A 104,338-nucleotide genomic window follows, 5' to 3' on the forward strand; every position below is an offset into this window, starting at 1 on the left:
CAGCTGGGCGCGCTCCGGGACTGGCATGGATGGAAGTGGCTTGGAGCACAAGTCTCCTCTCTGGGCTGGTCCCTCCGGGCCATGTGAGCCAGACAAGGCAGGTCAACAGCCCTGGGACTCACCGGCTAACCACCTCCCTTCACTGGCTGGGACGGCCGCAAACAAACCCTCCTCTTCCCCGGGCAGCTGAGCAGGGCAGCCCGTGGCCCAGCAAGGCCAAGCACCCTGGCCCGCTGGCGACAGCGGCAAGCTTGGAATTTCACTCCCCGGGGAGCCGGGCAGGGAGCCCCTGTTAGGTTTCTCACGCTGGGAGTCACTTGCCTGCACAAGCCGCTCTTGCTCCCTGATCACAGGGCCCTGCTCGGCTCCTTGCCAAATGCTCCAGACCCAGCAGGGCCCCCCCCTTCTCTGGGCAGGGCTCACCTTTCAAAGTGGAGTCAGGCAAGTTTGTACAAGATCAGAGGGATTGTCACCCACAGGCTGGCCCCATTAGCCCAGCCCCAGTGCTGGGTCCCAGCCTCCCCGACTCACCTCCTTGCCTGGGCACCCCAGAAACCTTCCGTTGTCACTCTTCTGCACGCCCCAGCCACCCGCCATGCTGTGTAGTTAGCAAACTTCAATGAGCTGCAGCAAGCCCACCATCAGCCCCCCTCACGGGACCCCCCGACCGTCAGACACCTTCCCCCCCCATACACCATCCTGCCCCTGAACCTCACCTCTTCTCACAGGACCCCCTGACAGTCAGACACCTTCCCCCCATACACTGTTTTACCCCCTCCCCCTGCAGCTCACCTCTTCTCACAGGACCCCCCCGACAGTCAGACACCTTCCCCTCCCCATACACCATTCTTACCCCCTCTCCCTGCACCTCACCTCTTCTCATGGGACCCCCCCCAACTCAGGTTCCTGCTGTCTCCAATGCTGCCCCATAGACCTGGGACCTCCCCCAGACCCTGCTGGCCAAGTGTCTTTCCCTCTCTCTTTCCAAACTCTTCTAGGAACTAGAGCTGGGAGTGAGCTCCGTTGTGGCTCCACCCCTGGGTGGTCCGTAGCTTGAAGCTTCATTGCTGATTTCAGAGGTATTGCCATAGCACTCAAATTCCCCAGGTCCCTCCCAGCATGCACTGCGCTCAGCATAAACTGGGACAGATCCTGACACTGAGCTGCTCTCTTCGTTGGTTGTTTCAGAATCCTGCTTAGAGGAGAAGGGCCCAAGTCACTGCTGGCCTCCACTCAGTCCTGGCTTCTGATCACATGTCCACTTGGAGCCTGGATCCAAACATCCCAGCTCACCCTCTCTGTGTAGCAGACTGATCACAAACTCCATCTCCACCTCCTTTGCCCTGGACATCAAACTGGGCTTCCGATGTCAAAGTTTGACCCCTTCTCCACTGGAAACCATGTTGTAAGGGACATAGAGCTGGACTGGCCTCTGCCTGGCTCCCTGCACCAACTGAGCTCACACCCACTTTGCACAGCCCTGGGTGCACATGGTGCAGGGTACACAATCAGCAGGTAGGGTGATTAACAGAAATGAAACCACCCCATCTGTGCATGGGCGACAAAGACCCCACTCCTCCAACTATGGCCATGCTGTGCTCAGTGGCCGCTGCAGGGAGCTGACTACATCTTGCTGATTCCTGACCGCTTGGCTCCAGCGCCGGAAGGTACTTGGCTCCCTGCTGCTCCAACTCCTGCTGCTGGTGACAGCTGTGTAACTTGGGGGAGCTCTGCTCCCACACACCTGCTCCTGCCCTCAACACCCCCCCCCCATTCAGATCTTGGGAGGTGGGTAGCTATGCTGTGCACTGCCCAGATTCCTCCTACACCCAGGCGAATTTCCAGCCAGTTTTAGCACAAAGTGAAGCTGGCAGACTGGAGAATCCAGCCCAAATTCCTCAAGGATATTCCATGGGATTTCCTAGCCACCTGGAAACATTGTGTGTGAACCAAGTCCCTCTAGTGGGAACAACAGCGCCCCCACCCCCACCCCATGTGCTTCTGTGCTGCCATTCAGGGCATCTACAGAAAAATCAAAACATACCACGTGCTTGTGGAATCACAGGAAGTTCCCGCAGCAGCCCAATGGATCCAGCTCATTTGCCCCCATTAAAGGTGCATTTCAGAGTCTGGATCTGAAGCCCAGCTCCCCCAGGGTTCAGACTTGGGGTTCTGGTTTGGGCTTTGCCCAACTCTGATTTGGAAGCAGGTACAAACGAGCAGTGGGCCCAGCTCCCTGCCTCTCTGGGGGGCACAGGGAAATCCAAGAGAGGAGCACCTTGCAGGGGGGGTTAAGCGGCAAGAGGCGCAGTGCAGTCACTGGTGACAGGTGCCTTTCCAGATTGGGTTTTATTCTGCAAGTCTAGGTGGGTTGTCACCGCGGTCATACAGAGACAACAGAAAAACCTCAATCTTAAAAACACTGTACAAAAGAGAGATGTGGTACAAAAGCCCCGCCCGCCATGCCCGTTCCCCACCAAACCTGCCGTCCGGCACTAAGGAACTCTACCCTGCACCGTCCCCACCCCCAGGCCAGGAGACAGGCAGGGTCTGGCCTCCCCACACTCCTATCCAAGGAAGATGCTTCTCATTTGCCCTCTTCTCCCCTGCCCGTGCTGATGTTAATATGCCCAGAGGTGGCAGCGAAATGCTGCCAGCCCCCACCCCGACATACCATTGCACCCCAGTTCAGAGCCTTCCTGTCTCAGGGATTTCTAGAGTGCCTGTCCGCACGGTATCACGGGCCAGCTATGCTCCTGGCTCCCAGCAGCCTTCAGAGGCAGCTTCCAACCTTGGTGATGGCTTCGTAGACTCCTGTAGAGCCTGTGGCCTTACTGCCCCTGCCGCATGAGCCAAGTGTCCTGCTCAAACCCATCCCTGGCATTGGCAAAGTCAGACTTGCATTACCCTTAGGCACCTGGGAACCCCCCACCTTCTCTCCCAGAGTCCCCATCCCTCCCTCTGGGGCAGCTTCCTTCCCCTCTCCCTTCCTGGGCAAACACTAGAACATTTCCTGGTGCCTGCTGGCACCCTGGAGACCTGCCCTAGCTTCTCCCTGCCCACCTCCTCTTGCAGGGCTCCAGGCAAGTGGCAGGGCTGGCAGGAGGCACTATCAGGGAGCAGGACATTCAGTCCATGCAAGGAGTCCTTCCCCATGGGTGTTCTCTGGTTGCTGGTGTCACCTTGGTTCTGAGGCTCTGGTTAGGAAGTCGGCTCCGTCTCCTGGGTTATTGCTCCAGATGAGTCTTGTCTCTCCCCTGAAAGGTCCTGTCCACACGCCACGAACAGAGAAGAAAGTTTACAAACCCCTATGTACATGGCAGAAAGCCTCTTGGGAGGTACAAGAGGCCACATCCCTTTATGCATGAGAAGGAAACGTCCTGTTTTGTGACAGGTCTCAGAGCACGGACAGGTCATGGCAAGACTTGGAGCGAACTTTCAGAGCCACCTTCTTGTTGTTCCTGGCGACCAGTCTGTCCAGGAAGCGCCGGGCCTTCTTGGTGAGGCTCTCCTTGCGCTTGTAGATGGACATGCGCCTCTCGTTGGCCTCCTTGCTGTCCCGGCGCAGGCGGATCTGGCGCACCACCCCCTCAAAGAGCTCCGTCACGTTGTGCTGGAGGGTGGCAGACGTCTCGATGAACTTGCAATCGAAGACCACGGCGCAGGCCCGGCCCTCTGGAAAGAGAATGGGTTCCAGCCCCACCTGAGTCGGCCGCCAGGACAAAGAGCGCTCTCCAGTCAGAGCCAGGTGGCACTTTCCGCACACAGGGCACGGGACGGGGGAAGTGGCGAAGAGTGGGTCACACCAGGGGAGACGGATGCTCAGGGCAGGAGCTAGTGGCTGCAGGGAGAGATGCCTTGAAAAGGCCGGATTGATGGCAGAGTACAGGGGAGGGCAGAGAAGGAGGTGACAGGATGGCCTGCTAAAAGAAAGCAGGACGGGCGGTTTAATGGCTGGACAGATGGCTGGTGGAGGACTAGACAGATGGACAGAGAGTGGCACTCCTGGATGGACGCTCAGCAGCTGAGCGGGTACCATAGCAATCTCTCGCTGGCCATCTCAGCTAGGTCTGAGGAGCAGCAGCAGGAGAAGCCAGGCAAGAAGCCTCCCCCCGCAGTTCCCAGCCCCCGAACAACTGGCTGGGAACTGTCTCCCACAGGGTGGGGACGATAGGCCCTGCTCACTCACCTTCCACCGAGACCTCCCGGCACCGCACCAGGTCCGTCTTGTTCCCCACCAGGATGATGGGGATGTTCTCTGCTTGCCGGGTCCGGCGTAGCTGGATTCTCAGCTCAGAGGCGCTCTCGAAACTCACCCTGTCGGTGATGGAGTAGACAATGACATAGGCATTCCCCACCTGCAGGCAGTAATTGCGGAACCAGTTCTCCTCATCCTGGGGCTGCACAGGGAAAGACGGCGTTACTGAGGTGTTGAAGCACACAGCCACTGTCCACACACTCTCCGACGGTGGGCCAGATGCAGCAGTGCTGCGGCCAGCAGGCTAAGTCACGCTCCCCATGCTCAGACCCCCCCGTGCTTCCCAGCGCTGGGGTAACCTACGCGCAGAGGAGCTGGGAGGAGCGTCAGGTGAAGTCGAGGATTGGGCTACTTTAACTTGCACCTTCCGCCTGGCTGGCGGCCTCCCTTACTAAACTCTGCTCTTCCGGCCCTGGGCTGGGAATTCTGCAGGTCGATGTCTGGGATCGCAGCCCGAGTGGTCAGACCTGTGCCAGCATTGCGGGAAAGAGCCGTGTAGGCAAGTGGCACAGGCTTCAGCGTGGGCCGTACGTGCACACCGGGGAGCCAAGCTACGGCCGCTCAAGGTCCCTTCCAGTCCTCCCCTTCTAGGAGCGCGAGTCTGCATTTACACCTGGGCTGCTATTTTTAACCGCACTCGCACACGTGATGCTAATTCACGCACATCCGGCTGAGCTGCTCTCGCTCTACGGACTGCAGCGTGGACACCCCCCTAGATTCAGAGGCAGTAAGTCCGGGGTGGTTGTGAGGGCGGCAAGCCCACGTGCCCGACGGAGCCCAAGCTGGCGGGGCCTGCGACGGGGCAGAAGGGGTGGTATGTCCCACAAGCTTCGACTCAGCTCTTGGCCCAGGGCGTGGGGCATGAGAGCGCGGCTCCCTGTGCCCTTCCTGCACTCAGCAATACGGGGGCTGTATATTGGTCCTGGCATGCCGGTTCCTGCATTCATGGCAGGTATTGGAGGATCAGGATCAGTTCATTCCTGGTGAACTGAAACTGTAAAGAAACCCGGGAACTGAGCACCTGGCCTCCCAGCCACGGGCTCTTCCAGACACCCGGCGTGGCAGAGGCTCTGAGAGCGATTCTACGCAAACTCCTGAGACCGAGGCTTCCCTGCCTGGCGCAGCGTGTAGGCGTCTCCTCCGGTGCCTGGGAAACGCTGCCACTCACCTTTGCTAGCATCTTACGCAGGTGTAGTGACTGGACACGGGGCCGGCCCGTGAGAATCAGGCCCTAGGGGCCTGCACCCACAGAGCAATGCCGGAGGCCCCACCTTCCCTTGCCCACAGTGCACTGCTGCCAGACATTTACTCTGCTGCTCCAGGCCGTTTTACCAGCTGCTCCCTTCCTGACTGGACTTGGAATCGCTTCGCTCGTGTTCAGACGCGACTGGGACGGCCAAGACAACACTCCTTGCTTGTGTCTCTCCAGGCCTGTGTGTCAGCCCCGGCTGGATCCTGTGGGACCATTCCCTTCCCCCCAGGGCTCTTGAAGATTTTGGTTTGGTTTCCTCAAACCACAGCCCCTTGGCTCTAGAGACCCACCTGTCCACAGGCCGCTGGGAGCAAGCTGCCAGCCCGTTGCCTCATGCATCTGCCTCTGGCAGGATGGCGTCCGGGCTGGTTTTTCATTCACGCCCTCACGCCCCTGGCACGGGAGACCAGCAAGGCTCTCCCGCCATTCCCACAAGCCTGACATGGCACCCTTCATTCTCTTGTTCGCCTTGGTAAGCCCTCCACACCTGTGCTTGGGCAGCATGCCTCCTGCTTCGCGGCCACTGCATCTTATCCCACTGAGCCCCGCGCTCCCCTCCCGCTCAGGACCGATGAGCTGTAAATCTATAACCTGCCCTGACATTCAGGGGTTTTCTCAGCCTGTGAAAACCTTCCCATCTTCACTGATCTGGGCACATATAGACAGACATCCTGGGACCTCAGGGGCATTGGGGTGATTTACACGAGCTGAGGATCTGGCCCTAGAAAAACATGTTCCCCCATGTGCCCCAGGGGGATAGTTACAGGGATTTGATCATTACCCGTTTCTGCAGGTGTCTGACATTCAGGAGGAGGCCAAGGCTGGTGCCAACTCCTAGGATTCCTTTACAAGCGTTAATTCAGGTGGTGAGAGTAAGTTAGTACCAGCCAGCACCGCTGGACCCCAGCCGTCCCTCCCGCCTCAACCCGACGTCTGACCAACGAGAGATTAGCCGGCGACAAGATTCTGGCCTTCCCCGCGCCGGGCTTGCTGCTCATCGCTCGCCATTGGGCAAATCTCGCTGGCGGGACCCTGCTTTCTGCAATGGCTCCTGAGCTTTGCTGAGCTCCGCCCTCTCCCCCGGCCTGCACTGGACCCACACCAGGGCATTTCCCCATCCATCCCCCAGGCTTTCAAATAGCCACGGCCAGCTAGCGGTTAGGGGCTCCTGGCAAAGATCTGAGGAGGGGGACTCTATGGAGTCAGTGGGCTAGTGGCTTGGCAGGGGCAGAACTGGGAACGCCCCACTCCTCTGTATCCTTGCCCCTGTTGGCAGCTCTGGGTGCAAATAAGCATTTCCATCTTGCCCGTCATGGGAAAGGGGGTGGGAACGTGTATAATAAGCATCCTCCCCAGCGTCCAGGTGGTCTTGATGTCTACCAAGGATGCCAGCCACCGGGGTCGTTGGGTACAAGACAAGGCACCCCAGTGTCTGCACTATAAGGGCGCGTTCTCAGCAGCAGTGCTGTCTGCCGTACAAAGCAGTACGAGTCTTTGCTGCTCCCTGCAGGGGTGGGGCTGAGCCAGCCGCCCGACGTACCCACTAGTCCGTGGGCTGGGGCCAAGAGTGGGCAAGAGGAGACAAACCAGCAGGCAGGGTAACGGCTCAGCTGAACAGCCCCATCAATCAGTGGGGAACGGGTGGCGCGCTCAAGGTTTACTTAAGGATGAGGCCTGTCCCCAGGCTGCTCCCTGCCAGCCAGGGCTAGTCTGAGTGCTTGGAAGGAATGGGCCCCCAGAGCGGGTGCAAATCTCCGGGCTGTGGACAGGGCAGGGAGGGGGAAGGGGAAGCCATTCAGCATCCCAGCCCCAGTGCAGGTGGGGCCATCAGCCTATCCCCATCAGACAGCAGCCCAGGCTCCCGCAGCTGCTGGCCACCCAGCAGACATGTGGCTCAGTCAATAACGCACAGATTAAAAGATTCTGGCTTTGGGGGGGGTGTTTGACACAGTCTCCTCCTCAATCTGTGTCAGCTGCAAATTACAGCCCCAGGGCTCCGCTCCCAAACACGCAGGCTGCCCAGCCATGCATCTGTGGCAGCCCAGTGCCTTGTAACACCAACAGGGCTCTTGGGGCCCAGAGGGACCCGCCCTCCCATGCTGGGGAAGGAAGAGGCCTTTAAAGGGTTCACAACAAAACCACTGGCTGCAGCACCCTCTGGGGAACACACCCAGCCAGAGACACCCTTGTAAACCACCCCACGGCCAATAATTCATCAGCAGGGTATTTAGACAACCCCAAGCCCCGGCCACAGTGCTCAGGAGTCTGGGCCTCAGGCTGAATATGATCCTCTTTCCAATTACAAACAGCCAGCAAGAGCAGGGGAGCCCATTTACAAGGGAATGGGGGCCTGGAAGGGAAGGGACTGAAGGATGGTCCAATGGTTAGGCCTGGCTTCAATTCCTTGCTGTGCCACAGACTTCCTGTGTGACCATGGGCAAGTCACTTACCACCTCTGCATCCCATCTGTCCACTGGGGTTAAGAGCACCTCGCCGGGGGGTTGTGAGGATAAATACATTAACAACTGTGATGTGGTTTGAGATCTACTGATGAAAAATGCCACCTAAGAGTTAGATAATCTTAACATTAGGCCAGGGCCCCTGGGAGAAAACACAAGCTTCTAATGCGGGTTTTTTAAATGGGAAGGACGAGGTGGGGGGAGATTTCAGGGGCATTGGGTTCCAGGCCTTAGGCGGCCACAAAGTTGATGTTCACTATGTCCCTAAACAAATTAGCTTGACAATCGGTATCTTCTCACAAGGGGAAACAGCACTTGGTAGAAAAATGCAATTCAGGGAGAGTGGAAATAAATTAAAGTCTTTAAAACTTTAGGACCAGATTTTCAGACTGTTTAGATGCACAGCTGCTTGTGCAAAAGGTGCATCTAATTTGCACGCACAGTGACCACTGCTGGATGCACAGACTGGGCATGCTACTCCACACACATTCTGCATGCAGTTGTATTCCTAAATTCTATGACGAACCAGCCTGCTATTTCTAGTGCTGGGAACAGAAGCCGGCTTCACACACGAGGGAGCAAACCTCAACCTGAAGAGACACTGGTCAGCAAATGTCACCAGGACCAACAGGCTTAGGGCCCTGAGAACCAGTAATGCCACTTTACAGTCAATCTGCTGCTTCAGAGGCAGGGCAGAAGATGCAGGTGTTTCTGACAGGGCACTACACTCTTCCAGTGAGCGGTCATGCCATTGCTTATGGACAAGCTGCACATGCTAGACCCCTGCCAAGAGAGACCCCCCCCCCAAACTGGGCAACTCTTCTCAGGTTTGCTTCTCAGATTCTCCCGGGGTGGAGCAAACAAGAGACCCCAGCCAAAGCAAGGCAGATGTAGGGCTTGGGTGGGAGCCCTGGAAAGCTTTGGCAAGATTGGACCCCGAGACTTAGCACCCTGGGGAGAGTTTGCCTTTGAGTTTAGGAAGCTTCATTCAGCAGGAGGCCAAGCCCGTGTGAACCAGAAGCAAAAAGGGCTGGCCCAACCCCCGCGTGACCCACCACCCAGGCCTGGGTGCGGAGAGAGCTAACGCATGGCCTAGCACTGCAAGAGGCAGCTGGCCAGAGGTGCAAAGCGGGGTTCACAGGAATGACATGGAATTAACCCTTTGTTTGTCCACTAAAACCAAAGTGATAAAGAATTGCATTTCTCATCGTATCCCGAGTAAAACACTGACCCACTACGGAAAGCCTGGCCATAGTCACTGCAGGTAGGCCCAACTGGGCCAGGCTAGTGGGGGGTCTCACCAGAATCCCTGCCCCTTCCCCTCTCTCACCTCACACATCCTTGTCTGGGTCAGGCTCTCATTCTCCCTCTCCCTTAGTCTCCACTCCCTGCAGCTCATTCAGGGCTCGGTGGGTCCCACTGATGCACACTCCATGCCAATGCTCTCGTCCCCACTAAGTTAGGTGCTGTGTTTCTCCTAGCAGCCATTCCCTGAGCCCCCTCTGTTCCTCTCAGCCCCCTCCAGGATTTTAAGGGCAGGACGCTAAGGGGTATCCGTGCCCAGTGCTCTGGACAGAGCGGACAGTGGAAAAGAGGAGAGGGTGTTCCCTGCTCGTACCACGTCAGGTGGGGAGCGCGGCCACTAGCCCAGCGAGTCCATCCCTTCCCAGATACCATCGGCGTCCTTGGCCACAGGGAGCAGGGGCTGCATGAGATGCTGGGGGCCAGATGGCGCCCACGGATTTTCTTGAAGATGCAGCTGGTGAGGGGGGAGTGTGCAGGTGGGTCCCAGACCGGCAGGCGGAGAGGCCATTTCAGTGAAGCTCAGGACCCTCTTGCTGTTGGTGGCGAGCATCGCCCCCAGCTGTTCATTGAAAGCAAAGAGCAGGGTGGGGCTGGAAGAGGGGAATCTTGCTCCTGTCAGTCTCCAGTCACCCACAAGCAGGGGCGGAGGGGCAGAGATGCCACTGGGCACCACGACTGCTGCCTACTAATGCATTCCCCTTAAAGGCTGCATTTCCTAACCCGTTGTTCGCCCAGTCGGCTCCTGCACGTTTCCCAGCTCTTGCACGGCAAGGAGACAAACGAACCCCAGCACCACCAGCCCTAAGGATCTGGCACGTTTCCCTCCTTCTCTCCACCTTCCCCGGTGACATCTCGGGCCCACCTCGCGTCCGCTCTTACGCCAGCACAGCTGTTCTGACCTGGCAGCAGCCTGCACCCCCTTTGCAGGCGCATCAGCAGCTACGCCAGAGGGAAGGTGGGAGAATCAGCCCCCAAGTGCCCAGCTTGGAGCATCCACTCAGTGGGGAGCTGGGGGGACAGGGAGTTGTGTCTGGCCGGAATCACTCCAACAGAGTTTAAGTTGCCACATTTTGGAAAGAGAAGTGGACTCAAGCTCTTGCTTCCTCCCACAGCAGTTAACCCCCCAGCTGGGGGGAGGGGGAATCCCCTCCAGCTCCCGGGGGTGTTAAGATCCTCCCTTGGACACCTGATGAGCCAGTCAGCTGTTCACTGGGGAAGTCACCCTCACCCCCTTACTAGCTGCTGACCCTGACCGAGCTGCAGCCTCCCATCTCCAGCCACAGAGCGACGGGAGCAGCAAGCACAGTCTGCTGGGGATGTCACGCAATGGCAAGAGCAGCTCCCCAGAAAGTTAAAGAGGGGTCTGGTAGATGTAGGGTCCAGCAGGAGGGTATGTCCCTGCAGCTCTGTCTCATGAGCAGGTGGGCACGGAAACACAGCCAGCCATAGATAATAGGACAGAAAATATCATGTTGCCTCTATATAAATCCATGGTACGCCCACATCTTGAATACTGCGTGCAGATGTGGTCGCACCATCTCAAAAAAGACATATTGGAATTGGAAAAGGTTCAGAAAAAGGCAACAAAAAATTAGGGGTACGGAACAGCTTCTGTATGAGGAGAGATTAATAAGACTGGGACTTTTCAGCTTGGAAAAGAGATGGCTAAGGGGAGATATGATTGAGGTCTGTAAAATCATGCCTGGTGTGGAGAAAGTAAATAAGGAAGTGTTGTTTACTCCTTCTCATAACACAAGAACTAGGGGTCACCCAATGAAATTAATAGGCAGCAGGTTTAAAACAAATAAAAGGAAGTATTTCTTCATACAACGCACAGTCAGCCTGTGGAACTCCTTGCCAGAGGATGTTGTGAAGGCCAAGACTATAACAAGGTACAAAAAAGAACTAGATAAATTCATGGAGGATAGGCCCATCAATGGCTATTAGCCAGGATGGACAGAGATGGTGCCCTAGCCTCGGTTTGCCAGAAGCTGGGAATGAGCGACAGGGGATGGATCACTTGATGATTCCCTGTTCTGTTCATTCCCTCAGGGGCACCCGGCATTGGCCACTGTCGGAAGACAGGATACTGGGCTAGATGGACTTCTGGTCTGACCCAGTAGGGACATTCTTATGTTCATACAAGTTCATTGTGGTATTTACAACAGCAACAGACCCAATAATAAATAGCTCCAGTCTGGCAATAGAACCCACTTCATTGAAAAGGTGACCCCCACCGCCATGGCCAGCCCCTGTGATTGACACGCCCCATGCACGCTCCCTTACCCGCCTCTCTGTTTCCCAGGTGTCCATCACCAGCAGCGTCATCTCCTCCCCATCCACCGATAGGGTGCGTTCGTAGGTGTCCTCTGAAACAAGCCAGATGCATCCTGGTCAGCCGGACTCCGTGTGCCCAGCAAAGCCTCCTGCTGAGGCCCAGTGCTGCTGAGCTCCACAGAAGGAGTGTCTGCTGGCTGCCCAAGCTGGGAGGAGACAGCACCCCCGGGTGGTGGGGTTAAACGCAGGCCATGGAAAATGCAACTGATCCTCTCGGCAAGGAACTAAAGCTACAAACAGCCAGCACCATGGAAGGATGTGGGAAAGTGGTGAGGTCAGGGCGATGCCCTGGCAGAAGCCTGGCTACTCTCCTGCTTTAGTGCTTGGAAGGAGGGGGAAGGTGCTGGGGTATCTCATGGCTCTTCCCAGGTTCAGGACTCAGCCACCCCCCTTGCCAGGTTATTTTTTGGCTTGTCGGGAGGCTAAAAGGCACCGAGGCTCCAGCAGGCAGCTGGACAACTGGCATTAACTGTACCCAAGTGGCTGACCCTGATGCGTGTCAGTACAATGTCCCTCCGATGTTTCCATCTCAAACCCACTGAAATCCACAGCTAAGGCCCCCGCCCCAGTCTTCAAGGGGGCGCCCAGTGTTACTTACAGTAGGTACATCAGAACTGAGCCACCGGTGGCTCTCAGCTGGCTTTTGGGATCCCCTGTGCCCCGCTAACTTCCCCCTGCCCAGCCACAGAGATGGGTAACGGAACTGGAGGCAAGTCCCCACATTCGGCAGCGCGCTCCTCACTGCTAAGAAGGGGCTGTGCCCTGCCCCCAAGCAGTCAGTGCAGCGTCTCCACTGTGCCCCTTGGCCTGGGTTTACACAGGGCTTCTTCACGCTGTGACCCACTGCCCACTCCCAACCTGCACACCCCATGGCCCTCGAGAGCAGCTGGTTTGACAGCCCAGGGCAGGGACCCCTCCCTACCTCCCGGCTGTTCCGGCAGGTCCCGCTCTTGGATCCCAGCAAAGAGGTTCACCAAGCTGGTCTTGCCCACACCAGGGTCACCCAGCAGCATCACCCGATACAAGGATTCCCAGGAGCTGTCGGAGTCGGCCGAGTCCGATGACCAGCTGCTGTGTGGCACGGCTGGAGCTTTGTCTCCAGGCTCGAAGGAGGAGGAGCAGCCAAGCGGAGGGTGATGGGACTCAATGGGGTTAGGCCTCGGCCCACGCACCCCTGGCTGGGACTGGTGGGAGAGGGGGACCGGGGTGCTGGCCCGTCTGCGCACAGGGCCCTTGCCCCCTTGCTGCGTGTTCAGAGTCATCTTCTGCAAAACAGAAAAGGCCGAGCAACTGGCTTGTGGAAGGAAGTCTGGAGGCAAGTGCTGGGCTGGGGAGCTGGAAGCCCCTGTCTGCTTTTCCTCACCCTGCTCTGGCTAGGATTCTCCGGGACCCGCCCCACCCCGGGTGCCCTCTCAGTTCGATTACTTCACCTTAGTTACAGAGGGGATTTTTTTAAGTTCCACTTCAGTTGTCTCCCGGCTGGAAGCAGGCCCAGAAGAAACAATCATAAATCATCCCGGTCTCCTAATGCACTCCCCAGCCGCCCTGCAGTGTCTCAGCCAAACAACTTTTAAACTGGAAAAAAAAGTCTGGAGCCAAAGACTCTCCAAAGCCTGGTGGATCCTGGGTGTTAGCCCTTCTCTGCTTCAGCTCCAGAGCAAGAAGGGCAAAAGTGGGTGTGGGAGGGGGGTCTGATTGCTGCCCCCACCCAGTGCCCTTTCACCCAGCCCAGGACGGGTCCCGGCAGCCTGGGGACGGTTGTGTTTGGGCCAGAGCAAAGGAATAAAGGAGAGGCCGAAGGCCAAGGGGGCTGATCCACGTAGGAGAGGGAAGAGGGGCTGGACATGTTCCCCTCTCCGATCTCACCTGCTGTGAAGGGGCTGGGTTTAGGGTGGTACCCAGAGTTGCTAGCTTGGCGCTGGTCCATTTAAAGACCCTCGCCCCTCTGTGTCGGGTAAGGACATGTAGGAAGCGCTGTCCCATGCCCTCTCCCAGCCTGGTTTCCCCACCCTATGAATTTCAGTCTGGCACCAAAACCCCGAGAGTCCCGACGCCCTGGGGACAGCGGTGCCAACCTCCACAACATGCTTAAAAAATGCAGGGGGCCGCATTGCACCAGCCTGGGGCAGGGGCGGGCTGCAGAGGGGCAGGGAGGCGATCCCGACACACCCAGCGCCCTCCCACCGGGCCAGGGCGTAGCCGGGACCCCAGAGCCCGACCCTGCCGGGGAAAGGGCAGCGCGCCGGCGGGCGCTGGGGCAGGGCAGCCGGGGGAGCGGGGAACAGCGCGCCCGGGGCGGAGAGTCTCCGGCCGAGGCTGAATGCCGGGACCGGGCTCGGACAGCGGGCTCCCGGGGCTTCGTAGCCCCCCAGCCCGTGCGCCCCAGCTCTCGGCCCCCGCAGCGGAAAGTTTCTTCGCAGAACTCAGTCCGGCTCACCTCGGCGCCGGCCCCGTCCTGCTCCGCGCTCCCCGGCTCACCGGCGCCGCTGTCCGGGGCCCCCCGGCCGCCCGCAGCCCGCGGAACCCAACGCCCGGCCGCTGGCGCTCCCCTGCCACATCGCGTAGCGCCGCGGCCGCCGAGCGCAGGGCTTTAAACCCTGGGAGGTGGAGCCCCCTTCGGCCGGTCCCGGGACCCACCCCCTCGCGGGGACCCTCCCCAGCCCGTCCGGGGCCGCTCAGAGCGGGCGGAGTTGGTGCCCAACCCTCGGGAATCTACTCCCGCAGCCCGGGCCAGCACCGCGGGATCCACCCCTGCCCAAACCCAGGGCCCCCAGAGTCCGCCCCGAAATCCGCTCCGCGGAACGCCCAGGGAGTCACTGGCTCAGCCCAAGGCTATTGCCCGGCTGCCAGGGGTCTGAGCACTGTGCCCCACACCCCACAGCCAAAGGCCAACTCTGGGGGATCAACTTCTCCAGCACCTAAAGGCGCTGCCCCAGGCTTCAGAGCCGTGTTCATCTGTAGCCACAAAACCAAGCAGGAGGTCGGTGGCACCTTAAAGACGAACAGATTTATTTGGGCATAAGCTTTCCTGGGTAAAAAATCCACTTCCTCAGATGCACCTTGCGTCTTGCATCTGAAGAAGTGGGTTTTTTACCCGCAAAAGCTTATGCCCAAATAAATCTGTTCGTCTTTTAGGTGCCACTGGACTCTTCCTTGTTTCTGCCCCAGGGCTGAATCCAACACTCATTCCCTCCCCCAGCACCCGCTGGTATATGCCCCCCTCCCCCCCCCCAGCCTGAGCCCCCTGACCTCCAAGCCCCTGGCTGCAGCTGGATCTCGTCATCAGGGCATCCACCTCCACTCCAACGTCCACAGCCCCTGCCTCAGGGACCTTCCCCTTCATGCCTAACCCTCATTGTAAAATCACTTTGGTGCTGTCGCCAAGTGGATAATCTCAGGGCATCACTGTAGACACCCCACCCCATGACATGATCTAAGAGTCTACCTCCCGCACACACCATAGCCCTGGACGCTCCCTCCTCTAGAACCTGTTGCCCCAGGCAATTAATACCATCCGTAGGACTGGGGTAACTTCCACATCCCAGGAGGGGGCAAAGAGAGAGCTAGCTAATGAAGTGGCCAGAGAGGAGGAGGAGGATCCTTGGAAGGTTGCCTGAGCTGCTTCCCCAGCAAAGCGTGTGCCAGGCCCCTCCATGCTCCTTGCACTCTGATCCCCAGGGTTGGGTGGTCGTGTCCATGATACTGCTGTGTAACATGGGGCTATAGATTTGACAGAATACTGCACAAACAGCTGCTTTAACACATCAGAAGCGCTCCTGGCATCTTGGCTGCTACCACTCTAAGCATCTTCGTTCTTTCATTTCCAGTCATTAGTCAATTCACATTCTCACAGCACTGTCAACACACACTGTGAATGGATTCCTGTCTGGTCCCCTCGATGGTGGGGCCTAAGCCAAGGGCTCTCTCACTTCAGCAGAGCTGGATCAGGCCCCCAGGGACGAATCTGTGTGTAAAGGCCCCACTTGGGGTGCACTAGGGGCTGGTGTTGGGTAGCCAACTCCTCCTGTGTCTCTGGTTCAGGCTGCAGGGCTTTCAGATTCCTGACTGGGGAGCTTTCTCCAGGCAGGGGAAAAACTCAGCAGGATTCTTCTTTAGCCTAAGACATCCTTGGAGGAGATTCTCCTCCCCATCCCCTATCAAACTGCACTTCCCACCTTCCCTGGGTGAGACAGCCCAAGGGCCAGGAGACCTTGCTTCCCAGAGCAGGCCTGCTCTCCAGGGCTCCTCATTTTCTGTTAGTCGGCAGGGAAACCCCTTGCCCAGCACTTTGGCTGTGTGAGTTTTCCATTAATCACTTGACCACCCCTCCCCCAAAATCTTACAAGATATTAATCTTTGATTTATCTAGCTGGGGAGCTGGGGCCACGCTCCATCTAGTGGCAGACTGAATAACTACAGAAGCTACAGGCTATGTCACCAAGTAAGGAGTGGGACTCAGTGTAATAATACTTTGCACTTTTATAGCACTTTTCCTCCACCAATCACAGAGCACTGCAGAGGAACGGGTAAGTGTCACTGTCATAGCCTCACCCACACACCTACAGCAGTAAGCTTTTTAGAGGTGTGTGGGAAATATCATTATGGGAAGCGAGGCAGGCTCACCTCTACAGGGATAGGTTTCAGAGTAGCAGCCGTGTTAGTCTGTATCTGCAAAAAGAACAGGAGGACTTGTGGCACCTTAGAGCCTAACAATTTATTTGAGCATAAGCTTTTGTGGGCTACTGCGGATGTATAGTAAGAAGATATATATACATACAGAGAACATGAAAAGGCGGAAGTTGCCACACCAACTTTAAGAGGCTAATTAATTAAGATGAGCTATTATCAGCAGGAGAAAAAAAACTTTTGTAGTGATAATCAAGATTGCCCATTTCAGACAGTTGACAAGAAGGTGTGAGGATACTTAACATGGGGAAATAGATTAAATTTGTGTAATGACCCAGCCACTCCCAGTCTCTATTCAAGCCCAAGTTAATAGTATCTAGTTTGCAAATTAATTCCAGTTCAGCAATTTCTCATTGGAGTCTGTTTTTGAAGCTTTTCTGTTGCAAAATTGCCACCTTTAAGTCTGTTACTGAGTGACCATAGAGATTGAAGTGTTCTCTTACTGGTTTTTGAATGTTATGATTCCTGATGTCAGATTTGTGTCCATTTATTCTTTTGCGTAGAGACTGTCTGGTTTGGCAAATGTACATGGCAGAGGGGCATTGCTGGCACATGATGGCATATATCACATTGGTAGATGCGCAGGTGAACGAGCCCCTGATGGCGTGGCTGATGTGATTAGGTCCTACGATGGAGTCACTTGAATAGATATGTGGACAGAGTTGGCATCGGGCTTTGTTGCAAGGATAGGTTCCTGGGTTAGTGTTTTTGTTGTGTGGTTGCTGGTGAGTATTTGCTTCAGGTTGAGGGGCTGTCTGTAAGCAAGGACTGGTCTGTCTCCCAAGATCTGTGAGAGTGAGGATCATCTTTCAGGATAAGTTGTAGATCTTTGATGATGCGCTGGAGAGGTTTTAGTTGGGGCCTGATGGTGACGGCTAGTGGCATTCTGTTACTTTCTTTGTTGGGCCTGTCCTGTAGTGGGTGACTTCTGGGTACTCTTCTGGCTCTGTCAATCTGTTTCTTCACTTCAGCAGGTGGGTAGTGTAGTTTTAAGAATGCTTGATAGAAATCTTGTAGGTGTTTGTTTCTGTCTGAGGGATTGGAGCAAATGCGGTTGTATCTTAGAGCTTGGCTGTAGACAATGGATCATGTGGTGTGTCCTGGATGGAAGCTGGAGGCATGTAGGTAAGTATAGCGGTCAGTAGGTTTCTGGTATAGGGTGGTGTTTATGTGACCATCACTTATTAGCACAGTAGTGTCCAGGAAATGGACCGCTTGTGTGGATTGGTCCAGGCTGAGGTTGATGGTGGGATGGAAATTGTTGAAATCATGGTGGAATTCCTCAAGGGCTTCTTTTCCATGGGTCCAGGTGATGAAGATGTCAAGATGTCATGTAGCACAAGTAGAGTAGGGGCGTTAGAGCTAAGGAAGCGTTGTTCTAAGTCAGCCATAAAAACGTTGGCATACTGTGGGGCCATGTGGGTACCCATAGCAGTGCCACTGACTTGAAGGTATACATTGTCCCCAAATGTGAAATAGTTGTGGGTGAGAACAAAGTCAGAAAGTTCAGCCACCAGGTTTGCCGTAACATTATCGGGGATACTGTTCCTGACGGCTTGTAGTCCATCTTTGTGTGGAATGTTGGTGTAGAGGGCTTCTACATCCATAGTGGCCAGGATGGTGTTTTCTGGAAGATCACCGATGGATTGTAGTTTCCTCAGGAAGTCAGTGGTGTCTCGAAGATAGCTGGGAGTGCAGGTCCTGAGGAGAGAGTCCACATAGCCAGACAATCCTGCTGTTAGGGAGCCAAAGCCTGAGATGATGGGGCATCCAGGATTTCCAGGTTTATGGATCTTGGGTAGCAGATAGAATACCCCTGCTCGGGGTTCTAGGCATGTGTCTACACAGATCTGTTCCTGTGCTTTTTCAGGGAGTATCTTGAGCAGATGGTGTAGTTTCTTTTGGTAATCCTCAGTGGGATCAGAGGATAATGGCCTGTAGAATGTGGAGTTAGAGAGCTGCCTACCAGCCTCTTGTTCATATTCCAATTTAGTCATGATGACAACAGCACCTACTTTCAGAGTAACAGCCGTGTTAGTCTGTATTCGCAAAAAGAAAAGGAGTACTTGTGGCCCCTTAGAGACTAACCAATTTATTTGAGCATAAGCTTTCGTGAGCTGTAGCTCACGAAAGCTTATGCTCAAATAAATTGGTTAGTCTCTAAGGGGCCACAAGTCCTCCTTTTCTTTTAGCACCTACTTTGTCAGCCTTTTTGATTATGATGTCAGAGTTGTTTCTGAGGCTGTGGATGGCATTGTGTTCAGCATGGCTGAGGTTATGGGGCAAGTGATGCTGCTTTTCCACAATTTCAGCCCATGCACGTCAACGGAAGCAATCTATGTAGAAGTCGAGCCTGTTGTTTCGACCTTCAAGAAGAGTCCACACAGAATCCCTCTTTTTGTAGGATTCTATTTCCCCATGTTAATTGTCCTTCTTGTCAATTGTCTGAAATGGGCCATCTTGATTATCCCTACAAAAGTTTTTTTTCTCCTGCTGATAATAGCTCATCTTAATTAATTAGCCCCTTAGAGTTGGTGTGGCAACTTCCGCCTTTTCATGTTCTCTGTAAGTACATATATATTCTTACTATATGTTCCATTCCATGCATCTGATGAAGTGAGCTGTATCCCATGAAAGCTTATGCTCAAATAAATTTGTTAGTCTCTAAGGTGCCACAAGTCCTCCTGTCTATCTACAGGGATGGGGCTTGAGGAGCACCTAACCAGCTAGTTTGGCTCTGTGTCATCAAGGCTGTGAGGTTACTTTTACTAGTGGCTGTAAAGCACCTTGAGATCCCTGCTTGATACATACGACTGAAGTGAAAAGTGCTGTTATTTCTGACAAATAATAAAAGGTGTCTGGAGATTTATTCTGACAGGATGAAACTTCAGTTGCAAATTAAAGACCCACTTAATTTTTATTTCAAAATGTAGATTGAAAGCTGCAGGTTAAACATGCTACACGGTTAATCCATCAGCTGGTAGACTTCCCAGCCCGAACACTGTCAGAACCACTCACCCGTAAGCAAGACGCAGCTGGGATGGGATGGACTCCTGCCAGAGGGCAAGCGGCGCCCACTGCGAGGAACTGCAAGCATTGGTACAGAACACGGTAAGTGGAAGATCCTGATCCTGTATCATCATTCCGTCCCCCTGAACTGACATCTGCTATGGCTGATGGGGATGCAACTGTTCTGACAGGCAGCTGCTGGAGGGCACTTAGGGACCGCTCCTCATTGTTCCATTACTAAAGACCTTATCCTGGGTCTGGGCTTCAGCTCATCAGGAATCAAAATACTGATAAAAATCTCTTTTACAAAGTAGTGTCACTGGGAAGGATAAAAAGGCCAAACTCGTTTCGATAGAACTCCCCTGGGCTTCAGGAGAATTACACCAAGAAGTAATCGGACCAAGTGGAACTGTGTGATGTTTTACTGGTAGCTGGCTGACACCAATGACACGTGGTGGCGCTGTAAGAATGAGAGATTGGGGAAGGGCTGTTGACAGGAGTGACACCTCAGCAATGATCCACTGTCTTGGACCACATCTGGCTGCTTTAATAGAATTTTGCACCATATTCCTTCTAGCAAGATGGCAGTTTTCTGGCTTTTACCCAGAAAAACCCCAGTTTGGATCTGGCATGACGATGACACGATTCCTGCAGATTGTTCTGTGATGGATCTAGTTTGTCCTGACAAAACAGAAGCAGTGCAGAGCAGAACTTCCTGAGAGCGGGGAGGGTTTGGAGAACTTGTCCACGAAGAGGGGGCGATTTGTTGTACAGCTCCCCATCCTGTTCCTGGCCCAGCTGTGTTCTGTGATGACATAGCTCTGTGGGCAAGGCCTGGCCCATCCACCCACCTTTCCACTTCAGGTCCAAAGCTTCTGGGACTAAATGAAAAACTTCTCCTCTACGGGGATGTTGAGAACAATCTCTGTATCTGGCAGGCATCTGAGGAGAGAGCAATAAGGAGAAAGTCAACCCATAGCCAAGGAAACAAGAACTCTGCCTCAATTCAGATCAAGTGAGTCTGTGGGAGTGAGGTGGTGGGAAGAGAAATCCTGGTACAATCAAGGCCAGAAACACATGACACTTCTCAGACACACTGTACAGCCAAAACAGTAACTCAAGGGCCTGGACATCCTTTGCCCACCACTCATAAACCCTTCGCTATTAGAGGGAGGGAGGAGGGGTAGGACCAGAACCTCAGACTTGCTCAGAGAACAGCAGCCCTTTAAAGCCATATTGGGTTCTTGTGCCTGGCACAAGTTCAGCATGAGCCAGAGCCCAGACAGGCGACCCAGCCCACAGCAGCAGGGCCCAAGCAGTATTATACGTTAGCTCTGACTCACCCCGAAGAGCCCATTCTGGCATTAACCAGACTGGCCATCTCCTTTCTTCCTATGGGAAGATCACACATTGTAAATCAAAGCCTGAGCCCTGTTGTATGGCTGTTTCCTAGACAGCATTCACAGGATAACCGAGCCCTAATCAGATGTCGGCAGTGGGGTTATGAAAACAAAACAATGTATCTAGCTGCGACTCTCCTTCAACGCCAACAGACAAACGCAGAGGAAAAAAGCTTCACAGCAGCAGGGCCTTGTTAGTTATATCCACTCTCCAGCACACAGTAGACTTGTTCAGCTGTAATTCGGCAAAGCAGAGGCAGGGAACGGAATGGGAGGGGAAAGAAGTACCCTGGTTTTGCTGCTTTGGCCATGCAGCAATTAGAAACAAAAATGAGTATGGAAAGGGAGGGACCCCTCCAGCCTCCTGGCAGCCCAGATCTCGCTTTTGTGACACTATAGGCGGTGTTGGATTTTTAGTAACAGGCCTACGATCAGTTTCTGCTCTGCTGCTGTTAGTGGGGGGAGAGACTGAGTCTCTGCACTGCACGTTCCCCAACTCTCCCAGCTGTTTGTGGGCTGAACACAGCTTTGTTCCTCCAGTGTCTCAGGGAAACCAATGGGCTAATCTAAGAAAACAAGCACATTGTGAAGTCACGTGAAAAGCGTAAAGAAAGTCAGTGGGAAATGTCTGTGGAGGAAACCGTGGTGATGGCTCTGGCAAAGGGGCCCAGCCTGGCAGGGCTGTGTAATCACCAAATGCCTGACTTATGATGCTGCAGAAACTTTCCCACTTGGCCTTTCTTCTATTTTTAAACCTTTTCCCAGTCACACGCAGTCACCCCAGCTCTGCAATCTGTCAGGACTAATTAATGCTCCATTTTACCCTTCTTTTATCTGAAAAAATTAAGTTACACTAATATATCACAAGGCTGTTCAACTCTCCCCAATTTCCTGACATGTTGCAGGCTTTCCTTCCGCTTCCCGTCAGGCCTGCCGACTTCTGCAGGTAGACCAGGCCAAGGGACAGTCTTCTGGCTAAAACATAGGGCCAATTCCCTGACTCCAAGCCCCATCATTAGCTCTGTTACAGACTTATGGCCTGGATTTATGGAAATCATGGAGGACCTTGGTTTTCATACCATTCATCTGAATATTCTGCATATGCAACACGGGGGGAACCTGCAGGACTAATCTGCCTATAAAATTACTTTGTGTCCAAAACTGGGGAAGCTAGAGGTGAAAAATCAGTGTGATTCACAGTTTGTCCACACACTCACTTTGCACACACACTTGCAATAAATGCACAGGCAAACAGCAAACAATTTCACATGTATTTTGCACACACACCTACAAGTTTAGACTGGCTGACATTCAAGACCTTAACCTCTTTGGGCCAAATGTGGCCCAGGCTTACACCCTAACTGAAGTCAATAACTGATCAAGACCAATGTCCAGTTGTAACCTCACTTGGTACTTGTTAATCAAGTTTCTGTTTTAAACTGCATTAAGTTTCCTTTAGATACTGTGGATCTTTGTGTATTTGGTGTGCAGTCAATCACAATCTGAGGTGTTATCACAATTGCTCTTTGCATCAACTGCACCCCAGTAGGTATTTGTGGGAGTAGTTTCAGGGCGGGTTAGTGCATCTCTCTCAGTTTTATGTTTTGAGCCCACAATCTTAGCTGAACCTTTTCGATTGTCCCTGGAAGTTAGAAGCCAGGATTTCTGTGAATGAGCTGGCAGGGCATCCTGCACATTGATACACAGAAACTCAATGCTGAAAGCAATCAGCCACCAGTGAACTGGGGCTGGGGAGGGAGCAAAGAGGAGAAATGAGATTTGGTATTTTGCAGCTCTCATCTGCCTTTGAAACCTCTTTACCATAGTAGGAAAATGGCCGACTTATCTTTTTTCACCCAGTATTTTGGGGGGGAATTTACTGTGGCTGTTCGAAAAGTGACTTTAGATGACCAGTGCATGCTCTGACAAGGAGTCTTTTGGGACCAACATGGCTATGAATACACTACATACAATGAGTCTTTTTGGAAGGCCCGTTGGTCCCTCAGAGCCTTAGTTTTACCAACTGTAAAATGAGAACAGAATACTTCCTTATTGTGCATCACAGGAAGTGTGTAAAGCTTTATTAATCCTCACAACCCCCTAGTGGGGAAACTGAGGCACAGAAAAGGGAAGCAACTTACCCAAGGTTGACAATAAATCAGTATCAGTGCCAGGGCTAGCCCTTCCTACTTCCTACTCCTGTGCTCAGGCCATTAAGCCATGCACTTGCCTTCCCCAATTGGATCCAATATTACAATTAGGTTTACATTTTATGGTGAGGTGCATCATTACCTTTGATGACTGTGCAAACAGTTGGCTTGAGTTTCTTAATACAGGATGCAAAGGCATTCTGAGTGGAGGTTAACTCCCAGTGCACCAAGCAGAGGGTGACCTATGAATATTCACAGTGAAACTGGTGCCAGAAGGGCCTGTGGTGTGTTATTCAATAAACTCTACTGCTTAGGAGATAAACGCAGGGACCCACTTGGGCCTGCGCAGCAGGACGTCGGCGAAGATCACCTCTCGAGGATCTCTCACGCTCCTGCGAAGTGTCATAATGCTCTTTCGTAGCTCTGTGATTTCTTCCAATAGCTCGTGAATGATCTGAAAGAATTAAACCTGTGAGACTGCTCTTTAAAAACACCGAGACGAAGTGAGGCACAAAGGTACCAGAGAACTAGGAACAGCAGAGGAGCTAGAGAAGACTTGCCAGGGCATCTGGTCCATCCTCACAAAGCCAGGGCCGGAGCGTTCCCCACAATACACTCCGCAGTGTGCCAGGGGAATGAATCCCTGCTGTGCTCCTCAACATCCTAGGTGTGCCCTAACAGTCCACAAGTTCCACTGGAAACAGATGGGCACAGCCACTGTACTGGAGGACCAGCAACAAAGGGGTTAATACTCACTAGGCCAACACCCCTGCTGCTCCATGCTACTTCCTCCCAAACCTGCTCACCTTCTTTTGCATTTGGACTTCATTCCTGAGTATCCGATTGTTGACAGCCATCTGCTTCAGCCCCTCCTGATAGAGAAACCCCTTGTCCTGCACAGATAGAAAAAATAAACCAGCTGAAGTAAAAGACCAGACAGTAAATCCCAGTATGCATCTGGACCAGAAGAGAAGCAGAAAATAGCTGGGGAGAGCTGCAACAATCACAAACATGATTGCTGTCCACGGCTCTCTTTGCGCTAACAGGCTCAGAAGAACAGCTTCACAGCTTCAATGGGAGGAAAAAGGGATGCAGTCTCTCAGGGTTTTGGTTGTTCAAAAAACCGTACTTTAGACATGACCGGGTATAATTTATTTCTACAATGCAACCCACAATGACAGGTATGAAACCCTGCCACTTGCAGACCCTAGGGTATTTGCCTCCAGTAGTATTTGCCATGTCTAGAACAACAGGTGAACTCCTCCTTTAAGGAATGCATTCTGGGACAAATTCTGGGGGCCATCATCTCCTCAATATCCAGTGAGATCACATTGTGCTGAATATAGGACTAGAAGTCAGTAATATTGGTGTTCTAATTCCAGCTGCCAACAGACTAGCTATATGGCCTTGAGCACGTCACATCACCCTTGCTTACAGATTCATCTGGGAAATGGGAATACTGATATTTTTCCATCTCACCAGGCTGTGGGGAGGGTTCCTCAATGTTTGCACAGAAGTCTTAAGTATTACCACATAAAAAGCAATTATACAATAGAAGTTTCCTATATCTTCTGAAGGGACAATAAAGTCTCATATTTTCAGTATTGTGTGTATTTGTGTGCTTAATGTGCTCGTGCAGTTACTGCAAATGTGTGTGCAATCTCAGTAACTGCACATAAGTGACTAGTTAAACATCTATCTAAATATCAGTTCAATTTAATTCATTCCCTCTAACTGTGGGTGCAAATACCCATGCATGATTCTGAAAATACTGTAACATGCAAGGCTACAACTGTACCACCAATGCGAAATCCAGCTCTGTACCTACAGTTCCCTGCTATGAAGAAAAGCTCCAGGTATCAACTGAGCTGGAGACAGTAGTACACTGTTACACCCTTGCATGTCCTCTGTACTACAGTGTCACTGGTGGGCCAAATCTGGAAACCCCTAGCCCTATATGGCAGCTCCCAGTAGCAGTCTAGTTGGCAGGGTACTCCATTATCTTTCTCACTGACCTTCAAGCATGCAAAGACAGATGCAATCCACTAACCTTTGCAACAGCCTGTAATATCTGCTCCTTCTCATCTTGAACCTTCTTTTCCAGTTGCTGCATTACTGTTTTTGCCAGATCTTCTATATCTTCCATTTCGTCCTGAGAATTACAGAGAGGGGTTGCAGGGAAACAACAGGATTATTAAGCAAGTGAACATCTGATTGCTTTGGTCCCATCCCTTCTATTTACACACAGGGATAACATAGGTTAGGAGAGGTCTCTTTACTTGCTGTTCTTCCTTCAGGTTTCGGATGTTGCGAAGCATAAAGGCTATCTGGACGGCTTTCACCGGGTACTCCTTGTCCATGTATGTTCGTAAAACACTGAGTTCTTCCTGGAGCATTTGCACGTTGGTGTTCATGTGATCCACCTGATGTTTCAGTTCTGATTAAAAGGCCAAGATAGAAAGTTAAGCCACAGAGACCCCCAAACCCAAGTCTCCTGTTCAGTGGAGCCAAGGAAACTTTTGTTCTTCTGAAATAGAGCCTTCTCTTTACAATGGTTAAATATTATGTTAGTCTAGTGCCATGATTAGAAGCACAGGAACTGCCAGACTGAATCAGACCAGAGGCCCATCTAATCCACTATTCTGTCTCTGACAGTGGCCAGTACCAGATGTTTTCAAAGAAGGTGCAAAAATGTGGAATAACTTGCCCACAGGGGAAGTCTCTTTCTAACCCCCATCAGTTAGTGGTTAGTTCTGCTGCTGTAGGGTTTATATCCCTTCCAAACATTTTTACAGGAGTTGACTGAGAGGGAATGTCCCTGTGACAGATATTGCAACTGCAGGCAGTATCCCATGTTGTATTGAGTGTATGATTAGTTTGTGTATCACTGTGGGCCAGGAACTGGGTGTAACTCCAGTAGTAGGGAAAGATTACTTTTAGCTCCACCAGGAGCTAAGAATGGGGAAGGGAGGGGGGAGAATGATTAAGGTGAATCACTCAAGTTGTTAACACCTCCAGAGAGGTACCAACTGGGGAGGCTTATCCATACTTGGTCAAACTGGGTTTTCCAGAGACCAACAGACAAAGAAAGGGCTTTTGGCATGAAAAGACTGTTTAAACTGACTCAGGGAAAGACTTTGGCCTACAAGGGCACCTTAAGACTAATGGGTGACTCCTGGAATGTTTAAGGTGAGTTCAACTCTGTTGATTGTTTTAATGATGTTTACTCTATAAATGCTTTTACTTTAAGAATAAATGTGCTTGCTTATGAGGAGCTGTGTAGTAACTTGTAACTGCTGGCAATATACTGTTCATAGCCCACGGAGAGAAAGCAACACCCAGGTGCTGGCCATCAGGCAGACTAGCTTGCTGGGGATATCACCGAGTAAGGCAGGGAGCTGTGCAGCTTTAAAACCCCAGTTAGAAGGAAGTGGGACAAAGGTCCCTTCCCAGAGACAGGTAACAGCTGGAGTCCTGAGACTTGGCTGGGAACTCCTCAAGTGGACCACGGCAGGGGGATACAGATGCAGTTACCCTGAAACTGACAGTCCCCATATACCAAAACTAATTGATTATCTTTAGGAAACCTAATTATTTGACGTTCACAACAATAATCTAATGAAATGAGGAGTAGAGGACAATGGGGTTGCATGTACTATATTGCCTATTAACTTAATGTGAACTATCCATTCTTACTCTTCAGGTTCTTTTCTACCATTTTTTCTGTTTCTTGGAGTTCTGCTCTTGCTACACCAACTTGGTTCTGACTGGAGTCCTGAAGGGTCGCGATGACTGTCTACAAAGAGAGAAATCTAGTCACTGATTGCTGTACACTACTGACAGACTATGAAATGTCTAGCTGCAGGCTTCCTAATGCACCTCTCACCATGGTATTTATTGATCCCACTAATAGCATGATGAAGTGAACTGCATGGTGCCATGGCAGCACAGCTGCAAGCACAGAAGAGCTGCTCTTGGGAGTGACTTTGTGCTTCCCACTTCATGACCCAGTCGAGGTCATGCACTTCATGGAGGAGACATGTTCAAGCTACTAGGAGAGGGTGACAGTTGTCACTTGCTACACTCTTGCTTCCTCATCAGAAAATCTTGCAGCAGCATTGCCTTTGGGATTGGCAAGGTGGCTGCTTCACACGCTCCAGGGCTGTATCTGCACTAGAAGGGATGCTTAAGAAGAGGCAGTGTGATGCAGGTAGCTGGAGCATCTTTGGCTGCTGTGGGGCAGAGCCCAGTGGTATATAAACTGTGTAAAGCAGAATGCTGCAGTGGCGCTTCAGGGCACAAGACTGTTCCCCCTTACCACTAGTATAGGCTGTGTAATCACCACACAAGAGCTTGAATCTGCTCGGGTGGGATTAGAAGGAGCTGGGATTATGTTTGGGATTCTGCTCATCTGACTTCACTGGCCACACCTAAGCCTCACCCCAAACATCTCGTACTGCTGCAGCAGGTCTCTGGCATGCTTGGCAGTACTGGCATCCGTCTGCTGAATGTCCTGGGCCAGTCTCCTGTTGGTCTCTACCAGGGTGGCGCTGTGATGCTTCAGCTCATGTAGGGACTTTCTCTTCGACTTGGTCAGTTTCTGAAAGAATTTATGAATGAAAGATTTACAAATGTGTTCCACCTGCCATCCCAATGACATTCCTGTTCATTAATAAATAATGATATCGCCCTTGATTTACTTTGGCACCATAAACCCACCTAATCAATTCCATCTTTTTGCTAAATCACACCAATTTCCCCAACACATCCCTGCACCCACCTTCTTCATGGGCCAGCTGCTCTAGCACTACATTCTTGCTCTAGCTTCTCCCAGCACCTGGGGCCTGATTCTCCATTGCTCAGCACCTTGTGGAGTCATCTGCATGAGCACAACGGGAGTGTCACATTGGTGCATGCCTCCAAATCAGAATAGCAGCCTTTGACATCCACTTTGCATGAGTGTAAATGAGATAATCAGGCCACTAGTTTTCCTTCCTCTCTTGGGACAACCCTGAATAACCACATGGTCTGTGCCAGCCTCCCTATAAATAAATCACAGCACAGGACATTTGCTTCATGTACCTTAATAATTTTGATGTTCTCCAAGCTTTTAGTTAGATCAGTCTCTTTTGCTGAGGTTTTCTGCTGAGCAAATCTGGGATTCAGAGAGGGTGCAGTCTTCGAAGGCAAGGATGAACTGGGACTGAATAGAACTGGTAAAACAGAAAATGCTCTGCACTTATTATACTGTCCAGTTTTAACACATGACAGGAATTGAATACACTTGCCATGTGTAGCTGAGGGACATTTAGGAATGCCAGCTGTCACGGAGTCCCCAGGCGATGCTCTGGAACTGCTCCCTACGAAGCCAGGCAGGACTCTGGGGAAGTCTCCTTTCTGTGAGCAGCCTGTCTTCAGGACACACAACTCACACAACTTCCACCTTCCTGGGTCTGACCTCGGAGCATTCAGCATCCTCTGCCCCTCCGTGCGCTTCCCACAGCGAGTCTACGCAGGCGGGCTCCTGGGGAAGCCAGAGGGTCCTGCACCCCAACTCCGCAGTCAGATGTGACTCTCAACCAGCCAGTAAAATAGAGGTTTATCAGACGACAGGAACATGGTCTAAAACAGAGCTTGTAGGTGCAGAGAACAGGACCCCTCAGCGGGGTCCATTTTGGGGGGCAGTGAGCCAGACAACCACATCTGCACTTCACTCCATGTCCGCAGCCAGCCCCAAACTGAAACTCTCTCCCGCCCCTTCTCCTCTGGGCTTTGTCCCTTTCCCGGGCCAGGAAACCCGATTCCTGATTCCTTTGTTCTCCAACCCTTTAGCTCTCACCATGCAGGGGCGAAGGGCCAGGCCATCAGTTGCCAGGAAACAGGGTGTTGGCCATTCTCTGTGTCCAGACCCCTGCACACACCTGCCCTCTAGAGCTCTGCAACGATCATACACCCTTATCCCACCACCTAGATACTTAAGAACTGCATAGGGGAAACTGAGGCATCCCCACAATATTCAGAGAAAACATTAAGAACAGTCCCACTTCGTCACACCAGCCACAGGGAGTTTATAATTCCTGCAGACCCAGGGGAAGTAACCAAGAAACTGTATAGGAGCACTGAATGTAAGCAGCTCACAGGTCTCCAGTCCTGGCATTTTTATTCTCAGCCTTTCCCAGCAGGAGTCACTGCAGAAAATGGTGAAGCTGTACTGGCTTTGGGGAAATTCTCAGCTCCTCCGTGGCCAAGCCCTCCCAGCAGGAAGAACTGTTGGGACTTCAAGAGGGGGCACTGGTGGGGAGTGACATGCCATATGGTACAGAAACAGAATCTCTGCCAACCTGACTGCTTGTCTTTCTGGTAGCCAGCGGAGTGCCCTTCGCTTTTCTTGTCCTCACTCGGTGATGTGATAGCTGGCAAAGCTGGTTTGCGTGACACAGGTTTATTCTGTTTTGCTTCTACCCTCTGCCACTTGCTGTAATCCTAAACTCAGCAGAAGGCACAGACAAGACGTTACTGCTTAAGGTGTCATGGGAGATTTATGGGAGGTCTTCACTACAATTTGAACTTCCCCATCCTATTCCTCAAGGGAGTCTGGGAACCTCTCCACTGTGCCAAAGGGCTGACACATTTGGGCAACACTCCCTTCAGACCTTCTATCAGTAACAGTTTGCTAGCATATCTGATGGGGCCAGTCGAACATGTGCTTACATTCAAATGGCAGCCATCCACCTCCCATCCCTGCCTTCACCACAAGCAGCATGGGGAGAGGCACTGTATAGGGTCTATCTATGTACTTCGAAAGCCCCCGTCACCAGGGTGTTCTGGCTCCAGCCCCCAGCCCCTCAGAGGAATCCAGTTAAAGTGCCATTAGGGTAACTTACTGTTGCCCCGTATTTATTAGTTATGTTTTGGGCCAGGGTGTTCAGGACATTTGCAGCCATCTCTGGGGGCGGCTCTGGAAGAAAAGTGGGAGACACTAGCCATGTGGTGACTTTATAAGTACTGCAGACCCTGGGCAAGTAACTTCAAGAAACGGTATAGGAGCACTGAATGAAAGCAGCTCACGGGTCTCCAGCACCAGCATTTTTATTCTCAGCCTTTCCCAGCAGAAGTCACTGCAGAGAATGGCGAGGCTGTACTGGCTTTGGGGAAACTCTCAGCCCCTCTGGGCTCAAGCCCTCCCAGCAGGAAGCACTGTTGGGACTGCAAGAGGGGACACTGGTGGGTGGGCAGTGACATGTCATATGGCCATGCAGACAAGTGAGCTAGACACCATCCTGGGGTCCCCCCAGCACCCCCCCCGGGAGCCAGAGCCCATCTTGGGTACCATCCTGGGGTCCCCCCAAAGCACTCCCAGGGGGAGCCAGAGACCATCCTGGGGTCCCCCCAGAACCCCCCATGGGGGGAGACAGAGATCATCCTGGGGTCCCCCCAGAACCCCCCAGGGGGGGACAGAGACTATCCTGGGTCCCCCCTGCACCCCCCCGGGAGCCAGAGCCCATCTCGGGGACCATCCTGGGGTCCCCCCAGAGCCTCCCCGGGGAGCCAGAGACCACCCCGCGTCTCCCAGCCCCACCCCCTCCGTGCCTGTCCTCGCCCCGGGGCTTCTGCGCCTCGTCGCAGCCGGGGTGGCGCGGAGCGGCGCGTCTCCATGGGGACGGGACGCAGGCGGCGTACGGAAGCCGGCTGGGGGTGGGGCCTGGCTCTCTAGCCCCGCCGGCCTGGCCCGGCGCACGTGGGGCGGTGCCGGGAGGGCCACGGCTCTGCAGCGCCCCCTGGCGATCCCCAGCCGGCAGAGCCACCCCCGTCTCGCCCGCCCGCCCGGTCGCTGCTGCAGCGCGTGACCCGCGTGGGGCGGTTCGACTGAGCCCGCAGCAAGCCGTGCGGGGGGCTCTGTCCCGGGGCAGACCTGGCCCTGGCCCGGCGACAGGAACCTGGAGCTTGCAGAGTCAAGCGCCAGAGTCAGGCAAAGACCCAAAGCAGCAGCAGCAGCTGCAGGGAACCTTCTGCCCCAGCCCCCTGCGGCCCTGGGCAGGGTGCCGCATCTGCAGCGCCGAGGCCTCCTGCCCCCGGGGAGAAGGTTACATGGAAACGGGCTTTAGGCAACCGCAGGCCAGGGGTGCTGTGTGATTTGCGGGCGCTGGACACGGGACGTGTCCAACGCCCGCAAAGCCATAGACGGTGTGTCTGGGTTACCATATGTATTGGATCCTGTGAATAACTTTAGTTACAAAGCCATTTATTTCTATGCAGTTGGGTTCATGGGTAATTAAAAAAAAAAAATTAACGTTAGAGCATCGTTAGAATCCCAAACCTTTCCTGAGTGTCTGGTTTGTGTACGACTGGAGGATTCATAGATTTTGAAGGCCAGAAAGGATTATGATTATCTAGTCTGCCCTCTGACATAAGACAGGCCAGGGAACTTCGCCCAATACTTGGTTGACCTGGGAGCTTTCTACACACAAACTTGCACCAGTTTAGTTAAACCAGTACATATCCCGGTGTGGACACCTTTACATCAGATTAAAACAGGTTATAATGGATTATCTTGCCCTGTAAAGGCTTGTCTATGTGATAAATGGCACTGAAATACAAAATGGGTTGTAATTCACACCTGAGTTATTTCAGTGCAAATCTACCTTTTACTAATATTGAAATAGGACTGGTGCTCTTACTCTGAAATGAGCGTGTCCACACACAGCCTTCCACTGAAATTATTAACAGTGTGAATTGTAACCCATTTCCTAGCACTTCCTACAATTCTCAGGGTCTCAAGCAGCAAGGCTTGCCCCATGCGCCCCCTTCCCATGCAGGCATGGTACAGAGATTGGTGCAGAGTACAAAGTGCTGCACTCCAGGCAGATTTGCAAGTGAGCCTTTCTGCCCAGGGCAGGCTCTGCAAAGCCTTGTCCCCTCAGGCCAATGCTCAGAGCCCCCTGGGATACTGTTAGTACCTGTTTACAGCAGGGCGGGGATCTTCAGGTGACATGCACCTCACCCCCCCAGCTCAGGGCGGGGACAGGAGAGATCATTAACTCTCTCTTGGCCTTTGTCTAGCAGGTGGGAGGAGCTTTCACACTCTCAGGCCCAGATGCCCTGGGCCAAGCTGGTGATGAGCTGAGCTCCGGGTTCTGCTTTATCAAAGCAGGGCAGCTGGCCCCACCTCATCCCCCAGCAGCCCCAGATGCCCCTTAGCAAGAGTGTGTTTCTTCTCAGAAGTTGATTAATGACTTTTTGGGGCATGACATGGCCTGGGATCCGGGAAGCCTCTGAGTCTGAGACAGCCCTGGGTACTGCGGAGCGGGGGCGAGGGTCCTCCCCCATCCGTTCAGCGCTGCCTTTGTTCCTTGGTTTTTTTACACATAAAAAAAAATCCCTTGTAGGATGGGGTGGGGGAGGGGATTGCAGAGATGAACTGAATGGCTCCTTTGTTCCCTGGCCTGTCACTTACTGTCAGGTTAGTCCGGAAGAAGAGAGCGGACGAGCCCTTAAACCAGCTGTTTGGGTGTGCTGACATTTCCTTCTCCATGTTAACAGGGACTTTATTATCGTGTGGTGGGAGGGGGAGTGCCGGGGGCTGGGGCTGGGATTTTCACCCCACTCCTTTGCCTGCCAGGATTGGATTTGGTTCTTTTTTTCTCTCCTCTCATTTGCAATGTGCCTGCTGATTCTTTGGCCCTTTTGTGGTGAGTCTCTCTCTCCCGGGGCGGTAAATGGCAGATTGCTACAGTCTTCCTGTGCAGGTGTTTATGCCACACTCTGCAGGATGGTAACCAAGTCTGGCCCTTCCCCTGACTTCCAAGTGAAGATGATGATGATCAGGTGAAGGGGAAGAGGGGCACTCCCCCTTTCCTGAGTTCATCAGTGTGGGGCATCTGTTGCTGTAACAACCTGCAGATTGACACAAAGACACAAAGAGAGGACTGGATACAACCAGAATCCTTGCTAACAGTGACATGTTTCCAAGGTCAGACTCTGATTTAATGTAGCAATTACTAAAGCAGGCACCAATCCCCAACAAGCAGGGCTGCAACACACACAGGGATATGGAAAGGACACGAGGGTGGGCCGAGACCGCATGCTGTGATCAGTGAGACTGCAGGCCCGCAGACGTCCGCAAAGATCTCACCCTGCTATGGAGGAGGCTGTGACCCTGCAGCTCTGAACTGCGCTGCAGTGGGAGAAAGAACACGCCGTTACCTGGGCCTTCCTCACTCCCGGAGGTAGAATGAGCTGGATTCTGATCTCCTGGCATTGCAGAGACATTCCAGGTTAGTCAGTGTCACTCGGAGCAGAATCCAGCCCAAGGTTTTACATGTAATCAGATAAGAAAACAGAAAGGAGCAGCCCAAGTTCTCACTGTGGAGGAGAATGGGCCCAAGGAGTATCTGGGCATAAGAGCGCCCTGCTTTCAACACTTGAGCTACACAGGTTAGAAGAAAATGGTTTGAACCTGCCCTTGTTCACAATGATGCAGAGTGAATGGTGCAGTTCTGCCCTCGCTGACACCCAGGCAAAAAAGCCGCCCTGCTCCCTCTCCCTCCCTCCGTCCCTGCCTGTGATTTCTGTGTTGCATCTCATCAAAGCTCAGCATGAGATCTCACTCCTGGTGCTTTCAATCTCTCTTCACACAGGAGTCTTTCCATTCCTCTGCCCAGCTCTATTCCTGCTGCGTCCTCCTGGGGAGAGGGGGCCCAGAGCGGAACACATGGTTCCAGGGGAGGGCGTGCCCAGGAACAATCATTTCAGGGGACAGGAAACTGCTTCTTTCAACCATGTCCTGATGAGACAACATAGGTCCAATCTGGGTGGCCAGTCTTGGTCTCAGTGCTGTGGCAGAGATGTTCTTTGGGCTCCACCTTGTCCAGAGACTGCAGGTAAAATTTTCGGTGACCATCCTTGGTCCTAACGATGGCGGCATGCCCTCTGTGAGGATCCTCGCTTCTTGCACTGGATGTGTCGGACTCTCCTCGCAGTGCTAGCCAGAGCACGGAGTTACCTTTCGGGTCACTGCAGAGGGACATGCACTCCAAAGTCAAGTGGCAAACAATGCACCACTTTCACATATCGTCCACCCATCCAGCTCTGGTCAAATTTACCACCATCAGTTCCCTTCCTGCAGATGCCTGCAAAGGGCTGGCCTAGCCCTGACGGCTACATGAGTCGGAGTGGGAGAGCTTGGTCAGAAAAACCTTGAAAAGAAGGTTTGCGTTTTCCATGTTGCTTCAGCTCGTTCGGGGCTGCAGGTGGGGGATGTCAGTGTCCCTGACACAGTCCTGGGACCAGTTAATAAACCCCGCGAGCTAGGGACTGAAGAAGACTATCAAGGGGGCTGAATTCATTAGCAGAGAATCTGGGTCTCTCCCATCCTGAGATCTAGGTGTGTGTTCTCACTCGCTCTCCCTCCAGATTGGGAGAATTTCTCTGTCCCAAGAGTCCCTCTGTCTCTGGGGATCTTGAGACTTTCTCTCTCACACTCACACACACATTCTCTATATGAGGCCAGCTGTTCTGTTCTGAGATGATGTCTTCTACCTCCCACTGTATCACTTCTTGTCCTGTGTGCTATGGGGACTAAACTCAAAGGAGATCGTCTTTCCCTCAGGGCTCGCTGCTGGGCCCTTTGCAGACCTGAATGCGCTGGGGTAGTTTTTCATCATGGGTTTTCCTCTGAAAAGCAAATTAGGGGAAACCGCAAGGGAGCCTCACACCCAGGGTTGAATTTGGCTCAGGGCTCTTACGTCGCTTTCACAGCCCTCTCCGCTCATTGCTTGGTCCCCTCTTAGTGTGCTTTTTACCCAGACTTTGCGGCAGAGCGTGGACGGTCTGTGCCCCCAACGCAACTCACTGGCTGCGTCTGCACAAGTGTTGTCCGGGAGATCTGTCACTATCCTGCAGTGTGAGCACAGACAGGGTGCTGGCGCTCTCACCACCATCCTGCCTAACCCTGTTCAGAGCAGGGCAAGATGACACCCTGGGGAAAAGTGTGAAAGGGTCCAGAGGGGCGTCACAGGGTGTCTGCTACCCCTCCTCAATACAGCCTGTGATCATCAGCACCCCTGCAACTTCTGTTCAAAGCCTTTACAAGCTTCAGCAAATGAACCCTTGCCACCCCTGCACAGGTGGTACAGAGGGAAATGCCGCTGCCCCATTGTGCAGATGGCAGACAAAGGGTCAGACCTTCCAAAGTGGTCTCTACTACAGGCTGCTAAGGCCAGATTCTCCAGTCTGCAAAAGGACCTGCAAGCAACTGGAGACACTCCTTGTGCAGAGCGGCTCTCAGAAGCTGCACCAGCCATGCCCCCACCTCTGGGGTAAGGGGAGGGAGGGGTGTGCTGGAGGTGCTCTGAGGGGCAGAGCCTGGGCAAGATGGGAATGGAAGCGGGCATGGCAGAGAGCTTTGTTACCCCATATTCTCCACAGGCATAATGCACTGGGGAAGTTAGAGCCACAGAGGGTCAACAAGCTGCCCCTGGGTCCCTGCCGTGACACCTCGCCACTGCTGCGGCAGGGCTCAGCCAGGTGAAGAATCTGCACCCACCCATCTGTGTGGCCAATTGCTGAGCCCCCACAACGGTCAGTGTAGGAAAGAGGAGCAGCAGGAGCTCGGCCCCTCTGCAAAACAGCTCACGGGGGCTGCAGACGGGCCTCCAAAATCCAGGGCTGCCAGAACTGGGGGCCACTTTGGAAAAGGCAGCCCTAGGCACCTGGCCCCAGGCTAGCACCACAGCCCAGGGAAGAACGCAGGCGTCTGCGGTTTCTAGGCCTGTGACTGCTCACACTTCTCTCTGGGCCAACCCCCCCAAGTCCTTGCACCAGCCTCAGGCAGGGTAAAACTCCATGAGCTTGGAGTGAGGGTGGAGTGGGACGGCCGGGTCTGAGGCTGGGAGAATAGCACGGCTTCATCTCAGAGCCCCTGGCACAACCTTCAGGGCAGTGACCTCTCCGCAGCCCCCTCACTCCGCTCACAGCCCCGGCCTCCCCATTGGGACAGGACCGACGCCCCCTTTCTCTCGAGGTGTAAAACAAGGACAAGCCAGCAGAGGGCACCATGCAACCAGCTCGGCTCCTGGTGAAAGGTGTGAAATGGGAGCAAGTCAGCAGAGGGCTCCTGTTACCCATCTCTGGCCCTAGTAAGATGCATAAGGACAGCAAAGCCACTGTGTCAAGCCAGCCCCTCCTGACTCAATGTGTGCGCTGCCTTTCCTCATTCCCCTCGGCCCGGGGGAGCTCACACAGCGATGGGAGAGTGAGACCGGGGCTTCTCTATCCGGCTGTATTCCACTGACAGCGCACTTCTCTGCCGGCTCCCTCCTACTGCTGGATAGGGCTCACCCTGGAGATGGCACCAGCCAAGCCCCACAGCCCCCAAACACAGAGGAAGTTTGGACCCAGGGCTGAACCTGGCCACAGCCTCAAAGCCAACCCCCAGGTCCAGACAACTGGGAGTTCCTGGTTACATTCAGATCCGGCCCTGAGCTTTAAGGCTTGGCCCACATCTCCTGCTTGTGATGCTGCAATGGCAAGTGCGGCGAGGTCCCTACAGGAGGGATGAGGCTGGGCTGGGACGCAGAGCTGAGCTGAGTAACTCTCCCTTCCGCTGTCCGGATTCCCACCCACACTAGGAATGACGACGCATTAGATCCTTTGTGCTTACAGGGCGCTTCTCGGCTGAGGCTCTCCAAGCACTTTGCAAGGGATCACGGAAAGGTCCCAGCCAGCCCTAGCCGATGGGGCTCTACAGCTCTATTCGCTTTCCTCTTGTGACCCCACAGGACAGGGAGGAGATGACCCTGCTGCTGCTGCAGCACAGACACAGCCAGGAACAGCAGCTGGAACTAGGATCCTGGGACTGGGAAGAGACAGCCCTGGAGCAGCTGGGGCTGGGATCCCAGGAAGGAGTCCAGGAGCCAATGACCTGGAGATGGAATTCCCTTCCAGGAGAAGATTGTCCCTCCAGAGTGGGGATCTCAGGGTATGTGGGGGTGGACAGGAGAAACCTGTCCTGGAGAAGCCTCCAGGGAACTCCCAGCATGGCAGGGAATCTGCAGTTCCCCATGCGGCCTGCAAATGCCCCATGAAATGAAACACTATTCTCCCAGCACTGCTCTTCCCCACTGCCCCAGTCTGCCCTGCTTTCTCCCAACTCACTGCCCACTCCCTTGTCCCCAGCCCACCCCCTCTCACTCCAGTCACTCCCCTTCCCCAGCAGTGGTGGGAGCATGGAGCAGATTCAACCCCGGGGGAAGGCAGGAGAACCCAGCAGAAGTGGATGCAGGGGGCAGTGAAAGGGAGCTTGGGGTCAGGTCCCGGGGGTGGGGATAGCAGTTGGAGATGAGGGACTGAAGGATGGGGTGAGGGGGGCACAGCGGCTGGAAGAGCCTGTTTCCAGGGAGGAATGGGGGCGGGGGAGACACAGCTGGGATGCACAGAAAGGTCAGGACAGAGTGTCTCAATCAAGGGGAGCAAATGTGGGATGGGGGAGGCACAAACACACAAGAGCTGCCGAAGGACATGGTGTCCGGAGATGCTTGAGAGACCCAGGCCATGCCTCCCCTCCTTGGTGGAGCTGGAGGCATGCTGGGGAGCAGGGTAAGGCAGCCAGGATCCAAGGAGACTGCAGAATGACCCCTCCAGGGCTGGGAGGAGCTGGCACTCCCGGCTGAGCCATGCCAGCACTTCCCTGCCTCAGAATCAAGGCCCTGATGGTAGCAATGCAAATGCTGTGAGCAGGACCTGGGGTGGCGCTGCATGCCCAAGTCTACAGGCAGGTGGAAACACACGGCTGGACTTATGCTGGGGACAGGCTCAGACTGTTAGGGGCAGGAGAAGAGTGAGCCGCTCCCAGGACTTTAACTGGGATGCTTAACGATACCACTGGCTGTTTCCTTGCTGACCATATTAGCAGAAGGAGCCAGCTGGTTCCAGGGCTGTGGGTGACATTTCAGGAAGGCACCATGCACACGCACACACTGCTGCTGGCTGGGGACACAGCCAGGGACCTCAGGGGCGAGCCGAGAGCCCCTGCCAACTGATGGCCCTCGCCTGCCAGGGTGTGCGGGGCGGGGGGGGGGGAGGGAGGGCAGCGTTTGGATGCTCAGCACTGGTGTTTGGTCACCCCCTTTTCACTGGCATCGAACGAACCAGGGAGGAAACCCCACCGGTTCTTCCCTTGGTCCCCTGGCCAAGGGGCTTGTCTGCGGGTGGGGCTGGGGCCAGGACCCCGCTCTCTTTGGAAGGCCAGTCAATTCGTGGCAGTGGGCGCGTAAGGTGCAGTGACAGATTGAGGTGCTCGGCTGCTGCCTCGGAAAGTTTTGTCGCGGGGCCTTCGCAGCAAAACGCAAGGAATGAGCTTGCTGCTGCCAGGCTGCATTATGGCACGGCTGCTTGAGGTCCCCACGCCCGCAATGCAGGAGGGACCCCTGCCGCGCAGCCCGCCTGCAATTGGGGTCAGGCTGCTCCAATCTCCCGGCAGGGAGGGGCTTCCTGTTGTCAGCCTCCCAGCACAGCAAGATGGTTGCTGCCTAGCCCTCCTGAGGGGAGGCTGCAGCTGGCTGCTCATCAGCTTCCAATCATGTTTAACCCCTCGGTGGCCAGCCTGCAAGCTTCCCCTCTGCTGGGCCTTGGAAGATGGGTCTCTCTGTGCCCTTGGGGCCTCGTTTAGGGTCCTCCCGCTCTGCCCATACCAGTTTCTGCCTGGTAGCAACCCAGCTCTGCCCTGCCCCAGAGTGGCTCAAGAGCTCTTGGTTCTCAGGGAGGGTCAGGCCCTCTCCTGGCATTTGGGGCATAGCTCAGGAGGGCGCAGGGGGACAGAGGGAGGCCCCACAGGATACCCTGCAGCTTGGTGTGAGGAAGACATGGCTTGTGCTGGGCCCCTGGCCCCATGAGCTGAAAGGCTGATTGTGATCCTCCCGCTGGCCCTCGGTGGGAGAGATGCCTCGTGGTCTGAGCGCTGGGGTGGCTGGAGTCCCTGACCCTGCCACTGACCCACGGTGCAGATGCAGCTTCCCTGGAGCAGAGGTTTTCCGGAGCTGCATAGGGAGGTTGGATACTCCGTCCCCCCTCCTTCATGGGAACTGGGCACCTGAACCCCCGAGGTCACTGAAAATTGCAGTCTGTGCCTCCAGCTTCCCTTTCTGTACAATGCACACAACGCTCCCTCGGGGCTGCTGGGGGCGCGCTAATGGCACACCCCAAACCCCAGGAGACAGGCAGATCAAGGGAACACCAGATAGTGCCAAGGTTTAGAAAAACGGCTCTTCAGAGAGCCAGGTACCGCGCACCCCTGGCCTGGAGAGCTCTCCCCAGGCTGTCTGATGCTCCTACAGGATGGTTGTGCCAGACCCCCCGTTGCTAGTGACCTGTTGTCAGATGGGTGAAGAGTTTGCCCTGAAGAAGCTGGCCCCTGAAGCTCCTCAATAGTACCACGGGGTCTTTGTGGGTTGAAGGTGAGCAGCGCATCCCTCTCTCCCAGCCAGGGGAGGCTGTGGGTGCATGGCTGGGGCAGCTTCAGAGGCAGAGCAGGAGGGAATGGGCCCTGCCCTCCATGAATGAGGTGGCCAGCGTGGAAGGCAGAGGGCCAGGCAGGAGGTGGCGTTCCTCGGTTCAGAATGGAGAAACCCAGCACCTGTCCCCTCTACCTGCTCAGAACAAGCCAACAAGCAGGCAGGGGGCCTGGCCTGGGCACTGCCCTGTCCCTGAGCCGCAGCCTCTCCACACTCCTGCCAGCGTGGGCTCTGTGTTGATCCTGCATTCTGGCCTCTGGGATTGGTGCTGAGCGGAGACCTTGTCATGTCTATCCTCAGGTGTTTCTCCCACCTGCCCTTCCTCTCACAAAGATCAGGTGCCCTGCTGTGCCCGCCGCCCCGTGGCTTGCATAGTCCAGCTGCCCCAGTCTGGGCGCAGCCCTGCTTGCGTCTCCAGCCTGCCCACATGCGTGCGCGATCACAGGCGAGATCGGCAGACACAACTGGCTGGAACCGCAGCACCTTGTTCCTGTCGACTCTGTCATTTCACACTCAAGTGCCCACAGAACTCTTGCTGAAACGGGGTGGGGCAGGATTGCAGCCCCTGGCTGGGCTGACAGCAGCCCCTGCTTCAGAGCCGTGCTCTCCCCTCCTGGGGGTACCGTGGCACTCACTGGTTTGCGTGGGAGGGGAGAGGGGGAGGAGAAAAACTGGAATATGGAAGACGATGCTAATGTTATGGCAGAGTCCCCCAGCCAGGCAAGGCAGGAGATACAGCCCCTGGGGTGGCCCTGTGCTTAGCTCATCCTGCTGCTCAGAGGAGAGTGGGATTAAAGATAGAAAAGACCAGTCAGGTGCCATCCAGTCTCTCTCCCCAGGTTACAGGCCCATCACTATAGGGTTTCTGACTCCAGGGCAGAGCCTGCCATCTGGACCTGGCCCAAATGGAACCTGATCTCACCCCTCAGGAGCGGATCCAACCCAAACAGAACCTGAGTGGTTTCTTTGGGTCCAAGGCATGAGGACAGGTCATGTGAATGGGCCATGCAGGGCTCTATGGAACAAGGCTAATACTCAAGTGACTTTAAAAGGTGTGGGAAGCAGGACTCCTGGGTTCCATTCCCAGGTCTGCCCCACGTTCACCGCATGATCCTTGAAGAGAGTCGCTCTGTCTGTTGGTGTCTCCATCTTTAGCATGGACCCAGCTCCCAGAGGGTCAATTACTGGTTGTGAGATGCTGGGAGAGGAGGTTCTGCAGAGGCCCCGAGGATTACGGCGCTTTGTAAACAAGCCAGCGGGCTGCCGGAGGGTCACTCGCTAGCAGGGTGGCCCAGAGTAAGTTTAAAGCAAGATTTCCCCCAAAGCCAGCTCTCCACACTAGCACCACGGGTTCTTTGTACAGATGCACCAACCACTCCACTACAGGCCAGGAGAGCAGGTCTCAGCTGGTCATTTTCTTGATGAGGCAGGAGGTAGAACAGAACCCAGCCTGCTCCTTCCTGCCTGGATCAGCCCAGTGGTGACGCCAGGGGTTAAACGGTGGTTGTGCCAGTAGGTTAAGCCATCAGGACTCAGGGCAAAGGGAGGAAGCAGCGACCTGCGGGGTGGTCCGTTCTATTGGGCTTATTGACATAGTGCCCGGAATAAGAGGGGGCTGTTTTTACAGACATTTTTCTGAGTGTAACGGTCCCTTTAAGGTGCCTCCCTGAGGAGCGGGTTGCACAGCGTGGGTGGAAATGGCGTGGTGGAGGGGACGCGAGGGCAGGGCCTGGGTACCCACTGGCCGCTGGGTGACACCACCGACAGCCAATCAGAGCATTGTAATTGTGTCCTGGGTTCGAAAACCTGGTAAGCAGGTGTCTCACAGGTTTACCCCCCGCTGCACAGGCTTATCTTGGGACTGGCCACCACGCAGCATCCCATTACCAGACACCCAGCAGGGCTGCGTCACATCCAGTCCCCACCCAGCTATGCCAGCAGCAGCAGGATCTGGTGCATTCACACAGACATGGTGGCAGCTCCACTGGTCTGAATAAAGCCTGTGGGTTCTAGCCTCCTCGGCTGCAGGTCGCTCTTGAGCTCTCCAAGGAGCACTGTGACCTGTCTCCCCCTCCCAGGTGCCAGCCTCCTCCAGGGAAAACACTGCCCCCCTCTCCTGATGATGCCAATCCCCTCCCTCTCTCCTGGACTAGGGTTCTCACCCAATCCACTTCCCAGCTGCCAGAACCCTCCCCAGGAGCCAGGGGAATCCTTTCCATCTGGCTTCTAGAAACCCTTCCTCACACCCCAAGCAGGTGCAGCCTCCCACGTAACCCAACCAGCTCCCAGGGACGTGGCTGAGTGTTCAGCCCAACTAGGTGTGGTGTCTGCACCAGCTTCGCTTGGCATGACTGGCATCCATGCTTGACATGGGGGCTGAGCTCAGCATCAGAGAGAAGCTGGTTCAAGGTGCCCTCAGCCCAGCTGGTGGAAGGCAGATCATTTCAGAGCTGCCTGTGGGCATCTCGAAGCAGGCTCACGCCAGCCTGCTGCCACTTTATCTCTAGTTTAGAGGCTGCTCCCTTTCCCACCTCGGAGGGGATGCACCTTCTCGGAGAGCCTGCCTGCTTGCAGGGGCTGGCTCTGAACAGCAATGGTGCTAGTCCAGTGGCAGAGCAGCTCTCTGTGGGCTGGCTTTCTGGGGAGGTAAAAGGGGGTTGTAAATGAAGGGAAGGGCCCAGGGTCTGTTAATGAGTGATGGTATTTCATCACCAGGCCACCTGTTCTACTCCACTGTAGGTCAGGAGCAGCTGGCAGTTACCTGAAGGCTGTTTGAGTTGTAGGTCCCTGGTCTGGTTCTTAGCAGGCAGGCGTCTACACCACCAAATCACAGGACCGAGCCCCTTCAGCTTCACTGAAATGCTCCTGAACGCTGCAGGTTTGGAGAGCGAGAATCCCAGAGCATGACAGCATCGTCCCTTGCACGCAGCGCCGTGCACCTGAGCAAAAGATCCCCCTAAAGCTCTGGTCTAACAGCACCATCTCAATATTGCTCCTGCTACCCAAGGAACGAAGTTCATTTCCCTAGTGTGCGCCAGCATGCCGGCACCAGCTCCGGTTCCCCCCAGTCCAGCGAGCAGGACTCCCACACAACCCAGAACAATGGCTCCAGCTCTGCAGTCCCATGAGCAGGACTTGCCAGTTTGCTCTGGGTGACAGCTCCATCTCTGTAGCTCTCGTTGCCTGCAGTCTGCAGGAGGAACCAGGTAGCAGTGACCTGCTGCCACCTCCATCAGAAGCCCTCTTATTTTTAAAACTGGACGTTGTCCTGGTGGGCATCAAGCAGGTGCCAGGGGACAGCTTGTGTTTACACCGCTTACTCCAGAATGCCAGCTGGGGGCAGTCTGTGAGGCACCTGCTCGGAGCCATCACTCCATAAAACCCATCTGTAAATCTGGGGCACAGGGCTCCCTGGCGCTGTCCATGTGCTGGGTTATTTACTGTTACAAGGGATGACTTTGCACCCAGTCCTGTGTGCAAGGTTTAGAAAATGCTAATTAGCATGTTAATTAAAATAATGATGAATATATTTGCATATCAATTAGCCCTATCACATGGCCTTCGAGATGGCTGTGCTGGCAGGGTAGAGGTGGCTTGTGCTCTGGCCTGATCTGCCTGTGCAGGATGAGCTTTAGAGAGCTGGCACCAAGAACAGCAGCAGATACCCCAGATTTCCAGGACCCAGCCTGTGCCCCCCTCTGGCTCTGCTCCCTCCCCCACTTCCAGGCGGTGTCTCCCTCATACCGTGTGATGCCCCCCTCTCGCACCACCTGGCTTATCTAACCAACATCACCTGCACGTGGGTCTTTCTGCCTCTGAGTCTGGGGGACAAATCCACACCACATGCTGCTTGGGAGCCCATGGCACCAGCCACTCTGGGCTGCTGTACGCTCCACGCCCTGCGAGAGCAGGTGTCTGGGACTCCCCAGCCCCGAGTGGGGCAAGGCCACCAAGAACTCGCAGCCCACCCCACCCCCCCGATCTCCCAGCATTCCCATGGGCTAAGGGCACAGCATCACGCAGCTTTGTCTCATCCCCTCCATAGATGGAGACAATGGGGTGGCCTGGCCTAACCTGACTGGTGCTGCGATCCTGTGCACCATGCCATCCAGTTTGGGGGCCCTCTCAAATGGGGTGACTGGGGCAAACTGCTCCCCACCCCCACCCCCAGTCAGCCCTGCATGGGGGAAATGGTCACTTCAACCAGGACAGGGCGCTCGGGGGGTCAGAGCGGGACAACCCCACGAAACCCGGGACTGTTGGCAGGTCTGCAGCCGCCTGTGCAGGGAGGGCACCAGGCCCCTTGTTTTTCTTTACAACTGTTGTTGCTATGGCAACTAGCAGCCTGAGCTTCGATGCTCTGATAACCCGTCAGTCACCGTGGCAGCCAATGGGCACCGGCTGTGCTCCCAGATCCTCTCAGGCGCTCGGGCAACCAATGGGCATGGCACCTGCCCGGGGAAGCCCTCAGTCACTGAGGCAACCCGTGGGCACGTCCTGCACCCAGGGCACCAAAGGGGAGCTCTCGGGGGTGGGGGTGATTAGTGCGGACATCTGGCGGCCCTGTCTGCGTGCCGCCGTAAGCCCCTGCTGGCGTCTCCCCGCCAAACACGTGCCAAAGCCGCGCAGGAAAGGAATTGGGTTCAAAAAAGCTGCCCTGTTTCCATGCCTCCCCGTACTTCACCTTGGGGCTCTGTTAACCCTTCCCACCCCCTGCCTGCTGAGCTATCCTGGGTAGGGACTGGCCCGGGGCTAAGAGCCTGGGCCCCAGCGTGGAAGACACTTGTTAGAGGGATGCAGGACCCATGACCCACAGAGAAATACTCCCTAGGCAGAACGGTAGAGCCTGTGGCCCCAGGACAGCATGCCCTCAAACGCCAGGCCAGGGCACTGAACCCAACTGCCCCAGGAGCCAGGCAAGCAGCGAAGCGTACCGCAGGGAAGTTTCCCCTTCATGGACTGTACTGCAATGGGGGCAGGACTGTGCCCTTCCTTTGGAGCACGACGCCTCTTGGCAAAGTCCACTTCATTCTTTATACAGAACTTTTTCTCTCCCTGAAAAATGCCTGAACGTTGCTACCTCACCCCAGGTCTCTACGGGGGCAGTGCCGGGCAGCCCTGAGAAGGCAAAGGGTCTCCGTTTCAGAGGGGTCACTGAGAAAAGAGTCGGGTCACATTTTTGTAATGCATCTCCCCTTGTGACAGACCTTTGGAGACACATCCATCCTCCTGCTCCCCATGCCCCAATACCGGTGGCAACTCCCTTCCCCTCCATGGCATCCACTCCTCACACAAGCTGCCATAACCCTCCCTGGCACCATGGTGTCTCTCTCTCTTTCTGGGACTCAGCTCCCTCCTTGGGACTCAGCCCTCTGGCCAGGGCACTATTCAGTTGTCCCCTTCTGGGGTGCCAAAATTCCCCCTGACAGGCTGCCAGTATGCCACACCAGGCAGTCAAATGGTCCAGGTCCAGGCTCACTTTCCCAGTGGTTGGTAGGGGACCCAGGCCTGCCCGCTACCCCAGCTTCCAGCCCAGGGACCCAGCTCAGTCTCAGACCCTATTGCTGTATCCCTGGGCTCCCTCCTACCTCACTTCCCTATCTGCAGGCCCACCTCTGGGTCCACCAGCCCAAGCTTCCTCCCACTCCAATGGCTACTCCCCCCCTCTCAGCTTCTTACCAGACTCTATAGCCCAGGGCAGGATCCCAGGGGTTGCCACCTAGAATTCCTCCTTGTCCCTAGCCACCTCCCTTTCTCTCTAGAGAGTGACTGCAGAGCTCCTCTGGCTCTCAACTTCCTGGCTTTGTACAAGCCCCACTTGCATCTACACCTGCCGCTGCCCAGCTGGACTTTATCTTCAGTTAGACTTTAGCAGGCCCTGGCTCTCCTCCAGGTGCAGCCTATACGGTTAATTGGCCCTTTTTAACCTGCCCAGTCTTTGTGTGGGGTGGACACTCAGCATACGCTGGTTCTGTGACCGTTCACACCATGCCCTTTAACCACACTGCCATCTTCCACATGACAGGCCAATGTCCTTTCCCCTGGAGCACACCATTATCTCTCCACCCCCAGCAAGGTTGCCAGCTCTCCTCCTGAGGGTGCTGTGCCCTCTCCCCCAGCATCCACTGCACACAGAGGCTCCCTGACCCCTCTTCATTTGTTGGAAATAAATTGGAAGAGGTTAGGTCAATCAGACGGGTGGGCAATTCCCCAGCTTGAGCATTGTCTGAAGTGACCCCTTGGCCTTCTGCTTGGTGCTAAGTGCTTGAGAACAGGTGCACTCATTACATGGGGGTCATGGGGACCAAGCGGTTACAGCAGAGGACTGGGAGTCAGGACTCTGGGCTTCTACACCCGGCTCTGCGTATCAGTGAGTCACCTGTTTCTCCCTGTGAGTCTGTTTCTGCATTTGTGAAAGGGGACAGCAATAAACACACCATTGGCTTCCCTTTGAAGACCCCAGAACACTGTGCTCTTGAACTCGCCACCAATGGGCAAAGGGGTGCACGTCCTGACCCCGCCTGGGCGGTTGCCCCTGAGATTCAGGGATTCGCAAGATTGAGCTAGATCTGGTAACTTCACTGCACGATGCCTGGTGCAATGCCACCAACTGTGGTCACTCTGGCTGGCGTAACGGTCTCCAGTAGGCTGTGTTTGATTTGGTTTGCGAGCAGCAATGCTTAGCGCTTCTATGGCACTTCCAGTTCAAGAATTTCAAGAGGCTTTACAGATATGACTGATATAAGCCTCACAACACACCCATGAGGCAGCTGGTATAGTTAGCCCTATTTTTCAGATAGGGAAACTGAGGCACACACTTGCTCAAGGTCATGTGTTACGTGGCAGAGCCAGGGAATAGAGCCCAGGAGTCTTGAGTGTAGCCACTAGCCCATCCTTCCTCCAAAGTGCTTGAGTTTGATGTCCCTTGATGAAAGGCACTGTACGTTCTAAGTTTAATAAAATACATAATAAAAAAATGGTTAAAGTAACATTTTACCATCACTGGCTCTGGGAAATCAATTTTACAGGTAAAGAAGCAATTGTCAATATATGGTATCTTTTCATGAGAATTTTAAACTAGTTAGAGGAATCTTATTACCATATTCCTGGCATCCTCGAAGGTGTTTGTACATTTCAAAGAGCTTTGGGGTTTACATGTTCCAATGTTAGTGTCACACGTCACACTATAAAATTCTATTTGATTTTGATATAACACCAGTGCTCTGGTACTCAGAGCGGTTACAAAGCACAGGGGAAAGGATTCCAGGATACCAAGAGAGTACAGAAAACCTGATCCCCAAAGGCTGGGATTACAGTTTTATTTTGGGTCTGCATTTCCTGAACCACATCCTGATCATGTGTGTTTAACATCAGATTGCTCTGTTTTCCATCCTCAGGGCCTGATCCCAAGGCCGACTAAAGTCAACAAGGTTTCCATCGATTTCAGTGAGCTTTGGATGAGGCCCATATCCTAGAAGCTCTCCGTTTCCCACACAGAAGCTCTATTGTTAGTTTATGAAATATTAAAGGGAAACAGTCAATTCATAAATCACATTTCCTTCTGAAAATTGTTTACCTGCTATTGCTATAAGAGACACCTGAGATTGCTATAACTGAAAGAGAGTAGCGACAAATATCTTTTTTTGCTCTGTTTTTCCCCTCACTGTGTTTACTTTGTGCATTTGACAGCACTTTGGGCACACTTTCCCTGCTTCCAGGAGGCAGGCTCTCCTGGTGTTTGTGTGGTGTGGGGTTTTTAACTCACACAGCATCAGAGTGCAGGGTATTTATTAAAAGCCAGCCATGTGATCGTAAAGTTCCAAACCCTAGCAAGAAGAGTCAGGGCATTTTTAAAAACTGATTACATTTCCAGTATCCCTTTGAGCACCACAGGCTAAACTTCCAAATGTAGCCTGTAAAACGAGGCCTGCTATCCTGCATGTGCAAATGGGTGTGTGTGTATGTGTGTAAATGCCTGCTTCTGCCAATGCCTAGTGAACGTGCAAAGGGATGGAGACACATTGGCTTGAGAACGCACCATAGAAATGTGTCCGTACCAGACAGGCGGGGCCAGATTCCACTCTAGTTTAATGGGTTTAAATCTGGAGTTGTTCTGGAAATCAGTGGAGCGACGCCAGACTATTCCACATACAGCAGAGATTGGTGTCAGGCTGGGGTATCATAGTCTGGATTAGATGACTATCATTCATGCACCCTCCATCCACCCCACTTCCTTCCCTTCACACAGTGAATTCCCACGGCTGGACAGTTAGTGCTGAGGACCCTCCCAGGCAGGCGCTGACCAGGCTGGGACAAAGTCAAGGTCACAGCCTCCCTCTTGTCCTCTGTCTAGTTCCCCCCTGCAGTAACCACCAGAAGCAGACTCCTGTGCCTTTAAGAGCCACACTCCCCTCTCTGCCCCCCTACCCCTCCCCCACCCCCACACCGTCGCTTGCCTCCTCATTGAAATGGCTCAGCAGCTCCCAGGAGCTCTGGATGCTGGTTAGCGTCTGTTGCTGTGTCTGCCGCCATCGGCATTGGCAGACATTGTGCTCAGGAAGCCCGACCCCGGCCCTGCCCTCTCAACGTTCGCCTTTCACCCTTCTCCCCCACCACCACGGAGCTGGGCACTGGCGAGCCTTCAGGGCCTGGCAGACACCATGGCATGTTTCACTGCCCTGGCTTGGCAGGAGACCCCTGCTGCACTATCCCCCCATGTCCCGGGCAAGCTCACAGCCAGCCCCATGCCCATCACCTGACCAATGGAGCTTTCACCCCCTTCCCTCCCTGCCCCAGAGATCCATCTGCCATACCCCCTGCCCCCAACCATGAGCACATCCGTGCAAAAACTCATCCCTGACCACAGCAGCCCCCGTCTCTCTTTGCCTGCAGGACTGAGTAGAGCTAACCCTCCCCAGGCCCTCACTCCCGCGCTTGGGAGAAGTGTTCTCCTGTGCTCTCTGCTGGAGTGGGGTGGGGTAGGGCAGAGGGGTGGCTGGCTCGCCCTGATTGTGCAGCAGGATCGACAGCCAGGACTGTTCCCAAAGGGACCTGCTTCTTCCCCAAGATACGCCTTCTCTAGAGCCCCACTTTGACTGTGCGAAATTCACCATGCCTGGGCCAACATGCTCAGGAGGCTTGTGTGCTAGATCACGTGCTAGCCCATGGTGCAGGTCTTCCCCGTGGCTGGGGCAGGCTTGTCCTGGCTTGGACTTTGCTCGCCAAAGCTAGTGGCAGGGAGACACTCATGTGAGCGCCCGCGTGTCGGGCTGCGGCAGAAGGGGCTGGCTGGCTCTGCTGGCACGCTGGCTAGCTGTGGAGGTGGCAGGCGCACGTGGAGGGCGGTGCGTTTGCAGGGGAGGCGTGTGCCAGCTCACAAGGACATCCTGGGGAAGATGACAGAGACGTGACAGCCTTGCTGTCCTGCACCCCTGGCCCCGGCTGGGACACACCCATCCCTGCTGAGGGGCGGACAGGGAGGGTGGCTCATGCTGTGGTGGAGTGAGGAGCTCAGATGCCCCAAAGAGCAGACAGTAGCTGTAGCCAGTGCCAGGTCTTTTGGGGCAAGGTCCAGTGATTTCCACAAGGCAAGAAAGTCTCCTGCAATAGGCAGGTGCCTTGGGTACACACCCATTTTCCTTTCAGCCCCAGCACATTCCTGGGGTGGGCGGCTTGTCATGATTAAGGCTGCGTGTCTGTCAAGGCGGTCACGGGATTCCATGTCTTTCCGTGACTTCTGTAACTTCTGCAGTGGCCGGTGCGGCTGGCTCTGGGGCTGCCCGAGCAGCTCAGGCAGCCCCTGGGCCAGCTGCACCGGCTGCTGCTGGGGCAGTTTAGTTGTGGGAGGGGGCTCAGGGCAGGGGCAGGGGGTTGGGGTGCGGGGTAGTGCTTACCTTGGGGGAGGGGCTCCCCCAAAGCGGCCAGCAAGTCCCTGCAGCTCCTAGGCGGAGGGACCAGGAGGCTCTGCATGCTGGCGCTGCCCCCGCAGCTTCCATTGGCCGCGGTCCTGGCCAATGGGAGCTGCAGAGCCGGACTTGTGGCGGGGGCAGTGCATGGAGCCCCCTCTGGCCTTCCCTCCCCCTAGGAGCTGCAGAGGCACATGGAGCCAGGTAGGAAGCCTGCCAGGCCCGCCAACCCTCCCCCCCCAGCACCAGCAGGAGTCCCAGGCCACCTGCTGCCGCCCTCCCCCCCACAGCACCAGCAGGGGTCCCGGTCTCTGAGCTGCCGCCCGCTTCCCCCGCCCCCAGCACCCGTGGCGCCCCCTGACCGCCCCCTCAGAGCACCCGCGGCCCCCTGGCCCAAGTTTTAGTTAGGGGCAGATAGTACAAGTCATGGATAGGTCACGGGCCGTGAATTTTTGTTTACTGCCCGTGACCTGTCCATGACTTTTACTAAAAAGACCCATGACTAAAACTTAGCCTTAGGCATGATAAATATTACAAACAACACACATTGTGCACATACCTAACAGCCTCATCCAAGGCTTGACCGAGGCGCTTGTATTATCCCCATTTTACAGATGGAGAAACTGAGGCAGAGACAGTGGCTCACTCATGGTCACATCCTGAGCCGGTGGCAGAGCTGGGAAAGAAGCAGGTGTCCTCATCCCCACTCCACTGTTTAAGCCGTAGAGCAGCACCGTACGTGTGGGCGCACGGCCGCCTCCCCGGCAGCACAGTCACAAGACCCCAGGCCCGAGACCCACAACAAGCTAACACTCCTCTGTCCCCAGGAATTAGCCCCTGGGTGCCTACAGCTCCTGGGGAACAGGTCACTGGCAGAACCTTGTTTTCAGAGGACTGGGCCCCTTTCCTCTGGTCTCCACGTGGAGCAGAGCAGGAAATTCTGGAATCACTGACTAGCTTCTCTCGGGTGGGGGAGGGGGAGCCAACTTCTCATTATACCCCAGTCACGCTCCCAGATCCATAAAAAACTGCAATTACAGCCCTGAGCCTATGCTGAAGGCTCACCGCTGGAGGATGGGAGCTCTGCAGCGGATGGGTTAAGAGCCCGCTGGCTGCCAGAGTCCTCCCCACAGCCCAGTGTTTGCACCTCGGTGACATATGCTCGGGGGTGGGGGGACAGTACCAAAGGAGGCTGCAACGGGGCAGCCATGCTGCCTGCACAAAGGCTGCCTTTGCAAGCCGACCAGCCTTGCCATATGCAAACAGCACTGGTAATAAATATGTATCAGACACCCTCCCACCTGAGCTCTCAGGCAGAGGTGCAATTACAGGATGCAAGCAGTGACTGATAAAAGCTCCCTAAAGCAACCCCCCCACCAGTCCCTCTGGCACCTACACCCACACCCACACAACATTAGCCAATACGGGCCAGATTTGCAAATGATTCCACAAGGCAATTGTGCATTCATAATGTGCGTGTAATTGTGAGCTTATTATGCACGTGCAAATCTGGCCACTTCCCATGGAAATGAAGGGATCTGTCCAAGTGCAGGAGCACGTGTCCAATCTGCAAGTGTAACAGCCCTCATTGAGCATGCACTCTGGGTGCACAACTGCACACACATTTGCATGCTAAACTGTATGTTCAACTTGCTTGAAAATGTGGCACTAAGGCTTCTTCAAAGACCAGGAGGGAACAGCAACCAAGCTGAGCCTCTAGCAGGAGCTCAGTCCTATTCTTGGAGCCTCACTGTGAACGCATGCTCCCACACGGAGTGGATGGGTCACCACACAGTGCTTTAAGGAAGGGTTCAAAGCCCAAGGGGGACAATCAACGAGTCACAGATCCTTCAGCCAGGTGGGCCCTGCCCCTGCTCCACGTAAAGCTTTGCCCACGAACAAAGCATGTTGCTGATGCGTCTGTTGCATAAAGTGCAAAGCAGGCGGGATATGTTCCTAAATGCTCAATTGGCCAGACATGCTGCCACATTTTGCATGCACTGCAAACACCGGGGCTGCCATCCTAACGCCCCGGGAGCTACACTAATCAAGCTGCATTAAGATAGTCCTGTTGCGCCCAGAGTTATCCAATTTGCACGTGTAACCGAGAGGCAGTGGATACAAAGGCATCGTTTTTTACTAAAAGCAATGGGCCAAATTCCTCCGTGGCATAACTGCACTGAAGCTGTGGTGTTACGCTGTGCATGGATTTGGCCAAATGGTTGCATGTGTCATTTTCAGGCGCACTTGTTGAACCCACATTTGAAGACATGGCTGTTGGTCCACTGTGTTCCCACGTCTCACCCCTTGCGACCCTCACACTCTGTGGGCTGGGTTGCCAGAGGGTTACATAGTGGAGCCAACACTAGCGATTTTATTGCATGTCTCGTGTTTCCTGAAAGACACAGCTCCTGGAGTCAGGTGATTATATGAGACTCTCAGCTGTCATTATTTTTAAAAAGTCAGTTTTTACTCTTTTGCGGTTGCAGAGGAAAGCTTGATCACACCAACCCCAAAGGCCCAGAACCTTGGCGGCAAAGCCAAAGACCCTAACACTAAGTCAATTTGAAAGCTCATGATTGTTAAGCCAGTCTCGTGACGTTGAGGCCTGACTCATGATTTTGGAATAGCTGCGGCTGGCAGTGCTGGTTACACGCATTTTATGCCCCTATAACTCCAGAGGCCTAAAGCCTCAATATGGATTGAGCTAGTTTCTCAACACGATGCTCTAAAAACAAGACGTTCTTAGGGCTCCTACAGGTAAAGGCCAAACCCTGGGGCTGGGCTGGGCGTGGGTCTAGCCCGACAGCGCCTGCAAATGACATCCAACATCTGCACCCTGTGCTTGGGTCCAGCCCTGGGTGAAAGAGTGTGGCCGGGGCTGCAAGAGGCTTCCAGCCAGGTCTGATCACCACTACTATTGATGCAAGCCTGGTCACACCAGGGCTGGGCCAGGGCTGCCCAAACTCTGGATCTGAGCTTCCTGAAGCGCTTGGAGAGTTCAGACTCTGCTGTGTCGGCCCTTTTTAAATAACAAGCCTGTAGTGGAGGCTCAAGACCAGGAGACAACGGGATTCTGTCCATGGAGTTACAACCTCAGCCTCTAGCTTCCTGGGCTGGGCTGGCTATGGGAGTGCAACAGTGAAACCGAGCCAGACCCGGGGCAGCAGACCCCCGCAGAGAGGATCAAACAGACACCAGGGAGATGAATCCTTAGAGCAGCGAACAAAAATGCCTGGTGGGCTAGAAGCAAGAGCATCGTGTGAGGTGGTTACAACACTAGATCGGGAGTCAGGTGTTCTGGATTCCAGTCCTCACCAATGTTCCCTCTACTTTTTCCCATCCATGTGCGGAATGAATTTTGTTATGTGCATCAATATGGAGGTGATGTGTGGTGGGGGTGGAGCTGAGGGGTTTGGGGTGTGGGAGGGGCTCAGGGCTGGGGCAGAGGGTTGGGGTGCAAGGGGGTGAGGGCTCCGGCTGGGGGTGCAGGCTCTGGGGTGCGGCCAGGGATGAGGGGTTTGGAGTGCAGGCTGCCCCGGGGCCATGGCGGGGAGAGAGGACTCCCCCAGCCCTCTCTCCTCGCAGCAGCACCTGGGCTGGGGGGGAAAGGTGCCTTTCCCCACCTGCAGCAACTCTGAGGCTGGGGGAGAGCGTCTCTCCCCGCCATGGCAGGTCTGGGGCTGGGTCCTGGGGAGAGGCACCTCTCCCCGCTGCGGCCCTTGATAGGCTGCTGTGCAGCCTTAGGTCCTCACTCTGCCAGAGACTCACAGTGTGACCTTGGGCAAGTCACTGCCCTGCTCTGTGCCTCAGTTTCCCCATCTGTAAAATGACAACAGGCCAAGTTCAGCGGTGGTGTAACTCACTGGCCGCAGTGACATTACACCAGCGTGTATGTGTCCCAGTAAGACCTCCCCCACAGGGGTGGTGTGGGCCTGCCCATGGCATGGTTTGTCAAGTGCTCTGAGATCTTCAGCACACGGGAAGCACCGAGCACTATGACCATGTGTCAGGGTGAGGGTCCGCTGCTTTGATTGTGCTGCGTGCTGCCCCACTCACACAAGGAGAGTTACAAGAGACCAGGATGACATCACTCTCCCAGGCCCTCTGAAACCCCACTCTTTTCACCTCGCTCCCTGCCATCACCCTCCCCTTCGCGGCCATCCGGTCCTGCCTCAGGCCCCAGAACGGGTCAGTGCTTTGACAGCAGAACCCAACTTGCAGTGGCATGGTTTGGTTTGACCTCCCTCCTTTGCCCGGTGCCCTCGCTGTCTGGGGCAGAGTGTAGGCTCTTCGGGGCAGGGACCAGGCGGGTGTCTGATCTCAGGAAAGAGCCACGCCACGTTAGGGTCAACGCAAGGAGGGGACGCCAGCGACGTCAAGGGCGATTCGCTTGGTTTCTTCACTCACCTGTTCCCTTCCCCCAGAGCAGGGTCCCGGTGCACAGCGCTGTATAAACAGAGGCTTGGGCATTGCCCGCCAGGCTGCACCGTGAATTTGGGGCTCCGCGCCCTCCATGCCTGCGGCCATGTCAGCCCAGGGCTGGTTCAGATCCCAGGTAAGTGATGTGGGGGGAGCAGGAGAAAGTTTGACATTCTCTCTAGCAACCCCTTCCTCGGGGAAAGCCTATTGGGGGATGCAAATCCTCCATTCCTGCCCTGCAACCAATGATGCGCCTGCCTGGGCGGAGCCTCCCATTGACAGAATAAGCACCTGGGTGTTTACACTAGAGGCGGCTGATGGTGCAGCCCCCAGACTGCACACGAGGGGCGGAGAGCGTCTGGGGGAGCCAGCGCTGGCTGACAGCTCGGCAGAGCTGTAAGAGAAGGCACCAGAGAGAGAGGGAGACAGGGAGGGCGTGCAGACAGCATGCAGTGCAAGGCATTGGCTCCAGCAGGCGAGCAAGGCAGGCGCTAGGGAGCAGACACAGGGAGGCAACTGGCTGGGAAAGAATAGGAAGAAAGAGCTAGCATTCTTTTCACCCATTTATTTTGTATCGATCCCCTTCCCCCTGCCCTCGGGGGCTCGTGTGCTGCAGGCTGGTGGGACCCCTGCAGCGCTCCGGGGCAGTGCCAAGCCGGTGTGGAGCACAAGGAGAGACCGGCGTGGCGTTAATCTCACCGTCCATTGATTCAGGAGCCAGCCTGCCTTTTGCACAGCCCGCTTCCCAGCCGGCCGGCGGAGTGAAACATCTCAGGGAGGCAGGGCCGTTTTTTGTAAAGGTGCCAAGCCACTTCCATCAATTTCCTCGCCTGCTGCTTTGACGGACCGAGTTAAAAGGGGGCGGACGGGCTGAAGAACCTTCCCCAGCCCTAAGCAAGCAGAAGATTCTTCCTCCTCCTCTTCTTCCGGACAATGAAAATAACCCTGACTGGCATTTAGCATCTGGGAGCAATTCTTCAGCAGCAGCAGCAGCAGCATGGTCCAGCAGAGGAACATGAGGAGCCGCGCAATCGAGTCCAAGAGGGAGGTGTGTCCCCAGCTAGCCACCAAAGACTCCCTGCTCCTCAAGGAAGCCGGCAGCAAGGGCGAGCCTGCCTGGTGCAAGACGCCGAGTGGCCACATCAAACGGCCCATGAATGCCTTCATGGTGTGGTCACAGAACGAGAGGCGGAAGATCATGGACCAGTGGCCGGACATGCACAATGCCGAGATCTCCAAGCGGCTGGGCAGGAGGTGGCAGCTCCTGCAGGACTCAGAGAAGATCCCCTTCGTCAAGGAGGCGGAGCGCCTGCGGCTCAAGCACATGGCTGACTACCCAGACTATAAGTACCGGCCCAGGAAAAAGGGCAAAATAGGGGCCAGCAAGTCCCGGCCAAGGCTCCCCGTGAAGATAAAACCATCCGTCCTCAGCCGGGTCACCTCCAGCAGAAGGCAGCCTTCCAAGCATGACTCCAGCTGCCAGATGGGAGAGTCCACCCTCAAGATGGAAGAGGACCTCTTAGAGGTGCGGCTGTCAGAGACGCCCTTTGAGGACTGCCCGAAGGCACCTGGCAAGGAGTTCTGGCACATGGTCCCCGCCGCGCGGGCGGCTGGGGAGAAAAGGAGCAAGAGGGATGACTCCGTTGAGTCCCGCCAGCCGAAGGACCCAGAACCCACCGCGCAGCCCTTCCCGGAGCAGGTGAGCTCCCCAGAGAGTGGGTCCCCCTCCCCAATGTCAACTGCATCCCCGCCTTCCTCCTTCTCCTCCTCTGACGAAGAGCTGGAGGAAGAGCTCTTGGGTGTCCTGCCCGGGAAGGCCCAGCCGAGCGCAGCCTGCGGAGCCCTGGACTGGTCAGTCTTCGACAAAGACCTCGACCTTTTCCCCTTGGGAGTCACCTCTCACTTTGAGTTCCCGGACTATTGCACTCCGGAGGTGACGGAGATGATTGCTGGGGACTGGCTGATGTCCAGCATCTCGGACTTGGTCTTTACGTACTGAGTCCCGCGTTCGGCAGGTAACTCTTTTCCACAATCAGGTTGTATCAAAAAACAGGAAGAAAAACCAGCTGTTTACATGCAGGAATCAGGTATTTTGCCTTGAACACATTCAAAGGCAGACACTCCCGATCACCCCATCCCCCGCTGCACACACCCACTTCTCCCAGCGCTAGCTCGGTCACCCTGCTCCGGTCCAGAGCCACGGGGGCTGCAGCTCTGTGGCTGGGCTGGGCCATCACCTTTCATTCCTGAAGCCTTGGGGAGTACGGGCTTGACACAGCCTTTATTTTGCCATGAAATTTGACTGTCTAATCAGGTTTTCATTGTGAACCTCTCTTCTCCCGTCTCCCCTTCCCCCACCCCTGCTTCCAGCTGCTGCTCAGCTCTGCCGCCATCCATCCCTCCACTGCTGAGAGACACTCCCCCCACTCCATCTCGCTTCTACCCCAGATTTTTCCCTCCTGCCCTCTCTTGGTAGCTGAGGCCACCTCCCCCCTCAATGAATTTTCATCCACCATTCCTCCTTCCCCACTCCTTTGCATGTCTGGGAATCACCAGTTTCCTTTGCTTTTATTTCAGTGCGTTGTCAAACCTGCCTTCGTTTTTCTCCTCTTCCTTCGAAGAGCCCTTGGGAAGAGAGCCCAGTCGGGTCCATCCATTCCCCGGTTTATAGGGCTGTCAGGGAGCATGTACAACTCGCGCTCTCCCACCCTTCCGATACCCAGTTTTATTGGGGCTCCGGCGGGACAAGCCTCCGTCCCTGCCTAGTTGCAACGGCGCGCGCACGCTCCCCGCAACTCACTTTGGGAAAGAGCAAAGTTGCACGCACGTGATTTGCACGTGGATCCGAGAGGCTGTTGTTCCTCTCTCCAGACGCTCGTGCAGGCAACTACGCCGTGTGGGGAGCCCGTTCCGAGAAAGGACCCTGCTCCCTGTTAATACAAGAGGTGAGCCAAAGGTGGGGAAAGTGGGCACACGTTGCTTCCTTCTGCACCGCACCCTGATTTTAGCACTGAGCCCTGAGCCCTGGCATTGCTGGCGATTCGCCCACACCAGCCCTGCGCTGCTCAAGGCTCATTCTGGCTGGTCTTGGCCAGCAGTGCCGGTCTCGCCCATGCCCCATTCTGATGACTTGCCAAGGGTGAGGCGGCTTTGCGGGCAGTGTGCCGATCCAGGGCTTGCTGGGGAGGGGGAGCCACAGGGAAATCTGCTTTAAGCGACCACCCAAAAGGGACCAACAACAACAAAGCCAGATGCCTGGCTGAGCCAGGTCTGTGACTGAAGGTCGAATAAAACTGTCCTGCTTGGGGATGCTTCCCAATTCACAGTGTCTGCACCCTTTTGTGGAGCTGGGCCTTAGGGCAGGTTTCCCTGCAGACAAGTGACCTGGGGCTTCTGGCAGGGAATGCCCTGATTGAAGAGCTCTTTGGCTTGGTTTTTCCTTGCCTTTGCTAATGTCTCCTTCCTGCGGTAAAACCGCCTCCTCCTGCTGCTGCCTGGAAACATATGGCTGCAATGGCAGGCTTGGATTTAAAGGCACGGTACAATGCTGCAGAAGGAAGGGACCTTTCTGCCCAGGTATGAATGTGCTTTGTTTGGTGGCCCTAGAAAGGGCGCGAGCTGCTCCCTGGCCACAGCCTGAGACTGGGGGGTGGTGCTGGAGGAAGCAGTTCCCCAAGCAAGATGAAATCCCAGCTGGCTGGAAAGGGTGAGGGGACGGGGCGGGGCGGGTCTGAGATTACACTGTCCTGTTGGTGGCTTGGGATTTAGCCCTGAAGAAACCCCACAGCTATCTACCCTCGGCTCATCAGGGAACTCTTGCTTTATACAGCTTCTGAGGTCTCCTCTGCCCTGGATCCCCCACCCCCATCCCCATCCCAGTGAGGCAGCCCCTCGAACATCTCTCAGGAAGAGGAGCACCCTGAACGCAGCCATGCTGGGGTGCTGTATTACTGCAGAAGTCGCGGCAGGGCTTGTCCCCTTGTTTCTCAGCAGCTTTGCCTCACCTGTCCTGGGCTCCGAGGGCTGTTTCTTAGGTGGCTGCTTGACTCTAGGTCAGAATTCCCCAGTTCCCACAGCTGGGAGGATTTCCATTCAGACTCGGCCGAAGCTCAGAGTCTGGAGTTCCTCGGGTATGAATGGGATCTCCTTCACTAGGAAACTGTCTAGCCGTATGAAACAACACGACTCAAAAAGTCCCGGCTCTGAACGCCGGCATGATCTTCAGAGATGCTGCGTACCTACCACCTCCGCTGGGAGCTATGGGTGAGTGGTGCCTCTGAAACTCAGGTCCTGTGCAGGGCCTCATGTAGAGCACTGTTGGCTTTTGAGTCAAACTGTAATCTAAGTGGCTTTGGTTTAAATGGCCCAGATGTTAGACTTTGAACGGGGACAAGTGGGCGTGTTCAGAAAGTCCTTTCCCAAGGACATTCCAACCCCCTAGTCCCCAGCTGATCAGCTGAGCTCTCGGGATACATTTGAGAAATATTATAGATATGTGTGTGTGTATATATGGATTCAAATTTATAAACTAGGTTTAAAGAGCACTGAGATCATAATGCAAATATGCAAAAAGCAAGGGATCCTTACTGAGCAGAACAAATGTTTCCTATATCAGCCTCACCTTTCCTTCTCCCACACCAAGGCTTGCAAGCCATTAAAATACAATGTAGTGAACAGACCTTAGCAAACCAAATAAACCCATGGAAAGCCACATGAATTACAGATGCTCCCCGAGATTCCCTGCTCAAGGCAGCCCATTCACCTGCAGTGGCATGAAGCGGGGACACTACAGCCCATCTGCGCCACTCAGCCTCTAATGCAGAGCTCTTCCCCTGCAGCTTCCTTCCCCCCCAGGTGGAGGCCAGACAGGCCCATTGTAATGAAAACCCCACCCCCCCTTCCCTTCCCAGCAGGGCACCTGGCAGGTTAATGGATCCCAAAGGGTTTCATACCCACGCAGAGGGGGGCCTACCTTTAAAGAACCTGGGGGAACTGGCCGTACCATCACTTCTGATCCTCAGGAATCCAGCTGCTGAAGTGCCCTCTGCACATGCTGGCTGCAGGAGGGTCTGTCTCCTCCAGCGCTTTCCAGGACACCCAGAGCCCTTTAGGATCTAGGCGCCTTCTTGGAATTTGTCTCTTTTCTTGTGCTGCATCCAAGCAAGGCATGAGACAACCTTGGTGGTGACTCAGCTCTGCCCAGGAGTGGCAGACCCCGGGTCCATCCTGCTGCCTGCAGGGACCTATGCTGGGCTGAGTCAGAGGTGGTCGGTCTTTACCCAGTGCTGTAAATGGACCTCTATGGGGCTGGTTCTGCCAGCCTGCTTCCAGATGTCACCAGAATCCTCAGCCTGGCTGCCCTGGCATCAGCCCTCCCAAGGCAAGGAAAGCAAGTCAGCAACTTGAGAAAGTAACATATCCCCTGAACACAGCCAGTGCTGGGGCTGGCCCTGTCCCAGGGAAGCCCTGGCCTTCAGTGGGAACAGGTTTGGACTTGGCTGTTTGGAAGGAGGAAATGTTGGCTGATATTCACAGCGATTGGGTGTTTTCAGCTCCCAACGCATTCTTGTGGCAGGGATTGCAGGATTGCCAGTACAGTGCTCCCAGGGAGGGACTTCCTGCAACCCATGAAAGTGGACTGCTTTTTTTGGAGCAGGTGGGATGCAGGTTCTGGGTGTTTCACTCCCCAGAGCATGGCCCACGGACTCTCTCTTCTTAGCTTGACACTTCCCATGCACCAGTCCCTAGAACGATGGCAGTGGCCCAGAGGGTAACTTTTAAAATGAGCATTGACTGTTCAGGAATACACCCTTAAACCCCAGGCTCTGCTGTGAACTGTCCCTGCTGCCAGCACCACCACTGCCCATGACTGGTGCTGCCCTCTGAGACCCCCATCCTGCAAGCTTTCCATACAGGCAGGTCCCCATATCTGTCCAGAGCCCCACTGCATGGGGGTTTTCCCTTGCAGAGCAGCTTGCAGGGTTGGGGTCTTGGCATTCAGGTGCATGCAGTGACTGTCACCAGCAGGCCCTTCTGGTGCAGTCATGGGGCCCCACCTGGCCTGACGGGTTTGAGTCACAGATCCAAAGGCAGGCGGCACCCGGAGAGCAGCAGCACGCTCTGAGAGAAGTGTGGCCAGAAGGCCAGAAGTGTGCTGGGCCCCTCCGTTTCACAGTAAGGGGTATTTGCAGGAATAGGGGTAGCTGCGAGCAGGTGACACCAGCTGGAGGCAGTACAGTTTGTAGGGCAGTCAGCGGGCGTGGTGCAACCAGCGAACACACAGCATCCGCCTCGCAGCCAGCCCATGGATCTCATGCTTTCCTGTAGCCCCCAGGGAAATGGTCCGTGCCAGTGGGCTCAGAGCGCAGGGAGAGCAGAACCGGCAGGTGTACCGGGCTGATGGGTTGTGTCTGTCGAAGACAACATCCAGCCAGTAACAGGAGCCAGGGTTAGGAGCAGCACTCCAGGGGGCAGTAACAGAGACTCAACGAGCGCCACCCTAGGGTGCATGGGCCGAGGTGGCTTGGCTGGGCATGTGGGTGCTCGGGAGAGTGTTTGATACACGTCCCGGCTCACCAAGAGCATCTTCTGCTCTTTGCCCGCCCAGCTGCCCAGAACGCCTGTCGGGAAGGGGAGAGGAGAATGGACAGGGCGTGGGGGCTGCATCCTCACCCCTCTCACTTGTAGGAAGAGGTGGGTTTCATTGGCCAGCTGTTTTTCCCCTCCCCCACCCCGCAGCTCCAAGGCATGGGAGGAAGCCACTCTGCTGGGTCCCTGCGCATGCCCTCTTTGGAACTGCAGACCCCTCCCCCTACTCTATGTGTGTGGCGGGAGGGGGCTCAGGTAGAGGGAACTCCAGTCTGGAAGGATTACTGCAAAACTGGGCCAGGCTCTCCTCTTCCTCTCAGGGGCTGCCCCCAGAGCTGCAGGCCAAAACGTGTCCTGTCCACCCCTGCATCCGTATCTGATAGAGCAGGTTCCCTCTGCCCCTTGGGGCAGACAGGAGACTGGGGGGAATGCTGGGCTCTCCCTGGCCTGGCCTGAGAGATCCCGCAGGGAAAAGCAGGCTCTGGTTCCAGTTAGTTTACAAACCATCAGGCTAAACCCTCCTCAGGAGCAGGCCCCAGGTAGGATCCTCTCTACAGGGACCTGATCACAGCTGCAGAGCCAGGGCCTGGAAGGAGTAAGCGGGATGGTGGCGAGAGGGAAATGCTACTCTTCAGCCTCCTTCCTCCTGACTTTAAGCACAAAGAGCATTTGCTTCCTCTCCGCTCCCACTTCCTGTAGGCTTTTCTTGTTTTCCTTTGTCAGAGGAGAAAGAGTTGTGAACCATGGTGAACTGCTGTGACATGTGGTTTTAGTGCTTTAGAGACGCCCCCGCGTTTTGACTTCTCTCTCATTCTATCGCTTGGCTAGTTTCTGCTGTGACTATCCTTTCCCCGCGTCCCTGCTGCCTGTAATTTGCTGCCGTGCGTGCGCGCGTGTGTGTGACACATTCGAGTCATCGATATAGATAAATAAAAACTTGTCTCAGGAACAAACTCCACGGATTGTGGCCAGCAGGGCTCTGGGGATGCAACCCCCATCCCTTTTCCCAAACCTCCTCCCAACGCTTTACAGTTGTCAGCAGGTGTTGATGGAGAAAAACTCCAGCCTGCAAATGGTGCTACAAGCGCTCTGGGTTTTCTTTTGTATTGTTGTGTTAGTGACAAGGTTCCTGTATCTGTTGTCTTGGAGAAATAGGCTTTTAGATGAGGGGAAGTAACGGCACTTGGTACATCCGAACAGTGTGTGTGAAATGTCCCGGACTGGTTATGTGAAAGCTCGGCTAATGGTTATACTGATTGTTGTAACTATGGAATAAAGTGTATTCTTGGTCTGCCTCAGGTGCTCTTCTCGCTCGGTTTGTGCCTCTCTTTCTGACTCAGCTCACCTACACTGGCAGCCCGACACTAGTGTTACACCACTGGTTACAACAGAGTTACTCCTGATTTACACTGCTGTGAGAGCAGAATCAATGCCCCCTCTCTTTGCACAAGAACCCCTAGGTTGGAATAGCATGCTCCTTCCTCTGATCCAGCCAGCTGAACCCCAGTTTACCAGCCCCACGGACACCACAAAATCACCAAATCCTACAAGCCATGTGCTTACGAGTCCAAACAGCATCATCCATTCATATAGAGCCATCACCTCCAGGGGCTTTACAAACAGGACACACACACACACACACACGTAGGGCAGGGAGCAAAGAAGAAAACTATCCGTCTGAAAGCGCAATGAAGAATTGTAAGGAAGCAGCATGTAATGGCCTGACTTAGACTTTGGCTGGGATACTGTAACGCAGTGGTGTACACCCAAGTTTCACTAAGTTACTTGCTTACAAAATCAGGCATAAAAACACAAAAGGGTCACAGCACACTATTACTGAAAAATTGCTGACGTTCTCACGTTTACCGTAGGATTATAAGATAAATCAATTGGAATATACACACTGACAGGTTTCAGAGTAACAGCCGTGTTAGTCTGTATTCGCAAAAAGAAAAGGAGTACTTGTGGCACCTTAGAGACTAACCAATTTATTTGAGCATAAGCTTTCGTGAGCTACAGCTCACTTCATCGGATGCAAAGCTTATGCTCAAATAAATTGGTTAGTCTCTAAGGTGCCACAAGTACTCCTTTTCTTTTTGCGAATATACATACTGTACTTACATTTCAGTGAATAATATATAGAGCTGTATAAACAACGTCATTGTCTGAAATTTTAGTGTGTACTGACTTCGCTAGGGCTTTTCCTGTAGCCTGTTGTAAAACTAGGCAAACCTCTAGATGAGTTGATGTACCCCCTGGAAGACCTCTGTGTACCCCAAGGGGTCCGTGTACCCTGGCTGAAAACCACTCAGAAGCCTGGTGGCGGGAGTGAAAGACCAGCCCTTTTTATTAAACACATGAGCACTGAGCTCAGTCTCAGCATGCCCTGGTGCTGGGAAACTTCTAGTTCATGCTAGGCATGCTCTGAGACGTCATCACAGCTACGAGCATAGCTAATAGTATGGACGTGACTCACTACCCATTCTAAGAGACACTAGGATTAAATGCAGGGCCCAATGACTCCTGCGCTGATCTACTACTGACTGGAGGGAAAAGCACCAGCTAGCGAACTGCCACCAACTGCAGTGGCTAGATTTTCCTCGGCGATCTCCCATCCAAACACCCGCCAAGCCCAGCTCTGCTCAGCACAAGGCACCACCTACCTACTACCACTGCCGCCGAAAAGGGCGACTCTCACTGTAGTTCCACTGCACAGATACATCCAGTGTTGAAGGGGCAAATCCCCAGCCTCTGGGTGCAGCAATGCCCTAGAAGCAGGAGCCGCACCCTCCACAGACACACCCGGGAATCTGGGAGAACAGAAATCCTCTCCCTCCAAAAATACATTACAAACCTCGCAGAAATGTTTTCGTGAATTTCATTGGATTCTGGGTCAAAATTCCCTTTTTGTGGAAAATTTCCTCCCCGCTCTCCATACCAACCATCTCCAGTCCCCATTCATTCCCTCCCTGGAGCTGTTCACAGTAGTTCAGTAGAGTTACAGGCTCTGTTCCTGTCTTATCCCTGAATGTCCCCCAGGTACAGCTGTAATATGCCCCTGCTCACAAGATCCACACACCAGAGCAAAAGAGCCACATTCCCAGCCTCCGCCTCTGCTTGTAGCATGGTCCCCTAACTAGGGTCAATAATGCTGTGTGCTTACATAGCATTTTCATCCCGGCATCTCAAAGCACTTTCCAAAGGCAGGTAGGAATTAGTATCCCCCCTCTTACAGGTAGGGAAAGTGAGGTTCCCCTTCACATGCATACGGTGCATTTCATCCAACAGTATTTCATACCACTATGCGCAGCATCACGGAAATGCAGCCACCTCTGGGGTATAGGGCAGCAGACAGACAGGGAGCTGGCATTCAGCCAGGGTTGGGGGAGTGCTGCTCAAGGAAATCATTGGAACAGTGCCGGGAATTCTGTCATGCCCACACAGAGCAGATGAGACCTTGGTTTTCAAAGCCTCTGATGAGGCACCTCTCTCTGTGCCACAGGAAATTGCATGGACACAGGGCTGTGCTTGCAGCAGTTCAGGTGTTTCCGACCTGAGGCTCAGGTCACTAGGCCCCCCCGGGGACCTGCTCCCTCTTTCTGCGTGATTCATCAACACACAGAGGTGTATGGAAACCTCACAGGCAAGGTGACGCAGCCTTTGCATTGCACCCACCACCAGCCTCCGCCCTACGGGGCAGAGGGTGTGTTACAAGTGTCCCAAAGGAGCCAGACTGTACAGGGACCCAGCTGCCTTGAGTCTCCTCTTCTCCTTCTCTGGCACCATCCCCCAGACCTGCCTGAGCATCAGAGCAGCCCAGGGCAGGGTCCCCCCACGCTTCTGTGAGAGCAACCGACAGGAAACGAGGCTGCTTCTGTGTAGGTCACGGAGACATCTGCTGGCCAGCAGGGGTAGCAGCTACTGACAGGATGGTACCTTGGGGGACGGTAACTATCCTCCACCCAAGGAAAGGGGGGAGTGAAGAGGAAACTAAGGCCCTTTATGTCCCAGAGGCTCTGACGGCGACTCCGCCCAACAGAATCACTTAAAACAACCCCCCGGCCCCAAAGTCCCTCCACTCTTAACTGTGCCAGAACTCCGGGACATGCCCCGTTTTTAATATAGTGAAAAAGCTCATTCACACCCTGAGACAATGTCTGGGATTTGCTTCTCCCATTAAAATAGCAAATTACGCATTCGTTGTTTGCTTTGCGAGGAAGGCTGGAGCTGAGAGAAGAATAAAGTGTTGCGTTACCTTTAAAGGTGCATGCAGTCTGCGCTGTGTCCTCTGTGCGCTGTGTATGCCCGCACGCACATGGAAAAGGGGAGAGGGGCACTCAGCGGCCGGCAGGACTGTGTGTGTAGCAAACAGGATCTCAGTCACCAGGTCTGGCTCAAAGCTGAAATGAACACCGATGATTTTATCAAATCAGTCCCTTGAATAAAGCATGGTGTCCTGCCAAAGTGTCCTTTGGACCTCAGTGTCACTGGGGTCTGGGAACAATATTGGCTGGTTAGCAGCTGCCAAAGAGCCAGCAGGGGGCACAACACCTTGGTTACTGTGGATACCACAAATATAAACCTTTTTTGGAAGCAAAAGAAAGAGCTTAATGATGGAAAGGGTAGATTTTAAAAACACACCAAACCCCCAACGTTTAGACTCTGCTGGACTTCCACTGTCCTGCTGTAACAATCTGAGGCCCAAAACTCACCCCCCTTTAAACATCCGTGTCAAACACCAGCCCAGCTGTCGTCAGTGACCCTTGAGTACTAGACACCAGCCCAGCCCCCTTCACCTGGTACACAAGACAGGCTCCAGCACCTGGAGCCGTGGCGAGACGCCAAGGCTGGTAGCTGGGTTTGTGGGCAGCCAGGTGAAAGCAGGCTATGTAGTGCCAAGGGCAGTAAGTGAACCCTCAGCCTCCCAGTGGCAGGCCAGAGCACAAAGGGGCCTGAGGGACCCAGAAGACACGTCGGACATTCCAGGCAGATGGGAGCGCAGTCCAGGGAAACAGGCAGCCCAGAGGCAGAGGGGCTGGAGCCTTTCCCTGGGTTGCCGACTGAAATCAGTCCCATGGCAGCAGGGATTGGAGGTCGCTGACATTGCCATCGAGTGTTCTCAGTCCGCCCCACAAATCCCACCCCTGTGGTTAGTGCTCACTGGCCCTGCGCGGGGGCAAGGCTCGGCAGAGAGGCCTGGCTGGCCTGGGTTGTGGGGAGGGTCCAGCTGTCCTGTTCCCCGGTTCTTGGCCTGTCTCGCTGCAACATGCGGCCACGCTCCCAAAAAGCAGCTTCTGCCTGGGGCAGGCGCAGCACAGCGGCACGCACTGGAGTCGCCCCGGCTGGGTCCGCCAGGCACCACACACTGCACTGCGGCACGTGGGCCCAGCTGGGGTGGAGGGCTGCAGGACCAGGCCCGGCGGCTATTCGGAATGGGAATGCGGGACCTTCTCTAGCCATCGCTGCTCAGCGGCAGCGCTCTGCACTCCCAGCCCTTGTCTACCGCTAGCTAGTGAACGTGTCCAGCGCCCCGGGTTACAGACGGGGAGGATAAGAGACTTGCTCACGGTCACACCGTCGGAGCTTGGACTAGCGCTTCGACCTCGTGGAGGCCATGGCTGAGATCCTGGCTAGACTGAAATCTATGGCAAAGTTCCCATTTACTTCAGTGGGGCCAGGACTTCACCCCAAGCCACTAAGTATCGTGCTCCCCTGCCTTGGCTAGCTAGCAAGACAGCGTTGTCGCGCCCTCTGGGCTAAGCGCTTCACTCAGAGCTTCAACCGCTGTGATCCTTCGACGGGGGCGACGTCTGACTTGACAGGTCAGGGTGTCAGCGGATCGGGGTGGGGGTCAGGGAGGCATTTGGAGCCCTACACTGTGTGTAGCCTGGCACACCTGGCTGTGGTACAGGTCCGGGACTGGGAATCACGAGACCTGGGTGGGGGCAAGTCAGCTAACCCCCAGCAGTAAACTGCTCATGTTTAATGTCCCCAAAGAGCACTGAGACCCTTGGGGGGAAGACACCATAGGTTCTAATGGGGTTTATTTGCTCTCCTCCGAAGCATCAGCAGACCAGACCTGATGGCTTGAGCAGCTCCAGTAGGATCTCTTGCATGTTCGTCCTTCCAGAGGGGCTCAGGACACCCCTAAATCCATTATCGTTGGGGTGGCAAAGGCCTCCCAGGTCCACCTTCCAGAACCAACAGCCTATGAATGTCAACTTCAGCATCCAGCGAAAGTTGTCTCCATGGCAACAGGGCGGTGGCGCCGGCCTGTGACTCATGGTAAACGAGCCGTCCCCTGAGCCAACTGCCGAGAGGCTCCGGGAAGAACTGAAAAGCTCGCCCCGCCGCAGATAAAACCCATGTGGAAATAACAGAGCCATTCAAATCCCTTTAGAACTGCTCCGAAATTCATGGCCGGATTAGGCCGGGCAGCTGGTCTCTTGTCTGTATCCAGTATTAGAAAGTGATTACACCAGCTGGGGAATTACAGGATTGGGTGAACTGCAGGGCAGCTCACGCCTCTGAGCTGCGTCCCCTAATCCCACCGCATTCACATAGTAAAATAAATCTGAGCACAACAACAACAACAACAACGGGCGACTCGAGACCCAAATACACCCCTCTGCCCCGGAAGCCTTGTCTCCAAGGCGCCCGAAGGAATTAACACCCAGCTCTCTTGTTTTCCTCTTGTCCTCTGCTCTCCAAGCAGCTGTTACCAAGGTGACAGCAGGACCAAACACGTAACCAGGGGGCTGAGGGTCCCTTCCTGGTTGGACCTAGGGATAGGTCCAAACCAAATCCCCTCTACGCTCTGAGGGAGCTTGGATCCAGATCAAACCCCCAGCCTCTGAATACCCCAAACCTTTATTTTTTTGGAGGGGGAAAGGGTAGATCCTAAATGTTGCATCCCGCCCCATGTTATAATAAGCCAACCCAAAGGTCTGTTTTTTTCTGTAGTCTCCCCAGTCCAGTTATTTCCTCTTCCTTTTATATTTCTAGCCCCTCAGTTATTCCTTTCTCCCCATGTGCCTTGCATCTCCCCTGCGGGTCCTTTCCCATCATCAATTCCTTCTGGGAGAATGAGGAGAAACAGGTCTTTAGATACTTGGAATTAAATCAACCATCTCTCCAACTTCCACTCACCACACCCTCCACAAAGCCCAGTTGAACCCTGTGAGTTAGCCTCTCTATGACTCAATTTCTGATCTCACACTGGATTAAATCCAGAGTGACTCCAGATTTACACCCTTCCAACCAAAAGCAGAACTTGGCCCTAAATTTGGAAGGGTGCTAGTTCGGTCCAACCTACATTTGAGAGCTGATCCCCACCATGACAAAGCGTAAGGCATGTCTCTGTTCTGAATTCCTAGTGGGCAGCGAGTGAAAACTGAGGTCGAAGTGATTCCGTCCGGTCAGTTTGGAAAAGCTTTTGTTCAGGCTCTGCCATGATCAGCTGCAGAGATCTGCCAGCTAGAAGGGCCCATTAGGATCATCTCACCTGAGCTCCTGCAAAGCGCAGGCCTGAGACTCTCCCCCAGGGATTCCTGCACCCAGCCCCGCTTTGCTGGCTGAGCCAGAGGGTCTCTTGCAGAGACATCCAGTCTCAATGTAACAGCTCGCATTAAAAGTCCGTGTTCGCCTGTGAGTGGAGAGAGGAGAGAGCTATCAGCCGCCGCAGGCGTGGAGGGCTGGGCATGACCTCTCTGCTCCTGGGAGTGTCACAAACAAGCCAGTGGGCTGGACGCTGTAAGCAAGGCAGGGAGACGGGAAGGGAGCTGGTAAAGTGGGGAGACAGCAACGGGAGCACCAGCGTAACCTGCTCTCTGGATCCCTTCCCGACATCCCCCCAGCTCCCAGGCATGCAGGGAGGGGGCACACAGGCAGACACAACGGGACCTACAGCCAGAGCAGATTGTACTACCACAGCGGGTTCCCGGAGTGGTGCGGCCGGGCAGCTTTGCATGGTGACCGAGCACCAGGCTTTGGCCCCAGTTTTCGTGCCCCCAGAGGGCACTGGGTTACTCTCAGTGCAGCAGCCACCATGACTAAATCCCTCTCCTGCTCACTGCCCCATGAATGCTATGCCACGTCTCTGTGCCTATGATGTACCCACTTCCCCAGTGGGCATCAGTGTCTCTGGGGTACCCAGCCTCGTGCTGGGTCCCAGCTGCCATGGTCACGTACAGCCTAGTATCCAGGATTGCTCAACCTCAGAGCAATGGGAGGTAGACTCCGGTGTGTGCCATCCCCACCCCTGGGTTCACCTGAGTGTTCTGGCAGCAGCTCAGTTTCCTCCGGGTTTGTTAGCAACAGAAAGTTTCCAAACCCACCGTAGGGATGTTGCTTTAGCAACCGCTGTGATCGGCTGAATGCAGGGTCAGAATTCTGCTCCAGCAACAGAGCCTTTGAGAGGCCACGTGCTGCATGCTCACAGCTCCTTCGCTGGACCGCTGCATCATGCCCAACTGGTACTCCTTCGCTGCACCAACTCTGTGCAGCACTGGCTCTGCCCCAGACGATCAGAGCACAGGGAAAGTAGCTGCAGATCATTCCTCTTTGCAGGGCACTCAGTCACCAGGCAGGAACATGGCGGAAGAGGGGGTTGGCAGGAGAGGAGGTGCAGGGGGGAGCTGAAAGAGAAGGCTGGCAGGCAGCGCAGCAGTGTGGGGAGAATGGAAGAGAAGGAGCCAGGGAGAGAGAAGGGGTGGAGAAACGCAAAGATGAGACCTTCAGGAGAGAAAGCCATTGGGACCAAAAAGGCTCTCTGTGGCTCCAAAGCTGGGGCCAGGCCCTGCTGTGTCACCCCGCTATGCTGGGGCTCCCCCGCTCAGAGCTAGGGGTCATCTATCTCCGCGCAGGCTCAGGGAGCAATGAGCATCATGTGCCATCCAAGGGTAGGGAGCCGGGGAAGGTGCTACCAGCACCAGGTCAGGCCGAAATGCAGTCCAGGACAGCCAGCAACCCTGCGGCAAGCCCTGGTCATGTTAGAACATCGCTTCTAAGGGAGGCCTGGAGAGCTAGTGAGCTAGAGCCCTGGGCTGCAGGCAGGACTCCGGGGTTCTAGTCTGAGCTCAGGAAGGGGAAGCGTAGCCTAGCAGTTGGGGTGCGGGGGCTGTGTGTCAGGACGCCTGGGTTGGGTTCTATTCCCAGCTCTGCCCTTTGCAATGTGGTTCCTACAGAGAGGCCATGCATGGTCACTACCTGCCGGGTCGCCGGGCAAGCCCCAGGGGAAGACGATGGATTTTGAGGGAGCTGCCTTTGATTTGATGGCACAACAGGAAGCTGCGGACGTGCCCTCGAAGCAACAAGCTGCCAGTGAAACTCCACGGCTGAGGGAGATTCTCATCCCTGCCAGCCTGGCTGGGCTCTCTGGAGAGAACTATGGCCCTGTGCAGCCCAGCTGGGGGCTGCTGGATGCCCTGGAGGCTGGACCAGCCATCACCCCCAGAGGCCTGGAGCGGGATTCTACTCTCAGGTGTCCTAGTCCTGGGTTTACACCAGTGTCTCCGAGGCCTGAATCCTGCCCGGGGGCAGAGTCTGATGCTGCAGGCCTGCCCTGCTCAGGCACCGTGGAGACAGCGGCTCTCCGCTCTGCCCTTCTCATCTTGCCACCAACGCGGCTGCCCTGCCAGCCAAGATGGGCCCTTGCTGCACTGCCAGGCTGGGGTCATGCCCTGCCTAGCGGCCCCCGGCACACCACACTCCCCAGCGCTGCGACTGACGGCTCCTCCACATGCTCCCATCCCCTCAGACCCGCTGACACACACAGCCACGCATCCTCTCTCTTCCTCTGACTCAGACACTGCTCAGCTCCACGGCTGTGCGGAGCCAGCCTCTCACAAGCTTCAGCTGGCTGGGAAACGCGAGGCAGATGCTGGGCTAGCTGGCCACTGCAACAGGTAAACAGCCCTCCCTCCATCACCCCCTCCTCGCTGCCCTGCCTGCCCCCGGCAGCCCGGCTCCCTCCCCTTTCGCACCCTCCAATTCAGTGGGTGCTGCTGAGCCCTTTGGAAAAGAAAAAGAACTCCAGCTCCCACCGGCCGCCAAACCCTGGCCCAAGCCGGCACCCTCTGTGTCCCAGCCAGCCACAGAGAGAGGAGACACCCGGTGCAGTTTGGATACCGTCGGAGCAAGATCTGTCGTCCCGCTGCGGGTCTTGGTCCTGAGGGCGTCCCGCAGGCAAAGGGGCCATCCCCGGAGGCAGAGCCCTGAGGGGAAAGGATGCGCTAGGAGCTCAGCCAGCGGTAAGGGCAGCGGGTGCAGCTCCATGAACTGCCACAGGTTACACCATGGGGGAGGAGGCTCGGCGTGGCTCAGGGCCCCCAGCTCGGCCTCAGGGCCAAGCAGGGCACAAGGGGAACCTGATGTGCTAAAATCCTGGACATGTATGGAAGCGCAGGAAGGAAGTGGGGGGAGTGATCAGCGGGGACGGGGGAGAATGAGATGCAGCGATGCAGACAGTGGTGTTTACTCGCCTGTGACTCACCCGCCAAGGAGTGGGGGAGATTTTCTGATGTCTGGTGCCAACAGGGCCCCCTCACAGAGCCCAGAGTTAGACACCTCTTGCCCGGACATGGGCCTTCTCGGTACAGGAGCAGGGAAGGCGTGACAAACGCCCAGTGCCAGTAACCGGGCCACAAACCCAGCATCAGGGTTTAGCCTGTGCGGGTGGGGATGGTTCTACTGGCTAGAACTGGGGCAGGGGGGGTTATGACCGGGCTGCTGCTCCTCAAGGATGGGAGGTGCCGTATCAGATGACCCTGTGCTAACCACCACGGCTGGCAGAGAGGCCTGTGGGTACAGGATCACCCTCCGCCATGCCAGGCCCCGCGGCATGTCTCTCTGGCTGGGCGATGTGTCAGTGCTGAGGGCAAGGCCCCAGCCAGGCTTGGGCTCCCTGAAATTAACACAGACACTCAGTGCTTTCAGTGGGTGGGGGACCCGCCTCTCCGAGCAGCCCCTCGGCCCTGGGTGCGACTCCGGTGACTCCACCAGGGTTACACCAGCGAGGAATTTGGCCCCTAGGTCCTTCTCAAACCCCTCCCCCTGGGATTGAGGGGTCCCCCTTCTCCCCTGCCCCTCGTCCCCCGCAGGGCCCAGCAGGGAGGCTCTGCCATTTCCACCCCCTCCTCACACACCAGCTCTGCTGTCAGCGCCCCAGCCCCAGCCCCAGCCCACCGAGGCAGTTCCCATGGCAATGCCCAATCAGCCCCAGGCTGTGCTACTCAGCCCCATTGAAGGCGAACGGGGTGATTGGTGGGGACAGGCAGGACAGGGTGGGTGTGAGCGCTATAGGAAAAGTGTATGTGTGGGGGACGGAGGGGGTGGGGGGGATTGCTTCAGCATGAGGAGGCAGCGCTGAGTGGTCCCAGCCCCTCCGCTGCCCCTCCTCCTCCTCCGCTCACATGATTGGGTGACTGGGGATACCCTGATCTAGGGCCTGATCCTGCAAGCAGCTGAACTCCCGCAGCCCCACTGCGCTCCTGGGGGCTCCTGGCAGGAAGGATGGAGCCAGTCTCCATTCAGCAGCAGGGCTGGCCAGAGTTTGGGACCCAGAAAGGGTCCCCCGATTGGTGGGTGCACCAGAGGTGTCAATCTCAGCTTCCACTTGAGCCAGTGACTCTGGAACTGACCGCCAGGGAGCGCGGGCATGCAAAGCTCACGCTGCCCCCACCCCCGGCTGCCCAAGCCTTGCAAAGCACCGGGGCTGCAGGTTCCCCCAACGTCCTCATGGGAGGAGACCCAACAATCATCTCATTGGCCCTTCCCAGGTCCTGCAGGCTGACTCTGCCCACAGGATGATGGGCTGAGGTCCTGGCCAAACCCTCCTTGATATCAATGGGGCAGGAACCTGACACTGAGCAGGGGAGCCGTGGGAGCAGGGCCCTGGCTCAGCAAGGGCTGGCCCTGCTCTGAAGGGCCCAGTCCAGCTCCTCATGGGCCGAGGATACTAGGCCTGACCCGCTGAGAATGCCCATGTCTCCTTGGTACCAGCAGGAGGCGCTCTCAGGAGGCTGAGATGGTGGTTCAGAGCTGTCACTCCTGTCTTCTCACTTCTGTCCCCATGCCCAACCCTCAGCTCCCCCTCCCCGCGTACTGTTATCCCATGCCCTGGCCATTAACCCCTCAGCCCAAGCTAACGAGATCCTCTCGGCCCCCAGTTTATCGGAGCCAGGTTTCAAACATCACGTCCTGACGAAGATGAAGGTGAAGCCGTTCCCTGGTGTCTCCAGTTGGGAGAGGGCTCTGGGAGCCCACCCCGCCATGGGAGGGAGGTGGCACCCAGCTTGGGGGTGTCCTGCCCCAGAAGACGGGTGGGGAGCATGCTCAGAAAGAGCAGGGGGAACATTCTTGGCCACTGGGTGAGAGCAGGGGAACTGAAAACTGAGTCCGAGCTTTACAGACTGGCTCTGACTCTCCATATTCCCGGAGACCCTCCCTCCCTGCGGAACGTGAACGAACCAAAGCACGCTGCCCAGCCCTCTGTGATGGGCACAAGGGTCATCACCCCCATTTCACATCTGGGGAAACTGAGTCACACTGAGATTAAGTGACTGACCCAAGGCCACTTGGCTAGTTATCAGCACAGCTTGGAACTGAACCCAGAAATCCTGGGTTCTGTCTGTCTTCTAACCGCTAGGGGACACCCTCTAGCTAGACACAGTGGACAGGCTCAGGGGTGGGCTGTGCTCACACTGTGGGAAAGGCACCAGTCAGCAGTGCACTCCTGGGTGCCCCCCCAGTCACTCACCTCAGGAGTGGACTGTGCTCAGCAGAACGTGAATGTCTGGCTGCAGTCGTGTCCTGGCATCCGGCTGCGGGATGGGGCCTGGATGTGTCTTGTGGGTATCCCCGACGTGCCGTGCCCACGGGGCACAGGGCTAGCTCCTCTCCTGGAGGCGTTCACCTCCCCGAGCTCGGCATCAGCCGCAAAGGGACGTCCTGACAGGTGTTCTCAATCCCCTCCCCAGGCTCCATGCCTGCCCGCAGCCAGTCGTGCGGCTGCAGCCGGGGGCCCAATGTGGAGCGCGGGAAGTGGTATGGGGTCCGCTCCTACCTGCACCTCTTCTATGAGGACTGCACCGGTGCCAGTCTGGCTGACGACATGACCGAACCCCCAGTCTCCCGTGCCCACGGCGGATGGCCCTCCCTCGTCTGGAAGGTAAGAACCATGTCAGCATCATTAGCCCCTGCTGGGAGGTGCTCTGCTCCTGGAGCCTGGGGTCAAGGGTCACTCACCCTATCTGGGTGTCACCTCTGGGACGGTCAAGCTCCATCCCAGGATTTCCCCCCAAAACTCTCAAGCCCACAGTAAGAGCCTGGGTTCCTTCTCCTCCTCCCCAGTTTGGATTGCCTGGCTTGTCCCGTCCAGGGACCCTCTCTGGCCCCCCCTGTTAGGAGGCTAGAGACCCTTCCCCAGGGCCAGAGGAGGATGAGGCACAGCGTGCCGGAGATGCCGGGCGGTTCAGCCGTCAGGGATCACCCAGCTCTCTGGATCGCAGAGTCGTCCGGCTGAGGCACCATGCAGGCAGGTATGGCGCTGGCCTCCCCCTCGCAGCTCAGCCAACGCGCCCTAGCCTGCCCCTCCCCAGGACCTCTCCCCTCCGTGCTGGCAAGCAGCAACGCTGTCTAGCCCAGCCCTGGGCTTCTGCTGAACCCACAGATTCCAAGGCCACTGTGATCAGCTAGTTTGACCTGTCCAGCACAGGCCTGGGGACTTCCCCGAAATAATCCCTGTTTGAACGAGAGCCAATCTTGTAGAAACCATTCAATCCGGATCTAAAGCTGGCTGCTGAGGGAGAATCCCCACAACCCTCGGTAAGTTGTTCCCATGCTGAGTTACAAGTGTGCACCTGTCTAGCTTCAATCAGGCAGCGAAGAGCTGACGTCTGAACACTGGTCACTAGGGACCTGCTAGGGACTCAGAGGAGAAGCCACCCCTTGCTGGAGGTGGGCCCATGCTGTCCCAATCCAAACTCCCCTTTTATCGGAGGGTCTCGACTCACTTCCCAGCACAAATATTAACTCAGCCTCGCAGCCCTGGGAGGGAGGGATCCTTAGCCCCTTTTTATAGAGGAAGAAACTGAGGCACACACAGGCTGAGACCAGCCTGTCTCAGGCCAGAAGGGGGGTGCAACCCAGGAGTCTTGACTCCCTGCCCCCAGTTCCTACCCCTTGAAAACGCTGTACATGCAAGCTAACCACCGTGCTACGGACCCTAAGGTGCAATGTCTCGCTGCTTCCCAGCCAGTCAGAAAGGAGGAAGGAGCTCAGCACTCAGGAGGATCTCAAGCCAGGGCTTCCCCACCTGGTCATGTGACGATGCAGGGTCACCAGGTCAACTGTGCAGGTAGCCCAGAGGTCAGCTGACACCTCCCCCAAATGAATCAGCCCGCAGCACTGGATGCAATTCAGCTGCTGTGCTGGCATGGTCCCGGCCCTCTCCTCCCCTCGCTCGAGTCCTCATTGTGCCCCTGCAGAATCAGAGACGCCCCATCCCCGGGCCTGCAATGAAAGCGGGGGCCCTGGGCACAGAATCAGCTCATCGGGCAACATTTTCCATGTGAGGGCCAGAGAGAGGCTCTTTAATGAGTCTCGCTAAGCAGATTCCCAAATGCCTAATCCAGGGGACCTACTGGCTGGGACTTTGAATCTAGAGTCCATGATTATTTATGGGCTTTAGCAGCTGGCCACAGGCCTTGGGTTACTGCCGAGGGTTATCTGAGCTGGGGGATGGGCTCGGGGGTTATGGTGGGGGCCTCTCCAGCGGGCTGGGGTTGTTCATTTGTCTTAGATGCGCCGGGTGCCAGGCACTGCAAGAGACAGTCCCTGCCCCGAAGAGCAGACGGTCTAGAAACAAAGGGTGGGAGGGGAAACGGAGGCACAGAGAGGGGGAGGGAGTGCCCAAGGCCGAGCCAGGACTAGAAACCCGCTCTCGGGGGTGCCAGGCCAGTGCCCTAAACCATTCTGTCCCCATCCCCGGTGGTAGAGCCTTTCCTCTCATTAGTAGCACGCGGACTGAGCCCTTTGCATCCCGGCCCCCAGGTGAGTCTCTCAGCTGGAGTGCTGCTCTTGCTGATTGGAGCCGCAGCACTGGCCACAGGGTACCTGGTGCCCCCGAAGCTGGAGGGCATCGGAGAGGAAGAGTTTATGGTGCTTGACCTGCAGGCGATGGCGTATAACCATGCCCTGGTGACCTGCAGACTGGTGGGCACTGTCCTGTGCGCCGTGGCCGGGGCCCTGGGGGCTGCAGGTGTCCTGGCGTGCATGCTGGGCAGGGCTGCACGAGGGGGCGAGGAAGAGGAGGAGCAGCAGCTGTCGCCCATTCTGTGGGAGAGCCCCCTGAAGAAGCACAGCACCATCATCGTGCCGCCGGCGGCAGCAGCAGGATCACCGGCTGTGCCCTTCGGCACTTCACAGATACAAAACATACAGCCAAAGAGGGACACACGGCTCCCCCTCCTGCCCCCCTCCACCGCTGCACCCGCACCCTGAAGCGAAGAGCTCTTCTGTCTCCCCCCCGTGTTACTGCTACACCCCGATTAACAGCCCCACTGCCCCTGGCTCTAAGGAGCCCCGATGTGTCACCATTCAGCATTAGCAGGAGGAAGGTGGGTGCAGCACCTGGACCCCTTCCCGCTGCTTCATCTGCAGAACCTGGGGAGCTGCAAGTGGCTAAAGCTGAGCCTTCCACTGGGGAAGAGAGGAGTGTGGAGGGAGGCTCTGGCCTGGCCCCCCACGTGAGAAGATCTGAGAACTGCTGCAGGTGCCTTCTGGCCAGGCCACCTGGCTCAAGCCAGAACAGAAACGCCCCACCTGAGCTCAGGCTGCCTCAGCCTTTAAGCCAATAGAATCATCTCATGCCACATCATCTGGAGGCTGGACTACAACTGCAACCTACCAGCAAGAAGGAAACTGTGTTCTGAGGTAGAGGTGGAATACGATTGGCCATCGCCTAATGGACAAAGTCCCAACTTTTCTGTGGTCCACCTTCCTCTGCCCTGCTTCCTGGTCAGCTGTGACTGATGAAAGTGTCTGAGTACCGGTCCAGCAATGTCCTCCTTCCGTGCTGGTTCAATAAAGATACAAAGAAACTCAGGTTCATCATCAGTCATTTCCAGCATGACTTTGTCACAATCCCATGAGCCCTGGGTGTCACACGACAGCCCCCTTCACCTTCCACCCAGTCCCACAATTGAATTCAATTCTCTGCTTAATCAGATCACAAAATCATTTGACACAGCTTCCGCCCTTTAGACACTTTAAACAGGAGTTATTGGCTAATCTGATCAATGGCTACAGAGGTCAAATGCCATTCAATTACTGTTTAGAATATGGTTTTAATGAAAGGCAGACACAGAATAAGGTTCTGTTAATTAGTAGGGAGGAGAACGAAACATGCATAAGGTAGAAAAGCCCAAGGAAAACCCCACAACAATCCTGCAGGACTCCAGCACAATTCCAAGCAGGACGAGTTAGACATTGCTATTGACTTTGGTCTCCTTCTTTTCTCAGATCTGGTGAGGCCACCCTGATGATGTCAGCAGTTTTGCACTAGTATAACTGGGAGTGGAATTTAGCACCCGTGACATGGGCCTTGATATTCCTATTACCTTCAATTACCTGAGGGTTGGGTTTTTGAGACAGGAAATTCCTCTAAATCAACCCACTTTCAGGAACAGTTTCAGTTTTGACAAAATGGTAAAAATGTTTCCTCAAAAAATTCTTGACCAGCTCCACCCAGGAGTTCAAAAAGCATGACTCAGGGCCCCCCAGGATGGTGTGAATGGCTGAAATCATGGGATTTTAAAAATAAAAAATGGGTTCTTTTTATATGCTTACTGGTTTGGGGGCCTTTAGGGGTCAGGTTTGCAAGCTTTTCCCTGAAACAGTGGGATAGAAATGTACTTTTTTTTTCTTCAAGTGAAAGCTGAGTTTCATATAATCACATGATTCCAGGAGCTGGGGATTGAAAGAAAAGACCAAATATCTTGAGACTTACAATAAAATCACAAGACTTGGCAGCAAGTTTAGTTCAAGATATTTGTTAGGAGACTCCATCCTGTCCTAGTGGAAATGGACAATGACTTGACCTCAATGATTCAGGCCTTCGCCACCTCACAGCTCGACTACCACAAAGTAATATACCTGGGCATGAAGTATTTAGGAATGTCCAGCTAGTATTGATTTTGCAGGGCCATGGGGCAGTTCAGACCCGCATCCCATTCATCCAACTCTCCACCCTCATCGGGGACTTCCGGGTTCAGCCCCTGTCTACCATGGATAAGCTCAGACGCTGAGTTCAGTCCCAGTGACAAGAACAGACTCGGTCCAATGGCCCCATTCAGCACTTCCTGGATTAGGGCTGGTGTCACGGAGTGTGGGGGAGTCCAGGCCCTGCACCCCTCTTCCTGGGATTCACTGAGACTCTCAGCCAGCCAGTAAAACAGAAGGTTTATTGGACAACAGGAACACAGTCCAAAACAGAGCTTGTGGGTACACCCAGGACCCCTCAGTGAAGTCCTTCTGGGGGAGCAGGGAGCTTAGACCCCAGCCCTGGGGTTCCCTGTGTTCCTCCACCCAGCCCCAAACTGAAACTAAACCCACCGAGCAGGTTCCCTGCTGCAGCCTCCATCCACATTCCTGGGCAGAGGTGTCACCTCCCCCTCCCCCTCCTGGCTCAGGTGACAGGCTCTCAGGTCTCCCGTCCCCAGGGCACATTCCCAGGTCAACACTCCCCCCTCCCTGCTGCGTCACATCGTCACATCTCTCCCCCCTTCGAGACTGAACTGAGCGGGGTCACTGTGACCAGTGACCTGGGGAAGTTCGGGGCCCCCTCTCCGGGACAGCGCATCCGCTATCAGGTTGGCACTTCCCTTCACATGGACCACGTCCATGTCGTAATCCTGCAGGAGCAGGCTCCACCTCAGGAGCTTGGCGTTGGCTCCTTTCATCTGGTGCAGCCAGGTCAGGGGAGAGTGGTCGGTGTAGACGGTGAAGTGTCGCCCGAAGAGATAGGGCTCTAGTTTCTTGAGGGCCCACACCATGGCCAGGCACTCCTTCTCGATGGCCGCGTAGTGTTGCTCCCGGGGTAGCAACTTCTTGCTCAGGTACACGATGGGGTGTCTCTCCCCCTTTTCATCCTCCTGCATTAACACCGCCCCCAGTCCCGTGTCGGAGGCGTCGGTGAACACCACAAAGGGCTTGTCAAAGTCTGGGTTTGCTAGAACTGGGCCACTGACCAGAGCCTCCTTCAGCGCCCGGAAAGCCTCCTGGCACTGCTCGGTCCAGACCACCTTGTCTGGCTTCCCCTTCTTGCATAGCTCAGTGATGGGGGTGGCTATGGCGCTAAAGTGGGGCACAAATCTTCGGTAGTATCCTGCCATCCCAATAAAGGCTTGGACCTGCTTTTTGGTGTGGGGAGCGGGCCAGTCTCTGATCACCTCCACCTTGGCCGGTTCCGGCTTTAGGCGGCCGCTCCCCACCCGATGGCCCAGGTAAGATACTTCAGCCATCCCCACCTTGCACTTCTCCGCTTTGACAGTCAGCCCAGCCCCCTGGAGTCGGTCCAGCACTTGTCTAACCTGGGACACGTGGTCCTCCCAGGTCTGGCTAAAGACACAGATGTCGTCAATATACGCCACGGCAAAACTCTCCATCCCCCTCAGGAGCTGGTCCACCAGGCGCTGGAAGGTGGCCGGCGCTCCCTTGAGGCCGAAAGGCAGGGTCAGAAACTCATAGAGCCCCAGAGGGGTGATAAAGGCCGATTTCAGCCGGGCATCTGCATCCAGCGGCACTTGCCAGTAGCCCTTTGTAAGGTCCATGGTGGTAAGGTACCGAGCTCCTCCCAGCTTGTCTAGGAGCTCGTCCGGCCTGGGCATGGGGTAGGCATCCGATACAGTGATGGCATTGAGCTTCCGATAGTCCACACAGAACCGGACTGACCCATCCTTTTTGGGGACCAGCACCACCGGCGAGGCCCAAGGGCTGGCCGATGGCTGGATCACCCCCAAAGCCAGCATGTCCCGGACCTCTCTTTCCAGGTCCTGAGCAGTTTTCCCTGTGACTCGGAAGGGGGAGCATCTTATCGGCGGGTGCGACCCTGTCTGCACCCGGTGGACAGTCAGATTAGTGCGTCCAGGCTGGTTGGAAAACAGCTGTCGGTACGGATGCAGCACCCCCCTGACCTCAGCTTGCTGGGCAGGGGTGAGCTGATCCGAGAGGGGGATTGTTTCCAGGGGGGAACCAGCTCTGGTCCCAGGGAATAGATCTACTAAAGGGTCATCTCCCTGCTCCTCCCACTGACCACACACAGCTAACACCACATTCCCCCTGGCATAATATGGCTTCATCATATTCACATGGTACACCCGGCGGTGGTGGGCCCGGTTCGACAGCTCCACCACATAGTTTACCTCATTGAGCTGCTTGACGACCTTGAACGGGCCCTCCCAGGTGGCCTGTAGTTTGTTCTTTCTCACGGGGATGAGAACCATCACCTGATCCCTGGTGGCGTAGGCACGGGCCCGCGCCGTGCGGTCATACCAGACCTTCTGCTTCCTCTGGGCTCTGGCCAGATTCTCCCTGGCCAGGCCCATGAGTTCAGCCAGTCTCTCTCGGAAGGTCAGGACATACTCCACCACTGACTCTCCATCGGGAGTGGCCTTCCCCTCCCACTCGTCTCTCATCAGGTCCAGGGGGCCCCTCACCCTCCTTCCATATAACAGTTCGAAAGGCGAAAATCCGGTAGACTCCTGGGGCACCTCCCTGTACGCGAACAGCAGGTGAGGTAAGTACTTGTCCCAATCCTGCGGGTGCTGGTTCATAAAGGTTTTCAGCATCATCTTTAGCGTCCCGTTAAACCTCTCCACCAGCCCATTGGACTGGGGGTGATACGCTGAGGCCCAGTCATGCCGGACCCCACATTTCTCCCACAAGCACCGGAGCAGGGCCGACATGAAGTTGGAGCCTTGGTCTGTCAAGACTTCCCTGGGGAACCCCACTCGGCTGAAAATGGTCAGGAGCGCATCTGCCACGGTGTCTGCTTCAATGGAAGCTAAGGGCACTGCCTCGGGGTAGCGGGTGGCGAAATCTACCACCACCAGAATGTATTTCTTCCCCGACCGGGTCGTCTTGCTGAGAGGCCCCACGATGTCCATGGCCACCTTCTGGAAAGGCTCCTCTATGATGGGCAAAGGTCTCAACGCCGCTTTCCCCTTGTCCCGGGCCTTCCCCACCCTCTGACAGGGGTCACAGGATCGGCAATACTGCCGGACGGTGGTAAAGACCCCGGGCCAGTAAAAGTTCTGTAGCAACCTCTGCCGGGTGCGCCGGATTCCCTGGTGCCCTGCGAGGGGGATGTCATGGGCCAGGGACAGGAGCTTGCGGCGGTACTTCTGGGGGACCACCAGCTGCCTCCTGATCCCACAGGACTCCCCTTCCCCTGGGGGAGCCCATTCTCGGTACAGGAACCCCTTCTCCCACAGGAACCTCTCCTGGCAGCCTCTCCTCATGGTCCGTCCCTCACTGAGGTCGGCCAGGTCCCTGAGCTTCTGCAAGGAGGGATCTTTCCTCAACTCGGCCTGGAACTCAGCGGCTGGGGAAGGGATGGGGCCCGGTTCCCCCTCCGTGGCCAGGTCTGAGGCCGCAGCCTCTCTGAGCCGTGCCCCTCGGCGCTCCCTCCCCACCCGAGTAGGGTCTCGCGCCTCCAGTGTGGTACCCTCCCCAGGGTCAGGTCGCAGTGCCCCTCGCCGGCTCTGGCTACGGGTCACAACCAGGGCGGTCTGGGGGTCGCTTGGCCAGTCCTCTAGGTCTCCCCCCATCAAAACTTCAGTGGGCAAATGGTGGTGTACCCCCACATCCTTGGGGCCCTCCTTGGTCCCCCATTTCAGGTGTACCCTTGCCACGGGCACCTTAAATGGGGTCCCGCCCACCCCCTTCAGGGTCAGGTAGGTGTTGGGCACCACCCGATCTGGGGCCACCACCTCGGGCCGGGCCAGCGTCACCTCCGCGCCCGTATCCCAGTATCCATTGACCTTCCTCCCATCCACCTCCAGGGGAACAAGGCACTCTCTCCGGAGGGACAGCCCCGCACCCACCCTGTAAACCGAGCACCCTGAGTCCAGAGCCTCCAGCCCTCTGGCGGGGCTGGCTGGGGGTACTCTTCCCTCCTGAGCAGGTGGCAAACTGGTAGCCCCCCTTTCCTGGGTCGCCTGCCCCTCGTCCAGCTGAGTCCCTACCCAGTTAACCCTGGGTAGGTTGGGTCTGCTCAGTTTGTCCCTGAGCCCGGGGCACTGGGCCCGTACGTGGCCTCTCTGGCCACAGTGATAGCAGCTCAGGTCACGTTGGTCCCCTCGAACGGGTCGGAGGGGCCCGACACCAGGCGTTCCCCTTTGGAGGGGGTTCTCCCTATTTCCCCGCTGGGAGGCCCCATGGTGACTCTCTCTCTGCATCGGGGGGGGCCTGTTCTTTTGGGACTCCTCCCGGCTACCCCCTGACCGACTGTTCACAAACTTGTCGGCCAGCTGCCCTGCATGCTGGGGGTTCGCGAGCTTTTTGTCCACCAGCCACAGCCTCAGGTCGGAAGGGCACTGTTCATACAGGTGCTCCAGTACAAACAGGTCAAGCAGGTCCTCTTTAGTTTGGGCCCCCGCTGTCCACTTGCGGGCATATCCCTGCATCCTGTTGACCAGTTGTAGGTAGGTGACCTCAGGCGTTTTACGCTGACTCCGGAACCTTCTCCGGTACATCTCGGGGGTCAGCCCAAACTCACGGAGCAGGGCCTGTTTGAACAGTTCATAGTCCCCAGCCTCTGGCCCTGTCATCCGGCTGTAGACCTCCACGGCTTTGGGGTCCAGTAAGGGGGTGAGGAACTGGAGCCTGTCGGCAGGGTCAACCCTGTGCAGCTCGCAGGCATTCTCAAAGGCCGTCAGGAAGCTATCTATGTCCTCCCCCTCCTTCCGCTGGGCCAGGAAGCACTTATCAAAGCTCCTTGCAGTCTTGGGTCCCCCTGCACTCACCGCAGCCGGGGCCCCACTGCTCCTCAGCCTGGCCAGCTCCAGCTCATGCTGTCTTTGTTTCTCCTTCTCCTGCTGCTCATGTTGACGTTCCCTCTCCTTCTCCTGACGCTCCCTCTCCTTCTCCTGACGTTCCCTCTCCTTCTCCTCCTGCTCATGTTGACGTTGTTTCTCCTTCTCCTCCTGCTCATGTTGACGTTGTTTCTCCTCATGTTGACGTTGTTTTTCATGATCCTCCAGCTCCCTCATTTTCCTCTCCCTCTCCCATTCCAGCCGCATCCGCTCCAGGGATGGGGAGCTCCGCTGGGAGGATCCCCTGCTGGCTGCTGGGGTCAGGGGGCCCTCGGTATTCGCTGGGCTTCCCACAACCCCTCCCCCAGGCATAGGTAGGAAGGGTCTCGGGGTGTCCTGGGCAGCAGTCTGACCCCTCCCAGCCTGGTCAGGCCCCAGGGCCCACGCTGCGTCCGCCGGGCGGCTTCCCTCAGGGACAGGGATCGGGTCATCCAAGCGATCCCTCTCCTCCAGCTGGGCAATCAGCTGTTCCTTGGTGGACCTCCCGACGCGCAGCCCCCTCTGCCTGCACAGCTCCACCAGGTCGCTCTTAAGGCGTTTAGCGTACATCTCCCGGCTGGCCACTCGCAGGCCGGGCAGCTGTCCACGGTTTCCAGGAAAAGCCCCTAGTGTGCCAGTCCTTCTTGAGGTCACCACCTCTTTGCCAGGGTCGAGCTGCAGACTCCTCCGCCCCTGGGACCGCTCGCTGCAATCCCCCGGGAGACCCTGTTACTGCAAAAGTCCTTCTCTCTGGTCACACACTCCCAGGGGTTAACCGCCCCCTGAAACCGTCTCTCTCTGAATCTTCAGCACGCCTGGTCCCCGTCAATCCCCCTTCGTTTTACTGTTCCCCAGTCACTTACTGCAGGAAGCGCCGTTCACGGGGTGCAGTAGATCCCACCGCTACCACCAGTTGTCACGGAGTGTGGGGGAGTCCAGGCCCTGCACCCCTCTTCCTGGGATTCACTGAGACTCTCAGCCAGCCAGTAAAACAGAAGGTTTATTGGACAACAGGAACACAGTCCAAAACAGAGCTTGTGGGTACCCCCAGGACCCCTCAGTGAAGTCCTTCTGGGGGAGCAGGGAGCTTAGACCCCAGCCCTGGGGTTCCCTGTGTTCCTCCACCCAGCCCCAAACTGAAACTAAACCCACCGAGCAGGTTCCCTGCTGCAGCCTCCGTCCACATTCCTGGGCAGAGGTGTCACCTCCCCCTCCCCCTCCTGGCTCAGGTGACAGGCTCTCAGGTCTCCCGTCCCCAGGGCACATTCCCAGGTCAACACTCCCCCCTCCCTGCTGCGTCACATCGTCACAGCTGGCTTTTAGGATATTCCTGTGGAAGCTGCCGGTGCCCCAGTCAGAGAGATCAGGGGAATCCATGGCCCGGGCACGTGACACACACCAGGGGAGGGTGTGAGCAGGCAGGGAGCCGTGGAGGATTATGAGCACTCCCTGGTGAGGAGAGCCTCTGCTGGGCACAGCCGCCCAAGCCAGGTCTGACCCTGGAGGCGTTCATGGCCATTCTGGCCCCCTACCCCAGACTGCCAAGGCCCATGTGCCGCTCTTCCCCTGTATGTGCCCTGGCCTCCCCTGAGCTGAGGCAGGAATCCGGGCGGCCCCTTTTCCGCACATCACCGCCTGGTGGAGCTGTGTGCTCAGAGCTCAGGGCTGGAGGAATGGCAGTGCCAGGGCTCACTGACAACAGGCTCCTGAGGACACAGAGCCTGGGAGCAGCTTTCCAGCGAGCAGCAGAGGTCACCTCTGCCCAATGCCCCGAGCCCTGAGCTCTGGGAGTGCCTCACGCCCGCCTGGCAGGGCCCATCGCCTGCCCAGCCCTCTCTACCACGCTGGAGCTGGGGCTGGCTCAGAGCAGACCCCAGCGAGCAGCAAATCCCTCGGTGCTCAGGCTTCCCTGGCTCCCGGACGAGGGAACTGACCTGGGAGAAACATCCCGTTTCTGCTCCTTATCCCTTGTTCCCTGACCTGTCCGGCTCAGGTCAGGCGCAGAATCACTGGGACCCGACCTCCCAGGGCAATGGATTCAGTCCCAACTGCGGTGCTGCCCGACCTGGATCCCAAGGCAAAGCCCCCTCCACCTCCACCCGCCCTCTGCACCCCCCCTCTGATAGCGTCACTTTAATGCAGGCGGGTTTTATTCATTGCTAGTGCGTAAATATGGGGACATGGGGCAGCCCTTTGCCTCCTGGCCTGTTTGCCAGCCCTCGCAGCTCCTCCCCTCGATCCCCAGGTAAGTACTTTGTACCATGCTAATGACTTGCTTCCACACCCCTTTCTATCCACAAGGATCCCATGGAGTGGGGCAACCTTAATGATGCTTACAACCTGGCTGGTGCTCATTGAGTCTCCACAGAGCCTATAGGGAGGCTGCTTCCAGCACTCTGCACACATGGGGCCCAGTCGTCACTGGCGGCAGGATTGGGCCCCTTCATCGCATTTTTGCAAAACTCTGCATGCCACAGAGGCCATGCGATGCCCCATAAGATCTGGGTCAGGCTCTCCGGAGAGGGTTTGTGCAGCATGCAATGAATTGTAGCTTCTGCAAACAGCTGTGGGAGATGCTAGAAAAGTGGGGAGAATGGGCCTGATGAGGGGGAAGGGGAAGGGAGCCTGCCCAGAGGTCAGGAGGGACGGCTAATCTCAGATTTCCTGCCTTCAACTCCTTTCCCATGAGCCTCACCCCCAGGATCCAGACAGGGTTGGCAAGCCCCGGTGCGAGCAAGTCACAGGCCTAATCCCTTGGTGACTGAATGAGGGACGAAGCAAAAAAGTGAATGAAGAAGGAAGTGAGAGAGGGAGGGGTGTGAGGACGAGGGGAAGGTGACTTCCAGGGCATGGGAAAGGATGAATGAAGCAGCAAGTAACTGGAGGAGTGAGTGAAATAGGGAAGGAAAGAAGAAACAGAGGTAATGTGGGGGCGGGACAGAGACGGGGAGGAGAAATCCAGAGCAGGGGCCATCCCCAAGCAGGCTGGGGTTCCTCAGAGCTTCCCCTGGCATGTGCCTGTGTACAGGGGCCCCACAAAGCACAGATGGGGCCCTAGGGAGAATGGGTGAGGGAGGCAGGCAGCTCCTGGGAAGGGGCAGGAGGGGGAGGCAGCAGGGGTGACTGGCCATTCCCCTTCAGGGTCTGGCTCCCTTGGTGCAGACAGGACGTCCTGTGGCTCAGCGGGAGCTCAGTGCTGGGACGGGGGGAGACCCGGAGAGCAGCTTGCAGAAGGAAGCTGAGCGTTTCCTCCTGCATAGGCAGCACTGGGCAGGGGGGGAGGGAACGGAACCAGTACTTATGGCCCCCAGGGCTGCACAGCAGGGGCACAGTCCTAACAGCGGCCCTTCCACAGGGCTTTCTGCCCCGGCCCCCGCCCCCTCCCATCTGTTACCCAGGGAGGAGATGAAGAGGGCCCAACGCCGCTGCAGCTCAGATTCTGCACCAGCTCTCCCCAGGCTGCTTCCACAGCATGCACCAAACGTGGTCACATCAACCCAGTCCTTCAGCTCCGCTGCAGCCAGCTCCCGTGCCCCGTCCCCTCCCGCGACCCCCGTGGGAGAGTGGGGGATGCATGTCGCTCTGCGCTCCCAAGTGCAGCCAGGGCGCCTTCATCATTGCAGGTAGGCCAATGGTGGCAGAGGCCAGGACTGGAGCAGACGTGAGATCCCCCCCGTGCAGTGATGCCTGCTGGGAGGAGATAGGGCTAATGCAGCTGTGAGAGCCTTTGTAGCCAGTGCTCCTGCACCAGGCCCTGCAGTGCCGCTGGCTGGGAGAAGCTGGGAATACAGAAGGTGCAGCTCTCCCCTCCTCGCCGCTCCCCACGGTGCAAGAATTCCCAGCCATTCCCTGGAGCACACTTCTGGTTCTGCATCGCTACGCCATCCCGGCCGTGTGCACGCTGCTCCGGGAGACGCGTGCTACCCTGGGCGCCGGTGCTCGCCACGGGGCTTCTGGAGCGCGCAGGCACAGAGCCTGGCCCGAGATGAATGGGAAAGATAAAAAGAGCTGCTGACCGAGAAGGCTGAGTCAGCCAGCAGCTCCCAGCAGCCTGGGTCATGGCAACAGCTGCGCGAGCGGAATCTGGGCATTCGCTCGGACGCTGACGTAGGCTTGACTGCGCCTCCTGCCACCAGAAGGAGAGCGGTTCTTTAACCCAGCCCCGTTCTGGGAGGGCTGCATTCAGGGTCGGCAGAGCCACTGCCTGGGCCTGGCCTCGGGAATAGAAGGAGGTCAGTGTGTCGTGGGGTTTGTAGGTTTATTTCATTTCCCCAGCGATGCAATACTTTGGCCACGTTGTTTATTCGAACTCCGGGCACAGAGACATACACATGGGACTGACGGGAAGCGCTACGGATTCCAAGCACACGAGGTGACTGCGTGCAGTGGCGACCTGCTTTGTGCATTGTTTGTGCCCGGTAATGGAAGCTGTGTGCAAACTGGCTTGAAAATCCGCCCTATTGTTTTGGGTAGGTAGAGAGCTTGGCAAGAGCTGAACCCCCACATCCAAACAGCCCACAGTTGTAGGGGAACTTGGATGCAGATTTGTATCCAAATTTGGTGGGGGCCTCTTGTCTCTATAGTGGGCCAGACACAGGCCTGGGATCCAAGCCCCGAGCCCTGGGAAGTCTGAGCTCGCCCCCACTGCTAGTCCAAGGGGGTTAGTAAACGGGTCCAAGTGGGACAGAAGGTTGAGTTCCAGGCAACAGCTTCACCCCTTCTGCTACAGTCACTTTCCCAGCTGCGTCTGGCTCGCCAGGCAGGCCCCGGCTCCCTGTAGTGGACACACACTCCGTGACAGACCTGCCAAACTTTCGAAAGCTGAGCGCCCACAAGAGAGCGAAGCCAACCGTGCCCCCCTCTCCCACCACCCTGCCATGTGCTGTCAAAGGCCGACTCATCTGAATGCGAACACCCCAGTTTGTCCTGCATGCCCCCACCTCGGGCCGGGCTGCTGTGCAGGGAACAGATCTGACAGGCAGCAGAAAGCTATTTCTGGGTCACCCATGGCACGGGGTGGGGTCCCTTCTTTGGAGAGATGCTGTTCCCCTCCTCCAGCCCCAGAGGTTCTGTCCCTCATGTGATTCCATGGCCTGGTCCCTGCTCACAGTCTCTCCAGCGTTACAGACAGGCCCTGGCCTAGCTTGGCTGCAGCGCTGAGGAAGGGAGCTCTGAGTGCTGGGATGGGAGAGGGGCTCATCCCCCCGGCAGGCCTCCCCATTTCTGGAAAATAGGGTCTTTGGGAATCAGGCAGGCACCTCGGGGGAGGAGGGGAACGGCTCTGGCGAACGGAGCCAAGAACCTGTGTGACGACGCATGGCGAAAGCCAGTGGACTGAAGAGGGACCGTGGCTCAGCGACGTTGACCTGACGCAGCCCAGCTCCAGACTCCACCGTTGTCTCCCGTGTGCACATATGGGCTGTGGTTTCACACGTGTGACTGGAGGATGGACGCGCCATGCTCTGTAACGCACGCCCCAAAGCACACAGGGTCAGTGTCGGCGGTGGGCATGGCAGAGGGGTAGTGCGTGTGCACACCCCCAGTCCCAGGCAGGAGCTGCATGTCCCCAGTAGACAGCGAGCAGCCTGCAGGGCTGACGGGGAGCCCTTAGTCAAGGACACTTGCAAAAATGCACCAACTTTCATCACCTTGCGTCTCCCCTGGCCCCTCCGGACTCCCTGCCCTGCGCTCCCGCTACTGGCCGGAGCTGTGCACTGCATTTGCTCCTTCCCGCTCTGTTCAGCGGGCTGGGGTTACCATCCCCTCTCCCTTTCCTGGGCCTGAGCCACTTGCTCCTGACTCCTCAACAGCCCAGGCTGGAACAGGGTCACTGCCCGCGCATCAGCCAGTTTCCTGCCCCTGGCCCCAGTGCAGCACACTGCAAATCACTGCACAGCTCAGCGTCTGTCTGTGACGCTGCATCACCCTCACACCCCTCCGAGCCGCACACGGAGGGCAGTGGGGCCGCCGGCACCGTGAAGGGCCCAGCTTCCTGGTGCCAGAACGATCCTGTCCCACCGGCAGCTCGGCAGGGGACCAGGCACTCTTGGAGCGCAGCCAGGGGCATTGCGTAACCCCAGACGAACTCATATGGCGTAATCACATGGGCAATTTCGCAATGCCTCCGGTGTGCCACAGGGCAGAGGTATCAAGCCCGGTGGAGTCAGGCCCCAGCCCTGTCAAGGCTGGTCACCAGACAGCTGGGCGAGCTGGTGCCGGGGTACCACTCTCCATCCCTGTAATGCCTGGGCACAGTAAGAATCCCCTCCCAGGTCCTGCGCACGACCATGCCTGCCTGATTCAGAGCCGTCACCCCAGCGGCTATGGCACCAGCCCCTGCACGCCACCAGGCGGGTCCAATTCCAGCCCCCTCTCACCAGGGGCGAGGCTTTGGGCATTGCACCCCGATGGTGCCCGTGTCTGAGTTTAGAAACCCGCAGTTCTGGCAACTGCAGCATCGGCACCAGCAGCGCCAGCCTGACGCCAGCACCCGTGTTCCCTGCTAGGTCTGTTCTTCCACACCCACCTCCACGTACACCTGGCAGCACCCCCGGGACACCAAGCCTCGAGACCGCCCCAGTCACACCAGGCTGCCTTCCTGCCACTGCCCTGGCCTCCTGGTGCCAGCAGGTCCAGCCCCTGGGGAGCTGGGCAATAGCTGGGCAGGGGCAGCGGTGGTCCCGACCCCCTAGGAGGGGGGAAACAGAAGCTGCTGCTGATGCCCTGAGCCTGGAGTGAGCTCCTGACCCCGAGTGCGTGGGAACGCGCGCTGGGAAGCGGATGTAGGAGGCTTGGCGGGTGGCGTGGGAGCCAACTTCCCGGAGCGGGGAGGGGGCATTCCAGCCGCCGGAGGAATGCGCTCCCTGTCCTGGGGCCCCGCCAGGCCGGCTCACAGTCCCCTCTGCTCTGCCCCTCGCTGGCTCCTGGCGCGAGGAGTGCAGTGGGAATCCTGCCTCCCGGGGGCCACTGCCAGGGGCCGGCTTCTCTCCCACCCTCTCTCTGGTGCTGTCAGGCCAGTTCTAGTAGGCCCCGGGCCACACCCTGCGCATCCAGCACCATCAGCCTCCTCCGCCCTGGCCCTGCCCCCTGGGCCGCATGCCCATGGAGTCCCTCCAGAACGCACGGCTCAGATCCCCCCTAGACCCTGCCTTCGGATTATGCCCCCCGCCCCCAAGCCCACCCCGGCTCCCCCTCCTCCACCAGGAACTTCTGAGCCTCCTCTTCAAAGCCCTCCACAGCTCAGCCCTGCCCACCCTGTCTGCCCCATGGCTGCAAGGTGAGCTCCCCCTTCACTGCCCACAATGGCAGCCTGGCTCACCCGCTCCTCCGTTCATGCTTTCTCCCATGCTGCCCCTTGTGCATGGGGATTTGGGGAGCATCCCCTCCCGCTCATGCCTGCAGAGCTCTGGGCACTGCAGGGCCAGGGGAGGGAGCTGCTGGGACCACGGCTGCTGCCGCTCGTTGGCTAATTATACCAAGCCGCTGTGCATGCAGCCCACCTGGGTTTAACCATTCTGCGGCCACTGTTACCCCACCCTCCCTCTCCCCCTTCCCTGCACCTTAGTGTCACCCACCGTTAGGCCTTATTGTGAGCTCTTTGGGGCAGAGGTTATCATTCAGCGCACGTGTGTCCAGTGCCTGGCACGATGGGCCCCGATCCGGACTGGCAAGCGGGGCTGCTGGCAGAAGAACAGAGCTGTGGAGCCCCTCGGGGTTTGGGTCGCAGCATCCCAGGGGGACCCCTTACAAAAGTGGACTCTGGCCAGCTGCGCCCCACAGCTCAGGATGGGAGCCCCAGGAAAGCCGTGGGGGGAATCCCAGGCGAGAATCGCATCGAGAAGGAGAGTTTGCCCTCCAGCTGCGTGGGGATGTGAGTGTGTGAGATCAGCAGATGGCTGGCTGGAAATGTCTGAGTTTCTTCTTGTGGCTGGGAGTGCACGTGGCTGTGACTACAGGTGCAGTAGTATGTGAATGCCGAGGGATGAGAATAACGGCACGTGGATCTGCTCATAATTGTCTATAGATGTGTGCACAGGGCTGCTCCTGGCGCGTGTGTATTAGTTAGGGTTGAGTGTATTAGCCAGAGACAGAGAGAGATTCTGTGTGTATGTGCACACGCGTGTGTAAACACAGGGCTGGGTGCAGTAGTTGGTGTTACATGAACTGGCACACGTGTGATGAGCTCACGCCTCTGTGGATATGTGTGTGTGTTTTGAGTGTGTCCATGGAAACGTGTGCTCCCCTGCCGGGAGCTGGTGTTCGGCAGCAGCTGTTTGCCACCAGGTAAGGGCGGCACGTGGGCAGAGCTGAGATTAGGGATCGGTGGGGCCTGCCACACAGAACAGGGAAGTACCGAAGGAAAGAGACAGGCCACATGCCAGAACCGCGCTTGTATAGTCCGCCAACCAGGCCACAATCCTGAGAGGTTCTGGCGTAGGGTTACCATACGTCCGTATTTCCCCAGACATGTCCGGCTTTTTGTTTCTTAAATTGCCATCTGGGAGGCATTTTTAAATATCTAAAAACTTCCGGGATTTTGCCATTATTATTTTTCCTCAAAGAAGAGTTGGTCATTCAAGAAAGAGAGTGAATGTTGATCATTTGAGAAAGAGAGTGAATGTTGATCACTCGAGAGAGTGCCCGCTTTTCCCCCCTAGCTCCCAGCCCTTGCGCCACGAAACAGCTGTTTCGTGCGGCTGGGAGGGAGGGGGGAGGAAGGGGAATGCGGCGTGCTAAGGGAAGGAGGCGGGGCCGGGGCGGGGATTTGGGGAAGGGGTCCAATGGGGCAGGGAGGGGGCGGAGTTGGGGCCGGGACCTTGGGGAAGGGGTTGGAATGGGGGCGGGGAAGAGGTGGGGAAGGGGTGGAGTTGGAGCGGGGCCAAAGGGGGCGTGAGCAAATACCTCCTCCCCCGTGGAGTGTCCTCTTTTTTGAATGTTCAAATATGGTAACCCTACTCTGGTGCAACACAGGGGGCTTGGCTGTTCGACTTCCCTGTTCAAACAGTGCCTGGCTGCTGAACTCGGGTTACAACCAGAAAGGGCGACGCAAGCTGCTTCCTTTTCAGGAGCCGGCTCTAGCAGAGAAGGCACAGGGCTGCGGGTTCTAGTCCTGCATCCGTCAGTGACCAGCTGTGACCTCAGGCAAGTCACTGGTCTTCAGCTTTGCCATCTGTAAAATGGGCACAACAGCCACTGTGTCATTGGGAAGCTCTGAGATCCTGCGATGGGCAAGACTCTAGAAGCCCAGGCTCGGCCTCCCCTTTGCAGTCTCTTTTCACGCAGCTGCTTGTTCAGCAGACAGTGCAGGCCCAGACGGATGTCCCCCTGGCTCAGTGCCCAGGGCCTTGGACCGAGCTTTCTTGGGGTGTTCAGGCTTCTCCTAGCGCTGCAGCTCTGGCAGTCTCAGGCCGGGTGGCCATGCCAGGCATTCTCCGGAGCAGCTGGGGTGGCCTCGGTGGCTTTGCAGTATCCAAAGACAGCTCTGGTTCACACCAGCAGCGTCAGGGAGTGAGGGATGAGCCTGGGGCTGCCTTTAGGGATGGGTCAGATGGGTCCATCGCGGTCCTGGGGCTGGCTCCCAAAGGTGCTGGCAGCCCACCCAGGCCACAGTGGGGCGTGTGGGTTCGGAGGGCAGCAGAGGCCGTGCTGCGCTCTGTGCCCCGTGTCATATAGTCTCGCCTGGCCCTGGGAACTGAGCAGAGCTGTACGGGTCGAGGCTCAGAGAGATGCCTTCCAAGAACGAGCCAGGGGCTGCAGGAAGTGGTGGTAGTGACTCCGGAGGGGGCTCTCTCCTGGTGCTAGGAGGCACTGTCTGACCTGGGGCCCAGCCCCTCACTCGTTCCCAGAGATCCTGGCCCCTTTTGGGGAGGGATAGGAGCCCCGGCGCCCTGGATTCCAGTGCGGGTGACTCTCCACCTAGCTTCATCGCTGCTGCAGGCTCCATGTGACACGGGATTCTTCACTGCTCCTCCCAGCCCCCTGCTCCGCCGCAGCCATGGGGCAGAGCTGCTACTGCCCCCCAGGCCTGACAAGGCCTATGCACACAGGGCAACATCTCCTTCCCATGGAAACCTGTGGCAGACTCCACTGAGGGGATGGGACCTGGCCACGGATGCTGTACCAGGGGGACATCAGCTGTTAGTCACACGCTCGCCAACCAGCCTCTTTGCAATCCCAAGGCTGGTGCTATTAGCACTGTGCCCTGGGAGGCAGTGGGGGGCCAAAGGAGGGGGAGGGGGCTCAGACTTGCCTATCCCCAGGGATGGGGCATTTTCAGAGGAGCTGCTCATGGGCAGAGCAGGGGTCAGCAGCACCAACAAAGCCTTCCTGTTGTCTGGCCTCCTCCGTAAGGTTGTGGGGCCTCCCGCGGTGCAGTGCAGAGGGGCGGGCGCGGGTGCGAAGTGCTGCCGGCCCCTTGGCCTGCGTGCGAGAGACCGAGCCGTTCCTTGCAGAGTCAGCGCTAGGCAGAAGCAGATGAAGCAATTGCTTAGGGCCCCGAGCAGCTCAAGGGCCCCCCCCGTTTGCTTTTTATTACATGGGGGGGGGCATCCAATGGGCTAGCACCGCCCCTGGCTCTTTGCATAACCCTCCTGATGCAATACTGCATACCTCTGGCAGAGGCTTGGCTGCCTTTCGGAGAAGAGGAGGGGCTGCTCGGGCATGAGCTCAGGGAGAGCGAGGCCCAGACTTTACAAGGAGAGGAGAAGGGAAAGCACAAGGAGGGCGGGGGAGTGGAAGGCAAAGGGAAACTCAGGGCGAGAAGTGGGGAGTCCTACCCTGGAAAAGGCAGAAGGGTTTCCGCCCCTACCAGGCTTCTCCATTCCCCACCCTGTGCCCCTGCCCTGGCTCTTGTCTTCCCCTGTCTAAGCCACAGAGCAAAGGAAACATCGGCTCTCCTGAGTGCTGGACATCAGGACTTCACTGGTAGGAGAGGCAGCGGGAGCAGTGGACTGAGCAACAGGACCCAGGAGTTCTGGCTCCTAATCCCAGCAGATCCCTCTGTGGCCCTGTGCCAGTCCCCAGATGCAGGCAAGAACTGTGTGCAGGAGCTGGGGTAGTGCAGCGCTTTGGCGGCGTGAGAGCAGAATCTCAGGCCCCCGCGGGCACAAACGCGGCCACAATTCCGTGCTGAAAGTGGGCGTGCAATTCGAGCGGTTGTATGTGCAAGTGACCAGCTAGAGGGTTAGCTGGTTGTTTGCACTTGCCGTTGCGTCGATCCGGAGCTGGAGCAGGAAACGTGCGTGCTGCTTAGGGGTGCACAGGCAGGGATTGGAAAACGTGTCCCCCAGCGCGCACTAGAGGACTGGTGTGAACACCCTGGGGTGCAGTGCTCTTGCTCCAGGTGAGGTCTGCTAAGGGGTGCAGTTAAATGAAGGCTCCCAGCCAGGGGACTGGGCTGGCTGGACATAGACACAAGCGTGCCTGGGGTGCACCCTAGGGGCTACCTTCCTTGTTCCACTTCTGGTAGTGCCACTCCCCTGCCTTAATAAGGGACTCACGGCCGTGTCCCTCGGCATGGATACCTGACACCCACAGAGCCTGGACTGCGCCATCCAGGAGCCCGGCTCCTGGCCCCACGGGGGATGGCTCGGGCACAGAGCAGTCCTCCCAGCAGGGCGGGTCAGTGGCTTGTATTTTTGAACGTTGCATCTAAATTGTGTGGCCAACCAGGCCAAAATACAGGCTGCTTGCCAGACAGGTGCAGGGGCGGGGTGGGGCGGTAGGTATGTCCACAGCGGTACAGTGCCCACCCCTGATTGTTCCCTGCGCTTCGGGGGGGCAGGGAGAGCTCGTGCGTCTCAGACCCACCGCTTGTGCCTGATGGTTCGTGGGGACAAGGGGCAGTTTATGCCCATCATCTGGTGCTATGATGGATCCCAAGCTCTGGCCAGCAGGAGGCGGTGTCTGAGAGAGGAGTGTGTCACACTCTTGTAGAGCAGCTCACCGGGGGTCCCCGAGGAGGAGAAGACCTTCCAAGTGCAGCCAGAGCTAGTGGCATGACTGGGCCCAGGGCAGGCGGTAGGGCCTCTGCAGGGCGGTTTGGGCTCTGGCGCTGTGCTGGGGTTTCCTGCAGGGACTGGGCTCTTCGGGAGGCTCCTGGGGTCGCTGTGGCGTTTGGAGGGCGTCACGGCCAGGGCGAGGGGCAGCAGCAGCCATCGCAGACTCAGGCACTGTCTGCACTGACCTGGAGGCGTGCTCGTGCTGCACGAACTCCCGCGGGGACCGCTCTCTGCTGTAACGGCCTCAGTGGAGACCGGGGCCCGGCGTTTTTCCCCTGTGGTAGTTAGGGGTGGGTGGCCTATTCCACAGTTCCCGGCAATGCTAATGGGATAAGCACCAGTGCGTGTGTCGGTGCAGGCAGCCTTGGTGTGGCTCTGGGGGGAGCGTTCAGCCAGTGAAGGGAACTGGCCGAGGAGCTGGAAAAGCAGGAGTTTCACTAGGGTACTGACAAGGCTCCACGCTGCAGAGCGTATCCCTGCCCCTGGAGCCTGCCTGCCTCCGGCTCCCATCTATGCTCCAAACAGCCACTGGCCTGACGCCTGAGCCCCGCTAACCTCAGCCAGCTGCCTCCTGCCATAGGGCCAGGCAGACGCTCCACTCAGTACAGAGGAGACATGCAGTAGCCTGGACTCTGCTGAGACCCTGCTGGTGCTCAGTTACAGACATCAGTGCAGCTGATTCTGGGGGACCGCTATTTGTGCTTGCCTTTGGGCCTGGGTTTCTTGTGGTTTGCACAAGCAATGGGGGCTTATGGTCCCTCCTGGGAGGCGGGAGCTCCAGGGAATGTGCAGAATCAAAGGCTGGGCCTGAAAATCTGACCCACACATTTTTTATCCTTTCATTAAGGCGCCATTAGATTTTTAGTGTCACAGCCTGATCCGGGCAATGCACAGGGCCGGGGTTTGGGCCCCACTGTCTGACCAGAATGCGACTGTGTTACTGACTTGGCACCATTGGCTGCTCCAGTGTGGCTGTGTGAACTAGTCATTGCACTGCCGGGCTGCAGAGCTGGAGACAGAACGGTCCCCGGGGCATAACTCCTGTGCCCTCCTGTGGGCCAAACTCCCACTGACCCCAGCCGGAGTTTGCCTGAGTACCTGGGGAGTCGTGTTGTGGGGGGAGTTGAACAAAGAGGGGCTCCCCGGGCAGGGAACTGTCTAGGTACTGCTTGAGGCCTGGCTCTTTGGGTTCATCTCCTCACACCACAGTAAGGAGGGATTCAAAACTACATGAGAACTTTTGGCCCAGTGGGTAAAGTGCTCTGTGCTACCAGTCACCTACCACTGAGCACACAGTACTGCCATGCTAACGCCTCATGCTCACCTGGTTCTGACTCCTGCTGCGTAACACAATGACCGCAACGTGCCACTGTAATCCCGGGGGTGCTCCCCACCGCTGGGAACCACAGCAGAACCGCCATGGGAAAAACGTAACGCCAAGACCAACACTCGGCACCTGCCATTCCAGCACGGACCAGTCGGGGGGAAGAGCATTGTCTCCGCTTTGAAAAAGAGACACAAAGGGGACAGGGACTTGCCCAAGGACCCCCCAGCGGGCCCATGGCAGAGTTGGGATTAGAAGCCAGGCCTAGAATCTCAGCCAGTGCCTGCTCCCCTGAGTTGCCGAGGGAGAGCTCTCCAGAAGCCAGGCCTTTCTGTACCTTCTCGCAGACTGCCTGGGATTACGGGAGAATCTTCTGAAATCAGCCCTTCCCCAGCCCAGGCTCGGACTGCCTGGGCTGGAGAATCCTCCCCTGATGGGGAGTCAGAGGCAGTTCCCTTCGGCTCTCCCAGCCAGCCCTCTTTCAGCTCCCCCACTTCCTTCCCTGGGCGTTTTTCAGGATGTATGAGGCAGATACAAGTATTTCTACTGCACATGGGAGCCAGAGACAGGAATGGGCGCCGTCATCCTGGGGCCTGTTCTGATGCTAAGGTTCTGCTTTCCCCACTGCAGCACTTTAAAGGCCGGGGACTCTGGAAGGATGTGGGGTGAGACAGGGCGCGAGGGTCCAAACCATCACTCGTTGCATGAAGCAAGCAGGTGTTTGAGGTTCTCCAGGGTCCAGATGGGTTCTGTAGTTCCCTTTCCCTGTTCGGATGTGGGGCAGGGCAGTGCCAGGCAGGCACCAGGAGAAAGGCAGGTCTGTCTGTCCAGTGACATTGCACTTCTCATTGTTGTGCCTGCGTTTGCAGCATTTCTGCCCCCAGCTCTGGAAGCAGGAGCGCTGGCAATCTCACCCTCGCCCTGGGATGTGCCTGGCCCAGATTTACAGGGATGAGAGTAAGAGAGAGGGACCCTGAACAACCCCCTTCCAACCCAAACACCTCCAACGCCTGCAGGCATTTGGAGCCAAGCTCTGCGGCTGAGCCCTGGCTCTGTAACGGGCGGAACCAAACCAGGCTTTCGACGCGGATCTGGACCCAAACATTAGAATCATTTGCTCTGCCTAGAGTCAGGAGGCCAGACGCCCTGCACTGTACCGTGGCTGTCATGGACCCGTGACCATGACTGCGTCTGCAGCTACCCTAGGGGGCTTCCGGAATAGGGTGTTCAGGGGAGCGTAAGCAGTTACTAGGCACCCAAGCCTCAGGCTGGCAGTGGGCATTGCCCAGGCGTGGAGGTCTGAAGGCTTTTGATGGGACAGCAGGCACTGCCAGCAGCCTGGTCTCTGGTGCCCCTTAGGCAGGCATTTCCCACAACCCGCCTGTAATGGGAGATGGAAAAGCCTCAAAAGAGAGGTTTGCTCTGTGCCCCGTTGCCATTTCAGAATGGACATGGCCCCACATCAAGGGGAACTAGTTAGCCCGTGGGTGGGTGAATGTGAGCAGAGCGGGTGTTCAGGAACCAGCTGCTTCCTGACCTGATGGGCCCAAGGCCTTTCCTCTGGTCTATTGAGTGTCACTGCCAGGCCGCCGTGGCTGCAGGAAGCATCCTGGGACAGGCTGGTACTCTGCAGGCAGGGCTGAGCGGGGCGAGGCAGCCCTGAGAACCCCACTCACTAGCCTGTATCTGGGCCCTGCTGGGGCTGGTATCAGCTCCGGGCATGTGGCATTAATGAGCCTTCTCTGCTCTCAAGCAGTGAGTGGGCCGGCCTTTCCTGTCTGGTGGGGAAGGGAAATGCCACAGACGTGCGCTCACGCCGCATCTCCCCACCTAGTGCAAGCTGGACAGCTTCTAACTACACCAAACCCATCTCCCCGCAGGTCTCAGCCCCCACCCTGTGTGCCCTGGATAATCCCTTCTGCTCAGGTCAGTCCAACAACGATCTTGCAGCATCCAGGGCAGGGCAGTGCTCAGAAATGCACGTGCTGGCAGCATTGCCTTGTGGGATGCCTCGGTTGCCTATGCCAGGGTGTCCAGCCTTGCTGCTGGGAGCAGGGGCTTTGGGGTAGTTTGCAAATCAGCAGCACTGCATTGTGGAATGGGGCTACGGGGAGCAGCTGAGCTGCTGAAACTGCAAAGGTTGCGGCTTCCCGTCTGCACCAGGCGATCAGACGCTGTGCTGATAGGGCCTGTATACAGCTGTGAGAGGAGAGAGAAGAGGCCATTGTCAGTGCCACTGGTTCTGCCACACCTGAGCTAGGACGATGGGATGGCAGACGGGTGGGCACATGGTGCCGTGCTGGAGCTGGAAGCTCAAGGCATTGCAGCCGGCAGTTTGTGGCAGTGGCTTGTCTCCTGGGCCCTGGCTACACCCAGAGAGCCCAAAGCAGAGCCTGCAGGAGCTGCCCAGGACAGAGCACGCTCGCTGGGAGGCCACAGGGTGACAGCAGTGGAGAGACCCTTCCTCGGTGGACACAGGACGGGGCGGAGGGGAGCCGAGCAGCAGGACTTTCTATTTCACCCGAAATGAGACGGGAGCCTGGACTTCCCCAGGGCTTAAGAAGCCGCATAGCCTCGGAGGCCATTTGGGGCCAAACCTGGCTGTGGTCCAGCCTAGACAGGGGTTGAGGAAGCAGAGGGGCTTCCCAGCTGCACCCAGGCCCGCCCTGGCAGCCGTCACTGCTTCCCCGAATGGGAGAGGGAGAGGAGAAATTGCACCTCAGGCAGAACGCCCCCGTGCCTGGCAAGGCACCGGTAGGAGCTGCGTGGAGAGCAGCCTCAACTCTTCTCGCGCTGCCTGGCGGCCTTCCGCGGTCGCACTCAGCCCTCCGCACTGGCCTGCGCTGAGCTGGGCTGCACGGCCCCCCGGGAATCCCAGGCCTTCGATGCACCGTCTCCCACAGCAGCTAGAGCAAGCGACGCTGCTGCGCTTTCCTGGAATCCAGCTGCTCAGAGGGCCAGTCTCAGTCACGGCCAGCTGCCCAGCCAGGATGGGCCTGGAGGCGCCTGCCCCGGCGTTCTCCTTGGCTGGATCGCTGTGCCCCGGCAGGCCAGAGGGCCAGAGCAGAGCAGGCAGATGGGCCCAGGGTCTGCCTGGGGCCCCCGGGAGCCGCATAGAAATACTGCGCCCTGCCCCATCTGCGTGGGCCCAGCACCTCGCTTTCCGCACGCGGATGCAGGTGCTGCAGCAGCAGCAGGCTGTGGGAGGAGGCCAGAAACCCCGAGCCAAGCCCCCGAGGACCGGGAACACTGAGCACGGTTTGTGGTTTAGGAGGGGGAGGAGGGAGCCAGCCCAGCTCTGTCTCTCCTTTGTCAGGAAGGAGCCATCTGCTGCCTCCTGCCACCCCTCCCCAGTGGGATTCCCCTCCTGGAGGAATGATGACTTTCCTGCTGACAGCTCAGTTCCTGGTAACAGCCCTGATGAGGCCGTTTTCCAGTAAGGGCGAGAGGCAGCAAAAACGCTTTCTCTGATGGACATGGCAAAGAGAGCAAGAAATCAGTGGACATCCCGGGCACCTGTGACCGACTTCCTACCTGAGACACTCACTCTCCTGCCACATCCACCTGCCCCTTAACATGGGCGGTGGGGAGGGAGGGCCCAGACCAAAGCCCCAAATCAAGGCACGCTGAATCCTGGGGAAGACCCACATCTGGTCGGCATGTCTGTTTTTAAAGGTCTCGCATGCACTGGAAGGCAGTAGAAAGACAGCGTAAGGGCGGGGGGTGGCGGGGACCTGAAGGAATCCAGTTGGTTTGGACTGTTCTGAGCTAGACTTCCTGAGACCTAGCATCCCTGTGCACCGCCAGTGAGCACTGGCTAGGCTCCGCAGGCTGGCTTCCTGCTGATCTCACCCACTGCCCCACCTGACCTCTGCCTGGACCCCCTACCCCTGTGCTCTCCCAGCCCTCCTGGGTCCACAATGAGCCCGCAGCAGCTCCAGCCCATCCTGGGCAGCATAACGGGACTCGATTGATAAAGAGTTACAGGACAGTAATGTAATTAATGCCAATCAACGTGGGGTTATGGAAAACTGCCTGTCAAACTCACGTCATATCTTTTTTGGTACAGATTGCACATTGGCTGACAAAGGTCATTGATGTAATAGACCTGTTTGACTTGGGACCACACAACATTTGGATTAAAAAACCCAAGTGTGATATAAAAATCAACATGGCGCATATGGACTGGATTGCTCACTCATAGGTCTCAAAATGTAACTGTAAATGGAGACTCATAGCAATGTCAGGCTGGAAGGGACCTCGAGAAGTCATCAAATCCAGCCCATGTGCTGCAGCAGGACCAAGCAAACCTAGATCATCCCTGACTGGGGTTTGTCCAACTTGTCTTTAAAAGCGCCAGTGACAGGAATTCCACAGCCTCCCTTGGAAGCCTGTTCCAGAGCTTAACTGGCCTGAGAGTTAGAAAGTTTTCCCCAATATCTCACCTGAAACTCCCATGCTGCAGATTAAGCCCATTACTTCTTGCCCTGCCTTCAGTGGACGTGGAGAACAATTCGTCACCGTGCTGTCTAGAACGGCCCATCGCGGATAGGAAGGCTGTGATCAGGCTCCCCTCGGTCATCTTTTCTCAAGACTAAACATGCTCAGGTTTTAACCTTTCCCCATTAGTCAGGTTCTTTAAACCTTTGATCGTTTTTGTTGCTCTCCTCTGGATTCTTTCCAATTTGTCCACATCCTTCGTTAAGTGCGGTGCCCAGAACTGGATACAGGGCTCCAGCCGAGGCCTCCCCAGTGCGCGGTAGAGCAGGACAATGACCTCTGGTGTCTTCTGTGCAACACTGCTGTTAACACACCCCAGAATCACAGTAGCCTTTTTTGCAGCTGCATCACATTGACAGCTCCTATTCAGGCTGTGGTCCACGATAACCTCCAGATCCTTTTCAGCAGTACGACCACCTAGCCAGTGATTCCCCATTTCGTAGTTACGCATTTGATCTTTCCTTCCTAAGTGAAGTGCTTTGCACTTGTCTTTATTGGATTTCATGTTGTTGGATTCTGACCAATTCTCCGATTTGTCAGGGTCATCAAGTGGGTGACAAAACCATCACTGATGACGTTTGCAATTGACACAAAAATTGGGGGAGTGGTAAATAACAAAGATAATAAAGGCCACTGATTCAGGCCTAGATGGCTTGGTAAGCTGGGTGCAAGCAAACAATATGCTTTTTAATGTGACTAAATGTAAATATGCACACCTAGGAACAAAGACTGCCAGCCGTACGTATGTGAGGGGGGACTCTACCCTGGGAAGCAGTGACTGGAAACTATTTGGGGGTCCTGGTGGATAATCAGCTGAACATGAGCTCCCAGTGCGATACTGGGGCCAAAAGGGCTAATGCAGACCTGGGATGCGTAAACGGGGAATCTCAGGTAGGAGCAGAGAAGTTATTGCACCTCTATACAATAACAGCTACTGGAATCCTGTGTCCAGCTCAGCTGCCCACAATTCAGGAAAGCTGTTGATAAATTGAAGCGGGTTCAGAGAAGACCAAGAGAATGATTAAAGGATTAGAAAACCTGCCTAACAGTGATAGATTCAAGGAGCTTTATCTGTTTAGCTTAAGAAAGAGACAATTAAGGGGTGACTTGATCACAGTCTATAAATACCTACATGGGGAACAAATATTTGAGAATGGGCTCTTCGATCAAGCAGAGAAAGTCATAACACGATCCAATGGCTGGAAGCGGAAGCTAGACACATGCACATGGGAAATGAGTAAAATTTTTAACAGTGAGTAATTAACCTTCGGAACAATTTACCAAGGGTCATGGTAACACCAGCCTGGATGTTTTTCTAATAGATTTGCTCTAGGAATTATTTTGGGGAAGTTCTCTGGCTAAGGTCCCTTCTGACTTTGGAAATACTGGTCCTGTCCCAACGTGATGGCTCTCCCTCTTCTCAAGGGCTCCCTGCTGCTCATCTCCAGTTCCCTCTGTCCTACAGCCTGCAGGGCTTAGCCGGGAAGATAGTAGCAAGCCCTGATAGACTGCCCTTCTGAGAGGGAAATCCGCTCCCTGCTGCATTGTGAGATTCCAAGTCTAGGGTTTGACTAGTTATCAGCTGAGTGCAGCCATGAGACTCCAACCACGACACCCCACAATTACCCCCCTCCCCCAAAGCGAGCTCCCCCAGGTCCCCAACCAGCCTCCAGCACCCACAGGCCGATCCATCCACCCTCCCCTAGAGACATCCCTGAACTGAGCAGGCTGCCTTTTGTATGGCAGGGCCATGGCCATGTGCTGCCCTGCTCCTTAAAGGCCCACATGGCATCTGTTGCTCTTTGCACAACCAAATCAATATGGAAAACCCACCAGGGCGCAGCTGGGTCCCAAATAACTGGGCTCACTAAACATATGCAAATGGGCATCCTGCTGTCTGCCTGGTTTCTGGAGGCTCTAAAACAAAAGAACACAGTGAGGGCCACTAGAAGGCTCACCAACTATTTAAAGGGATACTGCCCAATTCTTACACACTCCAGTATGTACCCTCTCTTTTAAAGATGAATCTCCCTCAGTTCTTTCCTACCTCACTGGGAATATGCTGGCTCCTTTCCTGTTCCTCTGGAACTCACCACCTTCTTGGATCTTGTCTAAGCTAAATAATTTTGGGTCATCTGCATATGTTGCCACCACACTGCTCCCCCCTTTCCCATTTCATTAACAAACACCCTAACCAACACCAGGCCTAGTAGGAAACCTTGTGGCACTTTGATTATGATGGAGACTGACCCCCGCACTGAAACTGTCTAAGGGTCTGTTGCCCAATGGAGCATTTGCAACCAGGGCTCGGGGCTCCCCAAAGCCCTGACTCCAGGATCAGCTCAGCTCTTGCTAATTACGCTTGCTATTTTTCAGCGTGTATTCCACGGAAAATTTCCGGAAGGAAACAGAGCCATTTGCTGCTGCTCATCACAACAAACCGTACAGGATGGAGGCAAAATTCCTCTGAAAGGAACTGCACGATATAGGAAACGCTCAAAGATCACACGGCCCCCACGTCAGGGAAGTGCCCTGCACAGCTCTTCCACTGTGGGTATTTTAAATCTACCCTGGAAGGTTTTTCCATAAAGTTGGCAGGGATTTGTGGACCCCCTGCTTTGCACTCTCTACTTTATATGCACTGCACCGCAGCCCCCCAAACCAGGAGCCTGGGATTGGGCTCCCTTGGGAACCCAGCAGTGTCATGCTGTAACCGACTGGCATGGTTGCTGAGATGCGCTCTCTCTCCCCATCTGCCCCTAGCTCCTGCTGTCCCAGGGACTAAGTGAATGGGACTGGGAAACAAAGATGGGGTCTCCCTCCCATTGTGGCACAGTCAGAATGAAACCTACAAAGATCTATTCTGCACAATGAAAGGAAATGCTTCCTCTGTCTCCTCATCCGCACGGCTGACTGGGTAGGTCTCGTCCTGCTCTGTCTGTGATTCCATGATCGCAGCAAATGCTTTCAGCTAGATTCCAGCTGGTGTCCAGGGCCTGCCGACACTAATCCACAGCGTCCTCCGTAGTGCTTGGATGGGCTGGTCAGCTCTGGGCTGGGTCCAAGTGCCTTGCATTTACTTGGCTTTGGAGCGGAGCCCAGAGCTGGAGCTGAGCCGGAGCACAGCTCCAAAGCCCTGCTTGGCATTCTACAAATAAAGATCATAACAACGCTCATCCTATAGAGCAGGTGCAGCAGCCTCTGAGAACTAGCTACCAGTTCCTTCCCTGTGAGTGACTTCCGCGCCTCTCATGGCAGGGTGCCCGGTAACAGACCTAACAGCTTCGCCTTGGCATGCGATATCAAAAGAGAAACAAGGTTGCTGTCAGCAGAGGATAGGAGTCTCTCCTTCCGCCAATTCAGTTTGATCTTGCCTTGACATGAGATGTAAACCCAAGGCGCTGAGCACTTAGGGTTCTTAAAAATCCCTCCCAACAAGACTCTCAGCGAAACTTAGAGGGTTTGCTCTGGCATTCTGGCCAGATTCCAATCCGGGTCGATGCATTCTGCCTCAGCTGGAACCCTGTCTACAGTCTTGGGCCCCCATGTTCAAGCAAGACGAATTCAGACTGGGGCAGGAGATGGTCAGGGGATTGGAGGCCTATGGTCTGAGAGAAGACTAAGAGAGCTTGGCTTGGTTCGCCTAGCAAAATGAAGGCCGAGCGGGGATCTGACCGCTCTCTACAAATACATCCGGGCTAAACACCAGGAGTGAGAAGAGCCATTTAAGCTAAAGGGCAATGCTGGCACAAGAGCAACCGGGAGAAACTGGCCATGAACAAGTTTCAGCAACCTATGCCCTAGTGTAGTGCCATAAACAGTGACTTGCACCACTGCCGGGCCGGCTCACCATGGGGATTACGGCATGTCAGCACAACTAAAGCGGAAGGCTGGGATCTGGGCGGCTGGCTGGGAGCAGAAGCTCGGGGCTCCGGTGGCAAGCCTGGAAAATGATCAGAAAGGGAAAGACGGGGCCTGGCGGGATGTGCCTGCTCTGATTCTCCTTCAGCTGCTCTGCGCTGGGGCATGAATTGTGCAGCTCCTTGGAGCCAGGCCTCCCCTTCCCCCGATACTCAGCGCTTGTCAGCCAGGTGCGCTGCTGGCCGGATGCCACTGCTCACACCCTTCCCTGCTTCACCTGCGGGGCTGGCATGAGCGGCCCT

At 56.1% G+C, this 104,338-nt stretch overlaps 4 protein-coding genes and 1 long non-coding RNA gene across 9 annotated transcripts; 2 read left to right on the forward strand and 3 right to left on the reverse strand.

Annotated features, from left to right (window-relative positions):
- Nucleotides 1-2,563: 2,563 nt before the first annotated feature.
- REM1 (RRAD and GEM like GTPase 1) lies at nucleotides 2,564-14,132 on the reverse strand. Its single transcript, XM_074969464.1, has 5 exons — nucleotides 14,049-14,132; nucleotides 12,534-12,876; nucleotides 11,561-11,643; nucleotides 4,190-4,400; nucleotides 2,564-3,675 (listed from the first exon to the last, which is right to left on the reverse strand). Exons 2-5 carry the CDS (start codon nucleotides 12,871-12,873, stop codon nucleotides 3,398-3,400), a joined length of 912 nt encoding a protein of 303 aa, XP_074825565.1. The 5' UTR covers nucleotides 12,874-12,876; nucleotides 14,049-14,132; the 3' UTR covers nucleotides 2,564-3,397.
- Nucleotides 14,133-19,863: 5,731 nt separating this feature from the next.
- On the reverse strand, nucleotides 19,864-30,541 carry C13H20orf96 (chromosome 13 C20orf96 homolog). Of its 4 annotated transcripts, XM_074969463.1 has the most exons (11): nucleotides 30,447-30,541; nucleotides 29,741-29,814; nucleotides 29,198-29,339; nucleotides 27,939-28,069; nucleotides 27,298-27,456; nucleotides 26,553-26,652; nucleotides 25,136-25,293; nucleotides 24,907-25,008; nucleotides 23,663-23,749; nucleotides 23,192-23,310; nucleotides 20,045-20,248 (listed from the first exon to the last, which is right to left on the reverse strand). In XM_074969463.1, the coding sequence occupies exons 2-11, from the start codon at nucleotides 29,798-29,800 to the stop codon at nucleotides 20,188-20,190; spliced, it is 1,119 nt and encodes a 372-aa protein (XP_074825564.1). In that variant the 5' UTR covers nucleotides 29,801-29,814; nucleotides 30,447-30,541; the 3' UTR covers nucleotides 20,045-20,187. The 4 variants fall into 4 exon arrangements, with proteins under 4 accessions (XP_074825560.1, XP_074825561.1, XP_074825564.1 ...); XM_074969459.1 differs by lacking the exons at nucleotides 29,198-29,339; nucleotides 29,741-29,814; nucleotides 30,447-30,541 and having other exon boundaries at nucleotides 19,864-20,248; nucleotides 23,227-23,310; nucleotides 27,939-29,047; XM_074969462.1 differs by lacking the exons at nucleotides 29,198-29,339; nucleotides 29,741-29,814; nucleotides 30,447-30,541 and having other exon boundaries at nucleotides 27,939-29,040.
- A 3,130-nt stretch (nucleotides 30,542-33,671) lies between these two features.
- Nucleotides 33,672-66,474, reverse strand: LOC141997218 (uncharacterized). The gene is made up of 3 exons (XR_012641692.1): nucleotides 66,359-66,474; nucleotides 64,535-64,679; nucleotides 33,672-33,869 (listed from the first exon to the last, which is right to left on the reverse strand). It is a non-coding gene; the product is annotated as an uncharacterized LOC141997218 (long non-coding RNA).
- SOX12 (SRY-box transcription factor 12) lies at nucleotides 53,978-61,517 on the forward strand. The gene has a single exon (XM_074969601.1). It carries the CDS (start codon nucleotides 54,689-54,691, stop codon nucleotides 55,688-55,690), a length of 1,002 nt encoding a protein of 333 aa, XP_074825702.1. The 5' UTR covers nucleotides 53,978-54,688; the 3' UTR covers nucleotides 55,691-61,517.
- Nucleotides 66,475-69,882: 3,408 nt separating the features above from the next.
- On the forward strand, nucleotides 69,883-76,651 carry NRSN2 (neurensin 2). 2 transcript variants are annotated; one of them, XM_074969466.1, is made up of 3 exons: nucleotides 69,883-70,184; nucleotides 73,257-73,447; nucleotides 75,331-76,651. In XM_074969466.1, the coding sequence occupies exons 2-3, from the start codon at nucleotides 73,262-73,264 to the stop codon at nucleotides 75,778-75,780; spliced, it is 636 nt and encodes a 211-aa protein (XP_074825567.1). In that variant the 5' UTR covers nucleotides 69,883-70,184; nucleotides 73,257-73,261; the 3' UTR covers nucleotides 75,781-76,651. The 2 variants fall into 2 exon arrangements, with proteins under 2 accessions (XP_074825567.1, XP_074825566.1); XM_074969465.1 differs by lacking the exon at nucleotides 69,883-70,184 and adding an exon at nucleotides 70,209-70,529.
- The last annotated feature ends 27,687 nt before the right edge of the window (nucleotides 76,652-104,338 follow it).

Source organism: Natator depressus, chromosome 13, assembly GCF_965152275.1.
Source record: "Natator depressus isolate rNatDep1 chromosome 13, rNatDep2.hap1, whole genome shotgun sequence".
In the NCBI taxonomy this organism is placed as follows: domain Eukaryota; kingdom Metazoa; phylum Chordata; order Testudines; family Cheloniidae; genus Natator; species Natator depressus.

Bases quoted from the DNA above. Each gene is read 5' to 3' on its own strand.
- SOX12 (XM_074969601.1), top strand. From the start codon at position 54,689: ATGGTCCAGCAGAGGAACATGAGGAGCCGCGCAATCGAGTCCAAGAGG.
- REM1 (XM_074969464.1), bottom strand. From the start codon at position 12,873: ATGACTCTGAACACGCAGCAAGGGGGCAAGGGCCCTGTGCGCAGACGG. The intron at 11,644-12,533 runs GTAGGGAGGGGT...GGCTTGTTTCAG, and splicing joins CCTGCCGGAACAGCCGGGAG to AGGACACCTACGAACGCACC. The intron at 3,676-4,189 runs GTGAGTGAGCAG...TTCTCTTTCCAG, and splicing joins CCGGGAGGTCTCGGTGGAAG to AGGGCCGGGCCTGCGCCGTG.
- NRSN2 (XM_074969466.1), top strand. From the start codon at position 73,262: ATGCCTGCCCGCAGCCAGTCGTGCGGCTGCAGCCGGGGGCCCAATGTG. The intron at 73,448-75,330 runs GTAAGAACCATG...CCCGGCCCCCAG, and splicing joins GGCCCTCCCTCGTCTGGAAG to GTGAGTCTCTCAGCTGGAGT.
- C13H20orf96 (XM_074969459.1), bottom strand. From the start codon at position 28,331: ATGCTGAATGCTCCGAGGTCAGACCCAGGAAGGTGGAAGTTGTGTGAG. The intron at 23,750-24,906 runs GTTAGTGGATTG...CTATCTGTGCAG, and splicing joins TATTACAGGCTGTTGCAAAG to GACAAGGGGTTTCTCTATCA. The intron at 20,249-23,226 runs GTGATCTTCGCC...CTCTCTCCTCAG, and splicing joins GCGTGAGAGATCCTCGAGAG to ATGCCTGCCAGATACAGAGA.